We start from the raw sequence: 144,179 nt of genomic DNA, 5'->3' as shown, positions 1-144,179 counted from the left end.
GTTTTTGTTCCCACAGGTGCAGGCTAGCTATTTCATTGCATGCTTAGCTAACAGAGACTGGATTGTTTCCAGCCATCTTCAAGTTTAGGCTTGGATTTCAGAAACTATTGCCATTGCACTCAGTGTAACAAATATTTAGATAATGGTAGCTATGGATAAAGCTTTGCATTGATTTTTCTTGAAATTTTATGGTATTGTAATTACTTATATATGTATATATGCACAAATATACACCTGAATGTATATTTTCACGCAAATGTTGTGAAATGGTAGCTACGAATGGAGCATATACATACTGTTCTGCACCTTACTTTTCTTAACATATATTGTATAGAGTTTCATATCAATATGAAAATATCTGCCTCATTTCTCTTAAGGGCTGCCTTTTAATTCATTGTGACCATGTGCTGTGATATAGTTAATTTGAACCCTATTCTTTAAACCTCAGGTTGTTTCTTTTGGTTTGCTATTACAAATTTTTTCCATGCCATGTAGTAATCTTAAACCTATCTCATTTACTCATGCGTGAATAAATCTATAGGACAAATTCCTAGAAATAAAGCTTTTGGGCCAAATGTTAAGTGACTTTTTAATTTTTAAAGATAGTCCCAATATTCCTTTCATAGACATTGGCACTGATTTTAACTTACCTGGAACCTAATTATTTTCTTGTAGAAACAAAAGATTGATTCATTAATGCTTTGTAGTGTCTGCTGGGTTCACCGAAGCAGCCTGCTATGAAAGCACATTCAATTCATTTAATCCCATGGTACAGGAGCCTGTGCTATGTGCAAAGCATATTTTAAAACAGTGAGCAATAAAATGAACTGTGGGAGGTGACATTGTAGAGATACACTATAAATACTACAGAATACAAAACTACCAACTCCACCAAACATCCACTTTCACACGGGTGGAAAGCACTAAGAACAGCGCGCAGAGAAATCTTGAAAGAAGACATCTTTTCTGTTCTTCCCTGGGCTGCTCTCAAAACCTTGAGACACTCGGGGCAGATGAGGTCAGTGGTGTCTTTGGTGCCCCAGTCTTGAGAATCCAGCAACAGAGATCAAACTTGGAATAAATACCCTGAGAAAATGAACACAATTTAGGTGATCAGTCAAGAAAAAGTTTGGGTGGCTGAAGAAGAAGAGGAAAATAGCTTTGGAGGGGAAACAGAGAAGAAGAGGGGTTTGGATTCCTTGGTGGGCAAAGAGAAAAGCTCATGGGGAGACAGGCAGCTTAGAGAGGTCATACAAGAAAAGAAGCCGGTAGGGTTTGTTGAAAAAGGCTCATTGCTGTCTTTACTGTCATTATCTCTCAGGCTTTTTCCACCGAAAGACATTTAATGGGTTCTTACTACCTAGAATCAAATTATTTCCATTTTCTTTCCACTGAAAAGACTGTTTTTCTCTTTTTGATCTTCTTCCACGTGACACAGGCCAAAACATTTGGTGTCTTGCCTTCCACTTCCTTGCTTCTTTCCTTCTCTGCACCAAATGGTTACTGCAAACCTAAGCACACAGTTACCCCATTTATGAACCAGAATTCTTATTCCTGTACCTCTTCTTCATCCCAATAGACAGGATGCATGATGCAGGGTAAATCCATCACCTGAATGCAGCCTAAGGTTTGGTTTGTTGAGAAAAGCTCTGAGCTCACTCTATTTCCAATTTCTTCATCATGTCCTCCAAGAAGAATTCCTCTTAAATATCAAACTCAAGAATAAAATACAGATGAGATGCCTAATGGAAGCAAACACTTAGTAACTTCATGAAATCATAGATTAGAAGTTAGGAAAAGATATTAGGGGTCCTTGGTCCCATACTTTAACAAATACAGGAATCACAGACCACTGGCCTGTAATAATAAGAAACTAGTGAGTTTGGGGAAACAGATCAGCTCCTGGGGTAGTTTGATTATTCATACTCCTCCTTATAGTGAGCCTAAACTTGCTTTCCTTGTAACATTTACCTATTGTCCAATTGCTATCTCTAGAGTCATATGAAATAAATGTAATTTCTCACTCCTCTGATTGCTTATAGTACTTACTATCTATGTCATTTTTCTGGGACTTATTATCCCTTATCTTGAGATATTTAATATAGCAGTTCATCAGTGAACACCTATGAACAATCCATAATATATGTCAGGCGTTTGCATACATTCTGTGAGTATTTCAATAAATAAGACAGTCTATGACCTCAAAAGCTGATAGTACGAAAGGGGCATATAAACAAATAATAATACCAAGTGTTAAGTCCTATCTCTATTAGAAGTTTGAACAGAACACCACGGTACAACAGAGGAGGGAATAATGGAATGTGTAGATAAGAGACAAAATTTTGAAAACAATTTAATGGTTAAATGAATGGTTGATCTGCATTTTGAAGGATGATTGTGCATCTGGCAGGTGACAAAATGGGAACAAAATTTGAGAAGATGTTGGTTTTAGGGATTTCTTTTAGGCTTACAGAGAGGCAAGCTAGAGTATGGAGGCCTAACCTTCTCTGCTCCCTGTTGTGGACAGACTTTAAGATGGCCCCTGAAGATTCCCATCTTCTGGTATCATGCCCTTGTGTAATCCCTTCCCTTTTATTGTGGGTGGGATCTGTGACTTGTTTCTAACCAACAGAATACTACAAAGGTGATAGCATACAGCATTTTACTTCTGAAATTACATTATTAAGGTACAATGCCCATCTTTTAGAAAAGGTTTTTGTGGATACATAGTAGTTGTATATATTTATGAGGTACATGAGATATTTTGGTATAGGCATGCAATGAGTAATAATCGCATCATGGAGAATTGGGTATCTATCTGCCCAAGCATTTATCTTTTGTCTTACAAACAACCCAATTATATATACCCTTTTAGTTATTTTAAAATGTACAATTAAATTATTATTGAGTATAGTCACCCTGTTGAGCTGTTGAATATTGGGTCTTATTCATTCTTTCTATTTTTTTGTACTCATTAACCATCCCCATTTCTGCCCCCAACAAGCCCCCCACAATGCCCATCTTGCTGGCATTGATGAAGCAAAGGGTCATGTTCAGGAGGCCCATGTGGCAAGGAACTGAGGGTGGCCTTTGGCCAACAACCAGGCAGGAAATGAAGACGGCCTCCATTGACGGCAAGAAAAAGAGGCTCTCAGTCCAATAGGCCATGAGAAACTGACTTCTGCTACCAACCATCTGAGTTTGGAACAGATCTTTCGCAGTCAAACCAACCTGACCAACACCTTGATTTCAGCCTTGTGAGACCCTGACACTAAGCCATGCCTGGATTCCTGACCTACAGAAGTTGTGTCATACAACAGCAAAAACGTGGAATCAATCCAGGTGCCCATCAAGGATGGATTGGATAAGGAAAATGTGGTGTATACACACCATGGAATACTACATATCTATAAAAAAAGAAAGAAACAATGAACTTCACAGCAACATGGATGCAGCTGAAGGCCATTATCCTAAGCAAGTTAATGCAGGAACAGGAAACCAAATACTGCATGTTCTCACGTATAAGTGGGAGCTAAACATTGGGTACACATGGAAGGCATGTTTACCATAAAGATGGCAACAACAGACACTGGGGACTACCAGAGGGAGGAGGCAGGGAAACAGGGAAGTGTTGAAAAACTATTGGGTAGTGTGCTCAGTACCTGGGTGATGGGGCTATTTGTACCCCAAACCTCAGCATCACACCATATATCCATGTAACAAACTTGGACATGTGCCCCTGATCCTAAAATAAAAGTTGAAAAAAAAAAAGAAAAAGAAAGTATGAGCTAATGTGTTATTTTAAGCCACTAAATTTCTGGGAATACTGCTTTGCAATTATAAGTAACGAATATACTTCCCATCCATCTTTTCTCTTCTGATTCCTTTTTTTCCCTCTTCTTTAAATTCTTTCTATTGAGGTATCTCCAGCTTTTCTTTTCTTTCTTTCTTTCTTTATTTATTTATCTATTTATATTTTTTGAGATGGAATTTCCACTCTGTCACCCAGGCTGGAGTGCAATGGTGCTATCTTGGCTCACTGCAACCTCTGCCTCCTGGGTCGAAGCAATTCTCCCACCTCAGCCTCCCAAGAAACTGGGATTACAGGTACCCGCCACCATGCCCAGCTAATTTTTGTATTTTTAATAGGGACAGGGTTTCACCATGTTGGCCATGCTGGTCTCAAACTCCTGACCTCGGGTGATCCGCCCGCTTCAGCCTCCCGAAGTGCTGAGATTACGGACGTGAGCCACTGCGTCCTGCCTAAGAGCTTGGATTTTTAGAGTCAGAGAAACTTAGATTTGAATCCTGACCTCTCTACTTAACAGCAATGTGAACTTGGGCAAGTTATTTAATGTCTCTGAATTTCACTTGCAATATAATGGCTATAAAAAATGGGCTCTCAATGCAGTAATGAGTGGCTAATGGCTCTCAACAGCAATGCCAGCTAGTGTTAACTTGCAGCAGAGGACCTAAAAGAAAGCTAACTTTTCACACTGTTGAAATTAGCCTCCTGTCAGCATAGCTCCAGTATACAGAAAGGATGCCTGTCTCCTCCTTGGCGTTGAATTGTACTGCTCTTCTGTGTTTTCACAGCCTTAGTGTGTACCAGGAATCAAAAAGGAAATGCAAGAAAAAAATTTGCCCCACCATGCCTTGCACCACTATGTCTTCTAGAATTTTAAGAATAGCATACTTGCAGTTCATAGTTAAAGCATTTCCCTCCTTCTCCCTCTCTTAGCCTCCTGTCCTTCCCAGAAAACTCTGGGCATGAGCCCATGTGATGGTGGAGACTTGGCTCAATGAAGAATCTGAGTAGAAATATTATGTGTTACTTAAAATCATTCCTTCTCAGTGATGACTAAGGCTTTGGTCCTAGATTAAGTTTGTCTGCTTCTCTTTCTCTCTTTAAATTGTGATCTATTTTAAGCATTTGGAAAATGCCAAAATCATGTGAAAAATCCCCACTCCCATGCCCACACCCTAGATTCAATGAATGTATATATTTACAATATTTAATGTTTCAGATAAAATTAAAGACATTTCATCTCCTACTTCTTTCTGAAGAGGTAGTTCCTATACTGAAGTTTTGTGTGATCCTTCCTGTGTATGCTATTGTAAATTTATTACACATTCACAAACATATAGCTGTACATATTATATTATTAGCTATATATAATATTGCTTTGTGTCTTAAAATAGTACATTAATGGTATCACATTTTATCAAATTATAATCTCCTTTCTTTGCTCAACAAAAATATCTTTTAGTTTTATTGATTTTTATGCATATAGAACTTCTTAAGTAATTTTAGATTTTTTAATTTTTATTCTTTACTATTTGATTTTTAATTTTAATTTCTGTGGGTACATAGTAGTTGTATATATTTATGGGGTACATGAGTTTTTTTTAATACAGGCATGCAATGTATAATAATCACATCATGTAAAATGGAGTACCCATCCCCTGAAGCATTTATTCTTTGTGTTACCAACAATCCAATACATTATTTTAGTTATTTTTAAATGTACACTTAAATTATTATTGGCTACAGTCACCCTGTTGTGCTGTCAAATACTAGGTCTTATTCATTTTTTCTAACTTTTTTTTTTTTTTTTACCCATTAACCATCCCCATTTCCCTCTCCCACTTCCTTTCCTAGCCTCTGGTAACCCCTCTTCTACTCTCTATCTCCATGTGTTCAATTGTTTTGATGTTTAGATACCACAAATAAGTGAAAACATGCAATGTTCGTCTTTATGTGGCTGGCTTATTTCACTTAGCATAATGACCTCCATAGAACTTATTAAGTAATTTTAATTGCTGTATATTATATAAGAATATATGACAGTTTGTCATTAGCTCATGTCAATGGACATGTAGATTATTTCAGTTTTTTATTTTTACTAATAATACACCACTGACGGCTTTTGCTTTTTGGATCTTAGAATTGAGCAAAAGTTTTTCTGAGTTAAATTCTAGACATGAAATTGCTGGGTCATAGAGTACATGCATTTTCAATTTCACTCAACTTCGCCAAATGGTTTTCCAAGCTTGTTGTACCAACTTACACTCCCTCATTCTCCTCAACATTTAGTATTATCAGACTTTTTTGATAATCAGATGTATGTCGAATGGTATTTGTGTTAGGCTGTTCTTGCATTGCTGAGAAGAAACACTTGAGACTGGGTAATTTATGAGAAAAGAAGTTTAATTGGCTCATGGTTCTACAGGCTGTACAGGAAGCATAGTGCTGGCATCGGCTTCTGAGGCAGGCTCAGGAAACTTACAATCATGGCGGAAGGCAAAGAGGGAGCAGACATCTCACACGACACAGCGGGAGTAAGAGAGAGAGGGGAAAGTTCCACCCTTTTAAACGACCAGACCTCACGAGAACTCACTCACTATTGTGAGGACAGCACTAAACCATGAGAGACCACTCCCATGATCCAGTCACCTCCCACCAGGTCCCACCTCCAACACTGGGGATTACAATTGAACATGAGATTTAAAGGGGATGCATATCCAAATTATATCAGTATTTTCTTGTTTATTTTTAATACTACGTTTTCCTGATTACTCAAGAGGTTGAGCACCTTCTCCCCGATTATTGATCATTTGGGTTTGGGGGTCCTTGTCTGTGAACTGCCTGTTCACATCTTTTGCCATTCTTAAAATCTTTTCTTTCTTTATGAATTTGTAGAAATTCTTTATACATTCCAGGTTCTAGATGGATTGTATTTTGTTAAGTAGAAGTTTTAAATATCCATGTAATCAATTATCTGTGTGATCTATATAATTAGGTCTTTTTCTTCAGAGTTTGTGCTCTTCGGATCTTGTTTAAGAAATCTCTCCCTACGTCAACTTCATTAAAATTTGTTTAGCTTTATGTTTCTTTTTTTTTTTTCCCCAAGATGGAGTCTTACTCTGTCTCACAGGCTGGAGTGCAATGGCATGATCTTGGCTCACTACAACCTCCACCTCCTGGGTTCAAGTGATTCTCCGACCTCAGCCTCCCTAGTCGCTGAGATTACAGGTGCCTGCCACCATGCCAGGCTAATTTCTTGTATTTTTAATGGAGACGAGGTTTTGCCATGTTGGCCAGTCTGGTCTTGAATTCCTGACCTCAAGTGATCTGCCTGCCTTGGCCTCGTAAAGTGTTGGAATTACAGGCGTGAGCCACCACGCCTGGCCGCTGTTTGTTTTCTAAACATTTTAAAGTTTGCATTTTATATTTAGATCTTTAATTTACCTGAAATGTGTTTTTGTATGGAATGATAGAGTTATCTGATTTTATCTTTTTCCATATGGTTAGACAATTGTCTTGCTACTGTTCATATTTATGTGGAACTGTTATGAACTCGCTATTCTTTTTCACTGGTATTTTTGTGTCATATTGCAGTATGCTGTTTCAATTATTCTGGCTTTATAATGAGCTTTGCCTTCCTTGTAAGATAAGCGTCCCTTTCTTATTTGCCTTGAAAATTATGTTGCCTTCCTTTATTCTTTCATATGAATTTTAAGATCAGCCTGTAAATGTGTATGAAAAGCCTTGTAGAGATTTCAATTGTAATTACATTAAGTGTAAAGATTAATTTGGGGAGAAACTGACATCATTATGATGACAGTTCTTACAATTTTTGTATACACTGTGTTCTTCATTTACTTAGGTCTTCTTATGTATTCTTTACTAAAATTGTATACTTTTCTCCATAAAGATCTTCACATCTTTCATTAAATTTATTTCTTGGTATTTTGGTAATTATTGGTTGTATACGAATATAATGGATTTTGATATCATGAGCTTGTATTCAGCAACCTGTATGATTTTCTATGCTCTAGTGATTCCAAGATGTTCATGTCAACAATCTTTAGGGTACCATGTGTATCCCAAAATCAAGAGTAATTTTAAGGTGACAGCTAAGACTCTGGAAATCATGAAGTGACAGACAAATAGACCACCTAGAATTGTATTCATCCTTATCAATTCTTTTGTCTCTTATTTAAGTTTCTTGGTCTCCCTTGCCCAACTTCCCCACTGACTGACTAGGACCTTCAGGGACTTGTCGGTATATAGTTTTTAAATTTTTCTTTTAAAGAGATGGGGTCTTGCTATGTTGCCCAGTCTGGCCTCAAACTCCTGGACTCAAGCAATCCTCCAGCTTCAGCCTTTGGAGTGGCTGGGGCTATAGGCGTGCACCACAATGCCTGGCTTGTACATAATTTTCATAGTCAAATAATACTACAAGGTTCTGAAGAGAAAACAGCTGTCCTCTTAGTTACCCAGTTTGGGGAAAATCAAATTTAATATTTTAATTATTATAATCAGAAAAATAGTATTCACAGCAGAGCTACGCACAACTTTTTATTGTCTTATATCACACTTACTTGTCTTGGAGTTTATAATGCATCTATTAACTTTAAAATTTTTTCGCTGTTGTTTTTTTTGCTTCAGTTTTTCACATTAAAGGTTTACCTCACAGGTCTGTCAATGATTGTCTATCGGTTCACATTTAGGAGTGATGATGGGTATTACTTTAGGGTTATTTATTTGTATTACAAATGTTAGTATTTTCGCTTGGCTACTCTGTCAGGCTACAGTGGAGAGGGGACATGGGAAGGAGTTATAAGCAAGCTGTCAGTAAAAGGGTTATAAGGCTCACCATTTAATAGATATATCTTAACTTCGCCCTTTGGTTTTTAATTCAGCTCTTCACCGTATCTAGGGTGCTGGAGTCCAGTGTCCCTCCATGACAACTTCTCCCCAGGGTAAACCTCAAATCGTCTTTCAGGAAATGTGCAGAGGGACAGCCATGCCCAAGTGAGTATGACAGGGTATTTGGTAAGAGGTGTCTACATCTCCTTGGTCAGATGGTTAAGCTATCCTTCTGTTTGCAGTGCCAAGCTTCTCCCACCATGTTCAAAGTTAATGCTCAGTTCCTGACTCTCCATAGGGTTTATGTTCCTTCTTCATATTTTTATATGAGATTTTTGAACTAAATTTTTATTAATACAGAAAAATTGAAAAGTAACATTATATATGTTTGTAATACTTGCATATATAACCCTCTCCTCCTCCCAATTTCTTATTCATCTTTTGACTTTATTTCTTGGGTGTTTGTGATGCAGAAGTTTTTTTTGTTTTGTTTTTTAAAATGAACTCGAAAGTTATGGCTTCTGTATTTTGTGTTATAGAAGTCTTTACTACCTGAAGAGTTAAAGAATATTGTCCTGTCTTTTCTTCTAGAGCTTTATAGTCCCTCTTTGTCTTCACAGTTTTGGGGAGGTACATGAATCTGAAATTTATCTTGTTGTAAGATATATCAGGTAGTGGTAGGTATCCAACACTATTTTTTTCCCAGCTATCTATCTAGTTGTTTCAGCACAATACTTTGGATTTCTTATCCTTTTTATGATGAAGTGTTACTTTTATATTGAATTAAGATCCTTTCTAAGTTTCTATTCTTTTTCACAGATTAAAAAAAATATGCTCCATTTATCACATCATTCCAATTATTATTGTAGTTTAAATATAGGTTTAACTATCTGGCTTGGTAATTTGGGGTTTAATAATAGGTTTTGCTATCCTCCTACAGAAATCTGGAGAACATCCCAGTAAATGCTCAGGTCAAAAGCCTTGCAGTAATCCTTTTCTCACACACTACATTTAATCCATCAGCAAATCTGGCCCATTCTACCTTCAAAATATATCCTGAATCTGACCAACTTTCTAGCACTCCATCCTAGACAAAGCCACCATCATTTCTGTCCTCTGGATTATTGCAATAGCCTCCCAAATGATTTCCTTGCTTCTGTGCTTGGTGTCTCTATTATTTAGTTTCCACACAGAAGCCTGGGTCAGAATAAAAGCCACCATGGCTAACACAGCTCTAATGACCTCTTGGACCTCATCCCCTCCCACTCCCTCTGTCACTCAGCTCCAGCCCCACGGGCATTTTAGCTATTTCTTAAGCAAATACATCAACAAACTAAGCATAATTTACCGCAGGATACCTTTACCCTTGTCATTCCCATTTCCTGGAACTTGCTTCCCTCAGCTATCCATTTAGGATGGTGGCAGAGACGCAAGACAGGGAGAAAGAAGTGTAAATATGCTATGTCATAATTTCTTAATAGGTAGTGGCTAAATACCGTCTAAACAAATAGGGCCAGGTGCAGTGGCTCATGCCTATAATCCCAGCACAGCGGGAAGCTGAGCACAGGCGAATCACCTGAGGTCAGGAGTTCCAAACCAGCCTGGCCAACATGGTGAAACTCCATCTCTACTAAAAATACAAAAAATTAGTTGGGCTTGGTGATGGTGCTTGTAATCCCAGCTACTCAGGAGGCTGAGGCAGGAGAATTGTTTGAACCCAGGAGGCAAAGGTTGCAGTGAGCCGAGATCACCCACTGCATTCCAGCCTGGCTGCCAGAGACGCCATCTAAAAACAAACAAACAAACAAACAAACAAAACAAATAGAAGAGTATGTATATTTCACAATAAAGATAAAACAAAAATACAAACTTTTCCAATTGTCAGAAAAAATGTAACAACACAAAACAAGCATAGAACATATAGTGAAATATCATTAAAAATAAGCTAAAAATAAGAAAGAAATCATCAAAAAATGATAGAACTAGCACTCATCTGTTATATCCATAAATGTAAATATGCTAAACCTATTTATTATAAAATAATCTGCTTGGATTATAAAGCAAAGAACATTTACATTGTATACTCTGTATATAGAGAGAGCACTAAATTAAAATTACTTAGAAAACTTTAAAAGAATGAACAAAGACATTCTAAGAAAATACAAATAACAGGAAAGTAGAAGTTGCAATATAAACATCAGATGAGACTAAATTTGGAAAATAATTACAAAGATGGCACTTTATAAAGGAAGCAATACACAATGATTTTACAGGTATGTCCAACTTATGTATACATTTTGACTAAAATGTTGGAAGTTGGAATTGGGATAGGGTGGGCAGTGGTAGACAAACTGGAGGCCCATGTGTTGCTCTCTATGGCCTTGAACCATCATTTAAGAGCCCCTTCACTTTTTAGGCCATGTCCAAGGACTGCCTGTCTAGTTATTTACCTTTATTTTTCTTTAAAGTAATTCATTTCTTAACTGAAATAGGTTTATTTAAAATAAAAAATGTGAGAGTTAATACCTTATCTTTAAAGGTCAGCTGTTTTTCCATTCTGAGACTACAGTCCCATGTTACCAGATCATTCAAAAGAAGTTGGAAATCCATCTTTTGGATAAAATCTTCTGATTTTTAAATGTTAGCTTAATGGGACAAACACAACTTGCCTATGATTCTTCTGAGCATGAGTCCAACAGCTTTCAGTCTTTATGTTGGTAGGTGCTGGGAACACACAAAGGGAATCCGTCTCCTTGTCTCATCTCTCCAGTCTCGGCCAATGGCTCCCACAACTCAATGCCTCCTTCTCTCTTCTCCCTTCATCCTCAGCCACTGATACACCCCTTATGACACATCTGAGCTTTAAACTCCTTAAGGGCAAGAATTATGTCTTACTGCACTTTCCCTCCTAGGGCCTACCAGAATTTCTGGCACATAACAGGTGCCCATTGACTCATTCATTCATTCAACATATGTTAGACAGCAGGGAAATATATAAGACTTTATAGCTTAAGTAAAAAGGTTTATAGTCATTGTAAAACTATTGACAAAAGCTATGCACAGTTCTAAGGGCCATAAGGAAGGGGCACCTAATTTACCTGACTGAAGGAGTAGGGATGGCTCTGCAGAGGAAGCAATATGCAGATTTACCCAGGAAAAAAAAAAAAAAAAAGACCAGCCTGGGCAACATGGTGAAACGCTGTCTCTACAAAAAAATACAAAAATTAGCTGGGTGTGATGGCACATGCCTGTAGTGCCAGCTCCTCATGAGGCTGAGGTGGGAGAACTGCTTGAACCCAAGAGGTTAAGGCTGCTGTGAACTCAAGATCACGCCACTGCACTCCAGCCTGAGTGACAGAGCAAGACTCTGTCAAGAAAGAAAAGAAAGAAAGAGAGAGAGAAAGAAAGAAAAGAAAGACAGAAAGACAAAAGAAAAGAAAGAAAGAAAGAGAAAGAAAGAGAGACATGGGGAGGTGTTGCAAGAAATTAGAGCTGCTTGGTGTGGGATCTAGATTAGATTGGAATAGCCGATTTCTAGGGTATGGGTTGCAGATGAAGGATGACAGTGCCAGAGGGGTAGTCAAGCTTGGTCTTGAAGAACTACACTGAATAACCTTGATCTACACTATGCAACCTAATGCCTCTTCTTTTCCCCAGTGGCTTCCCGCCCCCCATCCCCTACCCCCACAGCCCCTCTTAACTTCCTCTTATTCTTGGACTGGGCACATCTCATCTATTCTTTGTGTACCAATTCAAGTGCCACTTTCTCTGGAAAGACAGTCAGTCTAACCACCCTGTAGCCCCCAAGAAGAGAATTTGAATAGACTGAACAACTGTACTTTGCATATACTTTTATTTTAACACTAGTTATTCTGTTTTATAGGTATTATTATTAGTTTTCCTGCTAGGCTGGAATTGTTTTAAATTTTAAAAATTAATCTTTGTATCCAAAGCATCAGTATGATACCTTGTACTTGTTCCCTGAATGAATAGATACCTGCATATGAGTGTTTCGGAAATGCAAAAGGAGTAAGATTGTCAGTGGTGTCAGAGGACAGAGAATTTGAAATGGACATTAAGAATAGGTAATGTTTAACATAAAAAAAGAATGAGAGAAGACATATGCAAATGGAATAGCATAAGCAAAGATACAGAGGCCAAAATGTGAAGGCAAATACTGCATAATAATGAATAATGACAAGGGCTGAAACGTAAGGCAGGCATTAGGGAGTATTTAATGATAAGAAAGTTAAGTTAGGACTATATTATGAAGGGCCTTGAATATCCAGTGAGGGGTTCAGATTTAATCCATTAGTTCATACGGACATTATTCATAAATGTTTATTTTCAGATTTTTAAAAAATTAAATAGAGTAATCAAAAGACAATGGGAAGACAAATGCAAATGTATCCTACTTTGGATATTTATTTGCAGATTGTCCAGGAATCGAAACGTGGGAGTTCTAGCTGTTTAAGAGCCCTTCTCTCTGAGGTCAGTTTACATCTCTGAGGTCATCATGTCTAATATAGGACTAGACATTACAGTGAATATTTAATCAGTATTATTGGCATCCTGAATATTGATGGCTGCTTTGGTAGAAGGTTAGATAGTAGTCCACTTTGAGAGGGAATAGAGTCCTTGAAAAATAATCGATGGAGAGTAAAAAGATTATGCCATGAAGTAATTGGGAAGTAAGCACTGGGAAGAACTGAAATTGAGAAGAGGAAAAATAATAATAATAAATAATAAAATGGTGTCTTGGCACTTACTATGAACCAGACATTGTGCTACGTGCTTTAGGTATATTATCTGCCTTGTTCCTGACAACAGCCTTTTGAAGTAGCTATCACCTTTTGTATGTTACACACACAGAGTCTGAGGTTCAGAGATTCAGAGGTTCATTTGCTGAGGGTCACACAGGTGATAAAGTGGGGTGGAGCCAAGATCTGCAGCCAGCTTTGTCTGATAATAGTCGTCTCAAAGAGTAGAAAGGTAGTAGAAAAAGAAGCAAAAGAAATGTTGTAATCTCTCTCTCTTTTTTTAAATGTATAAAGGATGGAACAAAAAAAAGCAGAGAGATAAATTCTGCTGTACCTTGAGGAGGGGAAAAGGCAAAAGGAACTTCTGATAGGGTTGGGACATCTGCTTATTCCTCTAAGGTCACCGGAATTAAAAAGGACTGCCAGCAATGTCTCAGGGAAAAAAACACTTCATCAGAAATCTCTGCGAAGATTATCTGTTGCTAGGATTAGTTTCCAAGTCAGCTGGTCCTCAGGGATTATATAGGTGAAACTTTGATGTGAAATCCCATTTTGCCTAGTTTTAGACAGACTGTGATGGAGTGTGATGTAAAGCTTATGGTTTATGTGTGAAGAAACATCTGAATAAGATCTGAAGAACAGTTTTTAAAGGACACAGGATTAAGCAGCAAGCTAAATATTTGTCTACATACATTATTATTCAGGAATAAAATTGTTGGAGATCATATGATTAGGTGGAAGACATATTGTGGTAAAGCAGCATAATATTATAATCCAGGGCAGATTTTTGATATGTGGACCTGAGAATATAAAGGTTTGGTGGCACTGTGACCAGTAAGTCCCAAAAAAAAACCACTCTGAAATCTGATATCCAGTTAGAGACTATTTTAGATGTTGTGGAAGCTGAAGTCTGTGTAATGAATAGAAGTCCAGAGAGCATGTCAATTTGGGTCAACTCATGCTTAAATGCCTCAGATAAGAAGGAAAGGGACCAATTCACATATAAAATCTATGCCAAATAGCCTGTTGTCTCTAGAGTCAGAATAGAACAAACAGGAGGAGGACAAAAAAATCAAAGGAAAGTAGACATTACCCATATCCTTGCAAAAGGTGTGTAGCCTGAAGGATCAGAGCTACATAAATAATAAAGAGATAAATAAGTGGGAGAAATTTGTAGGCTTCAGGAAAAAAAAAATTAAGGGAAGATCTTCAAAAAAGCAGCAGGGAGATAGAGGAAGGGACAGAAGAGAAAAAATGAATTAAAATGAGTTAAATTCACATTTGGTCATGATACAAGAGGTGATCTGTTGCTGCAGAAAGCATATAGGACTTCACGTCAACATTATATACCTTCTTTGTTAATGGCATGATCTTTGCAAGGCACCTAACTTTTCAGGCCATCTATAAAATAAGGACCAATAAACCCTACCAACTTTACAGATTTGCTGTGAAGATCAACTGAGATGATATATGAGAAGCATTTTAAAATCTCTATAAAACCCTATGCAGAAATAATAGTATTCATTAGCAGGCAGGTTCTTATAAAATCTAGTTTAAACTGATGGTGCAAGTGATTAAGTGGGGATGAAAATTGAATGGAATTTGCTTAGAAGGAAGGTTGTCATGGAATTCCATGTCACACTGAGCTCTGCTTCTATTGTTTGGGCTGTATTCAAACATTGAGAGTGAGCCTATTTGTTTATTTGTGTTAGTGCCATTGAACAGACAAGTATGACAGGTGTTTCCTTACAGGTCTCTTCCTTATGTATACTATTATAAAGACCCAGGTCATGCTGGATTTTTTCCATGCAGTGTTTTCCAACTATTAAAACCCAAAGAGCTCCCACCTCTTTTCTGGATCTCTCTGAATTTTCTGCTTATACAATAACTTCCAATATAAATTATAATCAGGCTGGGCACAGTGGCTCATGCCTGTAATCCCAGCACTTTGGGAGGCTGAGGCAGTGGATCACTTGAGGTCAGGAGTTCGAGACCAGCCTGGCCATCATGGTGAAACCCCGTCTCTACTAAAAGTACAAAAATTAGCTGGGCACGCCTGTAATCCCAGCTACGCAGGAGGCTGAGGCACGAGAATCACTTGAACCTGGGAGGCAGAGTTTGCAGTGAGCAGAAATCGCACTACTGCACTCCAGCCTGGGCGACCAAGCGAGTCTTGGTCTCAAAAATAAATAAATAAATAAAAATCCCCAAAGGCATGTTTACTTCTTTTCTAATTGCATACTTTATACCTTGATTTCTATCTGTAAAGTGACTTTTTAGCTTGCAGTTGGTATTTGTAAGACATCATAAATACTACAAATATATACATACACAGATATACCATAGAAAGTTGACTCTTCATTTAATCCGAGTGAGGAATTATGAATATATGGAATCCTTCTTACCCAGCAGGAAAAAAAAAAAACCCATAAACTTAAAAGAGTAAGGGTAGAGAAATGTGCTTCACCCCAGAAGTGTATTAAACATTTCCTATAATTTAAGATGTATTTGAAGGCAATGTGAGATTAGAAATTTTATTTGATATTACATGTGGAATTTCTTAGAGCTCTCTGCCAGTGTGCATTTTTCTGTCCTACTGATAAAAGAACAGTCTAAGATCCCCTTACTTTGATCAGCTTACAGTCTGGTTTTTGATTCTGCCCTTAGGGTTTATATTCGCCCCTTTCTTAGCACACCAATAAAAAATTAGACGGTTGAAATCAACTTGCTTCTTTGAAATCAAGTGGCACACGTGCATTCGTCAACAGTATCACTGTTTTTCTAATCTTGATGAAGTGTTAATGAGAAACTTCTACAAAAAAGAGACTTTGACCCACTCCCACCTAATACCTTACCACAGAAATGTGTTGTCAGGCCTCCCCCTGGTGGACATGGTAACAAGTGCATAGAGGTCCCTAAAACTTGGATTTCTCGCTAGGCTTTCCCCCTATGGAGCAGATATTAATAAAGGAGGCTAAAGGACAAAAGAGGAACTAGAAAAAAGTAGAAATGTTTGAGCTACTTCTCTCAGTTCAGATTTCCAACCTCCTCACCTTTGTGTGATGTGTTTATTGCTTCTGTCCTTCTCCAGTTTCTTCTTCTGGGTCTTTTAACATTATTAATCAAAGGGTATAACAAAGAAAGCAACCTTAGTCCCCAAAACAACTGTAGTTGGTTGACTATAGTTACCACTAAGCTATAGTTTCTAATAAAGAAAATGGCTTCTTTGAATGGAAACACTCATGACTATGCAGTAGTTATGATTCCTACTCATTCTGACATGCTGTTAAACTGCTGAACCAAAATGGACAGTAATGAATAATGGAACACGCTTACCAGGTGTTGTGCACAGTGGAAAGTGCTTCCTGTGCATTACACCTTCATGACAACTCTGTGAGATAGTTTTCTTATCCATGTTTTTTTTTTTTTTGAGACGGAGTCTCGCTCTGTCGCCCAGGCTGGAGTGCAGTGGCGCGATCTCGGCTCACTGCAAGCTCCACCTCCCGGGTACACGCCATTCTCCTGCCTCAGCCTCCTGAGTAGCTGGGACTACAGGCGCCCGCTGCCACGCCCGGCTAATTTTTATTTTTTATTTATTTTTATTTTTTAAATTTTATTATTATTAAAGTTTTAGGGTACATGTGCACATTGTGCAGGTTAGTTACATATGTATACATGTGCCATGCTGGTGTGCTGCACCCATTAACTCGTCATTTAGCATTAGGTATATCTCCTAATGCTATCCCTCCCCGCTCCCCCCACCCCACAACAGTCCCCAGAGTGTGATGTTCCCCTTCCTGTGTTCATGTGTTTTCATTGTTCAATTCCCGCCTATGATTGAGAATATGCGGTGTTTGGTTTTTTATTCTTGTGATAGTTTACTGAGAATGATGATTTCCAATTTCATCCATGTCCCTACAAAGGACATGAACTCATCATTTTTTATGGCTGCATATATTCCATGGTGTATATGTGCCACATTTTCTTAATCCAGTCTATCATTGTTGGATATTTGGGTTGGTTCCAAGTCTTTGCTATTGTGAATAGTGCCGCGATAAACATACGTGTGCATGTGTCTTTATAGCAGCATGATTTATAGTCCTTTGGGTATATACCCAGTAATGGGATGGCTGGGTCAAATGGTATTTCTAGTTCTAGATCCCTGAGGAATCGCCACACTGACTTCCACAATGGTTGAACTAATTTACAGTCCCATCAACAGTGTAAAAGTGTTCCTATTTCTCCACATCCTCTCTAGCACCTGTTGTTTCCTGACTTTTTAATGATTGCCATTCTAACTGGTGTGAGATGGTATCTCATTGTGGTTTTGATTTGCATTTCTCTGATGGCCAGTGATGGTGAGCATTTTTTCATGTGTTTTTTGGCTGCATAAATGTCTTCTTTTGAGAAGTGTCTGTTCATGTCCTTTGCCCACTTTTTGATGGGGTTGTTTGTTTTTTTCTTGTAAATTTGTTTGAGTTCATTGTAGATTCTGGATATTAGCCCTTTGTCAGATGAGTAGGTTGCGACAATTTTCTCCCATTTTGTAGGTTGCCTGTTCACTCTGATGGTAGTTTCTTCTGCTGTGCAGAAGCTCTGTAGTTTAATTAGATCCCATTTGTCAATTTTGGCTTTTGTTGCCATTGCTTTTGGTGTTTTAGACATGTAGTCCTTGCCCATGCCTATGTCCTGAATGGTAATACCTAGGTTTTCTTCTAGGGTTTTTGTCAATAAATGTAATCCAGCATATAAACAGAACCAAAGACAAAAACCACATGATTATCTCAATAGATGCAGAAAAGGCCTTTGACAAAATTCAACAACCCTTCATGCTAAAAACTCTCAATAAATTAGGTATTAATGGGACGTATCTCAAAATAATAAGAGCTATCTATGAGAAGCCCACAGCCAATAGCATACTGAATGGGCAAAAACTGGAAGCATTCCCTTTGAAAACTGGCACAAGACAGGGATGCCCTCTCTCACCACTCCTATTCAACATAGTGTTGGAAGTTCTGGCCAGGGCAATTAGGCAGGAGAAAGAAATAAAGGGTATTCAATTAGGAAAAGAGGAAGTCAAATTGTCCCTGTTTGCAGATGACATGATAGTATATCTAGAAAACCCCATTGTCTCTGCCCAAAATCTCCTTAAGCTGATAAGCAACTTCAGCAAAGTCTCAGGATACAAAATCAATGTACAAAAATCACAAGCATTCTTATACACCAATACAGACAAATAGAGAGCCAAATCATGAGTGAACTCCCATTCACAATTGCTTCAAAGAGAATAAAATACCTAGGAATCCAACTTACAAGGGATGTGAAGGACCTCTTCAAGGAGAACTACAAACCACTGCTCAAGGAAATAAAAGAGGATACAAACAAATGGAAGAACATTCCATGCTCATGGGTAGGAAGAATCAATATCGTGAAAATGGCCATACTGCCCAAGGTAATTTATAGATTCAATGCCATCCCCATCAAGCTACCAATGACTTTCTTCACAGAATTGGAAAAAAACTACTTTAAAGTTCACGTGGAACCAAAAAAGAGCCCGCATCGCCAAGTCAATCCTAAACCAAAAGAACAAAGCTGCAGGCATCACACTACCTGACTTCAAACTATACTACAAGGCTACAGTAACCAAAACAGCATGGTACTGGTACCAAAACAGAGAAATAGATCAATGGAACAGAACAGAGCCCTCAGAAATAACGCCGCATATCTACAACTATCTGATCTTTGACAAACCTGAGAAAAATAAGCAATGGGGAAAGGATTCCCTATTTAATAAATGGTGCTGGGAAAACTGGCTAGCCATATGTAGAGAGCTGAAACTGGATCTCTTCCTTACACCTTATACAAAAATTAATCCAAAATGGATTAAAGACTTAAATGTTAGACCTAAAACCATAAAAACCCTAGAATTTTTTGTATTTTTTTAGTAGAGACGGGGTTTCACGGTGTTAGCCAGGATGGTCTCGATCTCCTGACCTTGTTATCTGTCCACCTCGGCCTCCCAAAGTGCTGGGATTACAGGCTTATCCATGTTTTGTAGGTTCTTAAAGAGGCTAAATGACCTGACCTAACGTCCTTAGCTCTTTGCTAGGGATTCCCCCAATGTGCTCAATAATGAGCAGTGAATAATGAAAAGAATGGTCTTGATATAAATACCCACTTAGCCTTCTTCTTCAAAAATCACATGGTGGTATAGCTTAATTTATTTATTTTTATTTTTAATTTTTTTGAGACAGAGTCTTGTTCTGTCACCCAGGCTGGAGTGCAGTAGTGTGATCTTGGCTCACTGCAACCTCCGCCTCCTGGGTTCAAGCGATTCTCCTGCCTCAGCCTCACGAGTAGCTGGGATTACAGGCACCCCCCACCACAGCCGACTAATTTTTTGTATTTTTATTTTTAGTAGAGACAGGGTTTCACCATGTTGGCTAGGCTGGTCTTGAGCTTTTGACCTCAAGTGGTCCATCTGCCTCAGCCTCCCAAAGTGCAGGGATTACAGGCGTGAGCCGCCACATGTGGCCGGTATAGCTTAATTTAAAACATCACTGTTTGTACTGAGGTCATGAAACGTTTGTATCCAGGTCAGGTATTTCTTCATTAGGAAATGAGAGGACATAACCACCAGTGATTTAACATTTTAGCCTCTCTGGTGAAGTGATCATGGTTGTGTAAACCAAAAAGTATCAAAGACAGGTCTCAATCAATTTAGAGATTTATTTTACCAAGGTTAAGGATTGCGACCCATGACATATCCTCAGGAGGTCCTGAGAACATGCATCCAAGGTAGCTGGGTTATAGCTTGGTTTTTGTGTTAAGTATATATTGGTTCTATCCAGAACATCAGGACCATTCAGGTCATAGGTGGATTCAAAGATTTTCTGATTGGCAATTTGTAGAAAGATCTAAGTTATTATATACAAGCTGGGAATAAACAGAACAGGGTGTCTGGGTTAAGATAAGCAGTTGTGAAGATCAAGGTTATTATGTAGGTAAAGCCTCAAAGGTGGCTGCTTTTAGAGGCAATAGATGGCAAATATTTCCTCTTCAGACATTTAAAAGATGTTAGAGACTCTCAGCTAATCTCCTCAGGATCAGAAAAAGATCTGGAAAGGGAAGGGGATTCTCTATGGAATGCACATTTCCCCCACACGAGGCAGCTTTGCAGGGCCATTATAAAATATGTCAAAGAAATATATTTTGGGACAAAATACTTTCATTTCCTTCAGGGCCTGCTATTTGTCATGTAATGCTATACTAGTGTCAGGTTATTTCATCTTTTTTTTGAGACCAAGTCTTGCTCTGTTGCCCAGGCTGGAGTGCAGTGGCACGATCTCGGCTCACTGTCACCTCCGCCTCCTTGGCTCCTGTTTCGGGATCCTGAGTAGCTGGGATTACCATCACACCCCACTAATTTTTGTATTTTTAGTAGAGACAGGGTTTCACCATGTTGGCCAGGCTGGTCTTGAACTTCTGACCTCAAGTGATCCACCTGCTTTGGTCTCCCAAAGTGCTGGGATTACAGGCATGAGCCATGGCACCCGGCTGGAATTTCATGTCTTGTTGCTACTAAGTCTGTCAGTCTTAAGATCTCTATTTTAATGTTAATGCTGGTTTGTTGTGTCTAAACCCCAAAAGGAAGAGGATATAATGAGGCATATCTGAGTTCCCACTTCCCAACATGACCTGATCTGTTTTTTCATGTTTGTTTGGCATCACTTTGGCTGAGAGGGGGTCCATTTAGTGGGCTGGGAGGCTTAGAGTTTTATTTTTGATTTACATTTGAATACAAGACCTTTTAAGTCTTGGCCAAGGCAATGTGAGCTGCCTCTTCTAACTATTTAATCCTGACATTGAGTCAGGAGTGACAACTAGATTTCATCTTGCATATTAAAAGTCAAGAGAAAAAAAACTATTAATGATATTATTCTACCGGAAGGCACACTGCAGACATAACAAGTGGTGGAACCAATCACATCCATCTTGGAGAGGGCAAGGTGTATTTCTCTGAACTGGTCTCCAAGCCTTGAAACTTGCTGCCTCCATTTCCCTTCAAAAACATAACTCATTTTTTAATTATTGCCCTGACATGGGTGGTTCTAGATTTATGCCCCTTGTACTTATATAGCTTTTGTACTTCACTCTCCCACCTCATAGCTCTAATCATATTAATTAATAAGGACCTTTTTATTTGTCTCTAACACTAGCCTTTTCTCCTACTAAGAGGGATGTGTGTATGTGTATTGATGAACTCCATGAGGGCAGAAATTGTTTCCGTCTTGTTACCTACAGTCTGGCAAACAGTAGGTGCTCGATAATGTGAAAGAAAAGTAACTCAGAGCAGTCTGAGCTATGTGAGGTATGCAGAATTAATCAGGCGAGAGACAGGAATAAGAGACTTCAATCACACCCTTACCCACTGATATGGTCAGGCTTTGTGTCCCCACCCGAATCTCATCTTGAATTGTAAACCCCATAATCCCCATTAAGTCAAGGGAAAGACCAGGTGGAGGTAATTGAATCATGGGGGTCATTTCCCCAATGCTGTTCTCATGATAGTGAGTTCTCAGGAGAGCTGAGGGTTTTATAAGGGGCTCTTCCCCCTTTGCTTGGCACTTCTCCTTCCTGCTGCCCTGTGAAGAAGGTGCCTTGCTTCCCCTTCACCTTCTGCCATGCGTTTAAGTTTCCTGAGGCCTCCTCAGCGGTGCTGAACTGTGAGTCAATTGAGTCTTTCCTTTATGAATTACCCAGTCTTGTGCAGTACTTTATAGCAATATGGAAACAGACTAATAGACCCACCCACTCATGCCTGGGGGCAATTTTTTAAGGGCACTTTGTTTCTCCTTTCCTTTCCTGTAATTTCCAGACTAGCTAATAAATTACCTAAAATGTTATCACAAGTTACACAATGTAACCCTTACCTGTTATCTTCACGTTACTGGAATTTGTAATAGGAAGAATGATGTATAGCCCATCAATAGCTTATTACGGTTAATGAACCAATGAACCAATGTAAGAACTACTGCCCCCCCCTTTCCCCCACCCCCACCATACACACTTTTTTTTCCTTTAAAAACCCACTTGTAACTGCTGCTAATCAGGGTATACCTTCAGGGCAACTTCAATCTGTGTCTCCTGGGTTGCAGTCCTCAAATATGGCCCAGGTAAACTTTTTGCCTATATTAATTTTGACTCAGTTTCTTTCTTTAAGCCAACAATAATTATTTGTAGAAATTACTATAAAATGGCCCTTTTTTTTCTCATGCATAAAAATTCTAAAAATTTTCTTTTTCCAAAATTGTTTTAGGAGGTTAACAAGTTTGCCAATGTTCAATCATTTCTCCATATTAAAATTATGTAGGAAACAACTCTGAATCATTGTACTACTTTTAGCAAGTGACATGATTTTAGGCTAAGGAGGCTAAGCTAGTCTATATTATGTGTGAGATACTGTGATAGATATTTAAATTCATTATCTCTAATGCTTGAAGGGTAAGGACAATCTCCCTTTTACATGATAAAAAAGTAAATAGGATGGAGAGAGAGATTATTAGGAATTGGTTCACATGATTACGGAGGCTGACAAGATCTGCAGGGTGAGTCAGCAAGCTGGAGACACAGGAGAGCAGATGGTATAGTTTTAGTCTGAAAGTAGGCAGGCTTGAGATCCAGGAAGATTCCTTATTTCAGTTCAAAGTAGTCAAGCAGGAAGAATTCTCTCTTCCTGGAGAAGGACAACATTTTTGCTTTATTGAAGCCTTTAAAGGATTGAATGAGGCCCACCCATGTTAGGGACAGTAATCTGCTTTACTTTGTCTACTGATTTAAATGTTAATCTCATCCAAAACCACTCACAGAAACACCCAGAAGAATGTCTGAACAAATATCTGGGCACCTTGTAGCCCTGTCAAATTGCAACATAAAATTAACCATTAGAGAGAATAATTTCTTCAAGATCTCAAATAATGAGGGGGCAGATCAGGGATCTGATTTTAAGTCTGACTTAGAATTCCATGATTGTTGTCCCCACATTGCCCCAAGGGCAATCACCAGGACTTCCAGGCTGACAAACACTAGAAACTTTAGTTGTCTTTATAGCAGCTTTCTCCCAGAGCACTGGCCAGATTTGAAATAAACAAGTACCACATCTCTCCCCAGTTATGTATGATACACCATGTGCACACTGGTTTAAAACAAGCTGACTTGGACAGCAGTTTTGTTGGTTGGTTGGTTTTTATACCACAAGTTTAGCCACAGAAGTGCTGATAAGGTAGACTACTTTATAGCCAATCTTGTCAGAATAAGAGCTATTCAGTACATTTTCCTAAAAGGCATGTTCAAAAATTTAGAATACATGATGTAAACAAATATGAAAAAAAAAAGGTAATCAGGTTTGGGGGCAGAACAAGACAAAATATTGACTTCTTGGCAGTTACCTTTGTATCCTTTAAAAATCGTGCATTCAAATCTATTTATTAAACAAGTATTTATTGAACATCTGCTATGTACTTGTAACTGTTCTGGGTACTGAGACTACTGTAATAATCAAAATTTTAAAAATTATTTTCTTTCTCAGGGATTAAAAAAGGTGAGTGCTTGAACATTATAATTATTTTCCAAACCAGATGCCAAAAGCATAAGGGAGTCACAGAAATGTAAACTGCTGCAAGTGACCAAACTTTTTGGAGTACAAAGGTACTGCAAGTTCAGGGACATATACCAAATGGATATACTAGATGGCATTGTTAAATTATGAAATGTAATTTATGGTTTCATATTTTCATTATCAGAGACTCAACACTAGGTGGCATCCAGGGTCAGGCTGAAAGCAGTAACTAGCAATGGAAAGCCAATCATACTAGCTTCTGTGCTAGATGCAGCTTCCCTGTGGATTCTAAGAGAAACAGTTTTAAAAGAGAAAGCGGTGAGGTTGCTTTAACTAATGATCAAAATGTTCTTTGCTGGGAGGGATGTGAAAGTGAAAAGATATAGAAGGTTCATGTGAAGGCTACAGGGTAAACTGCATTGGAAAGATGAAGGCTGAGACATTTTAAAAGTTTAAAATCATGGTATTCAAGGAAAACACATAGCATTATTGTCTAGAATAAGGAGAAGAAACCTGTTAAGAAAGTTTAGGATTAAAAAAAAGATTACTGTGCAGATATGGATGACATAAGTGGAACTCTACTTTTCACAGCTGGGAGACTGAAATAAATTTAACAGACTTTGCTAAGTTTAATTGATGATAAAGCCATAAGAGACATAATCTCTCGTCTGTATCTCATGTCGATCTTGTATAATGAGTTAGATAAACCACTGCTTATGAAATTGTTGGCAGGCAGTATCACCAGCAGAAAAATTATTTACCTCCCAGTAATGAGCATTCAGGCAGGTGGGCAATGCTCGAAATTATTTTAAATGAAAAAGCTGGGAATCTACATAATGCTGCATATTTACAAATGAAAACAATGTCACAATTAAAGAACAAAATATTAACATGAATCGACTTCTGGTTATTTGTAAGGGACAGGTTGGAAGAACTAGAAATACATTATCCACAGAGATACAGGTATTAAAGAGAACATCTATTTTACACAATATCTAGCTGACAACATTCTAAGCTCAGCATTTTTCTGTTCCATGCTTGGGGTTGAACTGTCTTTTTTGTTGTTCAGGGATATAAGAGCTAACACCATAGCAACACTTCTAATTTATAATCTTGTATTTCCTCACTGATTTACTGATTAAACAATTTTTCCCCTTTAGGGCAATTCCTGGCAATTTTGGTTAACACATTAACAATAGATCTCCCTGTTGTGTGTTTCATTTAATCATTTAAAGTTATGGGTTGGGCACATATTAGGATGTATTGGCTTTACCCTTAGTTTGGATCCATGATGGTAAACTGAATGGAAGTAAGGACTTTTTTTTGTTTTTTACAGTAACTTTCCATGAAGTCTCACCTCAACACATTGTGCTAATGAAAAATTCCATATAACACAAGCTAAATCTCAAAATAAAACTGTTACTTTAATACCTTAATAAGTCTCAGAACTTTAGATAGGATGTTGGCTTAGTGGTTCCCAGACTTTTAAATTCCATGGAGCAGTGAAAAAAAAAAGTAGGGATCAACATTGGGCTGCCACCTTACTATTTTGCCAAGCTACTACAATCAACATTTCATAAAAGACACTTAAATACCATAAGAGCTGAAATAATCATAATAAAAAAATCAAATTTGAGCTTTCTATCAGCATTACTTATATTTTTCCTTTGAGGAGAGCTGAATATTTACTGTTGGCCTAGAATCTGGGAACAATTGCCTAAAATGCTATTTAGTCCATTCACTTCACAATTTAAAAGGCTGAGAGGTGAGTGGCTTTGCCTGAGGTCAGCTAGTATTAAAATCAAGGAGAAAAAGCACAGCTTCTGACAACTAGAATTACACACCCTCACAGATACCCAAGCACAAAATACTGTGTGTTGCTAATCAGAAGCTATAGTCAATGCCTATCTTAAAGCAAAACCAAATCAAAAACCTCCCTAACTAATGTAAAATCAAAAAAATCTCACCTACTTTGTAGGAGAAATAGTAGGTATACATGGTTGTAGCTGTTTTTGTCAAGAAAGTAAATCATAAATTATCATAATTATATAACCTATGCCATAAATAGTGTGAGCTTCTAATTCTCCAAAATGTTTCTCTGTCTCAATTATATGGTCTACAGATGCCTAATAAATGTCTGTTGCATGAACAGATGAACAAGATTTTTCACATTAGAAACTTCTCAACCTAGTACACTCTTCAGAAATAACTAGAATATAAATGACATAGAGTAAAAAAAGATGAAAGCCCCACTTGTCTTGCCTCAACGAAATGAAAAGCACTTAGAAGCATTAAGGTGCTTAGCTAGAACAGTAATTGCACACAATGATTTTTGTGTAAAAAAATCTCATATTAACCTAACCACACTCACTTTGGTTTTTAGGTCAAATAACCTGAAAAGGGTTTTAATCATAAATGAATGCTAGTTCAAAAGCATGTAAACATTTTAACATGACCTTGAAAATACATTTACCTAATTATTTTGGCCTTTCAAAATGCTCAAGATCTATATTTCACAGTAAGGTGGTCATTTATAATTTTGCCATATGTATACACACACTCATATAATCCTATAGTTTTGAGAACTGGTACCAGGTTCCCCCTGACATTACAAAAATGCATGACTAACAATATAATTTCAAATTTAAGATAAAGAATAGTCTGTTAAGTTAGAAGGATGTCCCTTTATCAGAAACATTGGGAGTTGATGCATTTATTTTTCTTTAAAACAGTTCATCTTTAAAAGCATGATTGCTCTGTTTTGCTGATATGCATACTTATCTTAAAAAGAAGGAGGCGGGCAAAGAAAAAATTTACCCTAAGAATCTAATAGAATCAGTTTGTAGGATTTTAGATTTTTATGATGAATATGTGACTTAAAGACATGTCCAAGTTAGTTACATGGGCTTCTTAAAACCACTGTACAATTTTGTTACCAACTTTTATCTACAGTAATACACAAAACTACATATTTAAAAATAGCCATGATCATATATTACATAGGATATGCTGCTGTCAGGTTTGATTCTTGTCAAGGTAAATGGATTTTAGCAAGTAGAAATTTGTGATTGACTACTACTGAGAATTCATGTATACTAAAATAAATGATGATGTTTACCTGCTTTATCAATTTCAATTGTTTGCCCAATTTTCTATAAATTTTGCCACGATTTTCCTTCTAACCTATGAAATTCAAAAACCTAATCTCTTTAAAAATATTTATGAACTATTTGTCTTAAATCTTTTATTGCTAATTATTTTCAGTTTTTATATTTTCTTTTTTCTGAATCAACAATGAATGCAATGTTTCTGCTCAGAGTCTTTGAAGAATATTACATAAACAAATACTTGTCTTCAAATTTTTGCTTTTAAGAAAAAGATCATACAATTTAAAAGCCATGTGCTTGATTAGCTAGAGTGGGAAAAAAAAAATCTTCCCACGCCTTTGATCTAATCTTGTGACTACTATTTCTGTCAGGATATGTGGCTTAGTGATCAAAAGACTTGACATTATGTGTTCCAATTCCTTCAAAATCCTCAGTTCAAGTGCTTACCATTCCTTGGGCCAGAATTCTGGAACATTAGATTTTAAGACATTCTTCATGACTAATTTAAATCTAATATCACCTTTAACTAAATTTTCACTATTGGCTCCTTTAATGGATCCATCTTCATTAAATATCTGTGAAGATAAATATGAGGAAGTTACCACCCCTTTATTATTGACCTGACTTATGAAATTAAGCAGAATAACATTTATCAATCATTTTGATTGAAAACGGTGAAAAACAGAAGCCATATTTTCTCAGTGTCATTACCAATGTCAAGAAAATCAAGGCTACAACAGGTCTTTCCTAGATTGTATTAAGAAATTAATGTAGCTGAATCACATCCTATTTAGTTTCCAGGTCAATATGAAAAGACGGTAATTTTTCTTTGAAACTTAAAAGTACAATCTGCAAATACATAATTTTGAGAATAATTTAATATGTTGACTTCAAGATACAACTATATTCTATATAAGGTACAACTCTATATGTCAGTATTTTAAACAAATGGATCCTTACAAGACCAAAATAACCCACAGGCCATGAGGTTGGTTTTTCCTTTTTTTTTTTTTTTGTTTAAACAAATGTGCACCACGATGTTTCAACAAGACAAATGCCATGAATGTGAAAGCTGCAGTTTGCAATATACCACATTTAGAATCCAGCGAAGGTGAATCAGACAGAGGTGGTAGTCATTCTAATTAAACAATCAGGTAACTTCACGACAAGCTGATTTGCAGCATCAAAAGTGTCCATTTAAGTTTCTTTTTTCTTGATGATCAGAGGGCCCACATTGTCTCCAGTCTCTTCGTTATGTTTTGTGTGAGCCCCATCACAGAATGGGAACTAGGAAGAGAAAGAATGAATGTGAAACATCTAATCTCAAAATCAGTATTATGCTCGGCAGAGTGGAAGGTGATGCTTAATTCATATAACAAAGATTTTCTTGGCTATCTTATATAGGCTTTCTTAAACAGCATATGTAAACTACATATGCTACTTAGTAAGATGAAGAAATTGACTTGTGCATAATACACACATCATTTATTGAATTTCAGTGTGATTGTGATGAGTGTTGAAGGCCTTTTTTATGTTTATATATTAGTTACATTCCTTTCTAGTGAACATGTCCATTGCCTATTTACTTCTAAGAGTTTAAGTTCATTTATTTAAAATCAATTTGCGGCCAGGCGCGATGGCTCATGCCTGTAATCTCAACACCTTGGGAGGTTGAGGTGGGTGGATCATTTGAGGTCAAGAGTTCAAGACCAGCCTGGCCAACATGGTGAAACCCTGTCTCTACTAAAAATACAAAAATTAGCCAGGCATGGTGGCGAGTGCCCATAATCCCAGCTACTCAGGAAGCTGAGGCTTGAACCTGGGAGCGGAAGTTGCGGTGAGCCGAGATTGCGCCACTGCACTCCAGCCTTGGTCTCAAAAAACATAAAAAAAAAAAAAAAAAAAAAAAATCAACTGCATATTATTCCTTTGTTATTTTTGCAGCAGTCTTTCCCAAATCTTTTCATTTTGCTTATTTTTTCATATTCTCAATTTCTACACTTTCATACAAATATGCCAATATCTCCCTTTTTAACATCATTCATGGAGACAGCTTTCTTCTAGAAATGTGACAAATACAAATTTCCATTCATTTTCATGAATTCACATTTTAGATATAACTGATGTTTTGGTGTCCAGTGGGAGGGAAAGGGACAAAACTAAATTTCTAACATAGTGTTTTGCAGAGTGTGGTCCAAAGAAGCTGAATCCTGCAAGACACTCTGATTTGGTTTCATTCTGTGTTAAAAAAACATATCATATAGCCCATTTGAATCACAGCACACATTATTTTAATTTTGCTATAAAAAACACAATTTTATCCCAGAGTTTCTCAAGGTGACTGGACTATGGACACTTTAAATTTTGATTTCTATTATCATAGTTTTCTGTAGAGCACACTTTGCAAACGCTGTTCTAAGATCCTGTTGCTTCAGCATTACTGTAGGCTATTGCTTCCCACATTATTACCTTTATTCGTAACTTCATCAAAATAAATTCTACATGTAAAAGCACCTATTTATAGGTTCTATGTTATGTTGATCGGCCTACTACGCTGGGATATTTGCATTTTAAACATTTCAGTGTTTTGTAGGGCTAGTTTTCCTTCATTGTTTCTTTTTTTTACCTTTTTTTTTTTTTGAAACGGAGTCTTGCTCTGTCGCCCAGGCTGGAATGCAGTGGCGCGATCTCGGCTCACTGCAAGCTCCGCCTCCCGGGTTCACGCCATTCTCCTGCCTCAGCCTCCTGAGTAGCTGGGACTACAGGCGCCCGCCACCGCACCCGGCTAATTTTTTGTATTTTTAGTAGAGATGGGGTTTCACCGTGTTAGCCAGGATGGTCTCGATCTCCCGACCTCGTGATCCGCCCGCCTCGGCCTCCCAAAGTGCTGGGATTACAGGCGTGAGCCACCGCGCCCGGCCTGTTAACTTTATTAAACTTTATCACTTTATTCCTCCAGATAAGCTTGAGAATGTTTTTTGCCAAGTTTTAATTTCTTTTGTAGTTTTCATCCTCAGATCTCATGTATATTCTGGTAAGATTATTTCTGTCATATTTTTAATCACTATTATAATTAAGTTATTTTCATATCTGAACATTCTTGCTATATAAAATCATTTTTAACAAGTATATCCTCTATTGTAAAATGAAAAAATAGGAATTTAATAATATTTCACGTAACTCTTCAGGATTTTACACTTAGAAGGAATAATTATCAGTAATTTTTTTGTTTCTCTATATTTGTATCTTTTATTTCTATTTCATGTCAAATGACAAGAGCTAGCATCTTTACATTAATCTTGGTGTTTTGAATGTATCTACACTCTAGAATCTAGAGTTTTACTGTTTAGTCTAAGGTACACTGTTGCTTTGAAGAAGCCTATTTAGAAGGGTAAAGTAAGAGGATTCTTAGCCTTATGAGTAACAAGTACCTCATTACGTGCAGTGAAGGGAGCATAACAGATCAGTGAAACTTGACAATGATGGTATTTAATCTTAAACTTTGATATCCAAAAGGCTACTTGAGGTTAAAGTAATCAAATTTTAATCTATCTGTAAATAATTGCAAGAGGCACTAAATTAGCTAAAAATTACAGAAAAACTCAAGGTATTGGCATATCTTATATTTCCAGATACAAATTCTATCCTGTCATAGAGGGCAGTGTAAATGTAATATATGTAAAGTTTATATTATTTCTTTTTTTGAGGTCAATAAGATGTGGTACACAGTATATTCATATTAGAAACAAGCCTTGATGCAAAAACATAAAGTTAAGCTTTCAGTTTTTTCTTGGCATGGATGAGGAAAGAGGCGATAAAAATTAAACTAAAATGTATCCCACAGCAAAGTACAGCATTTCAAAGTGACATATGTTTAATAAACAAACACAGATGATTTTACAGTGAGCATAAAAGTTTACATTGTAAAGACTCTTTTTATAAATAGCACACACAAAACACTTCACTGTAAATTAAATCCATGCAGGCTACATTTCTGAAAAATGAAATATTTCTAAATAACTTACTGAAATGGCATGTTTAACTTTTATCTTTTTAATCTTATGTTGAAAATATTAGAAACTAACATTTTCTCAAATTATTTTCCTCCATATACGGAATAGGAGAGAAATCTATAGAAAAATATACAAAGAAAATCTTACAAAATATTAAGAAAGTCATATATCAAAAGTGAGAATACGTTTTTTCTCATCACCCAATTCTGCCTAAAAACTGAAATTAGCCTGTTTCTTCATATTCTTAAAAGCAAACAAATAAATATTTCTTTAAAAAGCAATGAGTAGTTTATCCTGGTTATTTGTTAATAAACTTTCATGCGATTAAAGTGTATAAAGCTTTTATGCCTTTATAATGCAAACCAGGTGTTAAAAATAATTTTGTGCAGACATATTTTTTAATGGTACTTTTTATATCACTTAACCCTAGGAATTACTGCCTTATGTGTCTTGCTTTATTTCTGATCTATGCAGGAGAAAGATAATATGTGGTGGGTATACAGTTTTTTTTTTTTAAGAGATTAAATTAGATTGCACAGTGGTGCAATCGCAGTTTACTGAAGCCTCAATCACCCAGGCTCAAGGGATCCTTCCATCTCAGCCTCCTGAGTAGCTAGATAGGTGCATGCCATCACACTCAACTAATTTCTACATTTTTTTGTGGAGACAAGGTTTCACTACATTGGCCGTTACATTCTCAAAGTGTTGGAATTACAGGCCTAAGCGACTGTGTCTGGCATTATATACTTTCAAATACAATGTAGGAAGTACAGTAATTTTTACATTAAATAATGTACAAAAATATGAGAATTTTATTAACTCTTTCATTAAACATTTTGAAATTTGTTAAATTGTTTTAAATTATGAAAAAAACACACAAAGAATATTAAATTCAGTTCATGTAGTATTGATACTTAATTTATTCTAAGATGTCAGTGTTTGTTTATTAACAAATCCTGGAAAAAGTCTGTAAATCAAATTTCCTTTATGTCCAGAAAACATCCTTTTATGTTTGTTAACCCAATTTGAACACTACAAATCCCAAATATCTTTAAAAGTGGGGGAAGAAAGGGTTAGAAGAAGTTGGAATAAAGCTTTAGTAGAAAAAACAATGGAGGTCCTTGCTCTCCACCTGGAAAGCTAGCAATGCTATATGGATCTTCATAAAAACACAACATTTCTTTTTAATGGCCCCACATCTCAAGTTATGCCTCTGTTTTAATAAATGCTCCTCTTTGACTTATCTCTTCCACCTGAAACAATTTTCTTTTAAAGACTATCTTCCTTCTCTTAACTTCGTACTTTGTATTAGAGTTTTGATTCTCTGTCCCAAGGAAGTTGCCTGGCACCATTTTGGCTCATTACCATAAACTGTCCAGAAAAATATGGTTGTTTTGGTTGAGAACGAAAACGAAGTAATGAGATTTTTGAGACTAACCTAGAGATTATGACATTTTATACCATTCTTATGTACCTATTTCAATAAACCTAAGACAGTAGCTATAATATGAAAATGTACAAAGATAAATTAAGATTTTTATAAGACTGTCTTTATGTGGATTGGCCAAGGAATGTCACCAACATTCAGAATATCGTTTTTATGAAGAAAGACTCAGTAAAACGCACTTCTAAGCCATTAACAGGATGGAGGATTTCTCTTTTTCCCCCAACACCCCCTCGCCAAAAAAAAACATCCAGGATCAAGCCTACTACCAACGACAAAAGTATCACAACTCAAATCTTACACTGTAAATGAAAGAAAATGAGTCTAAATATGTCCAGTTGCATTTCATTTCAATTTCAGTTCAGCTCCTGATGTTAACTGGTAAGACTTTCCTCTCTTTCTTCTTAGTCTGTATTCTTTTGCTGTCCTTGTTTGAACTGCCTCCTAGGTGGCCGTCATACAACTCAGCAAGTGATGTAACCAACCTGAAGTTGCAGGGAAAGGAACCTAGCAATACTACATCCCATACCCTTCCCTCTTACATCAGAGTCCTTTCATCTTCTTGTTTCGAAAGTAAGACTATCTCTTCCTTTTTAAGGCTGAGTTTCACATCTGTGCTGTTACTCTCATTTCCTTCCACCCTTTGTCAAGATACCGCTGACTCAAATGGTATCTTTCCCTGTAGTCACTTTAATCATTTCCTCTATACTGGCTCCTTTCATTCTCACTTCAAATATGGATAGCCCTTTTGTGAAATACAATTGGCCCCATCTGTATCTGTGGGTTCCACATCCATGGATGCAGCCAACTGCTGATAGAAAATACTCGCTAAAATAATTGTATGGGTACTGAGCATGTACACTTTTTTCCTTGTCATTATTCTCTAAACAATACAGTATAACAACTATTTACATAGCATTCACACTGTATTAGGTATTATTTGTAATCGAGAGATGATGTAATAATTTAAAGTATACAGGATTATGTGCATAGCTTATAGGCAAATACTGTCATTTTAAATCAGGGGCTTGAGCATTCTCAGATTTTGGTATCCATGGGAGGTCCTGGAACCAATCCATGGACACCGAGGGAAGCCTGTACTATAAAATAAACCAATTTCTGGGCCGGACACAGTGGATGACACCTGCAATCCCAGCACTCTGGGAGGCCAAGGCGGGTGGATCACTTGAGGTCAGGAGTTCAAGACCAGCCTGGCCAACATGGTGAAACCCTGTCTCTACTAAGAATACAAAAATTAGCCGGGCATGGTTGTGCATGCCTGTAATCACGGCTACTCAGGAGGTTGAAACACGAGAATTGCTTGAACCCAGAAGGTGGAGGTTGCAGTGAGCTGAGATCACGCCACTGTACTCCAGCCTGGGTGACAGAGTGAGACTCTGTCTCAAGAAAAAGAAAAAAAAAAAAAGCTAAGCCAATTTCTGAAACATCAGCTGACATACCAATGCTGGCAAGAGAAGCACTGGACAAAAGGGAGGGATATGTTTTTAAAAAATGTAATTTCTGCACATTACTAAGAAATCTGATTCATTAGGGTTAGGAAACCTGCTCAAAATGTTACAGACACACAACAGGTTACTAGTGACTGCACCTTAAGAATGAATTAGATTTGAAATTTGTATCGCATATAACATTTTTTCCACTGGTAAAATGATGTTTAAATTTTGTTATAAATACAACTGGTTTGTATGAGGGAAAAATTACTGACTATAAACTCAATGTAGCCACTTAATCAAAGGTATTAATTAGTCTTTGTGAACTGGCGTTTAAGTGTGTGACTTGGCACCTGTGTGATAACCTTAGAACCACAGGAATGTGGTGAGTTTCCAAAAGTGTCTGAAGAATAACAACATTTGTTAACTTGGGTAATATTCAAAGCAAACTGTTAATTGATTAATGCAGGAATAAGTGCCCAAGATGCAATGAAAATTCAGAACTGACAAATTCAAGACACAAAGAGGATCACTAAATGGCATAAAAGATAAGCCAGAGGGGGAAAAAAAGGCATGAGAAAACTGGAAATAAAATGACTGGTCTCATTCCCTCTCTTAGTCCTCTCTCAGTCCACCTACAGGAAATGGCAGTCCCTGGCCTAACCATCTGGAAACTCTAAATTGTAAAATGAAAGAATAATCCTGGAATGTTTTGAATTATAAAGTCTAATAAACATTTACACCACTAGTTTGTGTCCATTGGTGATTCTTCCTGAAATATTTGAGATCTTAGTTCATGAAAGTCCATATTTAGTTTATTGGATTCTTTGCCCTCTGGGAAAATCCAATCAAAGCAAACACCCTTTACTTGATCTCAAAGCCAAGCTGTAGTGTTCACTCAAGCAGTTATGTTACTTTTCTTTCCATTCACTGTTGCATCTATGGAAAATATGACATAGACTTCTGTCGTTTATTAGTTAATTTGCACTTTAACTCACATGGACATAGCTTCTATTCTAATTACTCCGTTGAAATGACACCAAAATGGCAATTGCTTAATCTAATAGTCTTGTCTATTCATGTAGCTGTCTTTGCACAGGCCAATGTTCAGTACCAGATCTTTGAAACTTTTCCCTCTTCTACTTTGAAGCTATGATATTTTTAGTTTTATTCTAACCTCTCTGGCCCATTCCATCTCCTTAAATGGCTCTTGTCCCCCTTCCAAAATGCAGAAAATTCCCCAAGATTTCATATTTAGCCCTTGATTTTTATCCATATCAAAGATCAGTTGCATTCCTACACTTGACTCATCAGTTTTGCTGATCTCTATCTCCAACCCCGATGTCTCACATTTCATGTTGTCTGCTGTGCATTTCCATTCAACTATCATCTCAAATTCGCTCTCTGAAACAGAACTCCTTATTGCTGTCCTGGAAAATTTGCCTTTCACCTCGAATCTCTTATTTCTGTTAATGGCATAACGCTCTTCTAATCTTACATGCTTAGATCCTTCAATGAGCTTTAGTTTTTCTCCCCTAGTCTTTCACACAGAAGTCAGTGCATTTGGCTGATCCTTTCCCCGAAATCTTTTATCTCTCTGATCATTTGTCTCCATTTCCATAGCTAGCACCCCGGTAAAAGTATCATAACTCTATGTTTGAAACCCCTGTCAAGGAGCTCCCCATGTCTGGAGTCACAGACTCCTCACACTGGTCCTCAAGATTCTCCTCAGTTTAGATTTATTCCTTGGGGAAGGGCAGTACAAGAACCAGACTAGATTCTTTATTCATTTCACCTTTGTTCACAAGTCCTTTCTTGCAGATTTTGAGAGTCTCCAATATATGCAGTTTATTCAAATGCTACCAATTTTTCTCAGAGCAATTTAACTCCCAAGTATATGACTATGCTTTCCCAGAAGATGTGATGTTTTTTTAATTAAGAAAAAACAAAAACAAACAAAAAACAGAGACTGGGTCTCACCATGTTGCCCAGGCTGGTACTGAACTCCTGGCCTCAAGTGATCCTCCTGCCCTGGCTTCTCAAAGTATTAGCATTACAGGTGTGAGCCACTGCACCCAGCCTCATGGTGTAATTTCTTCCTTTTAGCTTCCATTTATTTAGACCACTTACACTGCATGTACTATATACATCTGTGACATCTGCTGTTTTACTCTTTAATGTTTCTCACGCATGCATATATAGTAGATAGTAAATGAACTATTGAAGATCACTAAGGAACTATAAAACTCCAACTTAGAAATTCCACAATTTCTAGATTACTTTATTATTTTCTAGTAACCCCACTAATACTTATCAACAATTTCAAATTCCAAATGAATAGTGCTCTTCATAATTTGTTGTAATGAGCCTATTAATTTCTGGTTTATATTCAATATATTCATCAAGGAGTTTTTGAACAAAATGGCATAATCTAAGTACTTTATCACTGGATTTATTGGGAGAAAGGAGTGAAATATGCTTTCTAGTATGGGTTGAGTAATCCTTATCTGAAATACTTGGTCATAAAAAATGAAAAGAAATGCTTGGGACTTTTCATAAAAATGAAAAGAAAATCTGAAATCCAAAATGTTTTGGATTTCAGATTTTTTTCAACTTTTGAAATGTCTGCATATACATAATGAGGTTATCTTGGGGATGGGATCCAAGCCTAAACACAAAATTTACTTATGTTTTATATATACCTTATACACGTAGCCTGAAAGTAATTTTATACAATATTTTACATAGTTTTGTGAATGAAACAGTTTGTATACAATGAACCATCAGAAAGCAAAGGTGTCACCATCTTAGTCACACATGTGGACTATCTGTGGTTATCTTGAATCACCATCATTCCCGACTATGAATTTATATGCTACTGATAAGCAATCATTTTCTTGCATGTATTCACATGTCAGTACTTAACAGTAAAAAACATAACATACCATTAATTCAGTTAACAAAAAAAGTGCTCTGGGAAATTAAGCAGCATAATAGCACCACCAGAATACCTACATCAGCAGCTGGGGGGGCCTTTTTTTCCCTTTGGGTCACTGACTTAACTGTGTCCTCTGCGTCTGTGTTTTGACTTCAGCCGGTGAACTGTCACATGAGGTCAGGTATGGAATTTTCCACTTGTGGTGTCATGTCAGTGTTCAAAATATTTCAAATTTTTGAGCATTTCAGATTTCAAATTTTTGGATTAGAGATGCTCAACCGGTACCTAGTATGTGGCTTCTTCCATATTTGTGACAAGTTATTTGCGAAAATGACCCTCTACTATGGGAAGAGATCCCCAACATAACGTGCTTTCAAAAACAGATACATCATTTTTATTGGTTTTTTTGGGGGCCCTTTAACATTATTTTTTTCATTGTATTTTATTTTATTTTTTGAGACAGGGTCTCATTCTGTCGCTGGAACGCAGTGTGATGCAATCACAGCGTGATGCAATCACAGCTAACTGCAGCCTCAACCTCCTGGGCTCAAGTGATCTTCCTGCTTCAGCTTCCTGAATAGCTGGGACTACAGGTGCATGCCACCATGCCTGGCTATTTTTTTTTTCAACAGATGGTCTCACTATGTTGCCCAGGCTGCTCTTGAACTAATGGGCTGAAGTGATCTGCCTCAACCACCCAAAGTGCTGGGATTACAGGTGTGAGACACCACGCCCTGCTGAAATCCATTTTATTTGAATGCCAAGAGTGGTAGTAGAGTGTTTATACCGTATTTCTCACAACACACCAGAAATCCTGAAGTCATTCGGTGTACAAATCCTTTTGAGATGCTCGAGACAGTATTTTATCAACTGTGGATCACTAGCTGCCATCATGTCTAAAACCTGCAGGTTTCATAGATGACACCTCCAAAAGGGACTTGATAAAATACAATTCTCATATAAGAAATAAGATTTTAGGATCCTATATTGTTAGATATTTAACTAGAGGAGTTGCAGCTGAAAGAAGGTATAGGACATTTACCAGATAAGTTTTTACGGGTGATTTTAAAGAAGTTTCTTTTCAAATTTCTAACACTTGTCTTAGTATCTGGTGCTTGAAAGCTCAAAAAAAATTTTTACTTCTTCTGCTTCTCTTTGTGATTAGGCTGTACACTTCACTTTCTGGGACAGTGGAAGCTAAGAAATCCTAAGAGCAAATTAAAGGGATTTTCTTCTTTTCTTTGGCCAAGAATACGGTTAAATCTGCCTGAACTCGATGAGGGTACAACGTAATTCTACTGCATACTGGTTAGATATTTTAGAAAATATATTCCTTTAAGAGCATATGGAAGGCAAAGAAGAATAGGATTCATTAAAAAAAAAAAGAAAGAAAAAGTGATATTATAACAGGTCACACGTGGTGGCTCACACCTGTAATCCCAGCTACTCGGTGGCTGAGGCACAAGAATCACTTGAACCGGGAGGTGGAGGTTGCAGTGAGCTGAGATCACACCACTGCACTCCAGCCTGGATGACAGAGCAAGACTCTGTCTCAACAACAACAAAAAAGGGATATCATAACAATATCTGGTGAACAAGTCTGACAGAATAATTTAAAAAGAAATATAACATTAAAAATGGTAGTGTATGAAGGAATTGCTTTCCTCACCTTTTTGGACCTCCAACAACGGCAGTACACAGCTTTATCTCCCAAATCCTCCATGTCAAAAGCATGTACTATCTTGGGGTTGTCTTTCTGGATGTGAAGGTTTATCATAGCTTTATTTCGATGATCTTTAACATAAAATCTTTTGTAAGCTAGATAACCAATTGCAGCTGTCCCAGCAGCAATGGTAACTGCTGCGATCCATTCAACTAGAGCAGGGAAGGAAAACAAATAATTATCAAAACCAAAATATACACCAATAATATCACATGCATGTCAGAAAATCCAGTTTTTGAGTATTAAGCATCCTAATAGTCCAAGGTTTTTAATGTTAACAAAATGATCAGAAAACACTGGTATAATAGTCCTTTGTTATGACTTTCCCTGGCCCTTATTGAAGCAATTGTGTATTTTCTACTGAGTGATGATAGCTACATTAAGTAGAAGAAACTTAAAATTATTATTTTAGAACTGGAGTAAAAAAAACCCAAAGCTCAATAATCATTTAAAAAGTGTTTATAAGTAAATTTTAAATAACATGTGAACTTGCAGGTAACTATTGCTTAAAAAAAAAAAAGCCCCGAAACATAAAAATTCAGATTACAAATAACATTTTGTTAAGTTAACAAAATGACTCCTTTGAGTTTATTTAAATAGTAAGATCCCTTAGTGATTTTTAAATTATTTAATTTACCAAAACTCAATTGCAACTATCACAGAAAGCTGTAAGAGAAATGATACCCAAAGAAACAGATAAACAAAAGAAAACCACCCTTAATGTTAATTTTCAAAGGAATATATGTAGCAGGATTCCAGGTTTCAAAGTCATTCTTCATTCAAAAGTCCTTTTTTTAAAATTTCAAAGTGTTTTCTCATTAAAATAAAAATCGGAATGTACTAACTTCATATTTTGTAGAAAACATGATTATATAAGTATAGTTATATTCTCATTTAATAAATTCTAAATATATTTTAATTTTCTATAAAATTTATTTTAAATTTAATGGCATTATTCTGCTTTCTAATAATAAAAAAACTGACTAACAAGCCATCTAGTTATTCTTTTCAAGCAGCTTTTCAAGTCTTTAGAAACCCAAGGACTTAACAACTACCCCAGCTCCAGGCAATGTTGGAGAGAAGAAAGTTCTGCATAATCTGGTTAGCCTCAGCCTCAGAGGAGAGTTGTCTATTCCCAGCATGGAGTGGGCTGCAGGAAGAAGTTGAACAGGGGTCAGGATAAACACACTGGACTCCTTCCCAGCACTTCCTGAGTCAGATCTTCAGTGTTTGAAATAAGTTCCCAGACTATCAAATAAAACCCTAGACAGACAAGTACAAAAAAAAATTCCAAGGCCAAATAAAAACACATAATGAATAATTAGTTGTATAGTTTACTTGCACTATTGAGTCAAATTTCTTATTTCACCATACCTAATAGTACCTTACATAAAACTGGAGCTTAATCTTCTAAAACTGTAATATAAAGGATCATTCTCAGTCTCTTGTATCTTGGTCTTCTTTTCTAGTTTATTTAATAATTTAGACTTTATCTAACTTATTCCTGCATTTTGCTCATCTCGTAAGAGAGCATAATTTCTGCCTCTTCCGGTTTATCCTCACTTTCTAATTAACGTGTTCCTTGGATTTTATTTTCAACCACGGTAGTATTTTTGTTAACAAATTAATTTATACTGTTTTCCTTCCCATAGCATTATCATTCTTTCTTGCTATAATTCCCTAATAAACATTAACGTTTCGTCTTTCCCAGGTCCTGCATGACTGAGAAGACAAGTTAATATATCACCTGACAGCTTCAAACCTTTGGCCTCATCAGAAGACATTTTTTAAGTAGGTACACATTATGTGTAGATTTATCTCCAACTTTAGTGCTGCTTCATGGTATTACCCTGTGGTTATTCCAAGCAGGTCTACAATTTTGCTATGACTTCTGGCTAGATTCATGATCTTCCTTTCTAATGTTATTTACCATGGAACTTTCTTGAGAAAACATTTCCTATGCCAGGAGCTGTAGCAATCCACTTCTTAGCTAATGGAAAGCCACTCTGAATAGCTAATGTACCTATCACAAAATGGGCAAAAACGCTGCTTTGCATAGTATATGCACCACAACATTTGCTGAACATCATCCTTAGTACAAACTTAAAGGGGGCAATATCCCAAAAGACTAAAATAACACAACTTCCTTAATGCTGTCGATTTTAGTTACACTTTACTTTTTAGGTGAATTATAAAGTACTTCACAACATATTTGTTTGATGGCACCTGCATATTGCAAACAGTCCTGAGATCCAAAGAACTACAATTGGTTAGTATTGGTTAATTTGTTTCATGACCTAAAAAGAGAATACTATAGGAATTTCTACATGAAACTCATCATGATAAGTGAAAATAATCTCTCCTAGTCATTAAATCCCATTCTTCTTGCATTCTTTTTTCTCATGTAATTTGCCAACTGCACCCACAGGTCACTTTTTTTTTTAAGCTTTACCTCCCTTGGATTTTGTGATGGTGGGAGAGAGGACAGAATAACTGACATGGAAAAGGGGTAACACCAAAGGCATCATTGAAAGAAATGGAAACTGAGTCCAGATACCCAAGACTAGCTACCCCATGGGGAATCAAAACACACACTTTGTGCTCTACCCCCTAACCCCTAGCAAGGGCCACTTATGACCCTATGCCAATGTCACAGTACCATGTGTTCGAGGAAAATAGCTTTGTATTTGCTCTAAGGTCTTGAGAAAACAATTTCCATTTCTTTTTTTTTTTTTTTTTCCCTTCCCAAATTCTAATTCTGTAATCTCATTAGGGACAAATGCAACAGTTCCCAGAAGTAAAAAAAAAAAAAAAAAAAAAAGTTGTTATTTTATCACTTCATGAGTGTAGCCTGAATCATCAGTCTTTTCTGGCAAAAAGCTGTGGATGCCACTGGCAACTCTAAAGGAAAAGGAAACTATACAGAGATAGATAAAAATGATGACAGGTCCAAAAATCAACAATTAGGATAAAGAATGAACTGAAGACCTGAGAAATTGAACAAATAAAAATAGCAACATCCAATAATCCTTGATAAATGGGTATATGCCTATTAAGAATTGTCATAATCTCAGAAGCAACAAGGAACTTTACTGAGACCCAATTCTTTTTTCTTTTTTCTTGAGATGGAGTCTTGCTCTGTCGCCCAGGCTGGAGTGCAATGGCACAATCTCAGCTCACTGCAACCTCTGCTCCTGGGTTCAAGCAATTCTCCTGCCTCAGCCTCCCAAGTAGCTGGGATTACAGGCGCCCACCACCACACCTGGCTAATTTTTGTATTTTTAGTAGAGATGGGGTTTCACCATGTTGGCCAGGCCGGTCTTGAACTCCTGACCTCAGGTGATTCGCCTGCCTCGGCCTCCCAAAGTGCTGGGATTACAGGCATGAGCCACCATGACCAGCCCTCGCTTTTCTTTTCTATAGACATTTCTCAAGGACAGTTAATTCCTGTAGTTAGGTCAAACCCCACCCTACCAGACCTTGTGTAATCATGCTTTATATCTACACAAATACCATTAAAGATCACAAATGTAGAGAAAGGTAACATTTCCAATAATTTCTAAATAATCCTCCCATTTGCTTATTCTTCCATTGGAGTACTATTGTATAATCTTTGGTTTTCTCTTTAAAATTATTCAGAGAGAGAGAAAACGTGGACTTGTTCCCAAACTCATCAGCCTTGTATATAACCCAATCTTCGGCTTTTTTTTTCTTTTACTGTGAGCATTATTTTGCTTTAACTTAGAAATCTCTCTCGGCTTCTTTTACCTTAGCCCCTTTTCTGCTCTAAACTGCCCTCTCCAGCCCACCATCAACTGCCATAGAATCATAATGTTTCTCCTCTTCTATCAGGAGAGGGGGAGGGGAGCTGTGCTTAAACCCTTCCCTCCCTTAGATCTCCCATAGGCTGGCAGGCCGTGCCCGGTAATTTTTTTTTTCTCAAGGCCTGGCATATAAGTGATATTCAATAATGTTGGTTGAGTCAAAAGAAATAATGGATGACTAATTTAAATTTGCAATTCCTATGTGCAATTTTTCTATCCTTACACTGCATTGCTCTTATACTAAATGACTTATCTTTACCTTCTTCTTAACCTGCTGTATCAGGGTGTGGAATTTACTCCGATACATATATTAAAAACAAACAAACAAACAAAAAACTTCAGGTATATATAAGAAGCTATGTTTTAAAAAAACTTTATTATGGACCATTTCAGACACACACAGGGAATACTATAATGAACCCCATTTACCCTCAATTAGCTCTAACAACCATCAATTTGGCCAATCTATAGCTCCAAACTCCCCCCTTATTTTTCTTTCTTTTTTTTGAGATGGAGTCTCGCACTGTTGCCCAGGCTGGAGTGCAGTGGCGCAATCTCAGCTCACCGCAACCTCTGCCTCCTGGGTTCAAGCAATTCTCGTGCCTCAGCCTCCCAAGTAGCTGGGACTACAGGTGCGCGCCACCATGCCTGGCTAATTTTTTGTATTTTTAGTAGAGACGGGGGTTTCACCATGTTGTCCAGGCTGGTCTCGAACTCCTGACCTCATGATCTGCCCGCCTTGGCCTCCCAAAGTGCTGAGATTACAGGCGTGAGCCACCGCGCCCAGCCCTCTTATTTTTCATTTATTGTTTATAACTTATAGGAGCTATCCCTTTTATTTTCAGCATGATCCATACCTTTCTTTTCAGACAAAAACCCTTAAATAGTGACTTTAAATGACTTGGTGAATTTAGTGAACCAAAACAATATTTTCCTATGTTGTGGTTAAATGAATTAGAAAATTAGTTTCAATAAAATACACAAGAATATAAAAGAGAATAAGAATTTATGAAATGTAATTTTGGTTACAAGCGTTGTAATGATCAGGGTTTGGGATAGATAATGAAGTACAAGATGAACAGACAAATCCCTATGTTGCAACTTGAGGGTAAAGTAAAAAAAAAAAAAAGTGATTTCAGGGGAAGGCAGGTTAAGGAAGGCCTTTCAAAATTACCTGGTATAGTTGGCTTTTTTTTTTTTTTTTAAAGATGAGGGTGAATTATGAGTGACTTAAGGCTGAAGAAAATCTTTATGAGGCGCTAAATATTTACGAACAACAGGTATCACTGAGGCAAAGACTTAAGCAAAAGAAAACGGCATCTGGAGGACATGGAGAGAGAACAGCCTAAGAGTTAACATCTTCCTTGCAAATAGAAGAGAAAGGGTTAAGGGTGAGAGTGATCAATGAGTGCTAGAGTTATCAAGGAGCAGGATGATGTTCAGAAAGGTCATCTATTTGGATATGAGGAGGAATCATAAGAGACTGGACGAGTAGGCAGTGAAGGCCACTTACTACTAGAAAATATAATAAACTAATGGTCTTATCGACCATACTGGTATCAAGAGCTATCTCAATGATCAGGATCTTAAGAGTATTTCAGCTCCAATCATTCATTCTCACTGCCTCTGCCTGATTCCAGTCCTGGCCTGATTCCCGTTAAATTTTTTTTTATAAACTACCTTTTATTTTTCTTCTGATGATGAACAAGAGTTCTGCATACACGTACACACTTTATATTTAACATATATTTATATAGTGCTTACCACTGTCACATATCATTCTAAACCCTTTATAATTACAAATTCATTTAATTGAGAAGAGACATGATATCTTTCCCCCAATTAAAAGATCTAAATTGATTTTCAATCTGTAGGAATAAATTTGGTTTAAAGTTTGAGAAGAGAACCAAACTTGTGTGTGATCTAAACATTAAAAGTTAAATCCCCTCGACATTCTCTTTCCCTACCTTGCCTACCTACTACTATACTGAGGAGGAAAGTGTTGGTAGAAGAGATTTACAAAGGCTTTGGGCCTCTCCCTACAGTCCTCATGACAATTTGCATGCTTTTTGGTGAAATAAAAAAGTAGTCATGGCAAGGTGTGGTGTCTCACATATGTAATCTCAGCACTTTGGGAAGCCAGGGGACCAAGGAGAAAGGATGGCTTGGGCCCAGAAGTTCAAGGTTGCAGTGAGCTATGATCACAACACTGCACTCCAGCTTGGGCCACTGAGTGAGACTCTGTCTCAAAAAATAATCACTCCTCCTAACAAAGTTGAATACTTCCAGTTGAAGCCAATAACCTGCTTCAGTGATTTCCTATTCCTTAGGCAATGGAAAATGATTGGGAAAGTTGCCTTTGAATTCCCCTATGGTTAGACTTGAAAAACAAAACAAAACAAAAAACCTTGTCTTGTCTAAAAAAGAAATCCTGCAGACTAGCCTGCAGATAGTGGTAAGTCCTAAGGGGTTCACCTGTTTCACATTTCAATAATATGCAACCTAAATAGAGTTTAGTGTTCATGTACACAAAATGATCCCGTATTTTAAACACACACGTGGAATCTTTTGGTCCACCTCAAACATGTGCAGTCTTCCTGTAAAATTAAAAATATCAGCGGCACAAGTCACATGCACATCTCATTTCACAAGTCTTAATCCCAAGAGAATATAGTTTTTTAAAAAACAAAAACAAAAATCACACCCTATTTTAAATGCACCAAGCTGCCTCTATTAAAAAAAGTCTCAAGATGAGTATCCTTTAATATAATTTTTGCAAATAATAATCTCTATATCATTAGTAACTTCGAAATGTCATGGAACATCACCCTTAGCCAGGTAAATTTTGTCAACAGAAGTGGGACTCTCCAATTTTTGGAAACTACCTATTAAAAAATTAGGGCTCAAGTTAGTAGGGACTTTTTATTACCTGGCACTACAGATGTTCAATATTTACTGAACGTATTTTTAATTAACCTCTAGACAGTCTCTTTGCCTTTACTCAAAACCTTGCGAAGTGGCGTTTTATAGAGGGGCAAAGATCACATATATTGTGTGTCTGGTACACAGTATTATATTAACAATTATAACATCACCAAGAATTGTTATAAAGTGAAACTCCACATTAAATGACTGCTTATAAAGTCTCTTAATTTTATTATAACGGGAGTTTCTGCGAAATACTGTTTCCAAACGCTAGGTACTAACACAGGGGAAAGAAGACTCAGAAAGCTGAAGGTTCAACGAACGCGGTTTTCAATCCTTTATCCTGGACTACTGCCACCGAGTGTCAGATGCCAGAGGAATAATAAAAAACCGGGAAAACTGAAAACCTCGGATTGCGTTTCATCCCTTAAAAAAAAAAATCTGCAAAACTAAGATGTGATTAGTCACGCAATGCTTCAGGATTGCAGGAAATCGACGTTGTGGTCCGACGCTGACTGAAACATGAGAAGGGCAAACAGGTTTGCTGTTGTTTTCTCCCACCTTTCCTTCTTTTCCAGGCTATGTGACTTAAGGACATGAAAGCGTCTTAGGGGAGAACAAGAAAAGCTAGCGGCGCGGTCATTAGGTGTTAGGGTTTGGCTAGCTGGGGTAAACGTGGACTCTGGTCCGACATGGCCCCAAACCATCAATCCATCCCTGACCTCGCCCCCTTTCGCCGTCCGGCCCGCAGCCGGGCCCAGCGCTTGCCCTTCTGCATCTCAAGGTTATAGGACCGGCGGGCGCGTAGGGCAGTGGTAAAACAACCCAGTCGAACTGCGGGCGCGGCAACCGCTGAGCCTCACCAGCCTCACCCGCTCCCAGGCCCCACTTCACCTCGTACGCTGGAACTGGAAGTCAGACTCATGGCGCCGTCGCTTGCAAGGCGTGCGCACTAGGATACCGAGCTCAAACGGGTTCGCGCGGCCGGCGAGAGTAAAGGTGCCAGCGGCGTACTAAAGCACCGACTCCGCGCTGCTACTGCGCAGGCGCCGCGGCGGGTCGTAAGCACGTGTGTGAGCTCGACCCTGGTAGGTGCTGAGCATGCGTGGAGCTGTCCTGGGCCTTAAGGAAGTCTGGACTCCGGATTTTGACAGCTACGGGAGGTGGGGAGGAGGAAAAGACTTAGGTAGCAACAGAGTTTGCGCAACGCCGAGGGGCGGGGCCCTGAAGCCGAGGGGCAGGGCCCTGGGATTAGGGAATCCAGGCCAGATTTTACGTCTCTTCCAGGTGTGTGGGCTTCTGGGGGCAGAAACAGGTGTTAATAGGACACTTACTTTAATCAGATACCTAAGATTTGACCCCAGTTTTTCTTGCTCGGGGCTTGTGACGATTTACCTTCAAGGCTAGGTCCAGCTTTTATATAACATGCCAGTGGCGGACATACAGGAATCAATGACTGAGTCCCATTCCAGAACCTCGCGTAGCTACCGGTGTCCATCCCTTTCTGCTTTTGATATAATTATCTACTCAGGACCTTGGAACCTGCACTATCTTAAAGGTCGAGTGGGAGAGAGAAAAAACTTGCTCCTTTCTTTAAAAAACATGTTCACTTAAAAAATTAGAAGTTTTCTCTGTCTTCTACAGTCTGAAATTCGTGTCGGTTCCAATTTTATTTTATTTTTATATGTTTTATTTTTTGGTAAGAGCGGTTTAGAGACAGCAATCCGGGGAGGGGGGCTGAGATTAACTCGAAGGGTATTTTGAAGGCGCATCTCTAATAAGCTGCCTGCTTTTACTTCTGTTGTTTTCGTGCGGGGTGGGAGTTGGAGGGAGTTGAGTGCAGTTAGGGGTGGCCTTTAGAGCCACCCTTGGCAATGCTAGTGCCTTCCAATTCTTGCCGGACTGCTCCGCACACTTATAAGTCCCTGGCTTCTCTGAGCTGACGCGCTGAGAAGCGTGTTGAATGAATGAGGCCACAGCAGCACGCGTGACTTCGAAATGCCCGCGGGGTGGGGGTGAGAAGAAACAGGGGTGCGCTCGCCCCATCCCTGTCGCCGTCGCCAGGTCCCGGCAGCACGGGGCGCCCGCCCCGCTGACTGGGGGGGCCGGAATCCCGTCGGACGGCCTCTGGGCATGCTCAGTAGCGGCGGCAGCGGCGGTGCGGGCGGCGGTGACGCGCGCGCGGCAGCTGAGGGGACTGGAGGACGGCGGGAGGGGGCGGGGGCGCAGGAGGTGGGGCCGCCGTCGCCGTCAGGGCCCCAGGGAGCGCGGGGCGCCGCTGCTGCTGCTCTTCGGCTCGGTTCTGTCTACCGGGCAGCGCCGGGGCCGGCGGCTGCGGCGGCAGAGGAACAGGAGCCGGGAGCCGCGTTCCGCCGAGAGTTGGGCAGAGGAGCGCCCGCGCCCCGGCGGCGTCATGGGCCCCCTCCCCGTGCTTCAGAGGGCACCAGCCGCGGGAACCCCCGGGCCTCCTCGCGCCCGAGCCTGAGCGACCCTCGGGTTCTCCGGCGCCCCCTCCCTCGCCCTATTTTTTTTCCTACTCTCGCTGCCGCTACCGCTTCTGCTCTCCGTTATGGCAACAGAGCCACCATCCCCCCTCCGGGTCGAGGCGCCGGGCCCCCCAGAAATGCGGACCTCACCGGCGATCGAGTCCACCCCTGAGGGCACCCCGCAGCCGGCGGGCGGCAGACTCCGCTTCCTCAACGGCTGCGTGCCCCTCTCGCATCAGGTGGCCGGGCACATGTACGGGAAGGACAAAGTGGGTAAGTGGGGGTGGCATAGGGCTCGCCGCTCCCCTTCCGCCTGTGCGAGCCCCCTGTCAGCGGAGGCAGCCTGGCGCTCCCGGGCCTGCCTGGACGCCCCCCTGGTGTGCACGCCAAATCCCTGGCCTCTTCCGCTGTCCCCCGAAGCCTCACCACTCGAGCAGAAGGGGCTCGGAAAGTGGGACAATTCCTAGGGTGTGGGTCGTCAGGCTTGCAGCACGGGTGGCAGGGAGAGGCGTGTCTGGTCTCACCCACCCCCCAGGGAGGTTGGGTGTTGATTGGAGACGGCGTTGTTAGTGAAAATAAGGAACTTCATTTTTACTGGACGGGGAAGTAAATTCTCCCTTGAGCACAAGGTCTGTTTATTATAGGCGAGTAGCTATTGCAAAAGAAAAGGAATGAAATGCAGATGATGCTAATCTAGTACTTCTCTGCTGGGTGCAGCTGCATAGCTGGAGGGGAAGAAAAACACTGGGCTTTTTTAGGGGGAGGTGAGAAGGGAAGAAAGCTTGTCCGTGATTTTTCCCTGTCCCTTGAGGAGGTTTTTCTGGTGTCTCCTTGATTTGTCTGGGAGGCGTGGTTCCAGTAGTGCAGAAACTCGGATTCCTGGTAGGAAATTCACACGCATATTGTACCAGAATGATACACAAAATGTTCAGCTATTCTTGTTCATTTTATAAGGCTGTATCATGGCCACTGTAATACATTTTCTGAGTTCACAAGTTTAAAGCCTATCTCAGTTTAGGAACTCTAATTCATCTAGTTTACCCGTAGTGGTTCCCTGGGCCATGATTACTGGGGTAATCTGATGGATGAGTATGTGAGTATTGTGGATCTTTGACCCGGAAGAGCCACTAGAGACAATTTAGTTTATGCCGGTAAAACGATTCGGGTTTAGGTTGCTAATACTGACATTTTTAGACGAGGTGACTAAGGCCAACCCTGGTTAAGAATGACGTGCCTGAAGTCACGTTACAATATGTTAAGAATTGTGAAACCAAGAGTTCTTCCTTGGAGTACTGTATTTTTTCACCATGTATTGTGTTTGCTGAAACAACTCAAGGCTTTTAGAAAATGGATAAGTGTTAATTTGAGTATATGCTATTTCTCAAAGCGACATTTTCCACTACTTTTATTTTTACCTACTTTGTTTGTTTGTGTGCCTTTCTCCCCACTGAATTGTGAATTCCTAGATGTTAGAGAATCTGTATTCTCATAGCCTTGTGCACGGACTGGGAATCAGTAACACTCAGGAAATGTTGAATAGTGAAAATTGACAGTTGTTTTAGTATACCGAGGTAAAGAAAGAACGTCCTCAAGGTGCTCAGCATAGACATTTCCTCCTGTGTGCCAGTGTCTTGTAATGAGAATTTGAGAGTACTCATGGGGTTTCTGTTAATAGAGGAATGCCTATTGATTTATATTAATACATTGTGATTTTAATATTCCTAATAATATTCTAGATGCCTGAAAAAGTAAATGTTTCCCTAAAGGTCCCTAGAGATTGACTTATATGCAAAGGAGAATAGATTTTAAAAATCTCAACATAAAAACAATCTAAATAATTGTCACTTAAGAGTGTAACCACTGCTTATTACAGTATGTAATAGTGATCCCATTCAGAGTGATTGCAAATAGTGGCTGAAAAGTTAATTTGTCACCCCAATTGCCTAATTAATGGAAAAGTTTAGATTCTAGAGGTAGTAGTCCTTAATTTTATTATGGCATTCAATGTAAAATAAACTTTTTTTGCAATTTCATAAGGGTCTTTTGAGTAGGGACAGTCTTTGTGTCACCATAGTAGAACGGCTTAAACATACTGTGCTAGCAACCTAATAAATATTTGTTGAATTTAATTCTCAGATAGTTATACAATCCTGACTGTATTGTTAAGTAAAAGGATACTTGACTGATGATATATTCCCTATTTGTAAAATGGATAAGATGGTCACTAATTCAAAGTTCAACAGTTTTATTATGTTTCTCCACTGTCATAAGTCATGTACAGTTTACATCATTTAGATCATGCTTTGGTCTGTCAATTGAAATAATTATCAGGATAAGCTTTGTTAAGGACGTTATGTTGGTATTTGTTTTGTTTTTAAATTTGTGTTACTATCAGTAAGTAACCAGAAATGTTCCATTTAGAATTATTTTACCTATTTCCAAAAAGGAGTTGTTGGCTTTGTTAGTTTAAAAATTAAACTCATGGAACTTGATAGAACAAAGGTGCTTGAACAGAAAAATAGATCTTGTTATATATGCTAAGTAACAAGCATATATTAGTAGTTCAGACATCCGTTATATTTTATGTTCTTCACTGAAACCATATTTCATCAAAATACATTTAAATCTTAGTTCTAAGAATACAAAGTATTTTGTTTTTTAAACTGTAAAAATTGTATAGTACACGGATCTTTTAGGAAAAAAATTCAGTTTAAGTAGTGCCCTTCCCCCTACTCATTCTCCCAGGGGCAATCACTGGTAACTACTTCCTGCCTATCCTTTCAGGCCTTTGTTTCTGGGCACATACATAAACACATTAGCGCAGTTCTGTTTTTTTATACAAATAAATCTATCAGCAACTTTTCTCATTCTGTATTATATCATGTATTATACCTATATTTTTGCACTTACGGTATACTTTATTCTTTCTAAAAATTGTGTTCTACAATGTGGATGTATCACAATTTATTTAACTATTTCTCTAATTGTAGATTTTTAGACTTTTCACCATTTGTTTGCTGTGATAAGTAATGTACTTATTAAACATTCTTGTATATAATAGCATACCTTGCACGTTGTGTACCTATCTCTGTAGGAAGTTTTCGCAAAAAAAAGATCAATATAAATTCCCAAAACTCACCAGAGTTAGCATAAAATTCTTTTAATATGTATCATTAAGTTCTTTAAAAAGTCCTTAAAGTTTTAAACAAATGATGGAAATCTGATATTTCTTGATCTGATGTAGGATGTAGAAATGGGGTAGTCTATAGGGAAAACAAGGATTTAAACGGATAATTGTTGTCGGGGAGAAAGACCTACAATTATCTTGGCTTAGTAGTCTCTTTTTATTAGATATCCTCTGAAACTAATTAACCTAAAATAATTTCAAGCCTACAGAAAAGTTGCAAGAACAATAGAAAAGTAACATTTTGCAAAATTTGTTTTATTGTTTCTCAATGCAAATAATTTTTTCTTAACTATTTGCAAGTAGGTTGCATACATTATGCCACTTTACATGTTAATACTAAAGTGTGTCTTCCTTAAGAACAAGGATATTCTCTTGTGTAGCCACAGCACATTGATCAACTATGGGAAATTTAACAGGGATATAATACTTTAATCTATAGTCCATAGTCTCACTTTGTCAACTGTTCCAATACTGTAATGTCTTTTATCACATTTGTTTTTCTCAGTACAGGATCTGGTCCAGAATCATTTATTGCAATTAGTTGTTATGTCTTTTAGTGTCCTTTCATTTGTAACATATCCTCAGCCTTTCCCTGTCCTTTATGACATTGTCATTTTGAAGAGTACAGGCCAATTATTTTATGAAATGTTCTTTAATTTGGGTTTCTGATAGTTCCTTATGATGGGATTCAGATGATACTTTTCCAGCTGGAACATTGTGTAAGTGGAGGCCAACAATAGCTGCCCTTTGGTAGTGGATTATTTCTGGTTGTCTGATTCAAGTGTAGTCTGGCTTCTTCAGTATATAGTTTTGTTTGTTTTTTGAGACAGGCTCTTGCTCTGTCACCTAGGCTGGAGTGCAGTGGCGTGATGTAGTTCACTGCAGCCTCAAACTTCAGGGCTCAAGCAATCCTCCTGCCTCAGCCTCCTGAGTAGCCGGGAATATAGGTGCACACCACTAGGCCAGGCTAATTTTTTTTTTTTTTAACGGAGTCTCGCTCTGTTGCCCAGGCTGGAGAACAGTGGCACGGTCTTGACTGACTGCAACCTCCGCCTCCCAGGTTCAAGTGATTCTCGTGCCTCAGCCTCCTAAGTAGCTGGGATTACAGGAGTGCGCCACCATGCCTGGCTAATTTTTGTATTTTTAGTAGAGACGGGGTTTTGCCATGTTGGCCAGGCTGGTCTTGAGCTCCTGGCCTCAGGTGATCCACCCACCTCTGCCTGCCAAAGTGCTGAGATTACAGGCGTGAACCACTGCTGGGCCAGGCTAATTTTAAAATTTTTTGTGGAGATGGGATCTGGCTTTGTTGCCCAGGCTGGTCTTGAACTACTGGCTTCAAGTGATCCTTCTGCTTCAGCCTCCCAAAGTGCTAGGATTACAGGAATGAGTCACCATGCCTGGCTTCAGTATATAGTTAATGTTTTCTGTTCTACAATTAATAAGCTATATGTGAGGAGACACTTTACAGTCATGCAGCTATCTGGATTCTCATCAACTTCACCCCTAGATTTGGCATCTGTTGATTCTTGCCTGAAGCTGTGTTTATTCTGATAGTTACAAAATTGTGATTTTTCCCCCCATTCTTTCACTCCCTCTGCTTTAACAGCTAGCATTCCAAGAAATAGCTCTTCCTTTACCCTTAAGTATTTATGTCCTTATTTATAATCAGTTTGCATCATGGATTCCTATTTGATAACATGTATCATTACCCATTATGGAACTTATTTATTGGACTTTAATCACATCTCAATGTTTTTAAAAAAGGAACTTATTTATTTTGTTGCTCAAATGGTCCCAAATTTGACCATTGAGAGCACTTCCTGTCATAACAGATTTTTTAGAATTATCTCATAACTTTCTTCCCCAGCCCTAGAGTCAACCATTTCTTCAAGGAGCCCTGGTTTCTTTTTAGTGGAAAATGGTATTTAGAAACCAAGATCTGTGTTACTAGGTATTGTCATAACTGTTGGAGTATCATTTCTTCCAGGACTTTTCAATGGACATGATTTTTAAAGTATGTATAAATATTTTAGAAATTATAGTTTCATATTTCAAATTTCATTTAAACCCGAGTTCTTCCTTTCCCTTGATTCTAAATTTGTATTTCCCTTCTTCCGTAGTAAGAACCCTGGCTCCCAGTGATATTAATATGTTTATTCTTTTGCTTAATCTTACAATTTTCAGAATTTCTACACCCATACTACTTCAGAAAACAAGCCTAGAATAAAGAATTCAGGATGAGATTTATTTATTTATTTATTATACTTTAAGTTCTGGGGTACATGTGCACAACGTGCAGGTTTGTTACATATGTATACATGTGCAGTGTTGGTTTGCTGCACTCGTTAACTAGTCATTTACATTAGGTATTTCTCCTAATGCTATCCGTCCCCCATCCCCCCAACCCCACGACAGGCCCCGGTGTGTGATGTTCCCTGCCCTGTGTCCAAGTGTTCTCATTGTTCAGTTCCCACCTATGAGTGAGAACATGCGGTGTTTGGTTTTCTGTCCTTGCGATAGTTTGTTCAGAATGATGGTTTCCAGTTTCATCCATGTCGCTACAAAGGACATCAACTCATGAATTCAGGATGAGATTTTCTTATACTGAGGGTATAAACTGTATTCAAAAATTACTTGGGGCTGGGCACGGTGGCTCATGCCTGTAATCCCAGCACTTTGGGAGGCCGAGGCCAGGAGGTTGAGACCAGCCTGGCCAACATGGCAAAACCCTGTCTCTACAAAAAATGCAAAAATTAGCCGGATGTGTTGGTGGCGCCTATAGTCCCAGCTACTCAGGAGGCTGAGGCAGGAGAATCACATGAACCTGGGAGCGGAGGTTGCAGTGAGCCGAGACTGTGCCACTGCACTCCAGCCTGGGTGACAGAGCAAGACTGTCTAAAAACAAACAAACAAACAAAAGTTAGTTGGATTAGGTTTTTTGTTTTTGGTTGTTATTTCTTTTTCTCCCTTTTCGCAGTAGTAGTATTCATTTGAAATACAGTTGGGTTCATTTGTTTCTGTTTAAATTCATCCCTGCTTCCTCAAATTTTGTTTGTTTGATTATATATTTGAAAGCTTATAACATTAACATGCTTCCAAAAAACAAAACTTTACAGAAAAGTATAATAAAAAATTTCACTCCCTTATCACTCCACCCCATCCACTCCTCAGCATCTCTTGTAGTTAATCAATTTCATTGTTTTCTGATTTACCCTTTTTGAGTTTCTTTTTACAGAATTAAATAGATCTATGGAAGTTTTATTTCCCTTTCTTTCTGATACAAAATCTAGTATGCTGTATATACTGTTTTTCACATGGTTTTTAAGAGTTAAGACTATATCCTAGAAATTCATATGTATCAGTTCATAGAGTTCCTCCTCATTTTTTTTTTTTTTATAGCTCAGCCGTGCATATTCAATCAATTTCCTGGATTTGCTTTTGGCCTTTTATTTTCATTGGCTTGTTTATCCTACTTCACGATCTTGATTCAAGTTATTTTATAATAAGTCTTCATGCATCCCACTTACTATTTCAAGATTGTCTTGGCTTTTTCTGGTCCTTTGCATTTACATACAGATTTTAAATCAACTCATTACTTTTCCCCAGAAACAGGATGAGATTTTATTTGGCATTGCCTTGAATCTGTAGATAGCTTTGGTGAGAATCGATTTATTTGCAATATTGAGTCTTCCAATACTTGAACATGGTATATCTCTCTATTTAGTCCTTTAATTTCTCTCAGTGAGTCATAGTTTTCAGTGTACAGGTCTTACACATTGTTTACTAGGCTTTTTCCTTAAGTATTTGATTTTACTGTAAATTGTACTGCCTTAAGTTTTTTTTTGAAAAAAATTTAAATTTATTAAAAATATGCCAGAATAGTACAGTGAACTAATGTATGCCATTCATCTGGATTTATCAATTGTTAATATTAATTTTGCCACATATGCTTTATTACTCTGTATATGATGATTGTGCATAAACATTTAAGAATAAATTTTAGACATCATGACCCCTTTTCTCTAAATAATTGTGTATATTGCCTAAAAATAAGACAATTTTCTCACCTAACCATAGTAAAATTACAAAATTCAGAGTATTAAGCATTTGGCTTTTGCCATTATTCCAATAATATCATTTACAGCACTTTTCTTCATCCAGGATCACACATTGCATTTCGTTGTTATGATTCTTTAGTTTCCTGTTATTGGGAGCACTTCTTTCTTCTTTCTGTATCTTTCATAACCATGGAATTTTTGAAGAGTATAGGTGTATGACATTTTAGAATGTCCTTTAAATTCAGTTTGTCTGATTGTTTTGTCATGATTATATTCAGATTATGCATTTTTGGTAAGAATATTATATGACTATGTCATGTCCTCAAAGCATATCATAAGACGTAGGATGTCAGTTGCATTATTGGTGATGTAACTTTGATCACCTGGTTAAGTGATTTCTGCCAGGTTTTTCCACAGGAAAGTTATCGTTTTTGCTGTTAAGTAATTTGAGAGGAATATTTTGAGACTGTTAGATATTCTGTTCCTCATGAAACTTTACCTTGATTGATAATATTTGACAGACTCATATAGTACTATGATAATTGCAAAATAGTAATATTCTAACTATCATTCGTGTTACATTTGTTTTTGTTTTTGTTTTTTGAGACAGGTTCTTGCTCTGTTACCCAGGCTCGAGTGCAGTGGTACAGTCATGGCTCACTGCAACCTCCGCCTCCCAGGCTCAAGTGATCCTCCCACCGAAGCCTCCTGAGTAGCTGGGACTATAGGCATGCACCACCATGCCTGGCTAATTGTTTTTTTTTTTTTTTTTTTTTTTTTATGTAGAGATGGGATTTTACCATGCTGGCCAGGCTGGTCTTGAACTCCTGAGCTCATGCGATCCACCCACCTCAGACTCTCAAAGTGCTGGCATTATAGGCGTGAGCCATTCTGCCCAGCCCTCATTCCTATTACATTTGTTAGTTGGCATTCTATGTTAAGGAATAGATTTCCGTCCTCATTCGTTCATTCATTCATTCATTCATTCATTATTAAGGTGGATTTTTTTCAAATTTCAGTGGATAGATATCCATTATTGTTGCTCCTTGATGTTATGGTTGTCTCAGATTTGAGCAGTGGGAACTTCAAGCTGGCTCCTGTGTCTTTTTGATATTTCCTGTTTTTTTCTTTCAAAGCATTTTTTAACTTTCTGGCATAAAAAGATATTCCACATTCCTTTTGTGTTTTCCCTGTCTCGGCCCTGAAATGAGCCGTTTTTCTTCAAGAAACCCTTGTTCCTTTAGGGGTAAATGGTATTTAGAAACTATGGTCTGGCCACTAGGTGTGCTCATGGTTCCTTGGGTGTGATTGCTGTTTGTCCATTCACAGACTGGACTAAGAAATGTATTTCATATTATTAAACATTTGAGTTAATCCCCATACCTATAATTTAAATTCAGCACCACAAAGTTCTTTTTTGCCTCCCTCCATTCTGTATTTACATCTCCCTTCTTCCTCAGTGGGAACTCTGTCTCCTCAAAACATCAGTATATTTATTCATTTTGAAATATTTAAACCAACTTATTTTCCCAGAACGATCTAAAAGAAACACTTTTTAAAATTGCATTGATTTTTCTTCATTGTCCATTTCTTATTTCTTTGATTTTTCATTCCTATCTTTCTATTTATTTGGAATTAATATGTTCTTTTTTCTGACATCTTAAATTGGAGACTTCCTTTTTCTTCTCATACAAGCATTTAAAACTGCCCATTTCCCTTTAAGTACTAAGCAATATATTAGCTGCATTTCACAAATTTTGATATAGATTGAGTTTTTATTGTAATTTATATTAAAAATACTTTCTAATTTCCATTGTGAATTTTGATCCATTAATAATTAGAAGGGTGTTGTTTACTTTCCGACTATTTGGTATTTTCCTAAATATCTTATTGTTACTTCCATTGTGGTCAGAGAATATTCCCTATGTGAATATTCTGTGTGATTCCAATCTTGTTAGATTTTAGACTTGTTTTATGGTCCAGCACATACTCAATCTTGGTAAATGCTCCATTTATATATTAAAAGAATGTATATTCTGTTGGATATAGCATTCATTCTGCAGGTGTCAATTTGGTCAACTTGTTTGTTGCTGTTCAAGTTTTATATATCATTACTAATATTCTATTTTTTGTTTGTTTGTTTGTTTTGAGATGGAATCTCGCTCCGTCGCCAGGCTGGAGCGCAGTGGCATAGTCTTGGCTCACTGCAACCTCCACCTCCTGGGTTCAAGCAATTCTCCTGCCTCAGCCTCCCAAGTAGCTGGGATTACAGGCACGCACCACCATGCCTGGCTAATTTTTGTATTTTTAGTAGAGATGGGGATTTCACCATGTTGGCCAGGCTGGTCTTGAATTCCTGACCTCATGATCTGCGCGCCTCAGCCTCCCAAAGTCCTGGGATTACAGGTGTGAGCCACCACGCCTGGCCTGTTCTATTTGTTTTATCAATTATTGAGAAAGTAATTGTGGATTTGTCCTTTATGGATTTGTCTGTCCTTTCAGTTCTGTCAGTTTTTGCTTCATGTATTTTGAACCACCAAATAATTTAGTACACACTTATTTAGGATTTTTGTATCATCTTAATGAACTGACCTTTTTATTGTTATGATATGTCTCTCTTTATGTTTAATGTTCTGTTTCTTGTAGTCTGCTGTCTCTAATACTATGTAATCTGATATATAATATTACTATATCAAGCGTTCTTATGAGCAATAATTGCTTGATGCATCTTTTCCATTCTTTCACTTTTAACTCATCTGTGTCTTTAAAAAGTGTCTAGGGGTTTGGTATTTTTCAGTCTGTTTCAGATTCTCTGAGCATCTTGGCTGTACGTTTTTATGTTTCTTAATACTTTTAGAACATTTCAGCCATTGCCTTGTCAAATATTTTCTCAGTCCCTTTCTCACATTTTAAAAATGTTCTTTATCTTTTTATTTTATTTTATTTATTTATTTTTGTTTTTGAGACAGAGTCTTGCTCCGTTGCCCAGGCTGGAGTGCAGTGGCGTAATCTCAGCTCACTGCAACCTCTGCCTCCCGAGTTCAAGAGATTCTCATACCTCAGCCTCCCGAGTAGCTGGGACTACAGGCACGTGCCACCATGCCCAGCTAATCTTTGTGTTTTTAGTAGAGACAGGGTTTCACCATGTTGGCCAGGCTTGTCTCGAACTCCTGACCTCAGGCGATCAACCCGCCTTGGAGTCCCAAAGTGCTGGGATTACAGGTGTGAGCCACCAGGCCTGGCTGTTGAAATACCCTGTGTTTAATTGAGAGTAAACAGAATCTATAATTCTCTTAGTATGTATATAATGTATATACTTTGCTATATCACAGGTTTTCTTTTCTAATAATAAAAGCAAAATATTGTTTTCGTTTGTTTTATTCTGTTTGTTTTTAGAAGCAGGGTCTTTTACACTCAGACCAGAGCATGGTGGTGTGATCACGGCTTACCAGCAGCCTCAACCTCCTGGGCTCAAGTGATCCTCCCATCTCAGCCCCTTAAGTAGCTGAGACCATAGGCATGTGCCAACATGCGTGGCTAATTTTCATTTATTTTTTGTAGAGATGGGATCTCACTATGTTGCCGAGGCTGGTCTTGAACTCCTTGGCTCAAGTTTTCCTCTTGTCTGTCGGGGGAACCAGCCCCCAATATTTCAACGTAGGTTCTTTTCTATTTTCCCTAAGTGTCAGCTGGTCTGACAAATAAAGAGAAAGAGTACAAAGAGAGAAATTTTACAGCTGGGCCTCTGGGGGTGACATCACATGTCGGCAGGTTCTGTGATGCCCCCTGAACTGCAAAACCAGCAAGTTTTTATTAGGGATTTCAAAAGGGGAGGAGGGTACGAACAGGGAGTAAATCACAAAGATCACATGCTTCAAGGGGCAATAAAAGATTACAAGGGCAGAAGGGCAGAGCAAGATCACAAGGCCAGGGCGAAATTAGAATTACTGATGAGGTTCCATGTCCCACTGGGCATGCATTGTCTTGATATCAACATCTTAACAGGAAACAGGGTTCAAGAGCAGACAACCGGTCTGACTAGAATTTGCTGGGCTGGAGTTTCCTAATCCTAGCAAGCCTGAGGGCACTGCAGGAAACCAGTGTGTGTTTCATCCCTTATCTTCAACCGCATAAGACAGACACTCCCAGAGGGCCATTTTAGAGACCTCTCCCTGGGAATGCATTCCTTTCCCAGGGGTATTCCTTGCTGAGAAAAGAATTCAGTGCTATTTCTCCTATTTGCTTTCTGTAAGAAGAGAAATATGACTCTGTTCTGCCTGGCCCCACAGGCAGTCACACCTTATTGTTATCTCCCTTGTTCCCTGAAAATTGCTGTTACCCTGTTCTTTTCAAGGTGGCCGGATTTCATAATGTTCAAACACACATGCTTTACAAACAATTTGTGCAGATAATGCAATCCAGGGTCCTGAGGTGACATAAATCCTCACCTTATGAAGATGACAGGATTAAGAAATTAAAGACAGGCATAGGAAATTATAAGAATATTGATTGGGGAAATGATAAATGTCCATGAAATCTTAACAATTTCTGTTCAGAGATTGCAGTAAAGACAGGCATAAGAAATTATAAAAGTATTAATTTGGGGAACTAATAAATGTCCATGAAATCTTCACAATTTATGTTCTTCTGCCGTGGCTTCAGCCAGTCCCTCCATTCGGGGTCTCTGACTTCCCGGAACACTGTCTCAGCTTTCCAAAGTGTTGGGATTATAGGTGTGAGCCACCACACCTGGCCAATATATGTTTATCATAGAAAATTCCAGGAGAAATTTACAAAAAAGAAAAAAAAAGAAATATAAATTACCTAGATGGTGATATCATCAAGATGGCAGAATAGAAGATCCCCTACCTCACTGCTTTCATAAAAATACAATTAGAAACCATTCAAAGACAAGAGCACCAGCCTGAATACACCAGAGCCCAGGGGAGAATCAGAGAAATCCCCTGTATCCACAGACCTGAGAGAAACCTTGACTGATAAGAGAAATCATTTCAGACTGTGTCACCCCCTCCCCCAAACTGGCATGACACCACTCACAGAAAATTTCCCTAGACCCGTGGTTTCTGAGGTGAGAGGAGAGAATTGGAGGTGGATGTTTGGTCTTCTCACTGGTCTGGGAATCTTCATGGAAAGCCCACTCCAGCTCCATGTCACAGGAACCATTGGAAATGCCAGAAGGGCTGAACCAACTGGAGTGTATTGGGAACAAAAGTGGGTCAGTGATTGCAGTGACAGGTGTGTGGATCTTTGTGGCTACTCAGTACTCCAATCACCTGGGAAACCACATTGAAGAGACTGGCTGATGCCATAGAGCTGTAGGGGGACAGTCTGTGGGATAGCCTGAGTCCCAGGCTTTCCACAAAGCCCAGGTGCTTGCATGGAACCTTCCCTGGATAGAAACAACTAACAGCCATGATTAAGTTCCAGTGCCCACTAAAGTTTTCCCCAGTTTGGGAAACAGTGGTAGAGCAGCAATGTAGTTCTGTGGCAGTGTTTAAGCTTTGGTGCTCACTGTAAGTCTTCCCTGGATTGGGAAACAATGGCAGGGCAGCGATTTCACCCTGCAACAGCATTTATGCTTCAATGTTCACTATAAGTCTTCCCCCAGAACAGGAAACAATGACAGGGCAATGAATTAGTTCTAGTGCAGGGTTTTAGTTCCAGTACTTACTATAAGTCATCCACTGAACAGGAAGAAACAACAGGCCATGTTTAAGTTCTGATACTAAAAAGTAAAGATCTGACACCAATAAGGAACACCTGCAAAAACTAGAAGAGGTAACTGTCTCTTCAAATGTGCAGGCATCAACATAAAGATGCAAGGATTGTGAAAATCCAATGAAGTATGGTACTACTAAAGGAAACCAGTTCAACTCCAATAATGAACTAGAAGAATTGAAGATCTACAAGATTTTTGAAAGATAATTTAGAATTTTTTTTTGAAGAAGTTCAGGGAATCACAAGAAAATATGGATAGAAATCTAAATGAAATTTGGAAAACACTCCAGAAACGAAATAAGAAGTTTGACAAAAAATAGAAGTGATTTTTTAAAAAAGGGAGAGATCCTATAAATGAAGAGTACCATAACTGAATGGAAAAACTCATTAAAAAGTTTTGACAGCAAACTTATGAAACAGAGGAAAGAATTATTGAGCTTGAGGGTAGAAGCTATGAAGTTACCTAAACAGAGGAGCAAAAAGAAAAGAATAAAGAATGAAGAGGGCCTGCAAGAATTACGAGACATCAATAAGGGAAGCAACCTCTGATAATTGGAATTTTTAAAGGAGATGAGAGTGAAAAAGGCCTAGAAGGTATATTTGAGGAAATAATGGCTGAAAATTTCCAAAATCTGAGGGAAGATGACAACATCTAGGTAAAGGAAGCTCAGAGATTACCATTCAAATTCAACCTAGAGAGGGAATTCCCCAAGGCACATTATAATCAAATAAGCAAAAATCAAAGACAAAGAAAAAATACTCAAAACATCAAGAGAAAGGAAACATATCTCAGTCAATGGAGCCCCAATATGGCTTTCTGTGGATTCCTCAGCAGAAACCCTGAAGGCCAGGAGAGACTGGAGTGCTATATTCGAAGAAAGGGAGGGAGGGAGAGAGGAAGGAAAATTGTCCTCCAAGACTATTGTACCCAGTAAAGCTATTTTTCTTTTTCTTTTCTTTTCTTTTTTTTTTTTTTTTGGAGATGGAGTCTTACTCTGTCGCTCAGGCTGGATTGCAGTGGTGTGATGGCTCACTGCAGCCTCCACATCCTGGGTTCAAGCATTCTTCTGCCTCAGCCTCCTGAGTAGCTGGGACTACAAGTGCATGCCACCATGCCCAGCTAATTTTTTGTATTTTAGTAGAGACAGGGTTTCACTGTGTTGCCCAGGCTGGTCTCGAACTCCTGAAACTCCTGAGCTCAGGCAGTCTGCCTGCTTCGTCCTCCCAAAGTGCTAGGATTACAGGCTTGAGCTACTGTGCCTGGCCCAGTAAAGCTATTTTTCAAACACAAAGGAAGGATAAAGACATTTCCAGACAAACAAAAGTTGAGGGAGTTCATCAATGCCAGACCTGTTTTACAAGAACTGTGTATTAGTCTGTACTCATGCTGCTAATAAAGACATACCTGACACTGGATAATTTATAAAGGAAGGAGATTTAATTGACTCACAGTTCCACATGGCTCAGGAGGCCTTACAATCATGGCAGAAGGTGAATGAGGAGCAAAGTCATATTTTACATAGCAGCAGGCAAGACAGCTTGTGCAGTGGAACTTCCATTTATAAAACTATCAGAGACTTATTCACTACCAAAAGAACAGTATGGGGAAACCACCCCCATGATTTAATTATCTCCACCTGGCTTTGCCCTTGACATGTGAGGATTGCTACAATTCAAGGTAAGATTTGGGTGGGGACACAGCCAAACCATGTCAGACTGCTAGAGAGAGTTCTTCAGTCTGAAGGAAATGGATGCTAAGATGTAACAAGAAAACATCTGAAGTTAAAAAACTCATGGATAAGGCCGGGCACAGTGGCTTATGCCTGTAATCCTAGCACTATGGGAGGTCGAGGTGGGTGGATCACCTGAAGTCAGGAGTTTGCGACCAGCCTGGCCAACATGGTGAAACCCCATCTCTACTAAAAATACAAAAATTACCCAGGCGGGTGGTGGGTGCCTGTAATCCCAGCTATTCAGGCAGCCGAGGCAGGAGAATCACTTGAACCCAGAAGGCGGAGGTTGCAGTGAGCCGAGATCGCACCATTACACTGCAGCCTGGGTGACAGAAGGTGACTCCATCTCAAAAAAAGAAAAGAAAAGAAAAGAAAAGAAAACTCTTGGATAAAAGTAGAACAACTTAACTATTTGGTATTATGTTTATTATCTGTGTGATGAAATAATCTGTACACCAGACTTCCATGACATATAATTTACCTACAGAACAAACATGCACATGGACCGCTGAGCCTAAAAGTAAACCTTAAAAAAAAAAAACAGTCAAATTCAGAATACTCTAATACTGTAATTATGGTAAGTAAAACCACTTATATCTTAAAGATGAAGACTAAAAGACAAAACTCTTAATAACTCCAACAATTGGTTAAGAGGTATAAAAAGGTATAAATTGAAACATGAAAGTCAAAGTACCGGGGGTGATATGGTGTTAAAGTATAGAGTTTGTTTTTGATACTTAACAGTCCACATTGAGTTGTTATCAGTTTAAAATAACCTGTTGTAACTACAAGATGTTTTTTATAAGCCTCATGGTAACCACAAACCAAAAACTGTAAGAGAGACACTAAAAATAAATGGCATAGAATCAAAACATACTACTAGAAAAAAATCCTTAACTACAAAGGAAGACAGTAAGTGGAAAAAAGGAAGAAAAGATCTACAAAACAACCACAAAACAACTAACAAAATGGCAGTAGTAAACCCTTACCTATCATACCTTGAGTGTAAGTGTATTACATTCCCCAGTTAAAAGACATAGAGTTGCTGACTGGATAATAAAACAAGACCCAACTATATGCTGTCTGCAAGAAACTCACTTTACCTTTAAAGACATGCAGAGATTGAAAGTAAAGGGATAGAAAGATATTCCATGCAAATGCAAACCAAAAGAGAGCTGGAGTAGCTATGGTTGTATCAGATAAAATAAACTGTCAACAGTGTTACAGAGGACAAAGGAGGCCATTTGTTACATAATGGTGAAGGAGTCAGTAGTACCGCAAGAGGATATAACAATTGTAAATGTGTATGTACTCAACACTGGAGGACCCAAGTATATAAAACATATTAATGGACCTAAAGGGAGAAATTGACTTTAATAGAATAATAGGAGACTTCAACACCCCACTTTTGGCAATAGACACATGATCCAGATAGGAAAATCCACAGTCTTCAGAGTTAAATTGGACTGTAAGCCAAATGGACCCAACAGACATTTACAGAATATTGCAGTAAACAGTTGCAGAATACACATTTTTTTCAACAGCACATGGGGCATTCTCCAGGATAAATCATATGTTAGGTCCCAAAGCAAGTCTTAACAAATTTTTAAAAATAATATCAGCTGTCCTTTCTGACCACACAGAATAAACCCAGAAATGATATAGAAGGAATGATGGAAATGGTACAAATTTATGGAAATTAAACAACATGCTCCTGAACAATGAATGGAGTCAATTAAGAAATTAAAATAAATTATAAAATTCCTTCAGACAAATGACAATGGAAACAGCATACCAACACATGGGATGCAAGAAAAGCAGTTCTTTGAGGGAAGTTTTTAGCAATAAACACTGATGTCAGAATGTAGAAAGACTTCAAATAACCTAATGATGCATCTCAGTGAGTTAGAAGAGCAAGAACAAACCAAAACCAAAATTAGTAGAAGTTAAATAGATGAAAAGTCTCTAAGGATGGTTTGACATACTATGGCCAATCAAGAAACATGATACATCACATTCACAGAATAAAGAACAGAAACTGTTTAATTATTTCAATAGATGCTGAAAAAGATTTGATAAAATTCAACATCACTTCCTGATAAAAATTCTCACCAAACTGTGTATAGAAGGAACGTGCTTCAGAACAATAAAGGCCATTTGTGAAAACTCACAGCTAATATAATACAGAATTGGGAAAAAGTGAAGCCCTTCTTCTGAAATCTTAGAAGAAGACAAGGATGCTCATTTTCACTACTCCTATTTGAGTGGAAGTCCTGCTCCTAGGAGTGGAAGTCCTAGTCAGAGCAATTAGTCTAGAGAAGGAAATAAGAAAGGAAGAAGTCAAATTATACTTGTTTGCAGACAACATGATTTTATATTTAGAAAAATCTAAAGACTCCACCAAAATACTGTTAGAGCTGATGAAAGAATTCAGCAAGGCTGCAAGATACAAAGTCAACATACAAAAATCTGCATTTCTATACATCAGCAGTGAACAATCTGAAAAAGAAACTAAAAAAGCAATCTCATTTACAATAGTTAACAACAACAACAACAACAACAAAAACCCTAGGAAAAAAATTTAACCAAAAAAGTGAAATATCTTTACAATAAAAACTATAAAACACTGCTGAAAGAATTGAAGAAGACACACAATATGAAAAGATATGTTCATGGATTGGAAGAATTAATATTAAAATGTTCGTACTACCCAAAGCAGTCTACAGAGTCAATGTAATCCCTATCAAATCACCAAAGACATTCATCAGAGAAATAGAAAAAAGTCCTAAATTTGTATGGAACCACAAAAGACCTCAAATACCCAAAGAAATGCTGAGCAAAAAGAATAAAGCTGGAGGCATCATACTACCTGGCTTCAAAATTTACCACATAGCTATAATATCCAAAACACCATGGCACTGACATAAAAACAGACACATAGTCTAATGGAACATAATAGTGAACTGGAAATAAATTCACATGTTTCCAGCCAACTGATTTTTGGCAAAGGTGCTAAGCCACATACATTGGGGAAGGGATGGTGTCTTCAATAAGTGGGATGGGAAAACTGGATATCCATAAGCAGAAAAATGAAACTAGATCTGTATCCCTTACCATATATAAAAAACCAATATGTATTTGATTGGATTGGATGTAAAACATAAAACTACTAGAATAAAATACTGAAGAAATGCTTTGGGACAATGGTCTGGGCAAAGATTTTCTGGGCAAGACCTCAGAAGGACAGGCAACAAAAGCAGACATACAAATGGGGTTACATCAAGCCAAAAAGCTTATGCACTACAAAGGAAACAATCAACAGAGTGACAGCCTATAGAATGGGAGAAAATATTTGTAGACTATCCTTGTGAGAACAGATTAATAAGCAGAATGTATAAAGAACCAACTCAACAGCAAAAATAATCCAGTTAAAACTGGGCAAAGAATCTGAATAGATATCTCTCAAAAGTGGACATACAAATGACCAGTTGGGGTATGAAAAAGTGCTCAACATCACTAATCATAAGAGAAAAGCAAATATAAAAAACAATGAGATATTATCTCATGCTAGTTAAAATGGCTATTATTAAAACGTCAAACTGAGCATGGTGGCTTATGCTTATAATCCCAGCCCTGGGAGGCTGGGGTGGGAGGATTGCTTGAGCCCCGAGGTTGGAGGCTGCAGTGAGCTATGATTGTGCCGCTGCAGTCCAGCCTGTGTTACAGAGAGAGACCCTATCTCAAAAACAACAACAACATATACATCTTTTTAAAACAGTGAAAGGATAGCAGATGCTGCCAAGGATGTGGAGAAAGAGAACACTACTACACAGTTGTTAGGTATGTAAATTAGTATAGCCACTTTGGGAAATAGTATGGAAGTTCCTCAAAAAACTAAAAATAAATCTACCATATGATCCAGCATTCCTGCTTCTGAATATATATATCCAAAAGAAATCAGTATGTTGAAGAGATATCTGTACTCGCCTGTTTATTGTAGCTCTATTCACAATAGCCAAGATATAGAATCAACCTACGTGTCCACAACAGATGAATAGATAAAGAAAATGTGGTTCATAATGGAATATTATTCAGCCATAGAAAAGAATGAAATCCTGTCATTTGCAGCAACGTGGATGGAATTGGAGCTCATTATATGAAGTGAAATAAACCAGGCATGGAAAGACGAATAACACATGACCTCATTCAGATGAGGGAGCTAAAAATATTGATCTCATGGTGGTAGAGAGTAGGATCATGGTTGCCAGAAGCTGGGAAAGGTTGTTGGGAGGAATGAAGAGAGGTTGTTTAACGGGTGCAAAAATACACTTAGAAGGAATAAGTTCTAGTGTTTAATAGCACGATAGGGTGATTATAGTTCATAAAAATGTGTATTTCAAAATAGCTATAAAAGAATATTTGATATGTTCCCAACACAAATGAATTATGTGTTTGAGGTGATGGATACACTGATTGCCCTTATTTGATCATTACACATTGTAAGCACATATCAAAATACATGTATGTGCACACACATAAATATGTACAGTTATGTATCAAAAAACAAATATTTAGAAAATGCCTTCTGCAGATAGAAATTTTAGCGTGCATTTATTTTTAATATTTGTAATCCTGCTGAATATACAACATTTTTAATTTTGTTAAAAAACACATACAGTTTGCCATCTTGGCCATTTTTAAATGTACAATATTCTTAATTACATGCACATTGATGTGCAACAGATCTCTGGAACTTTTTTTTTAAAATTTATTATTATTATACTTTAAGTTTTAAAGTATAATAATATACTTTATTATCACATAAAATAGACAGAAGTGAAGTATAAACAGTGTTTATCAGTAGGTGGTGGGTTGTAGCCCTTTATGTTTTTTATTCTTTGCACTTTTCCCCGATTTTTCACAAGGAGCATGTGCAACTTGCATAATCATAGAAGGATGACTTTGTTTTTAATATAGGTGATCATTTAGTAAAGAGAAAAAAGGGGCAACACATACATAAAGGAAAAAGTCTGTAGCTGTGGAGCAAGCTGTGGATATCCACTAGCTTATTAGAGGGCTTTACTTCCAAATTTTAATTCATCCCATTACTCCTTTTAATGTGAGAGCTTATTCTATTTATATCAAAAGCCTTGCATTTCTAATTCTTTTTTATTTATTTATTTATTATTATACTTTAAGTTTTAGGGTACATGTGCACAATGGGCAGGTTAGTTACATATGTATACATGTGCCATGCTGGTGTGCTGCACCCACTAACTTGCCATCTAGCATTAGGTATATCTCCCAATGCTATCCCTCCCTGCTCCTCCCACCCCACAACAGTCCCCAGAGTGTGATGTTCCCCTTTCTGTGTCCATGTGTTCTCATTGTTCAATTCCCACCTATGAGTGAGAATATGTGGTGTTTGGTTTTTTGTTATTGTGATAGTTTACTGAGAATGATGATTTCCAATTTCATCCATGTCCCTACAAAGGACAGGAACTCATCATTTTTTGTGGCTGCATAGCATTCCATGGTGTATATGTGCCACATTTTCTTAATCCAGTCTATCATTGTTGGACATTTGGGTTGGTTCCAAGTCTTTGCTATTGTGAATAATGCCGCGATAAACATATGTGTGCATGTGTCTTTATAGCAGCATGATTTATAATCCTTTGGGTATATACCCAGTAATGGGATGGCTGGGTCAAATGGTATTTCTAGTTCTAGATCCCTGAGGAATCGCCACACTGACTTCCACAATGGTTGAAGTAGTTTACAGTCCCAGCAACAGTGTAAAAGTGTTCCTATTTCTCCACATCCTCTCCAGCACCTATTGTTTCCGGACTTTTTAATGATTGCCATTCTAACTGGTGTGAAATGGTCTCTCATTGTGGTTTTGATTTGCATTTCTCTGATGGCCAGTGATGATGAGCATTTTTTCATGCGTCTTTTGGCTGCATAAATGTCTTCTTTTGAGAAGTGTCTGTTCATGTCCTTTGCCCACTTTTTGATGGGGTTGTTTGTTTTTTTCTTGTAAATTTGTTTGAGTTCATTGTAGATTCTGGATATTAGCCTTTTGTCAGATGAGTAGATTGCGAAAATTTTCTCCCATTTTGTAGGTTGCCTGTTCACTCTAATGGTAGTTTCTTTTGCTGTGCAGAAGCTCTTTAGTTTAATTAGATCCCATTTGTCAATTTTGGCTTTTGTTGCCATTGCTTTTGGTGTTTTAGACATGAAGTCCTTGCCCATGCCTGTGTCCTGAATGGTAATGCCTAGGTTTTCTTCTAGGGTTTTTACGGTTTTAGGTCTAACGTTTAAGTCTTTAATCCATCTTGAATTGATTTTTGTATAAGGTGTAAGGAAGGGATCCAGTTTCAGCTTTCTACATAAGGCTAGCCAGTTTTCCCAGCACCATTTATTAAATAGGGAATCCTTTCCCCATTGCTTGTTTTTCTCAGGTTTGTCAAAGATCAGATGGTTGTAGATAAGTGGCGTTATTTCTGAGGGCTCTGTTCTGTTCCATTGATCTATATCTCTGTTTTGGTACCAGTACCATGCTGTTTTGGTTACTGTAGCCTTGTAGTATAGTTTGAAGTCAGGTAGTGTGATGCCTCCAGCTTTGTTCTTTTGGCTTAGGATTGACTTGGCGATGCGGACTCTTTTTTGGTTCCATATGAACTTTAAAGTAGTTTTTTCCAATTCTGTGAAGAAAGTCATTGGTAGCTTGATAAGGATGGCATTGAATCTGTAAATTACCTTGGGCAGTATGGCCATTTTCACGATATTGATTCTTCCTACCCTTGAGCATGGAATGTTTTTCCATTTGTTTGTATCCTCTTTTATTTCCTTGAGCAGTGGTTTGTAGTTCTCCTTGAAGAGGTCCTTCACATCCCTTGTAAGTTGGATTCCTAGGTATTTTATTCTCTTTGAAGCAATTGTGAATGGGAGTTCACTCATGATTTGGCTCTCTGTTTGTCTGTTGTTGGTGTATAAGAATGCTTGTGATTTTTGTACATTGATTTTGTATCCTGAGACTTTGCTGAAGTTGCTTATCAGCTTAAGGAGATTTTGGACTGAGACAGTGGGGTTTTCTAAATATACAATCATGTCATCTGCAAACAGGGACAATTTGACTTCCTCTTTTCCTAATTGAATACCCTTTATTTCCTTCTCCTGCCTAATTGCCCTGGCCAGAACTTCCAACACTATGTTGAATAGGAGTGGTGAGAGAGGGCATCCGTGTCTTGTGCCAGTTTTCAAAGGGAATGCTTCCAGTTTTTGCCCATTCAGTATGATATTGGCTGTGGGTTTGTCATAGATAGCTCTTATTATTTTGAGATATGTCTCTCTGGGACTTTTTCATCTTTTTTTTTTTTTTTTTTTTTTTTTTTGAGACAGAGTCTTCCTCTGTCACCCAGGCTGGAGTGCAGTGGCATGATCTCAGCTCACTGTAGCGTCTGCCTCCTGGGTTCAAGTGATTGTCCTACCCCAGCCTCCCGAGTAGTTGGGATTACAGGCATGTGGTACCACCCCTGGCTAATTTTTGTGCTTTTAGTAGAGACGGGGTTCCACTATGATGGCCAGGATGGTTTTGAACTCCTGACCTCATGATCTGGCTGTCTTGGCCTCCCACAGTACTGGGATTATAGGCATGAGCCACTATTTTCTAGCCTACTTTTTCATCTTTTAAAAGTCATGTCCACTGAACAACTCTTTTCTCCCTTCTCCTGGCCCCTGGCAGCTATCATTCTATTTTCTGTTTTCTAGGAATTTAACTGCTTTAAATATCTCCTATAAGTGTAATCATGTAGTATTTATCTTTTTGTTACACTGGCTTATTTCACTTAGCATAATGTCTTTAAGTTTTATCCATGCTTTAGCATAAGACAGAATTTTCCTTTTTGTATTTTTTATTTTTATTTTTTTATTTTAATTTATTTGTTTATTTTATTATTTTTTTTTTAGTATTTATTGATCATTCTTGGGTGTTTCTCGGAGAGGGGAATGTGGCAGGGTCATAGGGTAATAATGGAGAGAAGGTCAGCAGATAAACATGAGAACAAAGGTCTCTGGTTTTCCTAGGCAGAGGTCCCTTCGGCCTTTGGCCCTGTTTGTGTCCCTGGGTAATTGAGATTAGGGAGTGGTGATGACTCTTAATGAGCATGCTGTCTTCAAGCATCTGTTTAACCAAGCACATCTTGCACCGCCCTTAATCCATTTAACCCTGAGTTGACACAGCACATGTTTCAGAGAGCAGGGGGTTGGGGGTAAGGTTATAGATTAACAGCATCCCAAGGCAGAAGAATTTTTCTTAGTACAGAACAAAATGGAGTCTCCTATGTCTACTTCTTTCTACACAGACACAGTAACAATCTGATCTCTCTTTTCCCCACATTTCCCCCTTTTCTTTTTTTTCGACAAAACCACCATCGTCATCATGGCCTGTTCTTGATGGTCGCTGTCTCTTCGGAGCTGTTGGGTACACTTCCCAGACGCAGCGGCCTGGCAGAGGTGCTCCTCACTTCCCAGACAGGGCGGCGGCCGGGCAGAGGTGCTCCTCACCTCCCAGACGGGGTGGCAGCCAGGCAGAGGCGCTCCTCACATCCCAGATGATGGGCAGCCGGGCAGAGGTGCTCCTCACCTCCCAGACTGGGCAGCCGGGCAGAGGAGCTCCCCACCTCCCAGACGGGGCGGCCAGGCAGAGGCGCTCCCCACCTCCCAGACGAGGAGCGGCCGGGCAGAGGCACCCCCCACTTCCCAGACGGGGCGGCCGGGCAGAGGCGCTCCTCACTTCCCAGACGGGGCGGCTGGGCAGAGTCGCCCACTTCCCCGATGGGGCGGCCGGGCAGAGGCGCTCCCCACCTCCCGGACAAAGGGCAGCCGGGCAGAGGCGCTCCTCACCTCCCAGGTGGGGTGGCCGGGCAGAGGCGCTCCTCACCTCCCAGACGGGGTGGCCGGGCAGAGGCGCCCACTTCCCAGACGGGGCAGCCGGGCAGAGGCGCTCCCCACCTCCCAGACGAAGAGCGGCTGGGCAGAGGTACCCCTCACTTCCCAGGCGGGGCAGCCAGGCAGAGACGCCCTTCCCCTCCCAGACGGGGCGGCAGCCAGGCAGAGGCGCTCCTCACTTCCCAGACGGGGTGGCGGCCGGACAGAGACGCCCCTCACCTCCCAAACGGGGCGGCCGGGCAGAGGTGCTCTTCACCTCCCGGACGGGGCGGCCAGGCAGAGGCACCCCTCACCTCCCAGACGGGGCGGCCAGGCAGAGGCGCCCACTTCCCAGACGGGGCGGCCGGGCAGAGGCGCTCCCCACCTCCCAGACGAAGAGCGGCTGGGCAGAGGTGCCCCTCACTTCCCAGGTGGGGCAGCCGGGCAGAGATGCCCTTCCCCTCCCAGATGGGGCGGCGGCCAGGCAGAGGCGCTCCTCACTTCCCATTCAAGGCAACCGGGTAGAGGCGCTCCTCACTTCCTCCCAGACGGGGCAGCCGGGCAGAGGTGCTCCTCACCTCCCAGATTGGGCGGCCGGGCAGAGGTGCTCCTCACATCCCAGACGATGGGCGGTCAGGCAGAGACGCTCCTTACTTCCTAGATGGGGTGGTGGCCGGGCAGAGGCGCTCCTCACTTCCCATTCGGGGCAGCCAGGCAGAGGTGCTCCTCACTTCCTCCCAGATGGGGCAGCCGGGCAGAGGCGCTCCTCACTTCCCAGATGGGCCAGCCAGGCAGAGGGTCTCCTTACATCCCAGACAATGGGCGGCCAGGCAGAGATGCTGCTCACTTCCTAAATGGGGTGGCGGCTGGGCAGAGACACTCCTCACTTCCCATTCGGGGCAGCCGGGCAGAGGCGCTCCTCACTTCCATACGGGGCAGCCGGGCAGAGGTGCTCCTCACTTCCCAGACGGGGCGGCTGGGCAGAGGCGCTCCTCACATCCCAGACGATGGGCGGCCAGGCAGCAACGTTCCTCACTTCCTAGATGGGGTGGTGGCCAGGCAGAGGCGCTCCTCACTTCCCAGATGGGGTGGCCGGGCAGAGGGTCTCCTCACATCCCAGACGATGGGCGGCCAGGCAGAGATGCTGCTCACTTCCTAGATGGGGTGGCGGGCAGGCAGAGGCTGTAATCTTAGCACTTTGGGAGGCCAAGGCACGCGGCTGGGAGGTGGAGGTTGTAGCGAGCCGAGATCACGCCACTGCACTCCAGCCTGGGCAACATTGAGCATTGAGCGAGCGAGACTCCGTCTGCAATCCCAGCACCTCGGGAGGCCGAGGTGGGCAGATCACCCGAGGCCAGGAGCTGGAGACCAGCCCAGTCAACACGGGGAAACCTCGTTTTCACCAAAAATACATAAACCAGTCAAGAGTGGCGGCACGTGCCTGGAATCCCAGGCACTCGGCAGGCCAAGGCAGGAGAATCACCGGAGCCCGAGGCAGCGATGTTGCAGCAAGCCGATATCATGGCAGTACAGTCCAGGCTCTGCAAGAGAGGGAGACCGTAGAAAGTGGGAGAGGGAGAGGGATTTTCCTTTTTTTAAAGGCAGTGACATTCTATGCAATGCATATGCATGTATACATACAAAATAATGAATGACATTCTATTGTATGCCTATACCACTTTTTTTTTACCCTTTCATTTGTCAATGGACATAGAAGTTGCTTCCACTTCTCAGCTATTGTAAATAATGTTATAATCAACATGGGTGTGCCTTTCTCTGATTTTTTTCCTAGGATAGTGTATTAGTTCGTTTTCACACTGCTGTAAAGAACTACCTGAGACGTAATTTATGAAGAAAAGAGGTTTAATTGACTCAGTCCCACAGACTGTAGAGGAGGCATGGGTGGGGAGGCCTCAGGAAATTTTCAATCATGGTGGAAGGCAAGCACCTTCTTTACATGGCAGAGTAGGAGGGAGAGAGAGAGAAGGGGGAAGTGCTACACACTTTCAAACTACCAGATCTTATGAGAACTCACCATCATGAGAACAGCAAGGGGGATATCTGCCCCCATGATCCAGTCACCTCCCACCAAGTCCCTCCCCCAACACAGGGGATTACAATTCAACATGAGATTTGGGTGGGCATACAGAACCAAACCATATCAGATAGTTATCATAGACTGTTTGATATTATTCTATAGATCTGGGATGCTTTCTTCTGATTTCTCCTTCCTTTTTATTTTTTCTCCCTTTGTGTTTCAATTTGTATAATTTCTATTTATCTGACACCAAATTTACTGATTCTCTCCTTGGTTGATTTGAGTATAGTGATGAGCCTATAGAAAGCTTTCTTCATCTCTGTTATACCATGTATTTTATTTCTACTATTTCCACTAAGTTCTTAAAGTTTCTCTCTGATGGACACACTTGTCTTTTGTTTTCTTTTTTTTTTTTTTTTTGAGACAGAGTCTCGCTCTGTCGCCCAGGCTGGAGTGCAGTGGCACAATCGCGACTCACTGCAACCCCTGCCGCCCGGGTTCACGCCATTCTCCTGCCTCAGCCTCCCGAGTAGCTGAGACTACAGGCGTCCGCCACAACGCCTGGCTAATTTTTTTAATGTATTTTTAGTAGAGATGTGGTTTCACCATGTTAGCCAAGATGGTCTCGATCTCCTTACCTCGTGATGTCTTTTCATCCATGTTGTGTACTTTTTCTATTACAGCTTTAACATATTAATTATGGTTAAGTTCCCCTGTCTGATTATTTTAACATCACCGTCATTTCTGATACTGGTCTGTATTTTGCTGTATCTCTTGACGGTATTATTTTCCTTGCTTTTTTATCTGTTGTAATTTTTATTAAATTCTGGTGGGCATCATGTGTAGGACTGTAGCAAACTGAAGCCAACAGTGTTTGTTACTGAAATGATTATACCTCTTCTGCTTGACTGGTAATGTTGGTGATTTGAACCAATCTAATGAGGAGTTGAGATAAATGTAAGTATTGTTGTTATAGTTGGTTTCTGTTATGGACTGAGTGTTTGTGTCCTTTAAAATTCATATGTTGAAGCCCCCCTCCCCTGTAAATGTAATCATATTTGGAGATTGCACCTTTATGGAGGTAATTAAGGTTAAATGAGGTCATAAGGGTTAAGTCTTGAACCAACAGATTGTATCAATATAAGAAAAGGCACTAGAGAGTTAGCTGTCTGCCATGTGAGAACACAGTGAGAAGGTGACCTTCTACAAGCTAAGAGAGTCCATACTAGGAACCAAATCTCCCAGCACCTTGGTCTGGGACTTCTAGCCTTCAGAAATATGGAAAAATAAATTTCTGTGGTTTAAGCTGCTCAGTCTATGGCATTTTGTTATGCAAACCCTGGCTGACTAAAGTACTGTCAGTGCACCACAGATTTGAAATTCTGCTAGTGTCGTCTTTTGTTTAGGGTGGGTCTGATTTGCCAGAGGATTTTTCTCAGTATTTCTGTTTAACTGTCTACTTTAGGTCTTCTTTGTGCACCTAGGCCTCAGAGGTGGTTTTCTCTATGTTCGTGCCCCTCCCGCAAATGTAGATTACTATTATTTTTTACTTGGTGATAGCTACCCTGGTGCTAGGCTGCAGAGGTATCCTCTATTGTCTTGGCCCAGATTCAATGTTAGGTAGGCTCTGTGATCCTAAGTTTTGGGGAATGGTATTTGTTCAGGGATCCTGCCCCTCTTTCCTGTAGAAGTCAGACTGCCTTCTGCCTTCAGCAAGTGGTTTGCATGAGTTTCCTTCCCACCCCCAGCAGTAGACCTCTAAAGTTAGGACTGCATATGATTTCCTGTCTTCCTTCACCCTCCCAGGGTTAGAGAATATTTTTCTTTATTCTTCTGCCATCCAAAATGGCTTGTCACCTGTTTCTTGGGGACAACGTGATTTGCTGCTCTTACCTCAACAACTTAAGACTTTTGATCCAGAGGGGAAAAGGGTCTTTTTTAGTAGTGGTGCTTCACTTCCTTAATGCCTGTACCTCTGATGGTCACTTTTTCTGGCTTTCTGCCTCTCTCCAGTCTTTTTCTTGATGGCCTGGAAGAAAATGTTGCAAGTGTTTGCAACTTCTGGGAGTTCTATACCCTCACTGGAATCTACACTTTGCCATTAGCTATTTGTTAAAAATTTTAGCTGTATTATTCTAACCCCCTTGTAAGGTAACCCCACCTTCCCATTCCGCTCCATGGGTGAGTCAGTGCTCTCGTTTGTCTTTTTTTTTTTTTTTCGTGGTGTATGTCTTCCTTTAGATTTCAAGTCTGTTGGTTATTATCTCAACACTTTGATGGTTTCATGAAAAGTTGTGATTTTGTAGATTATCTAACTTTTTCTTCCTTTTAGGTGGGAGCAATGCTTCTTCCAGCTTTCTATATCCTAGGTGGAAACTTGAAAGCCCAGAATTTTTTCTCTGGCCCATTCTCTTTTCTCTTTATGGGACCCCAACTACACATTTGTTAAAAACTCTTGGTATTACCTTATGGGTTTCTAATGCTCTATACATTTTTTTTTCCTTTTTAGATACTTTTCTGTATTTTCTTTAATTTAGATATTTTGTATTGGTCTTTGTGAATGTTCATTGCTCTTTTCTTCTGTGATTGTTTATCTGTTGATTAAATCCCATTAATTAAATTTTTTATTTCAGATACTGTGCCTTTTCAGTTTTAGAGTTTTTTTTGTAATTTATCTCCTGAAATACCTAATCTGTTTAGCATTTACGTTCATCTTTTTCTATTGTTTCTTTAGCATATTTATACTTTTTGTTTTAACATGCTTGCTTGCTAATTACAATGACTTGGTCATCTGTGTGTCATCTCCTATTATGTTTTCTCTTGATTGTGCTTCATGTTTTCCTGATATTTTGAGTATGTGTCATAATTTTTTCTTGAATCTAGGGCATTTTATTTAAAGAACCGTGGGAAGTGATGTGTACTATTTTTTGTTTTGTTTTGATCCCCCATGCAGTACATGCCCTTTCCTGTGTTTAGGGTAAGGGACTGAGTTTAGTTGAGCTAGTGCTAGGCTGCAGTCTCAGTTTCAGTGTATCTGTTATTGGCTCAGCATTCCAAGGTGCCTCCTTTTTTATCTTGACAGTTTTTGAGCTGGGGGTGGGGATTTGGTTGCAGGCTCAGATACTGTTGGTTTACTGTTGGTTTATTTGGATCCTGGAATTCACTCACCTAGAGAATGCCGAGATTACCACCTTCTGTCTTCTCAAACGTGAGGGGTTATGTTGCAGGGTGAGTAATATGGGAGACATATTGGACGAAGCAATCTCCTTTTGTGTTGGGATTATTACAGTCTCTAATCCATCCTGCTATCCCACACTGTTGTCTACCGCTTGGCTGATTACTGCTTGCCTGATAAAATGTATTTGTCTAATGGGAAGATCACCTGTATCTAGACTAAGGTGTTTGCCCCAAGGCAGGGAAGCTGTCATGGTTCTCTGCTTACTTATGAAAGTTCAATTTTTATTTTCCTCTGGAATTCTATTCATCAAAGCTTCTTTACTCATTTTAAGCCCCACAGAAAATGTTATAACCATGGGAATAAAGGCCTTTCTTGTGCTCCATCTGAACCTTCAGGAACAGAATTCTTCTTCAGAAATTTTTAGTTATATTGGACTACTCTTTGAAGTCTTTTGACTGTTTACCAACCAGTCTTATACAGAAAGATTAATATTTACCTTCTTTCTATTCTATATCTAGGCCTTTTTAAAATTTTGAACAAATATTTTTAGAGAGGGGCTCTCTTTCTGTCGCCCAAGTTGAAGTGCAGTGGCCTGATCATAGCTAATTGCAGCCTCAAACTCCTGGGCTCAAGCCATCTTCCCACCTCATTCTCCTGAGTAGCTGGGACTATAGACACATGCCACCATGCCCAGCTAATTTTCTTTTTTAAATGTTTTGTAGAAACAGGGTCTGCTATGTTACCCAGACTCATCTCAAACTCTTCCAGCCACAGACTACCAAAGTGCTGGAATTACAGGTGTGAGCCAGCATGCCTGGCCTATATCTAAGTCTTAAGATTAAAAAAAAACAAACAAACAAACTTGATTTCTGTATCTCTTGAGACTTTCTGCTTCTGTTGGCTGAATTCTGCATTTTTGCCATGAAAAATTCTAGATCCTTTTGTAGTTCATAAGCACAATGATTGAGTTTTCATGCTCATGTGTGAGATATGCCTCACTCCAATCTTGTTACAGTGTTAGCACATTACCTATCTGACAGAAAGAAAAAAATTCCTAACACTTGCCAAAAAGAAAAGGAAACTCAAGTGGCATATTTAATTGAAATTCTAAATATGTTTATTTGAGCCATATTCTAGCTAGCATGATTTTATAAAATCCCAACACATCAAAATTTAAGATTTTAACATATAAATTTGGAATGAGTCTTCATGGCATAGGGGTAGGACCAGTGTTGGTATATATATGGTGACTTTATAAAAAGTCTCCCTCTTTGAATGGACAGATTATAAAAAGGTGCCCTTTCCTGTTCTAGGCTTGTTGCCTGATTTCAGCCCTCACTTTACCCATTGGCTAGATGCCCTGGTACTATCTATACAGTTGTATACAGTGCATTTGAATCAGCAAATATTTTAGTTGCTTTTAGACAAGAGAGACTTATAAAAAATTACCAAGTAGGAAATTCATATATGGCCACTGTTAACACATATGTTCTTTTCTGGTTTTAAAAGTGGGGTCAATTCGTGCTATTGCTTTTAACTTGCTTCTTATAACTATAAGTTAACATCTTACAGAAAGCCTATTACTGAGGACTTTTTATATAAATTGACACATATGTTTTATGTATTATAAAGCCCGAGGGTGCCAAAAGAGGTAGTGGTTGGAGACACTAAAATGAAGGCATTTGGAATTTGTGTTCTGGTGCTTTGCTGTAATAAGTACTGAAACATGTTGGTTGAATGTTAAAATTTCTGAAATAAGTAAAAGTAAACCCTTAAGTTTAATGGAAGTAGTTTACCTGTCACTTCAGGAACAAATCTATTTAATGAAGCAAGGTTTACTATTATTAAAGCATTAAACAATTTCTGATTTTTGTTCCATAGGTATACTGCAACATCCAGATGGCACAGTTTTGAAACAGTTACAACCACCTCCAAGGGGCCCAAGAGAGCTGGAATTCTATAATATGGTAAGTGAGGTAAGATTTGTTTTGTTGTCTTCAAAGTGTTTTTCAGAGTTTTCTGGTGGTGACTCACAGTAAGACACATATTTGACAGCATAGTCACTGTGTGTATGTAACGGAAACAAAAGCTTCATGGAAAGCAGTGCGTATCTTTACTGTATGTGATGCAGTCTAGTATTTTCTATTCTATTTCAATTCTTAGATTCTTCTTCTGTGTTTATGGTGGATACTTCTTCTCAGGTTAAGGAAATTAAAATTACCCTCTGTGTGAGGCAACATTTTGTCAAGAAACAAATGGTATGCTCTGTTGGTTTCATAAAGGGACTATTTACAAAGGTAAGGTTAGAGCTTATGGCAACCTGCAAGAGATGTTATAATGTTATACCATCCCTGGGCCTGAAGTGGAGAGAATGGTTCCTGGAGCCTAGGGAAGGTAATTTTATGAGAAGACATGACCTGTTAAGGAGGGAGCTAGAAAAGTAAATAACTGATCTCAACTCTTCTCATACCCTCCAGTCTCTTGTTTGTGTCTTGTAAGGGCAAGAGGGCAAGGGATCTCATTGATGCAGTTGATTCAAGTCAGCCTCTTGGGTGGAGAAGGGTGGAATGGGAAAGGGACGATACATAGCATCTTTTCTAGTTTGATTTTTTCTTTTTTGAGATAGGGTCTGGCTCTGTTGCCCAGGCTGAAGTGCAGTGGCATGATGTTGATTCATTGCAACCTCTGCCTCCCAGGCTCAAGCTATTCTCCCACCTCAGCCTGTGCCTCCTAAGTGGCTGGAACTACAGGCGTGTGCCACGAAGCCCGGCTAATTTTTGTATTTTTTGTAGAGATGGGGTCTCACTTTGTTGTCCAGGCTGGTCTTAAACACTTAAGCTCAAGTGATCCTCTTACCTCAGCATCTCCCCACGCCAACCCAACCTCCCCACAGTAGCTGGAACTACAGGCACAGGCCAGCAAGCCTGGCTAATTTTAAAACAGTTTTTTTTTTGTAGAGATAGGGTTTCACCAGTTGTCCAGGCTGGTCTTGAACTCCTGGGCTCAAGCGATCCTCCTGCCTCTGCCTCCCAAAGTTCTGTGATTACGGGCATGAGCCACGACACCTGGCCCTTCTAGTTTTCAGAAACAATTTAATGCATGAGTGAATATTGAATAGTTTCCAGCTGCCTTTTTGGTATCTGTTGAAATGATCATATGAATTTCCTTCTTTAATCTGTTAATATGGTAAAGTACAAAAATAGATTTCTGTATCATCACCTTTCATTTCTGAAATAAAACCTACTTAAGTCTTTTTAATTTTTTAATACTATGCATTGCGAGATTTTGCTTGGGAGTGCTTAAGATCTTTTCCAGCTGTGTGCACAAATGAAATTAAACTCTTATTTTCTTCACATATTATCTTTATCTGCTTTTGATATGTTTCATTTAGCTTCATAAATGTGTCCAGGAGCCTTTTCGTATCTATTTTGTTAAAGAATTTGCATCAGATAAGAGTTTTGTTCTTTAGGTATGGTGGCTTATGCCTATAATCTCAGTACTTTGGGAGGCCAAGACAGGTGGATCGCTTGAGGTCAGGAGTTCAAGATCAACCTGGTCAACATGGTGAAACCCCGTCTCTACCAAAAAAAAAGAATTAACCCACTGTGGGTAGCACGTATCTGTAATCCCAGCTACTTGGGAGACTGAGGCAGGAAATCATTTGAACCCGGGAGGTGGAGGTTGCAGTAAGTCAAGATTGCACCACTGTACTCCAGCATGGGGGGACAGGGTGAGACTCTCTCTAAAAAAAAAAAAAAGTTCTTTAAGAAGTTCTTTAAGAGTTTTGTTCCTTAAAGGCTTGATAGAACTTACCTATAAATTTGTCACAACAGCCTACTGGTTGTCTCTCTCTCTTTCTTTTTCTTTTTTTTAAAATTTTTTATTACACTTTAATTTCTAGGATACATGTGCACAACGTGCAGGTTTGATACATAAGTATACATGTGCCATGTTGGTTTGCTGCACCCATCAACTCGTCATTTACATTAGGTATTTCTCATAAAGCTATCCCTCCCCAGCCCCGCAGCCCCTGACAGGCCCCGGTGCGTGATATTCCCCTGTGTCCAAGTGATCTCTTTGTTCAATTCCCACCTATTAGTGAGAACATGTGGTGTTTGGTTTTCTGTCCTTGTGATAGTTTTCTGAGAATGATGGTTTCCAGCTTCATCCATGTCCCTGCAAGGGACATGAACTCATTCTTTTTTATGGCTGCATAGTATTCCATGGTGTATATGCGCCACATTTTCTTAATCCAGTCTATCATTGAGGGACATTTGGGTTGGTTCCAAGTCTTTGCTATTGTGAATAGTGCTGCAGTAAACATATGTCTACATGTATCTTTATAGTAGCATGATTTATAATCCTTTGGGTATACATCCAGTAATGGGATTGCTGGGTCAAATGGTAATTCTAGTTCTAGATCCTTGAGGAATCGCCACACTGTCTTCCACATGGTTGAACTAATTTACACTCCCACCAACAGTGTAAAAGTGTTCCTATTTCTCCACATCCTCTCCAGCATCTGTTGTTTCCTGACTTTTTAATGATTGCCATTCTAACTGGTGTGAGTTGGTATCTCATTGTGGTTTTGATTTGCATTTCTCTGATGACCAGTGCTGATGAGCATTTTTTCATGTGTCTGTTGACTGCCTAGATGTCTTCTTTTGAGAAGTGTCTGTTCATATCCTTTGCCCACTTTTTGACCGGGTTGTTTGTTTTTTTCTAGTAAATTTATTTGAGTTCTTTGTAGATTCTGGATATTAGCCCTTTGTCAGATGGGTAGATTGCAAAAATTTTCTCCCATCCTGTAGGTTGCCTGTTCACTCTGATGGTAGTTTCTTTTGCCATGCAGAAGCTCTTCAGTTTAATTAGATCCCATTTGTCTATTTTGGCTTTTGTTGTCATTGCTTTTGGTGTTTTAGTCATGAATTCCTTGCCAATGCCTATATCCTGAATGGTATTGTCTAGGTTTTCTGCTAGGGTTTTTATGGTTTTAGGTCTAACATTTAAGTTTTTAATCCATCTTGAATTAATTTTTGTATAAGTTGTAAGGAAGGGATCCAGTTTCAGCTTTCTCCATATGGCTAGCCAGTTTTCTCAGCACCATTTATTAAATAGGGAATCCTTTCCCCATTTCTTGTTTTTGTCAGGTTTGTCAAAAGATCAGATGGTTGTGGATGTGTGGTGTTATTTCTGAGGACTCTGTTCTGTTCCATTGATCTATATCTCTGTTTTGGTACCAGTACCATGCTGTTTTGGTTACTGTAGCCTTGAAGTATAGTTTGAAGTCAGGTAGCATAATGGCCCCAGTTTTGTTCTTTTTGCTTAGGATTGTCTTAGCAATGGGGGCTCTTTTTTGGTTCCATATGATCTTTAAAGTAGTTTTTTCCAATTCTGTGAAGAAAGTCATTTGTAGCTTGATGAGGATGACATTGAATCTGTAAATTACTTTGGGCAGTATGGCCATTTTCACATATTGATTCTTCCTGTCCATGAGCATGGAATATTCTTCCCTTTGTTTGTGTCCTCTTTTATTTTGTTGAGCGGTGGTTTGTAGTTCTCCTTGAAGAGGTCCTTCACATCCCTTGTAAGTTGGATTCCTAGGTATTTTATTCTCTTTGTAGCAATTGTGAATGGGAGTTCACTCATGATTTGGCTCTCTGTTTGTCTGTTAATGGTGTATAGGAATGCTTGTGATTTTTGCACATTGATTTTGTATCCTGAGACTTTGCTGAAGTTGCTTATTAGCATAAGATTTTGGGCTGAGACAATGGGGTTTTCTAAATATACAATCATGTCATCTACAAACAGGGACAATTTGACTTCCTCATTTCCTAACTGAATACCTTTCACTTCTTTCTCCTGCCTGATTGCCCTGGCCAGAACTCCCAACACTATGTTGAATCGAGTGGTGAGAGAGGGCATCCTTGTCTTGTGCCAGTTTTCAAAGGGAATGCTTCCAGTTTTTGCCCATTCCGTGTGATATTGGCAGTGGGCTTGTCATAAATAGCTCTTATTATTTTGAGATACATTCCATCAATATCTAGTTTATTGAGAGTTTTTTGCATGAAGGGCTGTTGAATTTTCTTGAAGGCCTTTTCTTCATCTCTTGAGATAATCGTGTTTTTTGTCATTGGTTCTGTTTATGTGATGGATTACGTTTATTGATTTGCGTATGTTAAACTAGCTTTGCATCCCAGAGATGAAGCCAACTTGATCATGGTGGATAAGCTTTTTGATATGCTGCTGGATTTGGTTTGCCAGTATTTTATTGAGGATTTTTGCATCGACATTCATCAGGGACGTTAGTCTAAAATTCCCTTTTTTTTTGTTATGTCTCTGCCAGGCTTTGGTATCAGGATGATGTTGGCCTCATAAAATGAGTTAGGGAGGATTCCCTCTTTTTCTATTGATTGGAATAGTTTTAGAAGGAATGGTACCAGCTCCTCTTTGTACTTCTGGTAGAATTCGGCTGTGAATCCATCTGGTCCTGGACTTTTTTTTGGTTGGTAGGCTATTAATTATTGCCTCAATTTCAGAGCCTGTTATTGGTCTATTCAGAGGTTCAACTTCTTCCTAGTTTAGTCTTAGCAGGGTGTATATGTCCATGAATTTATCCATTTCTAGATTTTCTAGTTTATTTGCATAGAGGTGTTTATAGTATTCTCTGATGGTAGTTTGTATTTCTGTGGGATCAGTTGTGATATTCCCTTTATCATTTTTTATTGCATCTATTTGATTCTTCTCTCTTTATTAATCTTGCTAGTGGTCTATCAGTTTTGTTGATCTTTTCAAAAAACCAGCTCCTGGATTCATTGATTATTTGAAGGGTTTTTTGTGTCTGTCCCTTTCAGCTCTGCTCTAATCTTAGTTATTTTTTGCCTTCTGCTAGCTTTTGAATGTGTTTGCTCTTGCTTCTCTAGTTCTTTCAATTGTGATGTTAGGGTGTCGATTTTAGATCTTTCCTGCTTTCTCTTGTGGGCATTTAGTGCTATAAATTTCCCTCTACACACTGCTTTAGATGTGTCCCAGAGAGTCTTGTATGTTGTGTCTTTGTTCTCATTGGTTTCAAAGAACATCTTTATTTCTGCTTTCATTTCGTTATGTACCCAGTTGTCATTCAGGAGCAAGTTGTTCAGTTTCCATGTAGTTGTGCAGTTTTGAGTGAGTTTCTTAATCCTGAGTTCTAATTTGATTGCACTGTGGTCTGAGAGACAGTTTGTTATGATTTCTGTTCTTTTACGTTTGCTAAGGAGTGCTTTACTTCCAATTATGTGGTCAATTTTAGAATAAGTGTGATGTGCTGAGAAGAATGTATGTTCTGTTAATTTGGGGTGGAGAGTTCTGTAGATGTCTATTAGGTCTGCTTGTTGCAGAGCTGAGTTCAACTCCTGGATATCCTTATTAACCTTCTGTCTCATTGATATGTCTTAATATTGACAGCGGGGTGTTAAAGTCTCCCATTGTTATTGTGTGGGGGTCTAAGTCTCTTTTTAGGTCTCTCAGGACTTGCCTTATGAATCTGGGTGCTCCTGTATTGGGTGCATATATATTTAGGATAGTTAACTCTTCTTGTTGAATTGAGTGATCCCTGTACTCTTGTGTAATGGCCTTTTTTGTCTGTTTTGATCTTTGTTGGTTTAAAGTCTGTTTTATCAGAGACTAGGATTGCAACTCCTGCTTTTTTTTTGCTTTCCATTTGCTTGGTAGATCCTCCTCCATCCCTTTATTTTGAGCCTATGTGCATCTTTGCATGTGAGATGGGTCTCCTGAATACGGTACACCAATGGGTCTTGATTCTTTATCCAATTTGCCAGTCTGTGTCTTTTAATTGGGGCATTTAGCCCATTTACATTTAAGGTTAATATTGTTATATGTGAATTTGATCCTGTCATTATGATGTTCGCTGGTTATTTTGCCCATTAATTGATGCAGTTTTTTCATAGCATCGATGGTCTATACAATTTGGTGTGTTTTTGCAGTGGCTGGTACTGGTTGTTTCTTTCCATGTTTAGTGCTTCCTTGAGGAGCTCTTGTAAGGCAGGCCTGGTGGTGACAGAGTCTCTCAGCATTTACTTGTCTGTAAAGGATTTTATTTCTCCTTCACTTACGAAGCTTAGTTTGGCTGGATATGAAATTCTGGGTTGAAAATTCTTTTCTTTAAGTATGTTGAATGTTGGCCCCCACTCTCTTCTGGCTTTAGGGTTTCTGCCGAGAGATCCACTGTTAGTCTGATGGGCTTCCCTTTGTGGGTAACTTAACCTTTCTCTCTGGCTGTCCTTGACACTTTTTCCTTCATTTCAACCTTGGTGAATCTGACAATTATGTGTCTTGGGGTTGCTCTTCTCGAGGAGTATGTTTGTGGCATTCTCCGTATTTCCTGAATTTAAATGTTGGCCTGCCTTGCTAGATTGGGGAAGTTCTCCTGGATAATATCCTGGAGAGTGTTTTCTAACTTGGTTCCATTCTCCCCATCGCTTCCAGGTATACCAGTCAAATGTAGATTTGGTCTTTTCACATAGTCCCATATTTCTTGGAGGCTTTGTTCATTTCTTTTTACTCTTTTTTCTCTAACCTTGTCGTCTTGCTTTATTTCATTGATTTGTTCTTCAGTCACCAATACCCTTTCTTCCACTTGATCGAATTGGGTATTGAAGCTTGTGCATGAATCATGAAGTTCTCTTGCCATGGTTTTCAGCCCCATCAGGTCATTTAAGGTCTTCTCTACACTGTTTATTCTAGTTAGCGATTCATCTAATCTTTTTTCAAGGTTTTTAGCTTCCTTATGATGGGTTCGAACATCCTCCTTTAGCTCGGAGAAGTTTGTTATTACCAACCTTGTGAAGCCTACTTCTATCAACTCGTCAAAGTCATTCTCTGTCCAGCTTTGTTCCATTGCTGGGGAGGAGCTGTGATCCTTTGGAGGAGAGGAGGCACTCTGATTTTTAGAATTTTCTGCTTTTCTGCTCTGGTTTCTCCCCATCTTTGTGGTTTTATCTACCTTTGGTCTTTGATGTTGGTGACCTACAGATGGGATTTTGGTGTAGATGACCTTTTTGTTGATGTTGATGCTATTCCTTTTTGTTTGTTAGTTTTCCTTCTAACAGTCAGGTCCCTCAGCTCCAGGTCTGTTGGAGTTTGCTGGAGGTCCACTCCAGACCCTGTTTGCCTGGGTATCACCAGTGGAGGCTGCAGAACAGCAAATGTTGCAGAACAGCAAATATTGCTGCCTGATCCTTCCTCTGGAAGCTTTGTCCGAGAGGGGCAGCCGCCTATATGAGGTGTCTGTTGGCCCCTACTGGGGGCTGTCTCCCAGTTAGGCTACACGGGGGTCAGGGACCCACTTGAGGGGGCAGTCTGCTTGTTCTCAGAGCTCAAACACCATGCCGGGAGAACCACTGCTCTCTTCAGAGCTGTCAGACGGGACGTTTAAGTCTGCAGAAGTTGTCTGTTGCCTTTTGTTCAGCTATGCCCTGCCCACAGAGGTGGAGTCTAGAGGCAGTAGGCCTTGTTGAGCTGCAGTGGGCTCCACCCAGTTCGAGCTTCCCAGCTTCTTTGTTTACCAAGCCTCAGCAATGGTGGATTCCCCTCCCCCAGCCAGGCTGCTGCCTCGCAGTTTGATCTCAGACTGCTGCGCTAGCAATGAGCAAGGCTCCGTGGGCATGGGACCCACTGAGCCATGCACGGGAGAGAATCTTCTTGTCTGCCAGTTGCTAAGACCTTGGGAAAAGTGCAGTATTTGGACGGGAGTGTCCCGTTTTTCCAGGTAGTCTGTCACGGCTTCCCTTGGCTAGGAAAGGGAAATCCCCCAACTCCTTGTGCTTCCCTGGTGAGGGACCCACTGTCCAGCCAATCCCAATGATGTGAACCAGGTACCTCAGTTTGAAATGCAGAAATCACCCGTCTTCTGCATCGATCACACTGGGAGCTGCAGACCAGAGCTGTTCCTATTCGACCATCTTGGAACACCCCCCTCTTTCTTTTTCTTTCTTTCCTCTTTTTCATGCTTTCTTTCTTTCATTTGTTCCTGGGAAGGATAGATTTCTAACCAGTGATTTGATTTCTTAAAGTTCTTCAGATTTTTATTTTATTTGTTAATGTGATAGTACAATATATTTAGATTACTTTTTTTTTTTTTTTTTTTGAGACGTGGGCTCGCTCTGTTGCCCAGGCTGGAGTGCAGTGGCGCAATCTCTGCTCACTGCAACCTCCACCTCCCAGGTTCAAGTGATTCTCCTGCCTCAGCTTCCTGAGTAGCTAGGATTACAGGTGCATGCCACCCGGCCCAGCTAATTTTTGTATTTTTGGTAGAGACGGGGTTTTGCCATGTTGGCCAGGCTGGTCTGGAACTCCTGACCTCAGGTGATCCACCTACCTCAGCCTCCCAAAGTGCTGGGATTACAGGCGTTAGCCACCATGCCTGGCCTAGATTATTTTTTAAATACAAATTGCCCTCTTGACAAAGCTTTTCCTAGTATTTAAAAAAAAAAATTCTGCTCTATCAGTTGAGAGTCCCTTTTGTTTCCTAATATTGTTTGTTTGCTGCTTCTCTGTTTTTCTCTGTAAGCTTAGCTGCCAGCATTCTTGGAGTTCAGTGGTTGGGGGAGAGAGAAGTAAGCCAAGATTTTTATTTTTCAGGATTTTGAATTTTATTTACTCTCCATGTTTCAGTATAGTAACTCTGTCCTCAGCTCTGCCTCATCCCTGAGTTCTGAGATCCTTTGGTTCAGGTCTTGAGTGAACTTCTGTGAAGCCCAAACATCACTGCTTGGGTTAACACTTTTGTTTCATAGGCATGCAAAACTAAGAAGAATTCCCCTTTTTTTCCTTGAGAGCTCAGCTATGCATTTAAGAAAATATTTGTTATATTTTATTCTACATTTCAAGATAGAAAGGTTTTTAGGTTATCTTACGCTGAGATGGGTGGATCATGAGGTCAGGAGATCGAGACCATCCTGGCTAACACGGTGAAACCTCGTCTCTACTAAAAATATAAAAAATTAGCTGGGTGTGGTGGCGGACACCTGTAGTCCCAGCTACTCGGGAGGCTGAGGCAGGAGAATGGCGTGAACCCAGGAGGCAGAGCTTGCAGTGAGCTGAGATTGCACCACTGCACTGCAGTGTAGGTGACAGAGCGAGACTCCGTCTCAAAAAACAAAACACATACACAAAAAAGAAAGGTTTTTAGGTTATCTTGCCTGGCATGTTGCCGTAAACACCAGTCCCACTACTTTTAAAAAATATTCTAAATAAGAAGAGAAAATTTATCTCTCTTTCATTTCCATTCCAGAATTAAACTATGAGTAGTTTCAAATGAATATTTGTAATTTTTTCTGTGCCTTTACAGAGGTGATACACACATATGTATCTTACTTAATTTCATAGACCTGCTATATATATTTGTATGTAATATGCCTTTTATCTTTTTCATGTATAAATATAGCATGGAGTTCTTTAGATCAGTACACAGAGATCTACTTCATTCCTCCATCTTGTAATTAGCTCATCCTCAGCACTGCACCCACGGTCATTGTGCTAGGAATAGAGGGACGTTCAGGTATACTTACTCTAAATTACCTTGGCCTGGAAGTGACTAATATGAATCACTTCTAACATTTCAACAGGGGAATCTGGGAGATACAATGTACCACTTGGATATTTGGTCTGCCAAGAGTCTGCCACACTTGAGTTTATTCTGAAGAATTATGTTGCATACAACTACTTGACATAAATATGGTTTGGCATATATAATTAGATTCTAATACTAAGTTTTCGTAAGCATTTTACACCAGTAAACTTCATTGATTTTAGATAATTAGGTAGAGAATATTTAGGAAAGATCACTGGATAACATGTCTTACATGCCATTTTGTAAACAAAAAATATTCTGTCTTCTAGGAAAACTAGAATCTAGTTCTAGGATATTAGAATTTTCTAGTATCTTTTAGCATTATTAATGGTTACAAATCAAGGAATTAAATGAGCAGCAATTAGACTTACATTGTGTTAAAGGATTTTTTTTTAAAAAGATAAAAGCAAAAATCACCATGTAGATATAAAATAAATATGTGTTAAAGATTTGCTTTAACATATTATTTAATGAGGGAACCAGATAAATGTTAAAACTTGTTCAAAAGAGAAGTTAAAGAAACACACATTTATCTGGAATAATGGAAGTTTGATGTGAATTTTCATATTGCCACTACATTTCCTCCTCTCAGGGTGCATGGAGGAAAGTCAGAAGAATGTCCTCTAGCCAGAATTTATTTACATGTTTATGGACAAGAGTTATTTTGCATTTGCTATCAGTATCTATAACTTACAAAGTTGTAAAATAGTTCGATAGTAAAAGGCTAGAATTAGATAACCAAGAAGAGTGTACTCTAAATACATAGTTACTCATTGGAGAGACACAGTAATATTTTTTGCTTGTTCCAAATTTACTTGCAATTGAAGCCATACCAGATGAATTATAATTCAAAATAAATTTTATTTGAGAAATGTGCAGGGCAGTTACAAAGCATTGTAAGAATCTAGCAATGTTATATTTCTCTGTTTCAGGTTTATGCTGCTGACTGTTTTGATGGTGTTCTTCTAGAGCTACGAAAATATTTGCCAAAATATTATGGCATCTGGTCACCTCCCACTGCACCAAATGGTAATCTTGTCATAAAAATTATCTTTCAGTTTTAATTCATGAGTGTAGCTTCTTTAAAGGCCTTATGTAAAATTAAAATTTAACTGAGTATGTATTATAAAAACACAAAATATATATGTTTTGCTTTCTAATCTTTCTTTCACTAAATGAAACTTATTAATACTTTTGTTTTCATAACCATTTTTAAAATGGCATATACAAGTAAATGGCCAATCTCTTATAGTTGAATGGAAGCATATATACTTAATACTATCTTAATTTGCAGATGTTCTGTCCTAATTTATTGTGTAGTTTCTTTTCCCATTTTGAGTAATTTTTTAAAAATCAAGAAAAATATTGTCTCTGCATGACTTCCTCCCTGTCTCTTATCCTGTTCCTTCATCCCTCACCTCCAGGCTTTAAATTACAGTCTTTTGAAAAACACTGGTAAGTTTCATAGAGAATAAAATGACCTAAATAGGGCACAGAATTTCTCTTTTTTAAGAGAAATTCAGGTATTAAATAACTAATACCTGAAGCAGTATTTGCCCCCAGAAGGCCTTTGCCAAAACACATACAATTTAATTAAACAAGCAGCTTGCCTGACTGACCATTGACAAAGGTGAATTGAGGGGAAAGGGCTTCAAACTTCAGTGGGTTTAAAAATAACCTATGGTCTTGTTAAAATGCAAATATATAAGGCCAACTCCCAGACATTTTGTTTATACAGGTCTATGTTGGAGTGTAGTGATATGCCTGTTAAATAAAAGCCATGGGTGTTTCTGATGTGGATAGTTCTTGAACCACACTTTGAGGACAGAAAGAGAAGGGGATTCCAGTGTGAGCCTGCCTATTCCTTTTGTCAGTTCTTGTCTTCCTTTAACTTAATGACTTTGTGTGCCAGGTTTCACTAATAGGGAACCCTGGTATCTCTCTGTGAGTATCCTCAGCTAGCTGATAGTAAATCGATGGCTCCCTTGAGTATTTATGATTCCTCTGTACTTTAATTGTATGAAAAAAAGAAAGTGAGCCAAAGCTCTATTAACTGTCTTTTTTCCTCCCTCCCTTAATTCCTTCCTTCTTTTTTGTGGGCTTACAGGTCTTTTTAGTCCTAACTATATCTATTTGTCTATGATTCAGATCAACATTTTGCTTAAATTAGTTTGCAAGTCACTATGATTGCCCTTTGGTCATCATTCCCTATATAATCTCTTGCAAACCCATTTAATGCCTTCCTTTTTTTTCCCTCTTTGCTGTAAGTGGAAGTTTTCAGGAATGCTATAAATGAGATAAAGGAAAGGAGAAGGTACAGTATCTAGATTCCAATGAACTTTGCTACTGATTGCTGTTTAATTTAGAGTAAATCATTATTCCTCAGTAAAGTGACGCTGAAAAATTAATGAAGGTTGCTGAGGATGGTGTTTGATTGAAAATCTACGTAATTAAATGCTTAGTTTAAAAGATTGTTTGGAAAGAGTAGAATAACTAGCAAATACAGCATAATTACTATGAATAGAGTGTACAGAAAGAATTTGGATAAGAGAAGAAACATTTTAATTAAAGATAGCATTTTTAGTTTAGGGTTACTAGCATATGATTTAAATAATCAAGGGATTGCTAGTAATCAACCTTTTTGGTCTTCAGTACTATATAATCTTGAGGTTCAGCTATGCTAATATAGAAGGAGCAGTAATTTTGAAGTAAAAATATTTGGCCTCTATCTTGGTTATTTACAAATGTTGTGAACTTGGCTAACTCAGTAATCTTTTTGAGCTCCACGTTTTCTTCTACAAATAGAAAGTAATACCACCGAGTTGTAAAGATGCATGTTATCTTATGTGAAAATATTTTATAAACTCTAATTCTCTCATTTGAAAATAAATGGAGATATTGGTGCTACTAAGATGAGAGGATGAAGTGAGGAAGCTGAGTGAAGAGAGGAGAAAATGTAAACTGAAGGGAAAAAAGGACAAGGAATAAAGTATATATGATAACAGAGTGGTCCAGTAGTACCAACAGTTGCCTCAAGGGATTTTCTACTTCTTTCCTACTTTGTTAGCTCTGGAAGAAGTGGGACAAAACTGTTGGACCATGCAGATTGTTTTCTTTTGATTTTACTAGCAACTTCATAGAATCATCTTTCTGTTTTTATCCTTTTGATTGCAAATGAAAGAAATAGAAGACAGCAAACTTATGTACATGTTTAGCTCACAGGATCATGAAAACATATTTGCTTGAGTTCTAGTAGAATACTATGGTTTGCGTTACTGTGTTTTATGTAGTCTGAAACTAATGACATTATTTCCTGTTGGTTTTTGTTCTTGTTGTTTGGGTATCTTTTCTTATGTGTCCAGAGTAGAGTTTTATAAAGCTGATACTGTTTTTAATAATCCAAAGTAGTAAAATGCTGAAAGCCAACTTGTTCAACAAATTATCATATAATAATTTGAAGAATAAGAATGTTCTGACCAATGAGGTTTTTTCTTTTAATTTTGTTATGATAGTTTTATTGAGATATAATTTACATACCATAAAACTGATCCATTTAAAGCATACAACTCAGTGGTTTCTAGTATATTCGCAGAATTATACAATCATCACAATTATCTAATTTTAGAACATGAGCAGTGGAATTTTAAAAATATAACATTTGTTGGCAATTATCTTTGAACATTTCATGCTAGTTATATATAGTAAATATCTTTTGTACCTGTGTATAAACACATAAAAGGCTAATACATGTAGCATCAAAAACTGTTGGATATAATTATTTGGAGGGATAGAAAAGTATAACATCGAGTAGGTTTGAAAAAATTGAGAGTTTTCAAAATGTAATCTCTAGTCTGATTGATTGGTAGTTTTCTGGAGCTAGCTACTAGTCATGTTGCAGGAGGCATGAACTGAAACAAGCTGACATACATGTCTGTTGCATCCCTCTTCCTTCACCCCTAATCTGGGGACCCAAGGTCTCTACTTATTATTCTTTCTGCTTTCAACTTGTATTGTTCTCAGGAATAGCTGAAGATTGATGTGGAAAAGAAAGGTCTTATTGTATTAGTCCATTTTCATGCTGCTTTAAAGATACTGCCTGAGACTGGATAATTTATAAAGAAAAGAGGTTTAATCGACTCACAGTTCTGCATGGCTAATGAGGCCTCAGGAAACGTAAAATCATGGTGGAAGGTGAAGGGAAAGCAAGGCACGTCTTACATGGTGGCAGGAGAGAGAAAGTGCAGGGGAAACTGCCACTTTTAAAACTATCAGATCTCATGAGAACTCCCTCACTATCACGAGAACAGCTTGGGGGAAAACACCCCATAATCCAATCACCTTCCAGCAGGTTCCTCCCTCAGCACATGGGGATTCCAATTAGAGATGAGATTTGGTTGGGGACAGAGAGCCAAACCATATCATCTGTTTTTCCAGTTGGCTTCATAATCGAGCAGTGGTTCTTCATCTGGCTTTTCCTCCTTTTTTATGAGGTTTAGAAATCAAGATGGTAGCTGATACCTAGTAGATTTTCCAGATAGGATGAGGAAAACCTTAATGAAATTTGAAACCCATATTTTCACAATTTATGAAATCAACAATATTGATTAAGGGGCTGTAAATAAGTATTCTTTCAATTCCCTAAATGCCCTCCCTGTTGCCTTCCCTTTAAAGGAACTAGTTATTTCATCTTTACTCTTTAGTGATCTGTAGATTTTTTGAGATTTTTCTGTAGGGCTCTTTTTGCCTCTTTTTCTTAGGGTATCAAGACTAGCAGTAGAAAATTAGCTAAAGGAATTTTTTTATACCTAACACTTATAAAACAATATGTATATTTAACTTATGTTTAAGATAATTATATTTAATTATGTATGTTTAACACGATAGAAAAGTTTCATAGTAACCTTGTGTAATCTTTATTTTTAAATTTTTTAAAATTTCAATAGGTTTTTGGGGAATAGGTGGTGTTTGGTTACATAAATAAGTTATTTAGTGGTGATTTCTGAGATTTTGGTGCACCCATCGCCAGAGCAGTGTACACTGTACCCAGTGTGTAGTCTTTTATCCCTCACCCACCTTCCGCCTTTTCCCCGGAATCCCCAAAGTCCATTGTATTGTTCTTATGCCTTTGCATCCTCAAAGTTTAGCTCCCACTTATGAGTGAGAACATATGATGTTTGGTTTTCCATTCCTGAGTTACTTCACTTAATATAATCTCATACTATCATCAGCATCATGAAATACGTAAATATTTTGGGCATGAAAACAATATCCTTGGTAAAACCACAGAGTGATCTTATGTAGTCTACTTAAAACAGCAGGAAGTGTTATATTTCTGAACACGTGGTATTTTCATGATCTTTACCTCAGAAAAATTAAGGCACTATAGAAATTCTTTATATACTTTCTATAAATTAATAAGTGATAGGTTATTAACCATAGCCTCTTAAATGTAGCTTTATTTCTAAACATTGTTACCTCTTGAAATGAACTCCACATATTTATGAAGAGTAGATATCCTTTTATTTATTATACAAGTACCAGCACTAAGCTTTACAGACTCTCTGTCTTAGATCTGGGGTTTACAAGCGCCAGTCCTTAGACTTCTGCAGGACTCACTTCATAAGAGTCCTAAATAGAGTTTCCAGAGTTATAAAAGTAAATCTAGTTAATTGTGCTATCTTTATGATACACACACGTCTATGAGGGGTATATAGATATGTAAAAATAAGCTCTATTCTAATATTCAGAATTCTGCCTTTACTTGTAAACTACATCATGTGAAATAATCATATTATAATTTTACAAGATATTTTCCAATCATCGTATTAATATAGCCTAATTTATATTCTTGACCTTGAACAGAGTGAACTTAAACTATTCCAGATAGAACACATCTATCTTACCAGGCACAGTGGCTCTCACCTGTAATCCCAGCACTTTGGGAGGCCAAGGTAGGAGGATTGCTTAAGGCAGGAGTTCAAGACCAGCCTGGGCAACATAACAAGACTCTATATCTACAATAAATTTTAAAAATTAGGCCAGGTGCAGTGGCTAATGCCTGTAATCCCAGCACTTTAGGAGGCTAAGGCAGGTGGATAACCTGAGGTCAGGAGTTCAAGACTAGCCTGGCCAACATGGTGAAACCCTGTCTCTACCAAAATACAAAAATTAGCTGGGCATGGTGGTAGGCACCTGTAGTCCCAGCTACTCAGGAGGCTGAGGCAGCAGAATTGCTTGAACCCAGGAGGTGGAGGTTGCAGTGAGCCAAGATCACACCACTGCACTCCAGCCTGGGCGACAGAGAGAGACCCTGTTTCAAAAATAAAATAAAGAGAAAAGAAAAAAATAAAAATTAGCTGGGTGTGGTGACATGCACCTGTAGTCCCAGCTACTCAGGAGGCTGCAGCGAGAGGATCACTTTAGCCCAGGAGTTTGAGGTTGCAGTGAGCCATGATTGTACTGCTATACTCCATCCTGGGTGACAGAGTAAGACCCTGTCTCAAACAACAACAGCAACAGAAATCTATCTTATTTTTAGTTCATTAGATTTTTTTGGATCAGTCTTAGAACAAATTTCTTATTTGCCGTCATCTTTTTTATGTTATTATTGCATCAAAGAAAACCTAGCTGTAGTAATCTTTACTGTAGTAATCTTTACTATCTATAACCTTGACTAATCTGTAGCTTTTTCTTCAGAATTAAAAAAAAAATAGGCAAGCTGAGCTTATGGATGATGGGGGAAGGAAGGATGAAATGGTAGTCTCAGAGGATGGAAAAGTGAGGAGATTTGGGAAACAGATCATGATAGTTGAGCAACTTTAAGGGCATACTTGAGGTTAGTGGTCAGATTGAGTGTGTTTTGCAGTCATGATACATGCAAAAGAGAGTTACTTTAACTTGAGGTGAAATCAATATGTAATAAGTAGGTTTATTACATATAAGTATTCTTTTTAATATAACTAAAGGCTAAGGCTTGATATTAGCCTGAGGGTTGGAGAATATCCATTATCAAGTGCATAATTGAGTTATGAATACATCTTTTAATTTTGTGTTTATTATGCTTGTCTCATCTGGAAGGGTAAGAATAGACTCCAGGGAATCATCTTCTATTTTTATTTATACTGAATATCAAAGTTAGACCTGTACTCATTGGTGACCTAACATGGTTAGCAGGTTTTAATATTTATCAGTGACTTGCTTGTTTAATATTTATATATACTTAGAGGTAAAATGAATAAATATTCAGTGAGTACCAAATACGTAGCAGCAATTATGCTAAGTGTAATGCGATTTCAACTCTTCAAAAGCAGCTCTATGAAGGCAGGTTTTTTCTTCACCTGTGTGCCTTGACAGTAATTATATATGGAATGTATGAAATTTTATTTTGGAGGGGATGTGGGAATGTGTAACCTGCACTTATGGGATGAGGACTGACACTATGCTAAGTGCTTTACTGTATATTATCTCATTTAGTCTTCTTAATATCCCTGTGGTAGAGTCTGTAATTATCTGCATTTTACATATAATTGAGGTTTTGAGAAGTGCTCCTGAGGTCACAGGCTAGCAAATTATACAGTTGAGATTTGAGCCTCCTTTTTCTTCTTCTAAAGCAGTTGCTTTAAACTTTGTCATCTCAGTTAAGATTCTTTGGGCACAAGTTATGGAAATGAACTTGAACGTGATTAAGCAACAAGGAAAAGTTCTTATAAGGATATGAGGGTGTCTTATGAAAGCCAAGGGCCGTGCATCTGAGTCTAAGATGGGACTGGAACTAGAATCTGAACCCTATCAAAGCCCAGGGAGATCTCTCTCTGCATATTTACTTAACCCTTCCTCTTCTCTCCTCTGCCTTCCTTGCTATCCACACCTCTCCCCTCCCTACCAAGGGACTTACATGTTACAGTACCAGTCACCCACAGAGGTCAGCAACAGGTTTTCTCTGCATTCCATTTCCAAATTGGCAAGACTGACCAAGCTTGTATCAGATATTTGCTCCTGCCCCAGTCAGTGACTGTGGGCCATGGGCTGGATTCCCAAAGTATGATGGTGTTGGCAAAGGGACCACTTCTGTAGGACTGAGGATAGTTCTTGAGCTGGGAAGACATGCTAATGACAGAGTGACATTCTATCTAGTCAAGTGTTTTTAAAACTTCTTTGTCTAAAAGGAAAAAAACAAGAAAACACTGGGCCTTTAGGCATGGGGGGAATAAACTTCTTTGTCTATGATACATAATAAATACATTTTTACATTGCAACTCAATGTTTATAAGACAGACCAACCCAGACAACAATACTTAGTCTTACTATCTGTGAGATAGTCTCATATATTCTCTTTTCTCTTTCATTTAGGAAACTTAGTTACAACCTATTAAGTTGAATTCATAATCCAATGATGGGTTGTGACCTAGAAATGGAAAATACTGCTCCACTATACACCCAGAGGGGCCTAGCCGAAAAGGTGTCCTTTGTTAATCCAGAATTTGGCATTGCTTTGTAAGTGAGGCTGCCTGTAGTAAAATGTCTTTGGTCATTTAAGTAACTGAGTCTCAGGATTGATCTACCTTGAATTAAACTCTCTTCTAGGGAAAGAATTTGCTAATAGCATTTTTCAGGGTGAATTAATAATCAGATTTATTTCTATTAATGACAGCCTGTAAATCAGTAAAAATCTCAATGCTCAGATCATGCCCTGTTTTTCTATTTACCTTTTTCAAAAGCACTTGCAGTCAAGTTGTTGAAATACATGGTATCGCATTCTTTCATAAGAATTCTGCATCTCTAAAGCAGGTTTTGATGTTTATTTTTTAACTCAGAGGGAAAGATAGAAATGAGAATCTCAAATTCTTATTTTCACTTAAAAAAATGTAAGATTAGAGAACAGAAAGAAAACACCAAACCACTCTTCACTAGGCTTAACTTATGGTTTTATTTCTGAAGGCTAATAAGAAATAATTTAGCAGTTATTTGGTAATTCCAACCATATGAAACATAAAAAGGACCTGAAAATAAAGTAAAGAAAAACACATTTGGATAGTCTAACAAAATATCAAATAAAACCCATGATATTCATCCCTATTTACTGAAGGGGTGCCTCAATTTATTATAGTGTGAGGAAGGCCAAGTCTAAAGTTTCACTGGACAATAGGAATGGGAAGGGCAAACACTCATTCATTCAGCAAACATTTATTGTATTTCCACTATATATAGAGTTTGCATTTGTATTTTCCTCCTTTCAAAAAGAAAAAGTAAGAGATAGGAGATTTTATTTCAGAGTTGCAAAGCCTCTACCCTAGCTTCTCTTATTTTTATCTTATCATAAAAAGTTTGTTGTTTGTTTTTAATCACTGTCAAGTTGACAGGTAGAAGACACTAACCCTACAGTGAGATATAGATGCTGTGACATTTAGCTATGTTCTCTCACTATCTTTATACTCCCATATACAACTTGACCCTAGTAAGATTTCTGGAGTCTCTTGAGTCTAAATTAATGATAATAAATTTTTGAATGCCAAGGATCTACTGTACTATGTATTACCATCTAATTAGCTTTTTTTCTGATATTTGAAATTCAAGTCTTTTTACTGAAATTATTGTGCAGCCCTAGAGTGGGGCCGGATCTGTTTTCTTCCTTTTTGCTTAAGGTGGTTGGAGATGGGAGGAGAAAATCTGAAGGTAAATGTCCTGTGCTTCTTTCTTCTCTCATACCATCCATGGTTATCTTTTAGACACAGAAGCTTGGGTGTGTTCCAACTCCCTGAGCAGGATATTTCCACTTGTCCCATTAGTTTTCACAGACAGCAGTTTCATATCTCTGTCAAGATCTTTTGTTTTCTCTTATCCTGAAATTGTCTGTCTGGGAAAACCCTTCTTTCAAGTGTGGAAGGCTCCTTGGGTGTGTCAGTGCTTCTCCCTTGGACTGCAGTAACTTTTTTGTCATATTTGGGCTTAACTTCACTTAGTTCTACAGAGTTATAACCCTGCTCTCTTCTTTGACTAAAGCATAAAAAGTATCTCTTGTCCTTTGAAGAAGATTTATTCCTTTTAAATCTGAGGGGCTTAAAAATTTTTCAAGCCCTAACTGGGTTCTCACTTTTGTTTGAGCACAAACTTCTTTATTGTAATTCAGCAACTATGCTAGTCTTGGTGCAATGGGAATAATGAAAGGACATCAGAGAGTAAGGCTTCTCTTACCCTGGTACTCTTTTATTTAATTCAGAGAAAATAAACACCTTCTCTAACCTTATTTGTCATGTTCGTTGATAGTAATCTTTTCTGTGTTTGAGGAGAAATACTTCTTGTTACATTCCTAACTAAAAAATGAGTCATGATCTCATTCAGAACTTTGAGATGATTCTTTTTTTTTTTTTTTTGAGATGGAGTTTTGCTCTTGTTGCCCAGGCTGGAGTGCAATGGCGCGATCTCAGCTCACCGCAACCTCTGCCTCCCAGGTTCAAGCCATTCTCCTGCCTCAGCCTCCTGAGTAGTTGGGATTACAGGCACCTGCCACTGTGCCTGGCTAATTTTGTATTATTAGTAGAGACGGGGTTTCTCCATGTTGGTCAGGCCGGTCTCAAACTCTCGCCCTCAGGTGATCCACCTGCCTCGGCCTCCCAAAGTGCTGGGATTATAGGTGTGAGGTACCTCGCCTGGCCGAGACGATTCTTTAACCCAGGAAAGGAGGGAAGAATTTCTTTCCTTACTGTTTCCCTCGGGACCTGGACCCTGGCTTTCAAACTAAAACTAAAAGCAGGTCAGCCGTGTATGATAACTGGGGCTTTTATAATACTGTATTTGAATCTCTATTTAATTTTTTTGTGGAAAGATGTATGCAGGATGCCAGCATGATATACAGACCAACTTTTGGGGAATGCCTGTGTTCTAAAAAAAAAAAAAAAAAAAAGCAATATGGGCTGGGCATGGTGACTCACACCTGTAATCTCAGCAGTTTGGGAGGCCGAGGCAGGCAGATCACTTGAGGCCAGAAGTTCGAGACCAGGCTGGCCAACATGGCAAAACACCATCTCTACTAAAAATATAAAAATTAGCCAGGCAGTGGTACACGCCTGTCATCCCAGTTATTTGAGAGCCTGAGGCACAAGAATTGCTTGATCCTGGGAGGCGGAGGTTACACTGAGCCAAGATCGGCCACTGCAGTCTAGCCCAGGCAACAAAGCAAGACCATGTCTCAAAAAAATAAAAAGCAAGATTTGTGTTTTTCCTTTGAAACTGGTGAGACTTGAATGTATATTTGACAATTATCATCATTTGGATAGGTTTACCCTTTCTTAATCTGTACTTCTGTTGTATTACTCTGTGGGAAGGATTTATTCCTATTACTAATTTTAAATGAATCAATTTTTAAAAATTATTAAAATACTAAGAGTTCTGCTGAAACATATGGCATAAATTGTATTCACAAGGGGAATGCATTCTGGAAAAGCTTTTGAAATGATCCCATTGCCTTTTTAATATTGTTGGAAACCTTGTATCTGCTGTCTTTTGCTTATGGTTGAATTTATTTAATTCACCTCCTGCAAGAGTTTCTCTGTGATATTTATACTTGTTATAAATTTGTTGTTTAGGTTTTTTTTTTGGGTAGAGTTAAGAATAATTATTGACTTTACATTTATTTTAACTTTTTCTCTGTTTTAGGATTTTCTCATCTTGTTTTTCCCTGGCAAGTACTTGAGTAGTAATATGTTTGCCTATTACTAATTAATATTTTTCTTTAATAACAGATTTATACCTAAAACTGGAAGATGTGACCCATAAATTTAATAAGCCCTGTATAATGGATGTAAAGATAGGGCAAAAAAGCTATGATCCTTTTGCCTCATCTGAGAAGATTCAGCAACAGGTCAGCAAGTACCCATTAATGGAAGAGATTGGGTTCTTGGTGCTTGGCATGAGGGTAAGAGTGCTTATTAGTATAATATGCACATTTCTCTGTACATGTTCTTCCCTTGAAAATTATGGATGTCATTATAGTACTAATATATCAGAAAATAATGTATTTTGGAATTGAGTTGTCTGTAACTCCCCAATGTGAAAAGTGAGGGCAAGGATTTAAAAATTTTTTTTTTGTTCACTGATATATGGTCAGTTTCTCTGGTTCGGGAACATAGTAGGGTGATTGATAAATAAATGGATGGATGGCTGAATCTCAAGACTATAATTCTGGTAATTTTGTTTTAAAGAAGTCTTAAATTTAGGTGCAAGCAAATATCAAATGTAAATGTGATATTGTTTATGATTTTCCCATGAGAAAAGTGCTAAATATATATATTCAGTCATTTTTCTGCATTTTCAAAATATAAAAGAAATTTAAAATGTGGTAATTGTGTGGCCGGGCACAGTGGCTCATGCCTATAATCCTAGCATTTCAGGAGGCTGAGGTGGGTGGATTGCTTGAGCTCAGGAGTTTGAGACCAGCTTGGGCAACATGGCAAAACCCCATCTCTACAAAAATGCAAAAACCAGCTGGATGAGAGGTAGCGTGTGCCTATAGTCCGAGCTACTCGGGAGGCTGAGGTGGGAGGATCACTTGAGCCCAGGAGGTCAAGGCTGAAGTGAGCCATGATCATGCCACTGCACTCCAGCCTGGGTGACAAAGTGAGACCCTGTCTCAGAAAAACAAACAACGCCACCCCCCCGCCAAAAAAAATATAGGTAATTGTTTCGGACTTTTGGGGTTAAAACAGTTGTTTCATTTTCTCACAATTCTGTGAATTTGCAATTTGAGCTAGTCTCAAGTGTGCAGTTCTTTTGCTGATCTTATTTAGGGTTCCTTCTGCAATCATCTGATGGTTCAGCTGGGTATAGATGGTCTAAAATGACTCTCTCTCATTTATTTGGGTTGTATGTAAAACCAGAGAATGGTTCTTGTGTCAGGAAGTTGGTACTGTTGGCTGGGTCTTTTTCTTTGTGGTCTTATCTGTCAGAAGTCTAGCTTGGGCTTTTTAATTTTGAAGTACCACATTCTAAGAAGGAGGAATATAAGGGTTCTTAAACTCTAGGTTAGGAAGTTATTTGCTGTCACTTCTATGAAATTCTATAGGGCAAAATCTAGTACAGGGCTAGCCCAGATTTATAGGGCGAGAAAACAGACTCCACCTCCGATGGTAGGAAAGGCAAAGTCACAGCATGAATAGCAATGTGCACAGGGTGAGGAGAATTTTGTTGAGGCCATTTTGATAAAAAAGAGAAAAAACAAAGTAATGTGGTGTAAAGTCCTCTAAACAAATGCTGCGCCTTCTAGATGCGTGAAGGTAAAATTTGTGGATATACCAAATACTTGTTTATCTATATGTAAGCATAATGGGTAGTTCTGAAATTCATGTAAAATGATATATGGATCTTCCTTTTTGAGTTTTAAACAGAAGAGCTAATAGGAAGCATGATAGATAAATTGTCATTGTGATGGTAATAGCAAAATTGAATTTGATATTTGGGTTGTGTATAAAACCAGAGAAACTGTTCAAGCAGTTATTTCATTTTAGAAAACTATAATTAAATTTGAGTGTATAGAAAAAGAAAAAACGGTAATGGAATACAGTTAAAACAAACAAGAAATAAACATCCCATAGGAATCTGACTGGGCAACTATTTAAGCCTCCACTGTTTTCAGATCTCTCACCCTCCCTCTTTCCTTCTGACTTTAGCAGATGACTGCTTTCTGCTTTAGAAAAAATAAAAATCATCCAACAGGATTTCCCTTAATTTCTTGCTAACAGATGCACATGCCTTACCTGCAGTTGCTTTTATTCCCTCATTGTTCTTTCCCGTCACATTGAAGAATTTTCCGTCCTATCTAAGGACAGTTCCTCTGTACGCCCTCTGAATCTCATTCCTTCTTATCTCTTCAAGAACCTTATACTATTGATTTTCTCTTATCTTTCTTATATTTTCAACTTCTGCCTCTTTACTGGCTTTTATCGTTTTGCTTTAAATATCTTCAAATCACTGTCAAGTTTTTTAAAAAACAAAACATCAAAACCCCACCTTTAACCTGCTTTGCTTTCCAACTGCAGATTTAGCTTGTCTCGGCTTTACAACCAAACTCGTTATTTCTATTTCCCTGTTTCCCATTCAGTATTTGGCTCATTCTAATCTGGCTTCTGCCCCATCATGCTAATGGATTAGCTCTTCATTAAAAACCACCATGCCACTAATTCCAAATGGCATTTTTCATTACCTTACTTTACTTTGAAAAGTAGCTTTCAATGCCAACCACACCCTCCTTGAAACATTCTTCTTTGAATCTATGACACCCATCTCTCTCCTGGTTTCTGCCTAAGGCCACTTTGCAATCTTCTTTGCCAGCCCATTTCTATTTATTCTTTTTTTTTTTTTTTTTTTTTTTTTGAGACGGAGTCTCGCTCTGTCGCCCAGGCTGAAGTGCAGTGTCGCATCTCCGCTCACTGCAAGCTCCGCCTCCCGGCTTCACGCCATTCTCCTGCCTCAGCCTACCACGTAGCTGGGACTACAGGCACCCGCCACCACATCCTGCTAATTTTTTGTACTTTTTTTAGTAGATATGGGATTTCACCATGTTAGCCAGGATGGTCTCAATCTCCTGACCTTGTGATCCGCCCGCCTTGGCCTCCCATAGTGTTGGGATTACAGGCGTGAGCCACCACGCCCAGCCTCTATTTATTCTTTAAATGCTGAGGTATTCCTCTTGGTTCCATTTTAACATCTGCCTTCCTTTTCTATTTCTTCTTAAGCAGGGCTCTCTATTCTCATTTTAGTTACACACATAACTCATGAATGTTTATCATCAGGCTCTGCTTTTTCTTTGATCTCCTGATATGTACATCTAACAACTTACTGGATACCTTACTTAAATATCTTAAGTACTTAAAGACATCTTGAACTCAGTACGTAAAAAACTGACATAGCTTTTTCCATGGTTCCCCTTTCCTGGAGCACTCTAGCTCCACCACTGTCGCCCAGAGCTCCCGGCTCCTGCTAAGCTAGCACTGCTGTCCTCTGTCTCCCTTCAGCTGCCATCATGATTGTTTACCAGCATCTCATCAGCTATGATGAGATAGGTGTTATTCCACATTTATGAGATTTGGGAGATTGCAGGTGGGCTGTGCCTGGTGGTGGAGGGGAATATGGTCAGTAGGACAGAGGGTAACATTGATGACTTGCTCATTGGTGGAAATGCCTCTGCTGAAGGTCCCGAGGGCAAAGGTACCAAAACCACAGTTATCACTGTTGATACTGTCACAGACTATCACTTGCAAGAAACCAGCTTCACAAAAAACACCTACAAGAACTACATCAAAGATTACATGAAAACAATCCAAGGCAAACTTGAAGAACAGAGACCAGAAAAAGTAAAACCTTTTGCGACAAAGGCTGCACATCCTTGCTGATTGCAAAAGCTACTAGTTCTTTACTGGTGAAAACATGAATACAGATGGCATGGTTGCTCTGTTGGACTATCATGAGGATAGTGATCCCATAAATGATTTTCTTTAAGGGTGGTTCAGAAATGGAAAAGTGTTAACAAATTCGGCAATTACTTTGGATCTATCACCTGTCATCATAACTGGCTGCTGCTTGTCATCCATACAACACCAGGACTTAAGACAAATGGTACTGATGTCATCCTGAGCTCTTCGTTTATTTTGACTATGGATGCATGGAGTGGATGCATTGTTTTTAAGAAAAACGTGTCATGTAGGTTATCTAAAAATAAAATGCATTTAAACTCATTTGATAGAATACCTTTTACTTTAATACATATTTAAACTAAATCCATCTTCTAACGTTCCTGAAGAAGCTGGAGCCTGGTAGTAAGCCACTACTAGAAAGAAAAAGACTGTTGTTAAATAACTTTCATGGTGGAAACTGCTTCTGGAACTGGAATATAAAAAATAAGAAGCAAAAGTTTTAATTCTGAGTTGCAGTAAAGGGGAGAGACCATGCTCATAGCAATGCCAACATCTGAAGTGGAGCCTTATACATTTTATCACCTACAATGGAAGTAGTTGACTCTGGAAGAGATTACTAAGAGAATAAAAAGATTCTAATTTAGTTGGGGAAAAAAACCCACAAAACTGACACACTCATTATCCCTCTTGCAAACCAACAACCACAACAATGAAAACAAATTTTTTTTTTTTTTTTTTTTTTTTTTTTGGTGAGATGTCACCCAGGCTGGAGTGCAGTGGCAAGATCATGGCTCTCTGCAGCCTCAACCCCTGGGTTCAAGGGATCCTCCTGCCTCAGCCTTCTTCCGAGTAGCTGGGACTACAGGCATGTGCCACTACACTTGGCTGATTTTTTTTTTTTTTTTTTTTTTTTTTTAGTACAGATGAGGTTTCATTGTTGCTACTGTGCACTGTTTCACTGTTGCACTGAGGTTTTAGTACAGATGAGGTTCACGTTGCCCAGGCTGGTCTTGAACTCCTGGGCTCAAGTGATCCTGGGCAATCCCAAGCAGTGCTGGGACTGCAAGCATGAGCCACTGTGCCCAGCCTAAAAACAAATCCCTGTTATTCCCTGTCTCAGTAAATGGAATCACCATATAACCAGTTTTACACATTAGAGACCGGGTAGTCAGCTGGGTGGGGTGGCTCATGCCTGTAATCCCAGCACTTTGCAAGGCCGAGGTGGGTGGATCACCTGAGGTAAGGAGTTCGAGAGCAGCCTGGCCAACATGACGAAACCCTGTCTCTAATAAAAAATATTAAAATTAGTTGCATATGGTGGCATACGCCTGTAGTCCCAGCTACTCAAGAGGCTGAGGCAGGAGAATCACTTGAACCCAGGAAGTGGAGGTTGCAGTGAGCTGAGATTGTACCACTGCACTCCAGCCTGGGTGACAGAGCGAGACTCTGTCTCATAAAAAAAAAAAAAAAAAAAAAAAAACGGGTAATCACTGTTACCTGTCAGCCATCCATCAATCCTACTGATCTTGATTCCTAAACTTCTCGAGTCCCATTATCACTATTATCCCTCTCCAGAGTCTAGTCTCTCAAGTTCAGTTTTGTTATTTTATAATTCTTTCTCTAAACATTGTAGAATGTGTATCTAATCATGATGTTCCCTATTCAAAAACTCTTCTGTCAGATGGGAGGAAGATGGTGGATGGGAGGCAGGGCTAATGTGCATCTTCCACGTGGACGGACAGAGCAGTGTGTGGAGATTCACAATGTGAACTATCATTCCAAAAACCACCACAGGAGAGTACCAGGAAAACCAAACGAATTCACAGATCTTTTGAAAGGATCACTGCAAACTCTGTGAGTTAGGTGAAAAACTGTGAATTCCCAAAGTGTGAGGGGGGAAAACCTGCCTTCGAACACATACCCCCTGAGTGAATCTGAGAATCCAGATCACAGTTGGAGGATTTAACCTTACCTAGAGGTGGAATGGATTTAGGGGGCCACGTAAAATGTAAAAGTAGAAGCAACAGCAGGAACAGCCTCGTAGGTACTCCCAGTCTCCAGCACAAGCCCAGGGAAGTAATCCCTGACTATATTTCACATGGGATCTCAGGGAAGGCAGCCAGCGGAATTAGGGACTAGTCACAGGGTGAAAGAAGCTTGCAGCTGAATTTTGTGGCAATTTCAAGTGGGCACGAACTTACTTGAGCAGAATGCAGGGGCAAATGGGAAATGCTGCAGATAGGAGCACAGGAGTCATCACCATTGTTGGCAGACAAGGAGGGGTGTAGCCTGAAAGCCATGCTTGCTTTCTCAGTGGGGAAGCTTATGGCCCAGGGCAGGTCTGTGTTTCACACGCAGGCTGCCTGGATCTAAACTTGGGGCTGTTAACATGCACTGTGGGAGCAACACCAGCCTCGCCAACTGCGTGGGAGCTGGGTGAGTCCCTTCGCTACTGGCTATTCCCCACTTCTCTGGCAAACTATACAGCACAGCGCAGACAGCAATACGTTCCTCTGGAATATAATCCCATTGGCCTGAGAACCACCCCCCATCCCCCACAGTGGCTGCAGCAAGCCCCACCCAAGGAGAGTCTGAGCTCAGACCTGCCTAACCCTGCCCCCACCTGATGGTTTTTCTCTACCTGCCCTGATAAGACAAACTCTTGGGAGCTTTATGGCATTGCCCATCATGTGAGAAATCAGAATAATTCCCCCTTGCCAACTTAGGGCAAGCTCAGATCCTACTGCCAAGTGGTGCTCTCTTGTAAGCACTACCTCCTGGCTGGAGGCCAACCAACTCAGGCCATTACAGCAACTCACGACAGAATAACTCTGCTCCCAGGAAGGAGAAAACAACCGCTAAAGCTACTGCCTCCAACACCCTGGCTAACCAGTGGTCCTCAGTCTGTCCATGTAACAACTTTACTGCTAGCATAACCAGCATTCGAGAAAGCCAGCACACTAAACCTACCTACGATGAAGGATTCTCACTGAGTCTACCTCACTCCCCTGCCACCTCCACTAGAGCAGGTGCTGTTATCCATGACTGGGAGACCTGAAGACTGATCGCATCACAGGCAGACATTCCCAGCACAAACCGGAGCCTGGAGCCAGGTAGCCTTGCTGAGTAGCTAGACCCAGAAGAACAATAACGATCACTACAGTCTGGCTCTCAGGAAGCCCCATCGCCAGGGGAATGGGGAGAGCACCACATCAAAGGATCACCCTGTGGGACAAAAGAATCTGAACAGCAGGCCTTGAGTTTCAGATCTTTTCACTGGTGGGTAGTTTCTCACAGCAGAGACACAATTGCAGTGCTAGGTACAACTGGGAAAGTCTGCACATACACCGCAACAGGCAGGCAGCCACTGTGATCATGAAGGACCTTGGAGAAGAGGTCCTTGTTCTCCCCAGCACTCCACTGTAGACATAGCTGGGGCATCTCCTACAGGAATGCAGCATGGAGGCACCTATAGAAAGCCATTCTGGAATAATCCAGGGTGAGTGCAGCCTGACAGGAGGAGCACCCCCCAGATTCAGGCCTGCACAAGAGGCAGAGTCACAATCACTCCCTGTTTGGAATACCAACATTCCTATAGATGAAAAGAGGTGCCTGTCTGATCAGAATAGCTGAAACACTAGTATAGGAGTGAGGCTGTGAGGTAAATAGTTTTCCCGCTGACTTGGTAGGGAAGCTGTGGTAGTTCCCACTCTTCACTCTGATAAATCCTCAGCACATCTAATTGAGAGCCGCCCCAGCTACCCTCATCAAGGCTGGGACTTTGGCCCACCATTGGGTATTACATCTACTCACCTGCCTTAGCCACACCTGCTGCCTACGCAGGGATACACCCTCTATGGGCCTGAAGCCGGAATCATCAACTTAGGAAAAAATTAAATATATAAGGTGTACACCATGAGAGAACAAGATAAGCTTCAAGAGATACCTGCCATTCCAACTCTATAGGAGACAGTGAACTCACCCACACACTAATAATATAACTACTATAGCCAGCATTAGGGAAAGCCAGCACACAAAGACTCTCTATAACTAAGGAACTCATACAGAGTCTTTATCCCTACAAATACCAAGAATCAGTTTAGACTAAAATGAACATTAAAGTCTAATCCTTAAGAGAGAGAGAGAAAAAGTAAATAAAAAACAGTCAAATCAAAAATATATTCAAGAACAATTTGAAGACGCAGTCTACCCAAACGAGAAGGAATTAGAAAACTAATTCTGGTAATATGACAAAAACAGGGCTCTATAACACCCCAAAAAGATCACAGTAGCTCCCTAGCAATGGATCCAAACCGAGATGAAATCTCTGAATTGCCATATAAAGAATTCAGAAGGCTGATTATTAAGCTACTCAAGGAGATACCAGAGAAAGGTGAAAAGCAACTTAAATTTTAAAAACAGGGCCAGGTGTGGTGGCTCACACCTGTAATCCCAGCACTTTGGGAGGCTGAGGCGGGTGGATCACGAGGTCAGGAGATCGAGACCATCCTGGCTAACATGGTGAAACCCCGTGTCTACTAAAAATACAAAAAATTAGCCGGGCGTGGTGGCGGGCGCCTGTAGTCCCAGCTGCTGGGGAGGCTGAGGCAGGAGAATGGCGTGAACCCGGGAGGCGGAGCTTGCAGTGAGCCGAGATCGCGCCACTGCACTCCAGCCTGGGCAACAAAGCAAGACTACATCTAAAAAAAAAGAAAAATGAACAAAGCCTCCCAGAAATTGGGGTTTATGTTAAATGGCCAAACCTAAGAATAATTGGTCTTCCTAAAGAAATCTAAAAGTTTGGAAAACTTATCTGAGGGAATAATTACGGAAAACTTCTCTGGCCTTGCTAGAGATCTAGACATCAATTACAAGAAACGCAAAGAAATCCTAGGAAATTCATCGCAAAAAGATCATCACAATCCTAAATATATATGCACCTAACACTGGAGCTCCTAAATTCATAAAGTAATTACTACTAGACCTAAGAAATGAGATAACACACAATAATAGTGGGGCACTTCGGTACTCCACTGACAGCACTCTTTGGGTTATCAAGACAGAAAGTCAACAAAGAAACAATGGACTTAAACTATACCCTAGAACAAATGGACTTTAACAGATATTTACGGAACATTCTACCCAACAACTGCAGAATAAACATTCAAAACATCCTCCAAGATAGATCATATGATAGGCCACAAAGCAAGTCTCAATAAATTTAAGAAAATAAAAATCATAACAAGTGTCTTCTAAGACCACAGTGGAATAAAACTGGAAATTAACTCCAAAGGGAACCTCAAAACCATACAAATACATGGAAATTAAATAATCTGCCCTTGAATGATTTTTGCGTGAACAATGAAATCCAGATGGAAATGTAAAAATTCTTTAAACTGAATGATAATAGTGACACAACTTATTAAAACCTCTGGGATACAGCAAAAGCAGTGCCGAGAGTAAAGTTCATAGCATTAAATGCCTACATCAAAAAGTCTGAAAGAGCACAAATAGACAACCTAATGTCACATCTCAAGGAACTAGAGAAACAAGAACAAACCAAAGCCGCCAAACCCAGCAGAAGAAAAGAAATAACAAAGATCAGAATAGAACTAAGTGAAATTGAAACAACAACAAAAAATAATGCAAGATATAAATGAAACAAAAAGCTGGTTCTTTGAAAAGATCAACAAAATCGATAGACCTTTAGATTAACCAAGAAGAGAGAAGATCCAAATAAGTTCAATTAGAAGCAAAACTGGTGATATTACAATTGATACCACAGAAATGCAAGAGATCATTCAAGGCTACTATGAACACCTTTATGTGCACAAACTAGAAAATCTAGAGGAGATGGATACATTCCTGGAAATATACAACCCACCTAGATTAAATCAGGAAAAAATAGAAACTCTGAACAGACCAATAACAAGTAGCGAGATTGAAACAGTAATAAAGAAATTACCAAGAAAAAAAGTCCAAGACCTGATGGATTCACAGCTGAGTTCTAGCAGATATTCAAAGAAGAATTGGTACCAATCTTACTGAAATTCTGTAAGATAAAGAGGGAATCCTCACTAAATCATTCTGTGAAGCCAATATTTCCCTAATACCAAAACTAGGAAAGGACATAACAAAGAAAGAAAACTACAGACCAATATCCCTGATGAACATAGATTCAAAAATCCTCAACAAAATACTAGCTAACCAAATCCAACAGCATGGCAAAACCATAATACACCATGATCAAGTGGATTTCATACCAGGGATGCAGGGATGGTTTAACATACACAAGTCTATAAATGTGATACATCACAAACAGAATTAAAAATAAAAATCATATGATCATCTCAGTAGTTGCAGAAAAGCATTTGACAGAATCCTGCATGCCTTTATGATAAACACTCTGAGCAAAATTGGCATTGGAGGGACATACTTCAAAATAATAAAAGCTGTCTATGACAAACCCACAGCCATCATCATACTGAATAGGGAAAAGTTGAAAGCATTTCCCCTGAGTACTGGAACAAGACAAGGATGCCCACTTTCACCACTTCTGTTCAACATAGTACTGGAGGTCCTAGCCAGAGCAGTCAGACAAGAGAAAGAAATAAAGGGCATCCAGATCAGTAAAGAGGAAATCAAACTGTCACTCTTCACCAGTGACATGATTGTATACCTAGAAAATCCTAGAGGCTTATCCAAAAAGCTCCTAGATCTGAGAAATGAATTCAGTAAAGTTTCAGGATACAAAATCAGTGTACACAAACTGCTATACACCAACAACTACCAAGCTGAGAATCAAATCAAGAACTTAAATCTCTTTTACAACATCCACAAAATAAAAAATAGAAGTACTTAGGAATATACTTAACCAAGGAGGTGAAAGATTTCTACAAGGAAAACTACAACACACTGCTGAAAGAAATCATAGATAACACAAATAAATTGAAACACATCCCATGCTCATGAATGAGTAGAGTCAATATTGTGAAAATGACCATACTGCCAAAAGCAAGCTACAGATTCAGTGCAATGCCCATCAAAATACCATCATCATTCTTCTCAGAACTACAAAAAAAAAAAATGCTGAAATTCATATGCAACCAAAAAAGAGTCCATATAGCCAAAGAAATACTAAGCAAAAAGAAAAAATCTCTAGGCATCACATTACCTGACTACAAACTACACTACAAGGGTATAGTTACCAAAACAGCATGGTACTGGTATAAAAATAGGCACATAGACTAGTGGAACAGAATAGAGAACCCAGAAATAAAGCCAAATACTTACAGCCAACTGATCTTCAACAAAGCATGCAAAAACATAAATTGGGTAAAGGGACACCCTGTCCAACAAATGGTTCTGGCATAATTGGCAAGCCACATGTAGAAGAATGAAACTGAATCCTCATCTCTCACTTTATACAAAAATCTATTCAAGATGGATCAAAGACTTAAATCTGATACCTGAAACTATAAAAATTCTAGACGATTACATTGGAAATACTCTTCTACAATTGGCTTAGGCAAAGAATTTATGACCAAGAACCCAAAAGCAAATGCAACAAAAACAAAAATAAATAAATGGGAGCTAATTAAACTTAAAAGCTTCCACACAGCAAAAGAAATAATCAGCACAGTAAACAGACAACCCACAGAGTTGGAGAAAATGTTTGCAAACTATGCATCTGACAAAGGACTACTATCTAGAATCTACAAGGATTTCCAAGAAATCTGCAAGTGAAAAATAGTCCCTTCAAAAAGTGAGCAAAGGACATGGATAGACAATTCTCAAAAGAAGATATACAAATGGCCAACAAACATATGAACAAATGCTCAACATCACTAATAGAGAAATGCAAAATAAAACCGCAAGGAAATACCACCTTACTCCTGCAGGAATGGCAATAATTAAAAAATCAAAAAATAACAGATGTTGTCATGGATGTGTTGAAAAGAGAACACTTTTACACTGCTGCTGGGAATGTAAACTAATGCAACCACTATGGAAAACAGTATGAACTAAAAGGAGAACTACCATTCGATCTAGCAATCCCACTACTGGGTACCCAAAGGAAAAGAAGTTGTTATATGAAAAAGACACTTGCATATGCATGTTTATAGCGGTACAATTTGCAGTTGCAAAAATACAGAACCCGTCTAAATGCCTGTCAACCAATGAATGGATAAAGAAAATGTCATTGCCTGTAATCCCAGCACTTCGGGAGGCCGAGGCAGGCAGATCACAAGGTCAGGAGATCGAGACCATCCTAGCTAACACGGTGAAACCCCATCTCTACTAAAAATACAAAACATTTAGCCAGGCTTGGTGGCGGGTGCCTGTAGTCCTAGCTACTCAGGAGGCTGAGGCAGGAGAATCGCTTGAACCCAGGAGGCGGAGTTTGCAGTGAGCTGAGATCGCGCCATTGCGCTCCAGGCCTGGGCAACAGAGCAAGACTCTGTCTCAAAAAAAGAAAAGAAAATGTGATTGATATATATATATATATATATATACACACATACATACACGATGGACTATTACTCAGCCATAAAAAGGAGTGAAATAGTGGCATTTGCAGCAACTTGAATGGAGTTGGAGACCATTATCCTAAGTGAACTCAAGAATGGAAAACCAAATACTATAGGCTCTCACAAGTGGGAGCTAGGCTTTGAGGATGCAAAAGCATAAGAATGAGATAATGGACTTTGGGGACTTGAGGAAGGGTGGGATGCAGGTGAGGGATATGACTACACATTCAGTAAAATGTACACTGCTTGGGTGACAGGTGCACCAAGGTCTCAGAAATCACCACTGAAGAACTTATGCATGTAACAAAAAAACCACCTATTCCCCAAAAGCTATTGAAATAAAATAATAATAATAGTAAACTCTTCTTTGGGTTTGCATTACCTTTAGGGTACATGGACAGGATAAGCAAATAGGGTATTGTATGATTTCACTCTGCTGGGATTTATTGTTTCCCTAGACATAAATGGAGGTTTATTTCTTAAAGAGGTTTAGTTTTTTAAAATAGCTTTAGCGAGATGTCATTTACATACCATTCTGTTAATCATTTAAAGTATAGAGTTCACTGGTTTTAATCAATTCATAGACTTGGGCAACTATTACCACATTCAACTTACAGTATTTTTTACCACTTCTGCAAAAACTTCATACACATTAGCAGTCCCTACCAATTTCCTTCCAAACTCCCTGTCCCTAGGGAACCACTAATCTATTTTCTATCTCTATGGATTTGCCCCTTCTGGACAATTCATATAAATCAAATTGTACAGTACAATGTGTGGTATTTTGTGACTGGCTTCTTTGATTTAGTTTCGTGTTTTTAAAGTTCACCCATGTTGTCATATAAGTCAGTACTTTGTTTTTTATTGCCAAATAATATTCTATTATATGGATATACCACATTTTGTTTATCCATTCATTCATTGATGGACTTTGGGTTGTTTCTACTTCTGGGCTACTAATAACTGTTAGGAACATTTGTATAAAAGTTTCTGTGTAGGTATATGTTTTATTTCTCTCAGGTAGATTCCTAAGTGTGAAATTGGTAGGTCCTAAGGTTAAGTTTATGTTTAACTTTTTGAGAAACTGCCAAAGTGTTTTTCCAAAATTTTCACCATTTTATTTAGTTATTTAATTTTTTAAAAAATTATTTAAGTAGCTTTTGGGGTACAGTTTTTTGTTGTTGTTACATGGATGAATTATATAGTGGTAAATTCTGAGATTTTAGCGTACTCATCACCTGAGTAGCGTACATTGTACCTAATATGTAGTTTTTTAAATCCCTAGCCACCCTTCCCACTCTTCTCCTTCCAAGTGTCTAAAGTCAATTGTATTACTCTGTATGCCTTTGTTTACTCATAGCTTAGTTCCCACTTGTAAGTGAGAACATATGGTGGCTTCACCGTTCATTTTACATTCCCACCAGCAATTCGTGATGGTTCCATTTTCTCCACATTCTTGAAACCTTTGTTCCTTTTTGTTTTTCTGCTATAAGCCATCCTAGTAGGTGTCGAGTAGCATCTCCTTGTGGTTTTGATTTGCCTTTCTCTAATGATTAATGATGTTGAGCATCTTTTCATGTGCAATATTTTTGACTACATATGTCTTCTTTGGAAAAATGTCTATTCAGACATTTTGTTTTTAATTATTGAGCTGTATATAAATTCATCAAACTTTTGATTTGCAAATATTTTTTCTAATCTGATTTTCTTACTTGATAGTATTTGTCGAAGCCTCCAAATTTTTAATTTTGAAGTCCAATTTACTTTTTTTTGTTACCTAGGCTTTTGGTGTAAAATCTAAGAAACCATTGCCTAACCCAAACTCATCAAGATTTACTCCTATTTTTCTTGTAAGAATGTTATAATTTTATCTCTTGTATTGAGACTTATGATACATTTTAAGTTAATTTTTTGTATGCTTTAAGGAAGGGGTCAAACTTCATTCTTTTGCATATGGATATCCAGTTGTCCCAGCACCATTTGTTGATAGGACTGTTATTCCCTCAGTGAATATTCTTGATACCCTTGTTGGAAATAAATTTTTGACCATAAATGTTTTCCATTTTCATATTGTCTATCCTTATGCCAAGTACTACACTGTTTTGATTAATGTTGCTTTGGAGTAAGTTTTGAATTATGAGTCCTCCAATTTTGTTCTTTTTTAAATTTTATTTTATTTTATTTTGAGACTGGGTCTTTGCTCTGTCATCCAGGCTAGAGTGCAGTAGCATGATCGTGTCTTACTGCAGCCTCGAACTGCTGGGCTCAAGCAATCCTCCTACTTAAGCCTTCCAAGTAATTGACGCTACAAGTGTACACCATCACACCCAACTAATTTTTAAATTATTTTGTGGAGGCTGTGTCTCACTTTGTTTCCTAGGCTAGTCTTGAACTCATGGGCTCAAGTGATCCTCCTGCCTTGGCCTCCCAAAGTGCTGGGATTGCAGGTGTGAGCCACTGCACCTGGCCTCAACTTTGCTCTCTTTTTCAAATTTGTTTTGGCTATTCTGGATCCCTTTAGTTTCCACATGAATTTTAGGATCAGCTTGTCAGTTTCTGCAAAGAAGTCACAAAATGAGCAACTAATATGGTGACGTATGAGGAAAAGCTGGAGCTTGCTTTTGCTTATCATTCTGTCCTCCTACACCTGTTTCTCAGTTTTCTTTCCATTAAAAAAAATTTGGATACTTTTTTGTTACATATTTACATGTTTTTAGGTTGAGAATGTTAACTTTTTATTACAAATATCTTTGCTACCACACCTAGCTAATTTTTTATTTTTTATAGAGATGGGGTCTTGCCATATTGCCCAGGCTCATCTAAACTCCTACACTCAAGCAGTCTTCCTGCCTCAGCCTCCCAAAGCACTGTTATTAGAGGCATGAGGCACTGTGCCCGGTTGCATTATGTTTTTTAAAAAACAGTGTGTATACTTTAATTAAAAAATACTTATTGCTAAAGAATACTAATGATCATCTGAGCTTTCAGTGAGTTGTTTCCTTTTGCTAGTAGAGGCTCTTGCCTGTGGCTGCTGATTGATCAGGGTGGTGGCTGCTGAAGGTTGGAGTGCCTGCAGCAATTTCTTAAAATAAGACAGCAATGAAGTTTGCCACATAAATTTACTCTTTTTTAAATGAAAAGTTTCTCTGGAGCATGTGATGCTCTTTGATAGAATTTTACCCACAGTTGAACTTTGAAAATTGGAGTCAGTCCTCTCAGATCCTGCCACTGCTTTATCAAGTAAGTTTATGTAATATTCTAAATTGTTCATTGTCATTTCAACAATGTTTATAGCATCTTTACTAGGAGTAGATTCCATCTCAAGAAACCACTTTCTTTGCTCATCCATGAGAAGCCACTCTGAGGCCAGGGGCAGTGGCTTATGCCAGTAATCCCAACACTTTGGGAGGCTGAGGCGGGTGGATCGCTTGAGCTCAGGAGTTTGAGAACAGCCTGGGCAACGTGGTGAAACCCCGTCTACAAAAGAATACAAAAATTAGCCAGACATGGTGGCATGCACCTGTAGTCCCAGATACTCAGGAGGCTGAGGTGGGAGGATTGCTTGAGTACAAAAGGTTGAGGCTGCAGTGAGCCATGATCGTGCTACTGCACTCCAGCCTGGGTGACAGAGCGAGACCCTATCTCAGTCAGCCAATCAATAAAACAAGCAAGCAAGTCACTGTTCATCCATTCAAGGTTTATCATGAGATTGCAGCAATTCAGTCACATCTTCAGCCTTCAGTCTTAATTCTAGTTCACTTGCTCTTTCTACCACATCTGTAGTTACCTCCTCCACTGAAGTCTTGAATTGAACTCCTCAAAGTCATCCATGAGGGTTGGAATTAACTTCTTCCAAACTCCTGTTAATGTTGATATTTTGACCTCCTCCCATGAATCTCAAATCTTCTTTATGCCATCTAGAATGGTGAATTCTTTCCAAAAGGTTTTCAATTTACATTGCCCCAGTCCATCAGAGGAATTACTATCAATGGCAGCTGTATGTAGCCTTGCAAAATGTATTTCTTAAATAATAGAACTTAAAAGTTGAAATTACTCCTTGATCCATAGAACTGCAAAAGGAATGTTATTAGCAGGCATGAAAACAATATTAATCTCCTTGTACATCATCAGTAATCTTGTTAGGTGACTAGGTGCACTGTCAATGAGCAGTAATATTTTGGAAGGAATCTTTTTTTCTGAGTAGTAGTTCTCAATGGTGGGCTGAAAATATTCAGTAAACCATGCTATAAACAGATGTGCTGTCATCCAGGCTTTGAGCCCAGGCAGAGTAGATTCAGCACATTTTTTTGTTTGTTTTGAGACAGGGTCTTGGCCCAGGCTGGAGTCCAGTGGCATAATCATAGCTTACTGCAGCCCCCAACTCCTGGGCTCAAGCAGTCCTCCCACCTCAGCCTCTCAAGTAGCTGCGAGTACAGGCATATGCCACCACACCCAACTAATTTTTAAATTTTTTGTAGAAACGGGGTCTCACTGTGATGCTCAGGCTGTTCTTGAGCTCCTTGCCTCAAGTTGTCCTCTGGCCTCAAGCAATCCTCCTGCCTCAGCCTCCCAAAGGGCTGGGAGATTCAGCATAATTCTTAAGGGCTCTAGGACAAATGAGTGAGTATTGGCTTCAACTTAAAGTCACCAGCTGCATTTGCCCCTAATAAGAGAGTTAGCCTGTCCTTTGAAGCGTTGAAGCCAGATACTGACTTCTTATCTCTAGCTATGAAAACCCTAGGTGGCATTTTTTTCAATAGAAGGCCGTTTCATCTACATTGAGAATCTGTGGTTTGGGGTAGATACCTTCATCAGTTATCTTCTGGATAAGTTGCTGTAGCTTCTACAACTACTTCACCTTGCATTTTAGGTTAAAAACAACGTCTTTCCATAAACTTCTGCTAGGGTCTATGAACCAGCCTTTGCTAGTTTGCACTTTTCTTTCACAGCTTCCTCATGGTGACTCTCAGCCTTAATAGAATTGAAGAGAGTCTTACCTTGGATTAGGCTTTGACTTGAGGTAATGTTGTGGCTGGTTTGGTCTTCTATCCAGACCACTAAAACTTTCTTCATATTAGCAGTAAGGCTGTTTCACTTTCTTATCATTTGTGTGTTTACTGTAGTTATCACTCTGAATTTCCTTCAAGAGCTTTTTCTTTGCATTCATAGCTTGGCTGTTTGGCACAAGAGGCCTAGTTTTAGGCCTGTCTTTGCTTTCAGGATGCCTTCCTTACTAAGTTAATCACTTTTTAGCTTTTGATTTTAAGTGAGAGACGTGACATTTCCTTTCATTGAACACTTAGAGGCCATTGGGGGGTTATTAATTAATTGGAGGGTTACTAATTATTAATTGGCCTAATTTCAATATTGTGCCTCAGGGGATAGGGAGGCCTGAGGAGAGGAAGAGAGATGGGGGAACAGCTGGTCAGTGGAGCAGTCAGGACACACATATTTATCCAATTTGCCATCTTATGTGCGTGTTATGTGCCATCTTATGTGCTTCATGACATCCCAAAATAATCACAGGAGTAACATCAAAGATCACTAATCACAGATCACCATAACAGATATTTAAGTTTGAGAATTTTCAAAAATTACCAAATTGTAATACAGAGACATGAAATGAGCACATGCTGTTGGAAAAGTGGCACCAATAGATTTGCTCAAGCTGCCACAGACCTTCAATTTGTAAATAATGCAGTATATTTGTAAAGCACAATGAAGTGAAACACAATAAAATGAGGTATACCTGTACAGTTGAATAGTCTGCCTCCATACAAGATATCATATTATACTTACTTATTCTCTATATACCCTTCCAGAGATATTTTAAACATGCAAATACTGCATATATGTTTATTACAAAACCTACCTTAAACACTTTGTTTCTTGTTTTTTCCCCCATAAGTGTAAACATGTCCTTTGTTGATCAAATAAATTTCAAACAGTTTTTTTTCTCTATTTTTCTTTTGATTTCTGCGTGGGAAAAACACTGTGAACACATAGAAATGATAAATATTTGTAGTGGTGAATACCCTAAATACCCTCACTTTATCATTACACATTCTATGCCTGTAAAAAAAATCACATGTACCCCATAAATATGTACAAATATTATCTACCAAAAAGAACCAACTGACATTTCTGAGTTTTAGTTGGAAATGCTGTCCCTAGTTATTATCAGTTACTCAAGGATTCCTATATGTTTTCGGGGACCGTTTTATCATTTCAGTCTTTGATACATTTGGAATTTATCCTGACATAAGATATCAGGTATGAATACAAGTTACTTTTTTCCTGATCCCTGTTTAATCAGACTAACACAATTTAATAAATAATCTTTTCCCATTGATTTAAAATCCCATTATCATATACTAAATTCTCACATATGTTTGATTCTAAAATGTGTTTTAATATCTGGTAGGATGGCAAGGTTAGTTCTACCTTATTAATCTTATTTTAACTTTTCTTGGCTCTTATTTATTTATTTATTTTTAAATATGTGAACTTCAGAGTTGGCTTATGGTTAAAAAAAATTGTTGAGGCCGGGCGTGGTGGCTTACACCTGTAATCCCAGCACTTTGGGAGGCTGAGGCGGGTGGATCGTTTGAAGCCAGGAGTTTGAGACCAGCCTGGCCAACATGGTGAAACCTCACCTCTACTAAAAATACAAAAATTACCTGGCCGTATTGTCACGCACCTGTAATCCCGGTACTCGGGAGGCTGAGGCTCAAGAATCACTTGAATCCCGGAGGCAGGGGTTGCAGTGAGCTGAGATCACGCCACTGCACTCCAGCCTGGGCAACAGAGAGAGACTCCGTCCCTCCCCCAACCAAAAAAAAGTTGATATTTTTATTATAATCTCACTTTAGTTGTAGATTAATTTAAGTAAAATTGATATAGTTTATTATGCTGAATCTTTTTTGAGAACATAGGTGTGTGTTTTAGGAATGTTTTAAAGATATCTTCTTTTACATCTTTTACTTATCTAGCTTATTTTCATGTTCTTTGGGGGTTACATTTTATAAATGGGGTCTTTCATTACATTTTCTAACGAGTTATTTGTGTTTAGAAAGCTTATTTTCTGTTTACTAATTTGTATTCAAATGCCATGTCACATATTTTATTATTTGTATTTGTCTTTAATTTTATTTTCCAGTGTACAACTATTATCTTCAGAGTTTTAACTTTATCTCCACCTTTCCAAATTATTATACCTCTAATTTCTTTCTCTCTAATTGCATTTACTAGGAACTCCAGAATATTAGATGATAATAATATAAAAGACATCATGATAAAATATTTTTGTGAAGGCTTCTTGTATTTTAAAAGAAGTGCTTTTTCAGTTCTCTCCTTTAAACTTGAGACTAACTCCTGGTAGGTTGAGGTAGATAGTTTTATCATATTGGAAATATTCATCTATCCTTATATTACAAAGAGTTTTCATCAGTAGTGGATGTTAAATTTGTAAAGTGCGTTTTCAGCATCCATTGATATAACTGTGATTTTTTTTTTCTTCTCAAATCTATTAGAATGAATTACCTGAGTAGATTTCATCTTTAGCCACCCTTGTGGCTGGGATAACCCCACATGGTCAAGGAGTATTAGCTTTTTAATATTCACTGCTTTTTTTGACAGGTTTATCATGTTCATTCCGATAGCTATGAGACACAAAACCAGCATTACGGAAGAAGCTTAACAAAAGAAACTATAAAGGATGGTAAGGACTAAAAAACTAATGCTTTTATGATTGAACAGTTAAAATACTTCTGAAGTTATTTCAGTCTTAGTTGTCATTTGGAAAAGTGATTTGATTCATAATAAACATTTTTAAAATAATAATGAAACTTAGATTTACAGAATTGGATTAACCATAAGCCCTGGTTCATAGTACATCAAGACCATGGGACTATGAATGACCCTCTGTTACATTTTCATTTATTTCTTATTAATATACTTAAAAAAAAAATGAACAGCTGTGTACCAGCCATCTAACTCAATACTGGAACTAGAGGTTGTGTATAAAATTATTTTGTAAGTAAACATTATAGATCATAGTATATTAAAACTGCTTGTTACATAAGAGGCTTTAAAATATGTGTTGTAGCATTTAATGTATTTTCATTGAATTTTCCCATGTGTAGTTGAGCTATGTAAGTTTCTAGAGCTACATAATGAATAATTAAGTGGCATTAAACTGATTTAAATAAAATCTGTTAACATACATACATGCTTCTAAAATATTTATGGCCAAGATACTACAAAAGCAACAATATCCTAGATTCCTGGAAATAACATTATATTACAAGTTTATTCTTAGCTCTACTAAGATATTTAGAGAAGAACTTATGCATAGTGTAAAAAGTTTGTAGAAGAATTCTTATTTTATATATAGAAAGCAAACATCCATAGCATGAGCTTAACAATTAGTGTTTGCTTTGGAGTACTTAACAAAATAACATTCAGCTGGGCTATTTAAAAAATATTTTCCCAGGCTAATAATTTAGTCATATCTGAATATATCTTTTAATAGTTTCTGTCCCAAATTGGGGGAACAAGTTATTTGAAAGCAGAAATCAAATTATATATACCTATAAATTCCCAAGTATGATAAAATAGGCATAGTTTTTAAAAAGGCCTAATAATCTGATAGGTTAAAACATTTAAAGGTCTCAGTTTTCAATAATGTACCTAACGTGGGAAAGTGCTATTCCCAAAAGTGAGCTTAACTTTTTGGAAAAATTGACTTAATCAATATTATTGAGAGCAAATGAAAATTAGTAGAGTTATGGTTTGGTATTTAGTAATGGTACCATTAAAAAATAATTAAATTTGACTCTAGGTTTTAGTTAGCTCTAAATGAGATTCTAATAACAAGTTTTTGTTTTTTGTTTTGTTTTGTTTTTTGTTTTCAAGACAGTCTTGCTGTATCACCCAGGCTGGAGTGCAGTGGCACGATCTCGGCTCACTGCAACCTCTACCTCCCAGGTTCAGGTGATTCTCGTGCCTCAGCCTCCCAAGTAGCTGGGACTACAGGCATGCGTCACCATGCCTAATTTTTGTATTTTTAGTAGAGACGAGGTTTTACCATGTTGGCCAGGCTGGTCTTGAACTCCTGACTTCAGGTGATCCACCCGCCTCTGCCTCCGAAAGTGCTGGGATTACAGGCGTGAGCCACTGCGCCCAGCCCGAACAAGTAATTTTACTGTAAAATTGCTCAAGATAGCAAATAGAGCAAGTCTTGAATCCTATTTCTTTCTTTTTTTTTTTTTTTTTGAGACGGATTCTCGCTCTGTTGCGCAGGCTGGAGTGCAGTGGGGCGATCTCGGCTCGCTGCAAGCTCCGCCTTCTGGGTTCACACCGTTCTCCTGCCTCAGCCTCCCGAGTATCTAGGACTACAGGCGTCCGCCACCATGCCCAGCTAATTTTTTGTGTTTTTAGTAGAGATGAGGTTTCACCGTGTTAGCCAAGATGGTCTCGATCTCCTGACCTCGTGATCCGCCCGCCTCGGCCTCCCAAAGTGCTGGGATTACAGGCATGAGCCACCGCACCCGGCCTGGAATCCTATTTATTTATTTATTTATTTATTTATTTATTTTTGAGACGGAGTCTCGCTCTGTCACCCAGGCTAGTGTGCAGTGGCCAATCTTGGCTCACTGCAAGCTCCACCTCCCGGGTTCACACCATTCTCCTGCCTCAGCGTCCGGAGTAGCTGGGACTACAGGTGCCCGCCACCATCCCCGGCTAATTTTTTGTATTTTTAGTAGAGACGGGGTTTCACCGTGTTAGCCAGGATGGTCTGGATCTCCTGACCTCGTGATCCGCCCGCCTTGGCCTCCCAAAGTGCTGGGATTACAGGCGTGAGCCACCGTGCCCAGCCTGGAATCCTGTTTCTTAAGAGAATATAGTGAGAGAAGTAAACTACCAGTCTACCTGTAATAAATTTCCTTTTGTCTAAATAGGATATTTCATATTATATTAGTGTAATTTAAATGTTTTCTAATAAGAGCATCTTCACCAAAAATCAAGCTGAGGTCAGACTTCTATATCTGACTAGAATTCTTAGAATTCTAGGATTAACTGTTCACTTAATTCTAAGGGATGATGGGGAAAATATTGGAGAATTCTGTGATGAGTTTACTTCCCAAATAATAGTTATTTCATAATTTGATTATAACGCTCATATTTTTTTTTTATAGGAGTCTCCAGATTTTTTCATAATGGGTACTGCTTAAGAAAAGATGCTGTTGCTGCCAGTATTCAGAAGATTGAGAAAATTCTGCAGTGGTTTGAAAACCAGAAGCAGCTTAATTTTTACGCAAGTTCATTACTCTTTGTTTATGAAGGTTCATCTCAGCCAACCACTACAAAATTGAATGACAGAACTTTGGCAGAAAAGTTTTTGTCCAAAGGACAACTGTCAGACACAGAAGTACTAGAGTACAATAATAACTTTCATGTGTTAAGTTCCACAGCTAATGGAAAAATAGAGTCTTCAGTGGGCAAAAGCTTGTCCAAGATATATGCACGTCACAGGAAAATATATACAAAAAAGCATCACAGTCAGACTTCATTGAAAGTTGAAAATCTGGAGCAAGACAATGGGTGGAAAAGCATGTCACAGGAACATTTAAATGGAAATGTACTTTCCCAACTGGAAAAAGTTTTCTACCATCTTCCCACTGGTTGCCAAGAGATTGCTGAAGTAGAAGTGCGAATGATAGATTTTGCTCATGTGTTCCCTAGCAACACAATAGATGAGGGATATGTTTATGGGCTAAAGCATTTAATTTCTGTACTTCGAAGTATTTTAGACAATTGAATCCTCTGTTGCAGTCTTTTTAAGGGGTGGGCCAATCATAATGAAGAGGAGCAGTCAATATCTGCACCTTTAATGCTATGTAAAAAATTTGTATTGTGAGTCGACATTTTATTTGTCTTTATACTTTTGGAAGAATGGTTAACTTTTTTATAATCTTACTCAGGAAAACTAACTATTTGTTCATTAGAAAACTATGAAGAATAAAGAAACTTAGGAATGTTAAGCAGGGAATGTGGTGGTACGTGGCTTAAACATCTTTTTTGGCTCAAGCAAAATGCAAACCATTATTCAGTCATTAAGAGTTTAGTTAGCTTTCTGTAGCCAATTCATGAAATCTCTGTCCACCCAGCCTTGACAATGAGCCATATCTAAAATATTACATTTTTAGAACACCTACCAAAATCTCGAAAGCACAGGTTGATGTCCTTAGTATTGCTATGTATGAAGTTACTAAAACTGGAGAAAATTCTACTTCAGAAATAAGTACTGTTTAGGTTTTATATTAAAAGTTCAGACCAGCATATCGAAGGGTGCTTCTTAGTGAAATGATTTAGAATTGTTGCATTCCAAAAGCAGGTTTTCTCTTTAATTTTTACATCTCTCTCTCAAAATATTGTACTTCATGAAAAAGACAATTGATGTGGATGACAACAACAAAGTCTTGAAATTAAGGGCACACTAATTGTCCTTACTGGGGTTAGGGGAAGAGAGATGTTATTTTCAAGGAACAAAATATTTTCCTTTACAATCTTTCATTCATGAGAAAATTGGAATATAAATTTATTACATTGTGAAAGTGTCATAAACCATATAACTTTGTATCTAAATGCAGCTTCAAAAAAGTAAATAATTGAAGTTTTATTTCTCCTCTAAATAACTTGAATTTTTTTCTTTAAAAATTTATGTATTTATATGTCCCCATTTAGTTAAGTGGTAGTGTAAATGTATGTTGTTAAAAACAGTTTCTCAGAATTATAGTAAGCAATGAAAGACAATATCTAATTAGGTTGTTATCAAAAATACTGTGTGTAAATTAGTCCGTAATATAGGGTTTGGTGCGTATCTATATTCATGCTTCTATTTCACTCTTCCTCAAAACAGTTTTATATTATGTTGACCAGTGAAATTGTAACTTAATTTCCTGGGGACAGGGGCAGTGCTACAGTTCCTGGAAAAATTAGATTTGTATTATCTTTGTTTCACACCCACTACCTTAAAAAAAAATCAACTAGTTATTTGTCATTTAAAACATTTAAAACTTTGAGTCTTCAAATACATTTGATGTTAATGCTGTCATTACTTGCACTTCCATTCACTAATACCATTTCTAGGTAGTTATCAGTTTTGTCATATTCCTGGAAAATATTTTGGGGTTGTAAATTCTTTCTCCTCTTTTTCTTCTGGAGTTACAAATTGAATTTTTAAATCCGAGCACCTTTATTGTGGTGTGGAGAAAATTATCACAATTTTATGTTTATTTTACCTTCTCAGCCTTCTCTGAGGGCACTTTGCAAATACCTGAGTCCAAACAGAAGTACCAACTAAATGCTCTATGAACTTTATCCTTAGTAAATCTATTAAACCTGAATAACTTAAAAGATCATGTTCATTTTGTAATAGCAAAATTTGATTTTAATTTTTTATTTAGAATTGGTGTATTTATCGTAGGGACTTCCAATTTTTCTTCACTATTTGAATGGGTATTGGCTATAGTTTTATGTTTTAATGGGAATGAATTTCAAGTCATAATAATCAAAATTTTTAATTTTACTTTTTTCTTTTACAATATGGATTTTGTTGTTATTTGGATAGTGGTTCAATAAATCTTAAGCTCAGATAATTAAACACTATTTTGAATCTTAACAAGATACTGAGGCTTTTTTTGTATGGGATGATATCAACCTGTGTACAATGAATTTAATAAACTTAAGTATTGTCAGATTTTTCGCACATTTTAGCTCAATAAAATCTTAATGTTCAAGATTTTTTTTATCTGTATTTGGAAATATAATTTTGTAAAATCAATGTCTTACCTTTTTGATACAATAGATCATGTTTTGTTTTTAATAAAGCAAGAAGCCCTTTTATCTGTTGTTTTTCAGGGAAGGGATTAACATTTAATTCTGTTTGTTTACATTTGTTATCATTGTTATCCAATGCTCATTTTATGTTGCTTTAAGTAGGCTTAGGTATAACAGAATAAGTATCTGTTTATCTAATCTACATGTGACTATCTTAGTCTCTCTCGGTCACTTAATATTATGCTGAAATTTACCACTGTGGGGATGAATGATCGCTATTCACCAAGTATATTTGAACATGTAAATGCTTAAGAAATAAGCATAATACGGATATAGTTTGGGTTAATAGGATTCTCATAGTTTTTTTCCCCTATGAAACATAAGTAATGATTTTAGTGTATTTCTTATGGAATACACTCATTTAAAAAGGACTTTAAGAAATTGTGGATGTGAATAATACCTTTCTCTAATAAAAATTTAAATTGTATAATAGTTTTATAATATTTACATTAATTGATATTTTAATATGGATAGACATTGCATAGATTCAAATAAAATCAATGATAAATGCTAAATATTTTATCTAAATAGTTTTTCAAGAAACAGTTATGAAAATGTGTATATTAAATGGCTCTAATGTGGAGCTTGTGGTATTTCAACTCAGTATTCATTATTAGTTGTGTGTCTGGAAAGATTTTACTTACTTTTCCTCTTTACACTACAGTTTGCTCTTATGGGGCTCTAAACTGTTCAACTGAAGAACCTTTGTCTGTATTTTCATTGAGCATAATTTAGTATTTTATGATTTCCAAGATGATGTTCTTATGTCTATCAAGTCTATGTATCAAATTTATAACATCATTTAAGAAAAAGGAATTTCCACAGATACTTCAGTTGCAATTTTTTGTTTCACGCTACTGAAAATACATTTGTTTCTGGGGGTTGGAATATTATAGAAGATGTAGGATGAAAGAAAACGATAAAACAACGAAAGAATTCTGTTTGTGAAATTACAGGAATTGTGTCCACTATGGTAAAGCATTGTCATTTTAGTACATTTTCTCTTAGTAGTTTGGCATTTTATACTTTAAAACTTGTTTTGCTTTAAAAATTGTTTATAATGCTTACCTTCTTTCTCCAGTGCCTTTAGTCTTGATTTGATATGTTTGTACCCTCAGTTATCCTTTCTATTACATGTTTTTGATGTTTTCATAGCCTAGGAAACATTGATTCCTTTTTAATAATTGTCAATCTGATTATTTAAAGAGGTAACAATTGTCTGTTAATGCTTTGGAAAAACAAGTAGGGTTGCCTTTGGAGGCCAGGCTTCTTAGTTCATTCAAAAATATTCCTTGGATTTATGCCATGTGTTAAGCATTTTTAGCCCCCAGTATTACAACTGTGAACCAAATGGATAAGGCCCTAACCATTTTCAGCATTCTCTGTGGATGGGGTGGGATTGGGGACTTAATTAAAATAGAGATACAGAAAAATAGGCATCTAAATAAGATAATAAATGTGGGGTTGAAATGAAGCATCTAACAATAGTTGAAGTTAGAAGTAATATTTTACAGTATTGTAACCTCTATTTAAGTTTGGGTATTAGTTACAGATAGCATAAAAAAGCCTTGATTTTTCACTTTCCTTGCTGGCAAAGGTACATTTATTTAGACTGTCCATTTAAAGTAATGTTTAACATAAACATTACTGTGAAAAACATTCCATTACATATTCCCAAGCAAATGAGCTGCATCTTCTTTACTGTATTTTACAATTTAGTACAACAGTTTTAGGCCTCAATCTTAACATCACTGGTATTTTAAATTTGGCAATGAATATGAAATTACTTTTGACTTACAGATTGATTATATTATTACTTTGAAAATGCATTAATTTCTTAGAAAAGTTTGGAGCCTCTATCTTTTTTTAATACTTAAATTCTCATTACTTATATTAATAGCCTGTACTAAGTGAAAATATTATTTATGCAAGTAAACAAGTCACTATAGGCTTTTAAGACTTTTCTTTAATTTTAGATTTTGTCATCAAAGTTTAAATTTTTTACCTACTGTCCACTTAAATATAATTTAACAGTTTGTAAAGTGAAATAGTTTTAAGTATGATGTATGATGCACCTGCATATAAATGAAAATGGCGTGCACAAAGACACTTTACTATGGGAACTGTACTGGAAGATTTATGAAAGCATGTGAAATTGCACCTAAAATTGTGTTATTAGTGACTATAAGCAGCAATGCTAAATTTATTGTACTTGATGAATGAATGTATTTAGTCACAGTTACTTTGGTTTAAATGTATAAATGTCTTTAGGGTTTTTTTTTAAATGTGTTTGTAATTTGTACTATTGTGGGGGTATACTTGGACTGCAGGGGTTATTGTCAATGTGTGATTTGTGTTTTTATTTTATAGAATCATCTAATGTGATATACCAATTTTTATAAGTGATATTTACATAATTCTAATAACTGTATATTTGACAACCTATTAAAATGTTTTGCATTGGAACTTTTTTCATTAATTTAACATGCTAACATGGTGGTTTAAAAATAACTCATTCATTCAACAGATATTTGAATGTTGTGTATCAGAAACTATAGGAATCACTGGGGAATCAAAGATGACAAAGTGCATCAGTGGAAAGATCCATACTTTCAGACAAATTGGGGAAGGGATTTTTTTTTTAAGTGTACACATTGGAAATGATAAAGTATGTAAACCATTTTCCATGGATATTTATTTTTTCTGTCACATAAACAAATCTTTGGAATCAACCTAGAAGGGAGAAGTGGGCCATAGGAGAAACAAATTGATATGGCTATGAAAATGCAGTAACTTAAGCTTAAGTAGGTAAGGTTTTTTTTTTTTTTTTTTTTTTTTGCATGTATTCGAAATTTCAGGAATTAGTGACCAAGTTATTATTTTCATTATTAGTTAAAAAGGATTCAGTACCTATTATCAAGATATATACTGGCTGGAAGAGAAAAAAAACATGTCAATGTGGGATAAAATAGTGGAATTATGATTGACTTCTCAATATCCAGCAGGGTTGTGAAGATAGAGAAGTCATTCTATAGCATGCAAGAGGAAGAAGAGAGTGTGGTTTATAACATCATAGTGCTAAAGAAGGTTGTATTGAATTCCACCTTAATGCCTGCTTCTTTGTGAATGCTATGGGGAGGAGCAATACTATGTGATCTAGTAGTTTTTTCCCTCCTGATTAAGATAAGCTGCCTAACTGCTGAAAAGAATAACATGGAACCCCACTGCCACAGTCCCCAAGTTATAGCTAAGTGTAAAGACTAAATAAAAGCTAAAGAGAAAGAATAAAAAGTGAAAATAATTATAAAATAAGTAAAAATAATCACGTGGGGATTTTGTTCAAATGCAGATTCTGATTAAGTAGACTGGACTGGACTCTGATGCTGGTCCATGGACCACACTTTTGACTAACAAGATTTGCAACAAGTTCCTTGGAGGTAGGGTGTGCACTACCACTTGAACAGAGGCCCAACCAGAGCTGTTGGAAAGCCAAGAGAGAGTGCTGGCAACAGAAAAGGAAATGGGCTTAGAATGTGAAGAAAATACAGCCAGAAATGGCTTAATATAACGCCGGCCACTCTTAGTTGGAAGAAAAAGTTCATTGGAAAGTTAATGTCAAGGACATTAAACCATGCCTCCTGCAACAAGTTTTGGGAGTCCTGTAATGATAAACTTGTTATTTTCTATTATTTGTGCCATTGGCCTTTTTTTATTTCTGTGTAAATAGTTACTACTTTGCCAACCTAAGAAAATAATCTGCATATGCTTGTTAATTACATTGTAGTTGTCATCTGACAACATTCTAGAGGTGCTTTGGGCGTAAATGACGTGGTACAATTGGCTCAAATGCCAAGAAATGTTGAAAACCAAGTCTTTCTAAGAGGAGCTAGGAAGGTCTTTAAAATTATTATTTAATGAAAGTTAACATAAATTGTTAAAGTGCCTTGGAATGGACTCAAGGAAAATGATGAGTGTGGAAGCATCTTGTGGAGATAGTGCACGGAGGAATAACCAGTCTCACCTCATACATTTTAAAGATCATAGACTTCAGGTAAATAGACCTAGTTTATAGCTTTCGAGTCTTGAATCCAGTTCAAAGAACATCCTCATATTTATAAATTCATAAAGAAACTGTAATACCATAACTTTTCATTCTTACTCGTTTTAACTCTCAGTTTCCACTCTTCATAGTGGTTGGCCCTGACCCACCCAAGTTATGTCAGAGGTGGAGGGGATAATCAATCTAAATCATGGACTAGCCTGACCACTCTATCCGCAATTATTGCTGCATAACACCCCGAAGTGTCAGCGTAAGTCTTAACCCCCTTTATTATTTGAATGGATCTGCAAGTTGGCTGGGCAGTTCTGCTGATCTTGGCTAGACTTATGTCTCTAGAATCAGCTGGCAGGTCATCTGGGGGTGCGGGTAGGACGATGTGTCTCATATTTCAGCAGGCTAGCCCAGGCATTTCTCTTAGTTGTAGTTAGGAGTCCAGAAGAAGAAGCTGAAAACATGCAAACAGGTTTCAAGTTTCTGTTTAAGTTTGCTACCGTTGCTGAATCCAGAGTCAGAGTGGGAGGACACTGAAGAAGGGTTTGGATACAGGGAAGCCACAGTACAATCAACCACATGCTCCAACCTCAGATTAACTCACACAGGGCACCAAGAAAGTCTGTCTTGTCGTAGTCCGTGGCTTTATGGGGCAGCAATGTCAGAACAAGTTAGACAATGTGGATATTTAATTCTGTGGATCAGAACAGAGGCAGCAGGACAAGCAGCATATGCAAGTTTTAAAATCCCTAAAATGTTTCTTTTTTTTTTCTTTCATCCGTTACCTCTTCTAGGTAGAGCCCGCTGGGCAGTCCTAGAGTATTGCCATCTTCCACTTTAAATTATGATGTTATCGTTTGGAGAATGGTTTCGTATCCTAAGCAATCTTGTCTTATTCATGAGCTTCCTTGGTGATCAATGTCAACTGATTTTATTTCAAGTGTAAACAAACTGTTCGCTTCTATGACAGAAATTATGCAAAAGAATGCATATCTTCTACTATGTGTTGTAAACACCATTTCACTAGTTAATGTTGAAACTCTTTTCACAGATCTAGTAGTTTTAGTTCAGCTTTTAGATGAACTTGAATATGCTGTTTTATTTCCGTTTAGCTGGATTTTCATCATCCTAAATCAGAATTTCACATTAATTCATTGTCATTTTCTCCCTGCTATTTTTTTTCTTTATAATGTACCAAAGAGGGTGAAAAGTCTTAGGAGGAATGCCTATTTATAATGTCCCTTTCCCATGAACTTCCCATTCATTTTTTCCCCAGAGGGGATACTATTAAGTTTTTACCCTGTTATTATTGGTAATAATATGTACATTTGCATATGTAATAATTGGTTTTGAATATATTTCTTGGGGATAATAAAATTAGTAAATCTTCTTTGAAAAATGGCAACGTCTAGCACTCTGGCCTTATCCAAACATGTCAGTGTGTTTATCCCTAATTTCTAGTTTCTAGCTCTAAGTAAATTTGCCTAATCTTAAGTAGGAGGATTAATCAGACCTGTGCTCAGTTACTACACAAATATGTGCTATGTAGCTTTTCCAGGCTAATTTTTACTTTTTTCCATATAGCTTTTGTAGAGACCTTGCTTTCAAAAAAGTGCTCAAGGATCTGAGTTTTTGAAATATATTATCCATTTGAGATGAAGCCATAAATAGCAGATAACATATTAGAAGCTTCCACATAACAAATCTGCAAATAACTGAAGTGTATTTCTTCAAGTATTACGGTGTTCTCAAACTGTTTATAATAATCCTTCCAAAAGATATTGCACAATTCCTTATATTTTCAGAAGGAGATATTTAAGGTAAACAGTGGCTATTTTTTCACCATATTTAAATAAGGTCAGGCTAGGAGGTGGTAGATGTTCTGTAGCCACTTTCAGAATCATCATTATTCCTACTCCTTCCTTTAACAAAACAAGGCAAATTCCTCTGAAGTACCTGCTCTCCCTCCTTATTTCAGTCATCTATCCATAGCCCCTCCAATGATGTCAGACACAGTACCTGGCTCACATTCATACTCCACATTCCAGTTTCTGAAGTTACTCTTGATGATTTTTTGTACCCATAGGTGATTTTTCCAATACCTTGACCTCTCAGTCCCTGACCTCCTCACTTCCAGTGATTTTATTTTCTACCCCAACTTCAGCCACTCATTCTCATGGGCACCCTAGACATTACTGATTAATATCCTACTCTATCTCCTCCTATACTTTCAACTTCCTCTTTCTACTATTTTCACCCACAAGGATCCAGTGCGTTGGTTCTAACCTTTGCATTGTCCATCATCTTCCTGTTCTTACTTTAAGCCTTATACAACTTGGATTCAAAAGTCCTTCATTATAGTCACTCCCATACACAACGCCACAGACTTTCTAGCCCTATACCTTTCATTGCGTTTCCCTGGAAAACTCAAACCCTGGTTTTCCTTATTTTCTACCAACTCAGTACCTGTACCTTAGAGATGAAAAGAGTTGGCCTGTTCTTACTTAAAAGGGGGATCTAAACAATGGATACTGATGGACATAAAGATGGCAACAACAGACACTGGGAACTACTGGGGGTGGGGTGGGTCAAGGGATGAAGAGCGGTTGGGTACTGTGCTTAGTACCTGAGTGATGGAATCAATCATACCCTAAACCTCAGCATCACCCAGTATAATATACCCAGGTAACAAACCTGCAAAAGTACATCCTGAATCTAAAATAAAAGTTGAAATTATTTTAATAAAAAGAGCTAGATGAAAATGGTTGGAGAAAAACACAGCCATCTTCATGGTGTCTCTTGAAATTTATTACTTCAAACTCCAAGTGATTTGAAGATTGCCTTCACTACTGTCAAGGCAATCTTACTACACCTTCAAAGCCAATTACCGCACCAGCCTTCCAGAGGGCTGTTTCACCATGCCTCCTCCCTCAGCCTCCCTTAGTCCGTGTTTTTACTTTTTCACTAAGAAAATGGTAGTAATCAAAATGTTAGCACATCATCTCACCTTCAAACCTACATATCCACCTCCTTCTAGGTCCATATTTTTTTCTTCTTTGCTGTTATAATGGATGAACACTGCCATTTTCTATGTGAAGTTCTCTTCTCCTGTTGCCCTTAGATCCAATACTCTCACACATATTAAAAAACATCACTGGGCCAGGTGTAGTGGCTCATGCCTGTAATCCTAGCACTTTGGGAGGTCAAGGAGGGAGGATCTCTTGAGCCCAGGAGTTCGAGACCAGCCTGGGCAACATAGTGGGATCCTGCCTCTAAAAGAGCAACAAACAAAGAAAAAGCCATTTGTGGTAGTATGTGCTGGTAGTCCCAGCTACTCAGAAGGCTGAGGTGGGAGGATCACTTGAGCCCACGAGGTGGAGGATGCAGTGAGTAGCAATGGTGCCACTGCACTTCAGCCTGGGCAACTGAATGAGACCCTGTCTCAAAAACAACAGCAAAACATTACTACTGCGATGCTCACTCCTTTCTCCTGCAACTGGAATGTTTCTCTCTCTGCTGTGGCATTCCTGTTAGTATACATGTAAGATTTTCCACACCTATGATATTCCCCCCTTAAGCGTCTATTATTGACTTTTCCTTTGCTCCTACACCTACCACCCTATTTCTTTTCTCCCTTTTCATCAAAATGCCTCAACTTATTTCCAATTCTCCTTTTTTTCTCTGTTAACTCACTCCAATCAGGCTTTCTCACCACCCCAGCCCTGACACCCCCGTAAATTGAAATAGTTCTTGACAAGAACAACTTCTATATTATTAAATCTGAAGTTCAATTCTGCTCATTTTATGTGATGTAATAGCTTTGGAGACAGTTGAATGTACTCTCCTTTATAAATGTTCTCTTTCTTCATTTGGCCTTATTGACTTTCATTCTCCATATTTTTCTCCCACCTCTTATCTTCTCAGCACCTTTCATTGAATCATTCTCTTTTCACCAACCCTTGAGTCTTGGTGTATTCTGAAAGTCAGTCTTCTCTTTTATGTAGTACTTCTTTAGGTCAGGTTCTCAAATCTATTAGACTTAATAGGTTCCAATAATGACTACTTTATAAAACCATATTTGCTATCCTGAACTGAAACTTATAGGTAATATAATCTTTTCACACATATGATTTTTAAAAATCAATACATGAAACACTGATAAAAAATCAAGGAAGACCTAAATAAATTAAAGATATGGCATAGTTATGGATTGAAAGACTCAGTTTTTAAGATGTCGATTATTACCAAAATGATCTATAGATTTGAAACAATGGTGATTTGAATCCTAGCAGAATATTTTTCCCTTTAAAAAAAATCTATACTCTAAAATATGTATGGAAAGGCAAAGGGAATAAAACAGCCAAAACTATTTTGAAAAAGAATGAAGTTGTATGGCCGGGTGTGGTGGCTCACACCTGTAATCTCAGCACTTTGGGAGGCCAAAGAGGGCAGATCACCTGATGTCGGGAGTTCAAGACCATCCTGGCCAACATGGTGAAACCCTGTCTTTACTAAAAATACAAAAATTAGCTGGGCGTAGTGGTGCATGCCTGTGGTCTCAGCTACTCACGAGGCTGAGGCAGGAAAATTGCTTGAAGCCAGGAGGCAGAGGTTGCAGTGAGCTGAGATCGTGGCACTGCACTGCAGCCTGGGTGACAGAAGGAGACTCTGTCTAAAAAAAAGAAAAATGAAGTTGTAGAATTCATACTACCACATTCCAAGATTCACTCTAAAGCTACAAAAAAGAAAGACACTGTGGTATTGAGAGATAGATACATAGATAAATGAAACAGAAAAGAAAGTTCAGAAGTAGACACAAGCAAATATGATCAATTTGTTTTTTAACAGCTTTATTACATAATACACAATAAATTGCACATATATAAAATGTACGATCTGATAATTTTGATATATGCATATACCCTTGAAACCATCAGGAAAATGAACATATTGATCAATTGTAAAAATTTCCTTATGCCCATTGGTAATCCTGCTTGTAGACCCTCCTCATCATCCCTCCTTCCTCTCTCCATTCCCAAGCAAATACTTACCTGCTTTCAAGTACATACAATGATTTGAATTTTTGTTATTTCTATACTTTTGATTTACTGATTTACTTGGTATGGCTTCTTGCTTATTCTCATAGTTTCATGTATCAATAGTTCATTTCTTTTTAATTACTAAATAGTATTCATATATATATATAGAGAGAGAGAGAGAGCACAATTTTCTTGTCTGTTGACTTGTTGATAGAAATTTAGATTATTTCTGGTGTTTGGCTATTATCATAATAAAGCTACTACAAACTTTTGTGTACAAATCTTTGTATGAACATATGCTTTGCTTTTTCTTGGATAAATACGTAGAAGTACACTGGCTGGGTCATTTAGTGGTTTAACGTCTTAAGAAATTGCTGAACTATTTTCCATAGCGATTTCACTATTTCACATTTTTACCATTCTGGTTGCTCCACATCCTCACCAACACTCGTATGGTCAGTTTTTTTTTTTTTTTTTTTTTTCCAATTTGAGGCATTCTAATAGATGTATAGTAGTATCTCATTGTGGTTTTAATTTGCATGTCACTAATGGCTAATGATGTCATTTTATGTGTTTATTTACCATCTGTACATCTTCTTTGCGGAAGTATCTGTTTAACTTTTTAACCATCCCTTTCTTATACACTTTCCCGCCCATATCATTATTGCACATTGGGAGTTCATGATACATCCTGGATACAAGTTGCTTATTAGATATGATTTGCAAGTATTTTCTCCCAGTCTGTGAACTGTCTTTCATTCTCATTACCGAGAAGACATTCTTTTTGAAAAGCAGAAATTTTTAAATTTGCAGAGGTTAATTCATCAATTTTTTTTTCTTTATTATGTATGGTACATTTGATATTGGCTCTAAGAAATATTTACTTAACCCAAGGTCACAAAGATTTTTACATCATGGGTAAGTCATGAATTTTTATGATTTGAGATTCTTAGTACATATGTATTGAATGAACAAATGAAATTACACTTCTTACATTTTAAAATCACATAGCTTCATCTTGCAGTGCTTTTTGTGTGTGTGTGTAAAACATTTTTAGGCTACAATTTATTTTCACTACAGTCACCATTGAGTAGATGAGAGAGCTTGGGCCTCAAATGGTTTAACAGCTCTGTCTACACTATCAGGAACTTGGGTACAAACCCAAACGCACCACACCACAATTCAAAGGAGTCAAGCTCCAGCCACAAGTTAGGTGTATTTCATTATTAGGAACACACTAAAGCATGCTAGTTATTTTTTCTAAACTAGGAGTGGGTATTAATTACATTGTGAGAAAAGTTCAAGTAGAGTTTCTGCAGTTCAGTGGCCTCTCCTCTGGTGAAAATACTTTGACCTTGTGTAATAAATCATCCCATGCGTTCTCATAAAACAGTGGCATTATTTTTAAAAAGACCTTAAATAGTAAATGAACAAAAATAGAAAATTTAGGTTGTATTTTCATATCTGTAAATGTCTTTCTTAATGAAGAAATGAGCTTCTTCTACATAAAAATTTGCAACTTGATTATTTTAGGCATTTTCAGCCTTTTCTACTCTTGATTCCTTTCCTGTCTTCATTGTGTTCATTCCATGAAAATGGGCCACGAAGGAGTGTGCCACAAAGAATATCACAAGAAACAGGGTCTTTGAAAAGAATCTTTCTGAGGGAATCAAAGTTGAGGTAAGGCCAAGAGATTTAGAAGACACTTAGAGATACACTGTGGGCTCCACAGCCTGGATCAGCTCCTTTCTGTGGGCCGGGCCTGTGAAGCAGTGATGGCGAGTGTTGCAGCAGAAGCAGGCCCTGTCTTACCCTCCAGAGCACAAACTAATCCAATCAGTACATGAAGCCACTATTGTCCATTTTACAGATGAGGGAACTGAGGCCCATGTCTAATGTCATGCAGTTAGTTGGTGTTAAAGCTAAGATTTGGGCCCAGGGCTGGTGGGCACTTGTCTTTCTCTCCTTATACCTATCATTTCTCCACACTTTAGGTACACAATTTGTTCATTTGCATAAGTATGAAGTTAGAAAAGTCCCACCCAAAGACAGACAGACAGACAGACAGACAGACAGACAGACATACTTTTATCTAGTAGCACTTGGGGAAAAGAATACAGTTGGCTTTATGTATCTGCAGGTTCCTTATTTGCAGATCCAACCAATCAGAGATGGAAAATATTCAGGAAAAAAACTCCAACAAAAATAACAATACAACAATTAGAAATAATACAAATTTTAAAATACAGTATAACAACTATTTATATAGCTTTTACATTGTATTATATTTAATACATAATCTAGAGATGATTTAAAGCATACAGTAAGATATGGGTAGGTTGTATGCAAATGCCACACCATTTTATATCATAGACTTGAGCCTCCACAGATTTTGGAATCCATCTGGAACCAGTCCTCCACAGATACCAAAGGATGACTGAATTAGATAAAATTCAGCAAATATGTCACTAATACCACCCTCTCTTTCCCACTATACCAGGTAGTGTCACTGTGAGGTGGAATTCCCTCCTTCTCCCCGAAAGGAGAAAAACCACTGAACTCATAGGGTTCGTTTTCCCTGGCTGGACAGAGATTGGTGACTTGGAGTTAATAATCTTTAACGATAAATAGAAGAGGTGGTCTCCAGAAGAGATGAGGGGTTCTGGGAAAGCACTGATGGCAATATTGTTTACCACGATTGTGACAGTGGTTATACAAATGTTATCTGTTTGTCAAGACTTGAGAAACTTATGAACAGTTGCATTTTGTTATATGTAAATTATAATTAAATAGAGTTATGAAAATAAGCAATAGGCAAGGTAGGGCCTGCACATACTCTGCCAACTGTCCTTGTTCTAAGACATACATTCACTTTTGTTTTCATGAAAATTAAGCAGTAAAGCACAGAGCAGAACACAATATGACTGAAAGAAAAATACATTTTCTGGTTTATAAAGGTTAAATGTCCTTCCCCCAGCAACATCTCTTAGCAGACCACTAATCATTTTAATCTCTAGCTCTTAAACTTGTATTCCAAAAGAACAAATCAGAGATCCATGTTTTCAAATTTAGTTTCTTCTGAGTATTCACACACTTGAACATCCTTCATTTACTTAGATGGATGATAAGTCGCCAAGTCAGAAAACATTGGGTTACTTTCTCATGAACTATCCTAATTTTTGGTCTGGTTATTCCGGATATTTTACTGAAGTTAAACTGTGATCTAAGGTATAGTAACTAGAAGTTAAATTGTGATCTAAAGTGTAGTAACAGTAGCTAGTATTCATAGTACAGTAGCTTAGTCCCAGCACTGTACTTTATATGAATTAAGCCATTAGCCATTTAGCAGCCAAAGTAATTAGAAATAGTCACAGTGTAATTTAGCTACCTGAGAGCAGTAAATATACCAAAAAGTCTTAGAAAAATATAGATTCCTTTCTGGTGATCCTTAGCTCCATCTTTGGAGTCAACGCCATCTTTCCAGTTGTCTCTGCAACAAAACAAAAAAAAGAGTCATCTTTGACTCTTTCTTCCAAATCCATTCTATTAGTAAGGTTTGTTGGTTCTACCTTCAAAAATACACCCAGAGTCCGACTCCCTCTCACCACCTCCAGTGCTAATACCCTGGTCCAAGTCCCCATGATCTCTTTCCAGGGTTGCCCAGTGGCCTTCTAGATACTTGCATGCTTTCCCTTTTGTCACCCTATCCTCTTTCTCCACTAGCAGTGAGAATGAGGATGTTAAAATCCGAGTCAAATCATTTCACTCTCCCACTCAAGATCCTACATTAGTGTCCCATCTCACTTGAATAAAATCCAAAATACTTACAGTGATTTCCAGAGCCTTATATTCTCGAAACTGTGGCTGCCTCTCTGATCTCATTTCCTTCCATTCCTATCATATTTAGCCCTCTGGCTAAGCTGGCACTGCCCTTCGTGCAGTTCTTCCTGCTACGCCTGGAATTTGCACTTGCCTTTACCTGGAACTTTCAACTCTCACATCTTCATAGACTTCTCCCCAACGCTTTCCAGTTCCCCATGCCTGTATCATTGCCCTAGAAGGCTTTTTGCTGGATAAGAACAGCCGGTGCCTCATGACTCAGGCATTTTGCACTGTCAAATGTTTCTTCACAGCACTTATTATTATCTGACATATATTATGTTTTTCTTATTTATTTATTGTCTGTCTCTCTCATCCCCTGTCCCAACCCACACCCCCACACCGTATTCTCCCCCTGTAGAAGGGAAGCTCCAGGACAGCAAAAGCTTTGTCATTTTTGTTCCTGGTTGCTTCTGCAGCATCTAGAACACTGCTTGGGACAGAGTAGGTGCTCCTTATATGTAGAAGGAAAGAAGAAAGAAAGAAAGAAAAGAGAGAAAGAAAGAGAGAGAGAGAGAAAAAAAAAGAAAGGAAGGAAGAAAGAGAGAAAGAAGAAAGAAAGAGAGAAAGAAGGAAGAAAGAAAGAAAGAAAGAAAGAAAAAGAAAAAGGAAGGAAGAAAGGAAGGAAGAGAGAGAGAGGGAGGAAGGAAGGAAGGAAGGGTAATGTCTTTTTGGTGACTTTAAATTTTAGAGGATAAATATTTGTGATCCTGTTCCCCACTAGCTGCAGGAGCTTTTGAGGGTTCCAAGGGTGTTGGAGCATAAATGGCTCTAGTTGGCTGTGCTCTCAGGTAGTTCTGTTCTCCCTGCTTTTCGACAGCTACTGTCTTTCTTTTGAATAGAAGCTTTTTTAGCAGGCAAGGAAGCTGTATGTTTGGGGGCCCTTCCAGACCTCACCCTTTGTGTCTCTTCACTTAATTCATCCTGGTTTGTATCCTTTATAATATACTGTAATTATAAGTGTAGCACTCTCCTGAGTTCTGTGAGTCATTTTAGTGAATTCTTGAACATGAGGGGGTCCTTGAAACCCCCAGATTTGTAACCAGTTGGTCAGAAGTATGGGTGGCCTGGACACCCCTTAATTGGCATCTGAAATAAGAGCAGTCTTTGCGGGGACTGTGTTCTTTAACTTGTGGAGTCTGAATGCTAACTGGATGGTTAGCATCAGAATTGTATTGCAGTATATTAATGTGTGTTGCTGTTTAAAGATGGCTTGGTTAATATATACTTTTGATTGATTCACACTGAACACACAGCCAATAGCACTGTAACTCATGCCTGAATGAAGCTTATCTTCATGTGTATTTTCTTCCTCACGCATATTACAGCCTTCTACACTTAGGAACACTAGGCAACTCCTCAGCACTACTCTTGGTAGGGCCATTTTAAACAGCAATATCACCAAAAAAGTAAATAAAAATAATAAAAGTACCAAAATGCAAAATCATGGCAGTAAATAGACTGTGAAAAGGATACTTGTTTACGTGAGCTGAAACAAGAAGGCAGAACATTACCTTGTTTGATTGCAGCTAGGAAAGCGTGCCTCCGGTGACTCATTTTTGTGTGTGTGTGTGTCTGTTCTGTATGTGTCTGCAAATGACTGATAAAATGCTGTCAATATTTATTGTTGTTTATAGTATTTGTGTTGGGGCTGCAAATAAATTTTAGCAAGTAGGAGAATTTGCAAATATGAAATCCATAAATAGTGAGGCTCAACTCTGTATACATTAAGACATCCCCCCCCACCGTCCCCCACACAAACATGCACATTTGATTACAACCTTCTATCTCACATCTTAAAAAAAATTTGAGGCCTGATGCAGTGGCTCACGCCTGTAATCCTAGCACTTTGGGAGGCTGAGGTGGGAGAATGACTTGAGGCCAAGAGTTTGAGGCAAGCCTGGGCAACAAAGCAAAACCCTGTCCCTGTAAAAAATTTTTAAAAACCAGCCAGGCATGATAACTCAGGCCTATAGTCCCAAATACTTGTGAGGCTGAGATGGGAGGATCACTTAAGCCCAGGAGTTGGAGGTTACAGTGAGCTATGATCACATCACTGCCTGGACAACTGCCCTTGATCTTGTTTAATTCTGCAGCTGCTTTTTCTGCTCCATAACAAGGGTGGGACTCAGCTCCTTTTCTTTGATTTCCTCTCACACTAATCACACAGAGACTTTGTTTGTGCAGCAGGATTAAAGGAAGGCTTGGGAATGATAAACTTGGTTGCATTGCAATAACACAAACAAATTGAAATAGAATGTTAAACATCTGTGTCTTAAACTACCCTTTAGTGCCTACATCTCTCCCTCCTGGAATTTTTAACAGTTACTATATCTGAGTCCTTAATGTCTTTATTAAAAACAACAAGCCATCTACCTACTTCAGATCTTAAGCTTAACATCACTGGCAAAGCCTTCCAGTCTCAGTTTTGTTCCCCTGTTTCTCAACAATGTCTGTAAAGAACAGAGGTTTAATTTTACAAAAATGAATTATGATAGCCACTTTTGGCAAGCACAGTTGACTATGGTAGTTTCAGTAACATTTTTCTTCCTCTATGTTACTGATGTCAAACCTATTTAATCCTCATACAATCTCTATGAGAAAGTTTTATTCCAAATTTACAGATGAGGAAAAGGCCTGGGGAGGTTAAACAGCTTCCAACTCCTGAACACTGCCCAAGCTCACAGAGCTTAGAATGAGTTCAATGCAGATCTAAGAGGCCAAGGGATTTAACTACTGCACTAGATTTGCTTACTTCCCAATTCTGTAATTTCGTTAAAAAGGGATACCTGTGTTAGTGATAATATGTTGTGCCATGTATATCACTGTGGAAAAAAACCCCGTCTTTAATCAAATTAAATGCTGAAAATACCATCCAAGTTAAAAGTTAAAGATGTGGGTTTATGGACTCTTGCATTGCATAGAGATACTCTGCGTGGTAAAGAAGCTATTGAAAGGCAATACCAAAAATCAAATTGTTTCTGTTTGAGAGTACTATATAAAAAGGTTTTAAATAAATATTTAATTATATTGGTTAATTAGGTACCTGCAATATTAGGGCAATTTTCTGATGTAAGACAATTCTGAAAGTATGCAAATTAAAGAAGTAAAAGTACAATGGTGGAAGCATGTCCAGATTATATAAATGAATTAAAAATTTTCAACTTGTCGCTAAGCAGATTGCTTGCTTTCTTTTAAATATACAGAAAAAGCATATGGATTCTCAAGATAAACCACATATGAAAAAGTTTTAGCTTTTTAAAAAATTTTTACAGCTTCACTGAAATGTCATTCAAGACATATTAGTAAATTTGTGATTTAAATTTAGAAGCCATCACCACAATCCAATTTTAGAACTTTTCTAGCGCTTCCCAAATTTCCTTCAATTTCACCTTTTAAGGAGTGTTAAGAGCAGAAAACACACACAATTATCTGACTTAAAGAGAAAAGAAAAATCACCTAGTACCACCTAGTGGTGTATAAGTAGATAGCGAGTTGATTTTGGAATTTTTGAAATCCAATACTCAGACATTTCTCTTCCATGGGATTACAAATTAGCTACTAATATTTCTGGTTTATAATCGAAAGTCAACTTCAAAATATCCACAAGCTTATCCAAAATATTTACTAGATAAATTTAAAAAACTTTAGTTTTAAAAACAAATGATATCCTTTCTTCAAATGAGAGTTTACTTGGGGTCCCAGTATGTTTAGCAGATAAATACTTAGTTTATCATTGGATGGTCTACTCACTCCCCTACTTGCTGAAAATAACTGTAGAAAGTAAAGACTGTGGAGAAATACACAAAACAGAAAGAGTAGTTATCTTTGAGTACTGGAAAATAAGTGAGGTTTTCCTTTTGGTTTTATTTTTTCGCTGGAGTGTGTATATATAATTGAAAAAAACTATAATAAATTTTATTTAAAAATTGAATATAAAATTTTAAAATATTACAAAAATGCCTACCAAGGTCCTTGCAAAACAGCAATTTTCCATGAATATTATTTGCCCTTCTCGTTTCCTTCCTATTGGTGACAGTAACTCTCCATCACTCACAGGCTGAGGACAAAGGAAAATGTCTATGTCTTATGGTTAGCTTGAGCTGCCGTAATTAAGTGTTATAGACTGGGTGGCTTAAACAGTACAAATTCACTTTCTCACAGTTCTTGGGGCTGGTAGTTCAATGGTTAAGGTGGAAGGCAATGATTAATTGGGAATGTCTTCTCTCAGCCTCGCCATGTAATTCCTTCCAGGAGTCTCTGCTAATGTTATGTGGTTTCATGGAAGCTCAATGTCCCATGAGTAATGAAGTCATATTGTGTAAGGTTCATATGGTGAAATGCACATAATTCTGATAGTGTTCCTGGAAAACAGTGCTTTATGATGGAAAAACTATTCAGAGAAAGAATAATTTCAGCAAGTACAGTTATGTAAGAAGTCATGTCAAATAGAATAATAGTAGTAAATGCCTAATTTGGATTCCACTTCTGGTTCTGATTCTTACTATCCACGTGACCTTGAGCAAACCACTTGATGTACTCCTGAGTTTGTTTCTCAACTGTCAAATGGGGATAATAAAAAAATCTACTTTATAGGGTTGTTATGAGAATTAAATGAAATGATAAACATATAGCATATATTAAACACTCAATAAACATTAGGCATTACTACTATTACTTTACATTAATATTATTTTCTTAGGATGGCATATGAAAGATCTGTCTTAACTGTGACTTTGGGGGATATCTAATCACACCACTCCCATAGGTGTGGATTACAGAACTTTGTCTGGGAGAGATAGACACAGTGCTGTCCTTGGTTCTGAAACCACCACACTAGGACATGATTGCTTTGAAACCTCAGGATACTGGTGAATGCTGGTCCAACCTCTTCCAAGAATTTTGAAGCAGGCAAGGGCAAAAGTGGAGGAAAATATGGAGGAGGAGGAGAAGGAGGAGGAGGAAGAGAGAGAGAAGCATAATTCCTAAGAACTTGCTAGGAAAGGGGTGGGAAGAAACCTGCTTGACATTGTTTTCAAAGTGCATTGGTTGCTGTCATCAAGCAAGAAACAACCCCCTTGTATTTGCAGAGAATTGTAGGTGTGTGCTGAGGGGGTACTTTATATATTCCTTTCCTCAAGCTATCCTTGGTGTACTTCCCTATCTCTGTGCCTAATCACCTTGGTATCAGTACCTAATCAGTAAACTGAAAGTTCACTGAGGGCAGGGACTGGGTCTCCTGCACTCTTGTGAGGACAAAGGAAAATGTCCATGTCTTAGCTCGGGCTGCCATAAAAAGCATTGTAGTCTAGGTGGCTTAAACAATATAAATTTATTTTCTCACAGTTCTGGGGGCTGGAAGTCCAAGGTAAGGTTGCCAGCATAGTTGAATTCTGGTGAGGGCTCTTTTCCTGGCTTGCACATGACCGCCACCGACTCCCTGTGTCCTCGCATAAGGGTGAGGGAGAATGGTGAAGAGAGCTTTATAGAGCAAACTCTCTGGTCTCTTTCTATAAGGACACAAATTCCATTATCACGAGGGCCCCTAATTACCTCCCAAAGATGCTATTTCCAAATAGCATCACACTAGAGGTTAGGGTTCAACATGTGAAATATGAGGGGACATAAACATTTGAGCGGACATCAATCCACGATATCTTGTAAAGTGGGAAGTACACAGTTTCTGTAACTGAAGGCCCTCAATAAATGGTAGTTTTATAAAAAGAAGCGGCTGTATCCTGGGCCTCACTGTTTTGATGTTACTATATAATTCTACTTTTTCATGTTGCAGATTAAGTAAGTTGAATCTGGTATTAGCACATATGGCTTTGTTATTGTATTTGTTTCCTTGGCGGTGTGCACCTGCTCAGCATAGAAGATGTGCAGATTGACTGTGCTGAGAATGGCAGTTATCCAGAGGTGTGGAACACAGCAGCA

At 38.3% G+C, this 144,179-nt stretch overlaps 2 protein-coding genes, 1 non-coding gene and 1 pseudogene across 4 annotated transcripts; 3 read left to right on the top strand and 1 right to left on the bottom strand.

The window, feature by feature from the left end:
* Window positions 1–28,141: 28,141 nt before the first annotated feature.
* On the bottom strand, window positions 28,142–46,507 carry CISD1 (CDGSH iron sulfur domain 1). The gene is given in 3 exon segments (NM_001252025.1): window positions 28,142–28,428; window positions 38,657–38,862; window positions 46,354–46,507. Coding segments are annotated over 3 exon segments (327 nt in total). The 5' UTR covers window positions 46,385–46,507; the 3' UTR covers window positions 28,142–28,338.
* Window positions 46,508–47,671: 1,164 nt separating this feature from the next.
* IPMK (inositol polyphosphate multikinase) lies at window positions 47,672–127,739 on the top strand. 2 transcript variants are annotated; one of them, XM_507801.9, is made up of 6 exons: window positions 47,672–48,218; window positions 78,688–78,773; window positions 89,368–89,464; window positions 100,174–100,346; window positions 120,009–120,090; window positions 122,570–127,739. In XM_507801.9, the coding sequence occupies exons 1-6, from the start codon at window positions 48,029–48,031 to the stop codon at window positions 123,190–123,192; spliced, it is 1,251 nt and encodes a 416-aa protein (XP_507801.2). In that variant the 5' UTR covers window positions 47,672–48,028; the 3' UTR covers window positions 123,193–127,739. The 2 variants fall into 2 exon arrangements, with proteins under 2 accessions (XP_507801.2, XP_009456754.1); XM_009458479.5 differs by having other exon boundaries at window positions 47,684–48,218; window positions 78,688–78,782; window positions 122,570–125,313.
* LOC112204690 (small nucleolar RNA U13) lies at window positions 77,742–77,845 on the top strand. The gene has a single exon (XR_002938357.1). It is a non-coding gene; the product is annotated as a small nucleolar RNA U13 (small nucleolar RNA).
* LOC100615171 (translationally-controlled tumor protein-like) lies at window positions 103,358–104,160 on the top strand (annotated as a pseudogene).
* Window positions 127,740–144,179: the final 16,440 nt, after the last annotated feature.

Source organism: Pan troglodytes, chromosome 8 (genome assembly GCF_028858775.2).
Source record: "Pan troglodytes isolate AG18354 chromosome 8, NHGRI_mPanTro3-v2.0_pri, whole genome shotgun sequence".
NCBI lineage: Eukaryota > Metazoa > Chordata > Mammalia > Primates > Hominidae > Pan > Pan troglodytes.
This window is presented reverse-complemented; position numbering and strand designations above follow the sequence as displayed.

What these genes read in the sequence shown, in the direction of transcription:
- IPMK (XM_009458479.5), top strand. Translation starts at nt 48,029, where the DNA reads ATGGCAACAGAGCCACCATCCCCCCTCCGGGTCGAGGCGCCGGGCCCC. An exon ending in ACCTCCCACTGCACCAAATG is followed by an intron (nt 89,465 to 100,173) that starts GTAATCTTGTCA and finishes CTTTAATAACAG; the next exon opens with ATTTATACCTAAAACTGGAA. An exon ending in AAAAGAAACTATAAAGGATG is followed by an intron (nt 120,091 to 122,569) that starts GTAAGGACTAAA and finishes TTTTTTTTATAG; the next exon opens with GAGTCTCCAGATTTTTTCAT.